Source organism: Macrotis lagotis, chromosome 7, assembly GCF_037893015.1.
Source record: "Macrotis lagotis isolate mMagLag1 chromosome 7, bilby.v1.9.chrom.fasta, whole genome shotgun sequence".
Classification (NCBI taxonomy): domain Eukaryota; kingdom Metazoa; phylum Chordata; class Mammalia; order Peramelemorphia; family Peramelidae; genus Macrotis; species Macrotis lagotis.
Genome location: NC_133664.1, coordinates 8,920,353 through 9,064,531, shown reverse-complemented (window position 1 = coordinate 9,064,531; position 144,179 = coordinate 8,920,353). Strand labels below are relative to the sequence as shown.

Below are 144,179 nucleotides of genomic sequence, written 5' to 3'. Positions count from 1 at the left end.
TCCTATTTGAAATGTTGGAGAGGCAATTGGAGATGCAAGATTGGATATCAGGAGAGAAGTTAGAATTGCATTAATATAGCTGAGAATCATCTGCAGAGAGATGATAATTGAATCCTTGGGAACAGATGAGATCACCATGTGATTTAGTAGAGAAGAAGGCCCAGGGCAGACTCCTCTATGTGGTGAGCTTTAGAACTTCAGGGAGTAGAAGAGGAGGGAGAGAGTCCTAGGGGACTACCAGAGTGGGCGGAAGCATGGCTTACTCAGTATGTTTGGAAAGACAGGTACAGCGAGGACTCCAATCTATGATAGGGATATGGCCATCAACAATTTACTTGATTACGTTCATTTTAATTTATGGACTAATGACATAGTACAATCAAAAGATGAATGTTCATCAAATTGTAAATCAACTACCTACAACGCACTATTCTGTTCAAATAAGCAACAAAATCACCATGGAAATTTCCTTCTCCCTCTTTTTTTCTTCCCTTTTCCTCCTCTGCTTTAGAGATGACCACCATAAGATACAAATAGGAATATATGTGTGTCCATATTTATATCTACAAAAATCTGTAAAATTAATTTATACATGATTCTATTTACCAATTCTTTCTCTGAATGCCAATTATATCTTTCTACATATGTCCTCTATCATTAATTTGGTTTATAGACAAAATTATTTACTCAAAATCATTCTTAAACCATTATTGCTCTAGGGCCATATTGTATCTATTTGATAACTAGAACATTCAAAACATCTGAACTAGAAAGGGACAATTAAAAGAGCCCTGGATCTGAAGGCAAATTTTTGGTTAGAATCCTGCCTCTAACACATAGGACCTAGGGGATCTTATATTCTGTATCCACCCTGGTTTTCTTTGGGAGGAGTAAGGCTGGAGAAAGGGAACTCTGAAAATTCTGACAAAGGTAACAGCATCTTTATGGGAATAGATATCAAATTGTATGCAATGTTGGGGGGGACCAACAAGTGGGAAGGAAACGGGAAAGGAGGTAGAACTCCAGTTGAACCTTTTGGGGGATTCAAGGAGACTGAGGTGAGGAGGAAATCAGTGTCAGACTCCAAAGTCACAGAAGTGAATGATGGAATGTCATAAGAAGAGCAACAAGTATCTCCAGGGCGGGAAGGCGACTGACAAGGAGACAGAGAAGTCTAGAAAGTGAACAGAGCCAGGAAGAAAGAGAGCGTGGACCTCTCTAAATAGGGTGGTCTGAGCCAGGAATCTACTGACCAGAGGGAGAGCCTTGGGGCAGAGGTATTGCTGGAGGAAAAATGGAGCTCAAAGCCCAAGAGTTGGCAGATCCTCTCACAAACAAGAAGTTAGTGCATGCCCAATGACCATTGCTGGAGGTTGTACTAGAACAGTGGTCCAAGGCAATGCCAGCTGGAGACCAGAGGATGCATCATTAATTAATAAACTGATTAAGAGACTGGTTGGTTGATGTCCTGATTCTCTGTAGGTTGTACAAAGCAAGAAGATGAACCTGATGGAGAGAGGGAAAACAATCCACAGCATCAGTAATTGCCCAGTGGGAACTACATCTAATCTTGATATATACCTGTTGAATTGAATTATCAAAGAAGAAGATCCTTTCTTCATTTTCCTGTGAGAACTGAGACAAAGGAGCCTCAGTTTACCAAGCTGAGGAATGTTCACCTTTCTAAAGGTTTTTTTCTCTCATACTTATTATCATGTAAATATAAATGCCCCAAGAAGCTAGATATTATTGGGGACTCCCTGTGGGAAAGAATGTTCTGGATCTAGGTAATTTTTTTTGGCAAGTCAATGGGGTTAAGTGGCTTGCCCAAGGCCACAGAACTAGGTAATTATTAAGTGTCTGAGGCTGGATTTGAACTCAGGTCCTCCTGACTCCAGGGCCAGCACTCTATCCACTGCGCCACCTAGCTGCCCAAACCCTAATCATTTTGAAACAATGAGGAAGCATGATAGAGTAGTAGTGTAGAGCTGTACTTGGAATTAGGAAGATCTGCCTCAGTTCAAATTCTGCTTCCGAAACCTACAAGTGGTGTGACCCTAAATAAGTCATAGCTTGTCTGAATCTTAATTTCATTATCTGTAAAATAAGGACAATAAAATCTTGAAGACCAACTTCACAGATACTCGACTCTAATAACTGCAAGACTCTCAGTACTCTAAAATGTCTGTTATTATTATTATTATTAACATAGTGCTAGTGGGGAAAGATTACTGAACTATAAACAGTAGGCTGAATGAACTTTACATGTTTGGTTTGTAAACTTTGTGGACCTCAGTTTCTCCTGGACGTAATTAGAGTATCTGCCTTATGGAGTCAATGAGAAGGTCAATAACACAATGAACTTGACTAGTCATAAAAATGGTATACGAATGCAAGTTATATTTCATTCATCATTTGGGGATATGCAAATGGTTTGAAAAACATTCTGAGTAATTTAATTTTTTATTAATAAAGCTGGTGAGTTTATTAATAAAAAAAGTTATTTGACCATCTCTCTTAGACCAAAGACCCTTCATGGTGGGGGTTGCCAGTTTATATGCTCTTGGAATTGTAAGTGTTCCTGAGGTTGGCAATCAAGTCTGATTGTTTAACAGTTAATGAGAAAGTGAATATTACAGTGAGAGGCTCAGCTGTAATGTTACACAGAAGGTATTATGGGGACCATCCAAAGTGTGGCCAAAGAGCTGTCCAGATCTATCTTCCGATCTGACAAATGGAGACTCAACACTTCCTAGAACTATCTGAGAAAGCACAATGAGTAGGAATACACCCACTGGCCCAAGCTTGGAACCTCTTTTATTGTCTGACTATATTTAATTTGGGTAAATCCTTGAGAAAGATTTCCTGCACTTCTTGATTTCTGGATGATGAAGTAGAAAAGGGGGAAATGGTTCTGATTCAATAATTTATTATTATTATAAAAGAGAAATAATCATTTCTCCTAATTTGAGGTGAGAAGCTAAGCTATTGGGGAGGAGGAGAGAAATAATCATTTCCCTGAATTTGAGGTGGGAAGTTACTTGTATTTATGCAAGCTGCTTTGTCATGGAATTGACATTGATAGTCACCTAAAGTCTCTCTTCACCACCTCATCATGAAACAGAGAGAAGTTTTCCTTGGGGGGTTAAACCATTTTATTAATACCTCTTATGATGGTCATGAGGATCATTTCCTACCCCATCTTTCCACACCAAACTTTTCCTTTATGCAAAAACATCAGAAGTATAGACCATCCTTGACAAGGATCTAATATGCAAGTCAGTCATACCCCACCTCTCTGTTACAAAGGAGGAGATATTTCTTCTCTCTCTCTATCTATCTATATATATATATATATAGATAGATAGATAGAGAGAGGGATGGGGTTGGAGTCAGGAAGACCTGAGTTCAAATGTGGCCTTAGGAAACTTCCTTATTAATTGGATGGTCTCAGAAAAGTATCTTTACCTTTATTTGCATAGATTTTCTCAATTATTAGATGAGAATCATAGCAATACCTACCCCCCCCATGATTGTGGGAAGGATCAAATGAAATACAACTTTTGAAATGCTTTATTTGAAGTGAAGTATGTTAGCATGCTGCCTGAGATTTCTTTCTTTCCTCTAGGACTTCTCTTATTCTTTGAAATTCAGCTACATTTACAGGATCGTGATCATTGAGGACATTGTTTATTTTACTTAGGGTAAGGACAAGCAGGCCTTCCCAAGCTTCTTTGTATTCATTATAACCATCATTTCTGGTTGCATAATAATTCATTGCATTTAGATAAGGTTGCTTGGAACATGTTTTAGTTCTCTTATTTCTCTCAAAAAAGAATTCTGCTATAAGTATCTGCAATATCTGTCTTTGACTTCTTTGGAGAATATGCCCAGTCACAGAATTGCAAGGTCAGAGGGGTCAGGAAACCTAATTACTTTTATAGCATAGTGCCAAACTGGATCCCAAATGGTAAGACTACCCACTATCCACCACCAAGTCTTTTAATCCACCTGTCATCCATAATCCCTTTGAGATTGAGGACTCCCCTCTTTGCCAATTTGCTGAGTATGACATGAAAACTCAGTTGTCTTCATTTGCATTCCTTACTGTGTCATTAATTATTTGTAGCATATTTGCTTGTGGACATTTATAGTCTTTTTTTTTCTTTTTACTTTTTAAAATTTAAATCAATGGGATTAAGTGACTTGCCCAAGGTCATCGAGCTAGGCAATTATTAAGTGTCTGAAGTTTGATTTGAACTCAGGTCCTCCTGACTCCAGGGCGGGTGCTCTAAAACAATGCGCCACCTAGCTGCCCCCATTTATAGTCTTAAATATATATATATATATATATATATATATATATATATATATTTTTTTTTTTTTTTTTTAATTTTTGGCAAGGCACTGGGGTTAAGTGGCTTGCCCAAGGCCACACAGCTAGGTCATTATTAAGTGACTGAGGCTGGATTTGAATTTAGGTACTCCTGACTCCAGGGCTGGTGCTCTGTCCACTGTGCCACCTAGCTGCCCCTTAAATATTTCTTTTGAAAAAAGATTTCTCATATTCTTTGACCACTTCTCTATTGCAAAGGGAATAGTTTTCAGTATTATATATCTCTGATAATTGGATTTCAGACTTTTGTGGGTATTTGTTGTATTTCCACTTTATCATTAAAGTTATTTGTCTTTGTTATTTATGCAGGAGATTTTTTTAATTTAGGTAAAATTTAGTAAATTTAGTAAAAATTGTTTATCTTATTTTTCACACCTCCTTTCTGGTCTTCAGCCAAAGGTTAAATGAGCATGAATGGAGAATGTCTTGGAGGAAATTTGGTTCTAATATAATCTGATCTAGCCTTGGGGAATCTGTGAACCTCATGAGGCTTCTGTTTCCTCAATTATAAAATGAGCATATTGTGGGACTTGGAGTCACAGAGTCTGAGCACAAATACAAGACCTACTTCTGTCTTCTTGTATGACTTTAGGCAATTCACTTTTCCTCTCTTGTCTGAGATTTGTTTATCGGTAAAATCAGAGGGTTAGAATTGTTGAAGGATGTGAGGCTCAAATGGGAAATCTTTTCTGTCTGGAAAATGTTTTCCAAACTTTAAAGTGCCTTTTGATGTAGGGTTGTTATTAAATCAATTCATTAATAAACAAGTATTATACATCTGCTGTGTACCAGACACACAAAAATAAAAGTCTGTTCTGGAGGAGGGAGGAAGAGTTGCAGTGTGATAATTAGGCCTCTAGCAAGGTAAAGTCTGGGCTCCTGACTGGATTTTCTGCCCCTTCTTTCATCTCCATCACAACCATCTGCCATGACACCAGTAGCCAAGTTCAAGGAGTCCTGCACCACCAGCCTGGAGAAGATCTTGTTAATACTGTTGCCTCCTAGAGCAGTAACAGCTTTAAGGAGCTCCTCATCTCCAAAGACAAATTGGTGAGATCGTCTTTTTGCAATCACACCTGGTTACCTTTGTCTAGGTCAGGGAGACCCAAGGTCTGGGGTTTCCATCTCCCCCAAGACATTCACTGATATAGTAAGAAATCCCCAAGAGACATCAGTAGGTTCCCACAGAAGGAGAACTTGCAACCTAGATTAGAAGAGACACAGCAGAATGAACCAGGTGCTGCTCTGAGTGGGAAAAACAAAATCGACTTTGTCTTCAACTGTCTTCAAAGCCCCGGGTGTGCTCTGACTCTGGGGCCTCCTTCCCATCTCCAAGGTCTTGTCTCTCCAGTAGGGAGGGTTTCCAAAAGCATTCCTATAAGACATCCCATAACCAGCAACACATGGCTCACCATCATCCAGTCTGGTGTAACTTTATCCTTGTTTGTGAGCTGTGTGCAAATGTAGGAGAAAGCTTTGATTAGGAAACAGCCCAGGAAATACACCCAATTAAGTGCCCATGGAAGGGAGGGCACATTTTTTCCCTCTGTCTCTGGTGTCAAGAGCGTGCTGAGTGTCTTGAGCTCTTGGAATATTATATAACCTGAGGGAGGCCAGTTCTGGTGTCATTTTTCATGAATTTGGGAGGGATATAAATGCCTTAATTGTTACCCATTGGTGCAAGACACATTCTAGAGCCATTGTGTTGCTGGTCCTTTGAACTCAGAATTACAAAGATGGCTATCAAGACCAGTTGGCTTCATCCCCAACAAGTGCAACTTAATATTGAGAAGTGGGAGCTAAATAGAGCCAAAGATTGAGCCCCAGATTTCTCTGTTGGGTTCATGAGATGCCTCAGTTTCCTTTCTTACATAGTACAATATGCTAATTGTGCTTGGAGGCTCTCTGGCCCACTTGGCTTTAACACTACAACATCTGGTTGGCAGGATTGCAATGTGATCTTTCTTCTCATCTTTTTTCTTTGTATTTTCTCCATAAAACTTGGCAAAGAAGAGACTTATTGAAGGGAGAGAGAAAGAAAAAAAAGGAAGAGAAAAACCCATTTCAAATGCAAACATCACTGCTAACAGGCCAGGGTGGTGATTATGGAAATGAAAGACATGTTCTAAGAAACAATAGGAACAAGGCTTAAGGAAGATTTTTTAAAAAGGATATCCGATATGACTCCCTGTCTTGGTTTATTAAAATTAAATAAAAATCATTTTTTGATAATGAAAAAGTGACATTCCACTTAGGAATCTATTTTTCCTTTCAAAATCTCAGAGTTAGTAGGAATTTCACCTGAACCCAGTGAATTCATAGTTGAAAAAGAATCTTTTCTATAAAATACCAAATAAGAGGCCACCTGGCTTGTGCTTGGAGACTCCCATAAACAGAACATCCACTGCCTGACCCTCGTTTGGACACCTTCTTTGTAGAAAATGTAAATTTGCCTTTCGGGAAACCCCCATCCATTGATCCAGGCTCATCCTACTGGGTCCAATCAAGACCAATTTAATCATTCTTTCACATCAAAAGTCATCTTCCTGATGTCATGGTCTTTTTCAAGAATGCAGGACAAAGAACAACAATCTTAACCACAATCTATAAAGACCTGAAGTTGCAGTAATGCAACTAGGATTCTTCTCTCCCCAGGGTGACTTATTTCATTCTTTGTTTTCCTATCCTCAGTTTCTAGCACATAGGGGCTTCATAAATGCTTAGTGATTGATTGATGTTTTCCTCACATGTTAAAGATTCAAGGCCCTTTGCTGGAGGTGCAAAGTCAGATGGCTTAGGAGCAACCATGGCCTTATCATCAACTCATTGTGTAATCTTGGACAATCACCCAACCTTTATCACCTGAAAAAATGGAGACAATCCTTGCACTTTCAACTTCACTATCTGGTGAGGAAAGTACCTTCTAGATGTGTTAGTCCTCCTTAATGTGTACCGTAAGTATTTGAAGTCAACAGAGGGCAATGAAACGATTCCTGAGGGTTTCACCTAAAAGCTTAGGATTCAAATGGGGCCTTTTCTTCTGGTCAAAAGATCCAGAATACATCCTCTACCTGGACTCCCTGAAAACAAAAGTTTGGAACTTCTTAAAGACACAACCCTTTCCCATGACCTCTTCTCAGTGGAAATTCTAAGAGAGGATATTTTTCCTTTCATTTCTGCTTAAATAAGTTAATATTTCAGTATTCTGTGTAACCCTCCTGGTAATGCAGATCATGACCCATCTCTTTCTTCCCAACCTGAGTAAGTGAATTTTACCCTGGAGAAGATTTGATGGGAGAGGAGTCATGAGGCAGAGTCCTCTCCCTCTTCTTCATTTCTGTCTCTGACTCCCTGACCTTCCTTCAAGTCCTTGTTAAAATCCCATCTTCTAGAAGAAACCTTTCCTCTAATTGCCTTGCCTCACCTTTTTTGATTATTTCTAATTTATCCTACCTATGACATTCATACATGGATTTTTCATATTGACTTCTCCATTTGGTAATGAGTTCTTTGAGAATAGGGATTGTCTTTGATGTTCCTTCATGTCTATAGCTTTTAGCAACATCTGGCATGTCATGGGTTTTTAATTAATGTTTATTAACTGAGTAACTGACATGTAGAATCTGAGATGTTGGGAGGAAATCCAGGTAGAGATGCTCAATGGAGATCTGGAAATGTGGGAGCTCAAGGGAGAGATGAGGACTGGCCAGAAACTTGGGGTAATCATCTACTTAATGGCAATCAGTGAAGTTACAAGAATCGATAAGCTTTCTGGAAATAAAAGAGTAGAGAAAAAAATAAAAGAAGACCCAAGACAGATGGATAGATGTCCTTTATGCTTAGAGAATGGTAGATGCATAATAACTAACAAAGGAGACTACTAGCAATCAGGCCAGGGAGAAGAATGAAAAAGGGCAATATAATTAAGCAGTTTTAGTAAAGAGGTGGAGTCTAAAATCAAATTGAAAGAGCTAATGAGAAAATGAATAATGAGGTGGGATAACCTGCAGGTGGGCATGCCACTTGTTCTGGATGTTTAATGGTGAAAGAGAAGAGAAAAAGAGGATGGGTTTTTAGGAACAAGGCAAAATTAAGATTCATTTGTGAGACTGACCCCTGATCCCAATTCCCCATTACAGAAGGATGGGAAAGACTTGAGCATCGTTATGGGAAATAAAGAGGAAGAGAGATGAGAGAAGAGAATGTGGAGGAAAAATCCCTTAGGAGACCCGATCAAATGGGGTCAAGAGCATAGACAGATGGCTTCACTTTGTCACGGAGGATGTCCTCTTCATCCTCTGCTTCTGGAGGAAAGAACTCTTTCAAGGGTCCTGGTTTATAAGAACTAGAAGGCCTTCTTAAAGCTTACAGAGTATAAATTTAGGATAAATAGAAGGAAGTATTCCTTTATAAAGGAAGCCAAGAAGATCTTCTTAGGAGATAATGGGGGATTAATTTGGTTAAGGCAAATGCTTCTCTCATGTTCTGAGGTCAAAGGAAAGGACTTTTAAAAGATTCAGGCCTGGTTTATTAGACCTAAAAGGCCTCCTTAAAACTTAAAAAGGTTGAGGGTAGGACAAATAGGAGCCAGTGTTCTTTATAAAATAAGCTAAGGAGACTCCTTGTCCCAAGAGCTGGTGTAGACTATTGCTCTTTGAAAGGTTCGGAGGACTTGACCGATGGTACATCCTACTGAATGATTAAGGGAAAGTAGGCTTCGGTGGCTTTGGAGGTGTGCCCTAACCTTTGGAGTTGACAACCTGGCTCCAATACACCATGCACATCACGCTCCTTGGTTTACTAGTCAAAGGAAACATTGAGCTGAATGGACCAGATTGCCTCGCTCAATCTGGGATTTCTTTAATTGACAAATGGGACAGTGGGGAAATTTGAGCGCCTCTTCCCTCTTTGCCCCTCAACATTCCCCTTTTCCATCCCTCCTTTAATGGGAGAATGCAAAACCCTCTCTGGAAATGGGGGGATCAAAGGAAGGAGTGGCTCCAGGCTCAAGCAACTGGGAGGAGTCTGTGCCTGAACACACACACATACACACACACACACACACACACACACACACACACACACATAGCACACAGCACACAGATATATACACAATATCCATGCAGACATACTCTTACACAAATATACCCACATACCCACATATACATATAATCTCAAACCTACATATATATCCCCTCCCCACACTCTCTCTCTCTCTCTCAACAGGAATTTTGTATTGATTTGGGGGGGTTTATTTTGATGAAGTTGTTTAAATAATTTGGACTGTCAAAGTCATTCATGGAGTACAATGACAGAGACAGCATTAATTCATGCGCCATCTAAGAAGATACCATGCCCTGCCTAAGCATAGTCCTTGATCCGTCTCTTAGATAACAAGACCTTGAAAGAAATTTTGGTTCCAGGACTAAAAACCCTGATAATGGAAAATGAGAGATGTTGATCCTCCATTTAAGTTAAGCATTTTTTTTAATCAGGAAAAAGAATCAATTTTAATATATCCAACTGGCAGGAAACATGAGAACCTCATTTGAGGCTCATTTTAATGACTCAAGTGTCAATGAATGAGAAACACATGGATTACATCCTTCTCTAAATATCCAAATTGAGGAATGAAGGAGAATACGTTCAAAATAAAATTGGGAAATTACTAAACCCCATATGATTAAAAAGTATTTCAAGTCACTAAAAAAATAAGTACAATAAAAAAACCACCCTAGATCTCCACAACAAACCAAGTGCAGGATTTGCCCATCCCAAATTGATTGTATGCTGCCACTATTTGTAGTCTCTGTATCTGCCAGTATAGAGGATAAAGAATGGTCTATTTTCAAATGTTATAAGCATAATTTAATGATATATAAGCCATCTCAAATGAATCCTTGCATTCCAACTTTTGGCAAAGCAAAAGGGAATGGGATTGGAGTGTTCATGTCAGGGACTTGCCATCCTCTCCATTAAATCTATTCTAATCCTCTCCTCATTTCATCTAACTGCTCTCCACTCTAATCCAATGCATTCCAATCAGAAATGTTAGTTAAGTAAATACAGGATGCTAAGGATTGTCTCAAGTATTTGGCACTGTGATGAGCAAGGAAGGAATACAGGTTTAACATCAAATGAGATCAATTTGCTTATATAAATGCTAGTGGCTAGGCAGCACAGTGGCCAAAATTTGGGTCCTGTGGTCAGGAAGACCCTCGGACACCTTGCTCTGGGCAAGTTTCCTTAACTGTATTAATAGCAACTACCTCCCAAGGTGATTGTGAGCATCGAAGGATCAAATGAGAAACCATCTGAAAAGTGCTTTGTAACTATCAACTTAGAGCTATAGTAAGGTTATTATTGTTACTATTACTTTGAATGATCTGTGACCACATGGTTGTGGGAATCCATGGCTCAGCGTTTTCCCACAGCTGCTCATCCTATGTGATTCTTGCCACACCTCTCCAGAATTCTTCTCAGAGGTTCCCCCAGTATGTGTATTACCTTCTTCCAGGTAACCCGACCTTACATGGACCTCAAGGCCCCTACAGGCTGTTGTCACTGATCTTTCAGTCTTGCTGTGATTTGGGATATTCTAACTTGGTCCCATGGGTGTGGGGTAGAAAATGATCCCAGGAGAAGGACATACTGACAATGGGATCCTGAAGGAGGCAGTTTCTCCACAGGGTTGTCCAGGCTGTCAGAGGACCCAGAGGGTGTGCTGGGGGTTCAGGGAAGTGGTTCTTGTGAGATGGAAACTATTCCCCCAATATCAGTATCTGGAGCAAAGTCCCATCGGCCCCTCCCACTTACGGCATTTTTCTGTCTCGGTTATCTCACCAAAAAGTTACATTTGATGCACACATGTTGTGCTTCTAGGAAGTTACAATCACTCGCTAATCCCCAAAGATACAGCGAGAATATTTTTTCATACTAAATGCTTCTGAAGAGAACTCTGTCTTTTGAACACATTTTAGTTCTCATACACAAGAGATTTCATCCATTTACTTGGGAAGCTTCAAATTCAGTTTTATTTTGAGCAAAGTTAAGATCATAAACAAACTAATTTTGGTCCACTTGGGACCTTGAGGATCAGAAAGGGGGAAGGGTGAGTTCACACGAGGGTGCCCTTCCCCATCTTGCTGAAGCTTCATGTGAACATGGGAAGTCCCAAGTTGTCTCCTTCAGCCAAACACCAAGTGTCCAGAGATTTCAATTTAGGGACAGTAGCTCTCTGGGGAGAGCAACAGGTGCATGTTGCCTAGGATAGATTCTGACAGAGGAAAGGAGGGAATCTTGGATTATGTCCATCATGCCCGTGATCTCCAAACTCTCCTGCTAATATAGCTCTACAACGATATCCTTGAGTGTGCACCCCAAACTTGTGTACACTTATTTACAAAATGTATTCATACTCTTTGTATGATAATTACAGACATTACAAAATTAGAAAAATACATTTTAAAATAATGAGAGAAAGATGAAATAATATTTAATTTAAGAGACCAGTGGAGTTTATGGAGTAAGGAGTGATATAGTCAGACCTATGCTTTAGAAAGATGTTTTTGACAGCTGAATGGAGATAGGGAATCCAGGCAGGAGGCAATGAGGGGTCTAATGTAAGAGAAAAGGAGACATGCCAAACAGATTGTGTAGGTAGAGAAGTCAAGATTTGGGAGCTGACAAAATATGTAGGCTGAGTCCCAGTGAGGAGTTGAGGATGAAGTCAGTACCTGGATGATGGGCAGTCTGATGGCAGCTCAATAGATTTAGAGAAGTACAGAAGAGGGAACCTTGGAGAGAAGGATGAGCTAATCAAGGCTCATTCACATCTATTCATCCTGTGCTATTAATTCTTTCCTGTAGAAAAGTATGATTTTTATAATGCTAAAATGAGTTATCACAGCCACCTCTCCAGAACACAGATCCTACTGCTGCTACAAGATGATGGAGAAATAGATTGTGGGAACCCTGGGGGACTGTAGGAGAGGGGATCTCAGGATGCCTCCAAAGGCAGGCACTCATGCCCTGGCCAACGTCAGAGAGCCATCACTGGGAAGAGAATTATCAAAGATTTGCCATGAATGTGTAGGAGATAAGGTTACAATTGATTTGGGAGGGGGAAGGGGAAGAAGGGAAATGTCACCTATTTGACCACTCTTCCATTGGTTCATCAAATGTCTCTTGGGGGGTAAAACCCCCACTTTAGATATCACCACACAGGTTCCTTATAGCAACTTGTTGGCTGGTTTTCTTGTTTTGACATTACTGAAGGGATTCCTTACATCCAATCAGAGGCTGGTCTGACATAAATGATACAGTCTAAGTGAGAGGTCCAGGTCTTCTCTCCATCACCTATTTTTTACCATCAATGGAGTTCATGTGTTTGGTTAGCTACAGGAATCCAGTTTCATTTCTGAGATTTAAAATCAATCACTCCACCAGCAAACAAATATTAAAAACTTCCAATATTCCAATTTCAAAGAGGAGCAATGACATCACATGTGCATGAATTGGATTTAAGGGAGGTAGAGTTACACAAAGTTGTCAGACTCACTTTCTCTTCCAGAGTCATCAGAGTCCAGTGGAAGGACAAAAGTCAAGATGCTTGGGTATCTCTGATGTCTGACCAAACTTTAAGAGTTCCTCAGCATCTGGCTCAGCTGCCTTCATGGTCATTGGAACGATTCTGCCTTTATGCTGGGGAAAGACTTGACATATTTGGGGTCGACACCCCTCTACTCACCAACAGGTTTAATGCTGGTGAGTTCCCATCAATCTAGTTTAGTCCATCTGCCAAGATGACTTTACCGGGATGTGGCTAGTACAGCTTTGTGGAGCCACAGGTGAGATTGGGTAACAACTGGACACCAAAAGTGGTGCAAAACTCAGCAAGCCCTCCCAGGAAAGTTGCTAATCCTCCTTGAAAGTGTCCCATTCTCAGGATTATAGATACAGGAATAGAAGATTCCCTAGAAATAAAAACAGAAAAGACCTGTACTCCTCAATAGAATTGGTCAGTAAAACAAAGTAGAAACTGGGTGTGAGCAAGTATTCAGCCACTCAGCAAGTATTCAACTACTCAGAAATGGTTTCCAGTCAAGATATACTCTTTCATTTGTGTTGTGTGTGTGCGTGTGCCTGTCTGTGTGTGTGATGTATTCATGTGTGATATTCAGATACACCCAAGTATTCTTGGAGAAAGCATGAGACTTTTGTGTGGTCTTCAAGCCTTTGGGTTTCTTTCATTTTTAATATTTAAAAATCTTTTTGAATCTATTTTCCATAGTTCCCTATGCCCATCTATGCATTAATAACACTAAGTATGAAAACGTACGTGACTCAAACCTGGAGGGTCTTATTAAGTTCTTTCAATTCAATTCAATTTCTTGAGCTTCCATAACTTGTGTTTTCTATGAGACATAGCACAGAGTTGTCCAAGTAGACCTACGTTCAGATCCTGCCTCAGAACATTCTAGCGAGGGAATCATTTCCTCTCTTAGAGCCTCAGCTTCCTCACCTGGGAAATGAGCCAATTGGGTGCGATTGAAGCCCAGTTCTATGACTCCATGATTTTTCAGTCTAGCTCTTGGTGCTAAAGACCAGGTCCACATGGAGAGCCTTCTTCAGAGTCAGGGCTAAATGGGGGGGGGGGCACGGCCACATCGTCTCTCTAGAATCTACAAGTTGAAAAACAAACACACACAAAATCCGCCCACTCTAAACTTCATTAACTGTGAATATTAAACACTGACTGGAGTCCAGAAGCCCTGTTCTCGATGTAAATGGAAGGAATTTTCAAGTTATTCAGGGGTCATCAATCCGCGATCCCAAGAGCAGCACAAACATGTTTCTACAAGCCGTAAACTTTGGTTAGGTCTGAGCAGACACAGTTCTTCCCCAGGGGGGAAACGACCTTCAATGTTCCAAAGTCTTGTATACAGAAAAGAGAATCCATAAATAAAAGACTTCTCACCCCCAAGGGGGTGATGCTGTGTTTGGAGAAATACCATCTCCAAAGCGTCTGTGACTTTTGGGTGGAGTTTGGAAGTGGGAGTGAGGACTTTGGTGTTGACTAAGGACAAAGCTTTGTCATCGTGATCATTCAGATTCATCTAAGAAGTCCAAAGTTGCACAATCTTATTCAGCCAAGGAAAAAATTGCCAAATTCCTTTCAAGTTTCCAAGCTCCTCCCAGGAACAGAGGCCTAACTGTTCAATGCCAGCATGAATGAATGACTAGGAGCCATGGAACTCCAACAGTCTTGGAGGAATTGAAAGTGAATGTTGCCTGGATTCAGAGGGGTGAGGGACTTAGCCAGGGTCCTACAACTAGCTTGTAATAAGAGGGGGAACTCAAATGTAGCTCCTTTGGCTTCCAGGCCAAGGCTCCTTCCATAAGGACATTAATAGGCTTCCTTACCCAATGGGAAATCTGGACTAGAGGGACAAACATGATGATAGGAAATTCCAATAGAGGTGTTGTAAAAATGAAAACAAAATGCATTTGTTAGAACTGAAAAAAAAAAACCAAAGGAGATCATCAAGTAGGTGTTTTTTGCCATTTTCTGATTTTTATAGATGTGAGAGTCTATGGCTAACCAACTGGCTTCCCCTTGTCTTCCTGGGGGTCCCTGGCAGGAGCCTCAGAAAGCTCTAATATCTTTGAGTGGTACAGAGCACCATGGGGATGGCAGTTAACAAAACTTAATCATTTCTTGCCAGGGAAGAACAAAGCAGATACCAAGGGTAGACCTATTGTCCCCCAATTGAACATGGCATATAGTAGACACTAGGGCACTGGAGGGCTTTCTCAGTATGAAACCCTCAAGGCTCCAATTCCTAGAAATTTTTAGACAAAAATCCAGATGGTATCAAGAAGAAACTACCTAAAGGACAAAGGACAGTTGGGAGCAGAAAAATCCTTTAAAAGGAGTGGAGATTGAGGGGAGAATGTCAGAAACTTAATCGAACTGGGCCAAGATGTCAGGAAGGTGGGAGGGGCAGCAATGCCTGGTCTCTTAGGAACCAGTTAAAGGTTTCATTAGCTCACTCCAGGATTTCTTTGGATCTGGAGGGTAGGGTGGCATCAGAAGAACAATGGACCCAGTCACTAGCAAAGACAATCATGACTGACATGGAAATGTAAAGTGTACTGCAAACATGCCTTCAACGGAGCTTCTCAACAGCTCCAGGAGGGTAGTATAGCAAGAGAGTATTCCCAGTTTGTAGATGAAGAACTGAGTCTCAGAAAGATTTTGTGACTTTTCCTGGATCACATCCTGGCTACTAAGCATCCTGAGCTCAATTTTTACTTTTTTTTATTGGTGTTCTATGTTCTGTTTGCTCTAGCCTTTCTCTAATTAGCTGTGATTTGGGAAGGTCCTGTCCTCTTCCAACATCTCATTTTCTTTCTCTGTAAAAGGAGAGAACTTAATTAGAGGGAGTAAGGTCAGTAGAGTGCTGGGCTGGGAGTCAGGGGAGTTCAATTCCTGCCTCAGACACTTGTTAATTATGTGACTTTGGCCAAATAACTATCTCTCTCAGTCTCAGTTTCCTCATCTGTAAAAAGAGATGGTTGGACTCAATATCCAAGGTCTCTTTCAACTTTAGGTGTATGATTTTATGAGAAAATGCCTCTGGTCTCAGAGTTCCAGTGTTCAATGATTCACATGCCCAGGCAGAACATTCTTTCGTGGGTAAAATCAATAGAATACGTTTCAGGAAGCATTGGTAAATGAAGCCCGACATGGATGGATGTAATAGAAGCAGCAACAACCGTGTGGCTGAAACAAGCCTAAGTGTAACCTCTTTCAAGTGGTCTGTGGGATTTCACACCATGTCACAGCATAGTAATGCTGTTTTCCATTTTTTCCAGGGCAAATTATCTAAATCTCTGAGGGGGTTATGGTCAGAAAAATGACTATTTTCAAATGTCCCCTTGGACTCAAACCTTGGAGCTTCCAGTCTTTGATTCATTCAGTGTTTGATGATCAGATTGGACAGTGCCAAGCAGTGGGGGCCAGCCTGAAAAGAGGATGATGGAATTCATTTTACCTAAGGACTGAGTTACAAAACACCCTGACAGATTTCATTTCTTACGTCTTTATTAGGAGAGAAGGTAGAAGATTTGAACATAACTTCTCCCCAGTCTAGGATTCATTCCCTCTTATACCGGACTAATGCAATAATCTCTGAATTGATCTCCTCCTCCCGAATTCATCCTCCACAAACTCGCCAAGTTGATATTTCTAAAAACTAGGCTTGATCATGTCTCCTCTCCTCTTAGAGATCTTTAGTGGCTCTCTATTGCCTCAGTGATAAAATACTAAACTCTCAGCCTTCCACCATCTTTCTCCCTTCCTCCTTGTTGGCCCTCTTTGTATATTTTTCTCTTTAACTCACTTTCCATTCCAGACAAACTGGATTGCCAGCTCTTCCCCATGTGTGGCATTTCATCTCTGGCCTCTATCTACATTTTGGTATGTCTGGAATGCAGTGTCTCCTCATTGCTGCCTCTTATAATCAATTGTTGATTTCCTACACAGTTGAGCTCACCTACTATGTCTTCCACAAGACTTTTCTCCTTTTCCTCCCTCCTCATCTGGAAGCTTGTGTCTTCTTTCAACACTGCTTTGATTAGATACTGTCTTCTCCCTCACCAGCTTCTAGAAGGGTAACCTTGAAGACAGGAGTATTTCATTTTTGCTTTTGTCTCCTCAGGGCCTGGAAGGGTATCTTTCCAAAAAAAACCCAATAGGTGTTCAATTGACGTGCATTTGGCTAGAACAGAAAGGTACTGAGGAAGGAACTGAAGGCTCAGATCTGTGATGATAAACCATTCTCATGTAGCATCTTGGTAAATTGAAAGGAAGACATTTTGAACCGAATCACTTTTCAGCTGTGATCATAGTCCAAATAATTGTATTCTACAGAACAAAGACTCTAATTTTTTGACTGTGATCTAATGGAACTTGATTCCTGAAAGAAGCCAAATCATTGCCTCTCCAGAATGGGTTCATTGATCCTCAATCTCCCCCTCCAGTAATTACACTCTAATTGGGATAATTCCAGCTCCATTGGCAGAGAATTCTAATGAAATGACTTCAAGGTACAGCTGTAGGAGAATTGACTCTCAGGTAGGGTTTCCATGAACCATCATAAGGCATAAGACCCTTGAAAAAAGACTCAACAGGCAGACTTCATGCTCCAATGGAAAGGCGCATGATTAACATCAAGAGAATCCAACAGAAACTTCTTTTTTTCCGAGCTTCCCAACAGTCCCTTAACTGCTAGGCTGGATGGTGCCATGGATAGATCATGGGTCCTGTCTTGGTCATCTCTACTGCAAAAGAGGTTTCATAACAGCCCTCATCTCCCAGGTTGTGGTGAAGAACAAATGACAACATTTGGCTCATAGTAAGCACCATATAAACGTTTATTCCTTATTTTCTTCCTACTAAGTCAAGATGATCATAGACCTAAGAGCTTATCCAGTCCAGCCAATTCATCTTACTTATAAGGACACTGAGACGTATACAAGTTAAGAGAGCCCAAGCTGGAAGCCCAAAAACTCTGATTCTCTGACTCCATACTCAATGACCTTTCCATAATATCAACTTTTCTCAGTCCTTGTCTTTCTTAATCTTTGGACACTGTGGGTCACTCCTTCTTCTCCTCCAGTTCCTTCTTGTCCCCCCCCCAATAGAATTCAAGGTCTTTGAAAGTAGAAACATTGGGGCGGCTACATGGCATAGTGGATAAAGCACCAGCCCTGGAGTCAGGAGTACCTGAGTTCAAATCCAACCTCAGACACTTAATAATTACCTAGCTGTGTGGCCTTGGGCAAGTCACTTAACCCCATTTGCCTTGCAAAAACCCTAAAAAAAACCAAACAAACAAACAAAAAGAAAGTAGACACATTATCAGGATTTAAGAAATGATTGTTAGTTGATAGACTCAAAAATTGATATAGATTAAAAATAAATTCACCACTCAGACTTCCAGTTGTTGCTGTGTTTCTGTGAATAGAATTAAACTTCTCAGACAATAGTTCCACACTACACAGACTTCTATTAATTACTCTTCATAATAATGATAATGAAAAATTGTGTTAATTAAATAGATGGTAATAACTTAAGAACATTGTTCTTCTAATTTCCCTATTGTCCCCATACACAATCCAGTTCAACTGGAGATAGAAGAAAGTTGAGTTTCAATTCCTCCTTTAATATTTAACCAGTTTTGGGACCATGAACAAGGTCCCAAACAATCACTTTTTTAAACCTCAATTTCCTTATCAGCAGAATGGGGACAGCAGTACCTTCAGTCACTAACTGATTGTGTTTTGGGAAAGAATCAAATGGGATGGTATTTGTGTTGACCACAAAGATTGGCATAAATGGCAGTTTTTATTTTCATCTTGGCTCTATTTAAGTATTCATACCTCTTTTAACGTCCTTTAAAATCAATGCTCCTATATATTTATATACAAATAGTGCACAAAACTGTTTGTCACAGACTGACCTTGGTGATAACCATATTTGGTTTGGTTTGGGTTGGGTTGGGGAGAACCACTCTCATGGGGCTAAGAAATAAGGAACCATTGTTGATGTGGAAGTAGATCTCTTTCACAGGCCATTACAGGTACTGCAGGGGTTGGTGCTCTCCCAGTTCTGGACTGCAAAGAAGAGAAGAACTCTGTTGGATGAACACTACCCTAGGTTGAACTCAATCCAAGTCCTTTGTTGCAAATGACCCCTTTCCTAGAGTCTGATCTGAGCCACCAACTCCACCAAGGGAAATGCCCTTCTAACAGAGGGACCAGTGTCTGTGGAGCAGATTCCTAGAACACAATAAATTCCCAAGACAAGGGGAACTGACAGTCCTGAGTAGCTGGTACTTTTATAGCCAAGTAGGTTCCTAATTTCTACTTTTATGTATCCTTTCATAAAACCTATGTAAGTAAACAAAGCAATATTCTTCTTGTATCAGGCCTTGCCAATCCTCTGAAGCCAGCTGCTCAGATGAAGTCTGTGGACATGTTCTCCTGCCTAAGGCTTAAAATCATGTGGAATTATTCTTTGGTCTGTCTAGGGTTCCCATTTAGGTAGAATGTAATGGGAGATAAAAAAAAAACAATCTCCCTTAGGAAAACCTCAAGCCACCTACCACAGAACAAAGAATGAAGGATCTGTGACTTTTTGGGCCAAGGAACTACTAATATGGAACCTGATTCTGCCAACATCAATGGCACCCTTCCTATGACTTCATAGGTAAATCCTAGGAAGTAACCTGTCAAAGGTTGAGTGTACCCCAGATCACATAGCCAGGACATGTTGAAGGCCCTCTCCAAAGCTGCTTCTCCTACCTACCCCAATGTCCTCCAAGTGAAATTTCTAGCACCATCTTTGATGGTAGAACCACAAAAATCTTAGAGCCAGAGGAGACCTAGGCATCATATACTTAAATCCTTTCAATAAGAAAATGAAAGAAATCCACCCTCATATACTTTCAGCATCCTTGAGAGACCTGGGATCATTCCACAAAACCCTGATTTTCCTTCATCCACAATTCCTCAGAGATCATGAGGTTGGATTCCACTGGATTTTCATTGCCATGGAGCTTCTTTTCTTCTGCAGCTGTGGGCTTGGAGCCCCATTTCTGGGGTAGTTTTTTCAGCCTATAGAATGACTGTGTTGAGAAACCACAGAGTTAATCAGACTCAAAATGCCCCAAATCCTTTCTAAAAAAATAGAAAAAAAAGGCTGTTTTTGCTGCTCTGGAGTTTTCCATCTTCAGATCAAAGCTTTCATGCCCGTCAGCAAGGCTTTAATGCTGTGGCTCCTCTCGTGCTCCATTTCCATTTTAAGACTCCCCTTGGCCTGCTGCTCTGAAAGAGGCCTGTCAACTTGCCAAGAGAGGCGACTCTGATGCAGACTGTACTCTCTGGATGCTTCAGGGAAAAGGGAGAAGAACTGGCCTTTGGCATCTGCAAATGACAGCAGATTTCCTGAGGCTCTGGAGACCCAAGGTAAGAAGAGTAGGGGATCTTTATACGTCACTCTTCTCTTCAAAAATATTCAGTGACTCCCTCTGGCCTACTGAGAAAAGTGAAAATCTGCTGGCATTATCTATTGGAAAATTGGCATTCAAGACCCTCCAGGCTTACTCTTATGTCACATACTCTACATGATTTTCATAGTTATTTGGCTGTCATCTATCTCCTCATTAGCTGTGAGCTCCTCGAGGGATTGTGTTTTTGCCTTTCTTCATATTCCCAGGGTGTAACACATTGCCTGGAAGATAATAATGTTTGTCCTTCATTTTTCAAAGAAGACCATGACATCAGGGAGGTGATGCCATGACAAGCACATGAATTGAATTTGAGTGCTATGCTAAGTCAACAGCCCCACTTTCCCCTCCAGAGTCATCTGAGTCCAGTGGTTAGATAAGGAATCAAGATGACTAGAGATGGCCCTGGATGTGAGGCAGTCAGGGTGAAGTGACTTGCCCAAGGTCTCAGAGCTAGTGTCTGAAGCCCAAGGTCATATAGTTAGTAAGGATTCAAACTCCTGTCCTCTTAATTCTAAGGCTAGTTCTCTAACCATTGTGCCACCTGGATGCCCCTGGAACACACTAGGTAGTTAATAAATGGATAATCTATAATCTGTGCAAAAGACTTTGTAGACCAGCTGACTCTCAAGGTCTTCTGCTCTTTCTCCAGACAATGAGGAGGGCCTTGAACTCGCTGGCTGTCCACTTGTCATCTGTACTTGCCACAATGTTGCTATGAAGAAAACTTTCCCTTCTGGCTTTGGGGTTTCCTTCCAGTGCTGCCTGAGTAGGAGGCAGGGGCATGAGATGAAGGCATGGCAAGTGAGGCTGAACTGAGCCTCACCTCTGATGGTGAAAGGGTTGAGCACATATACTTGGGTATCATCTTCAATTGTTCCATCACTGTTGTCTTCCATTTCTTACTACCCTAGAGTAACACTGGTAAAAAGATGTTATTAAAAAAAAGAGGTGTGGGGAGTTTGGGGGTTCTTAAAGGAGCTTCCTAGCTCCTCAAAGACAATTCAGTCTGCCTACTTACCTTGGGGCCCAACTGGCTATCCTCTGTATCACTTGTCACCGTATGCAGCCATCATAACAGACAAAGTATGAAAGAAGTCCAGCCAGGTATGGGATGAAATCAGACTTGGACAACAGACATTCTTCTTTTTTGATTTTTCCTCTAGTCAACCCCAATATTCCATTTTACAGATGTGGAAACTGAGGTCTAGGATGTCCAAGGCCATATGGTATCAAGTTCTGCTGAAGGTACCCTAGACGTGAAAGACCACCCATTCCCATAAGTTTACTTTTCGAACGTAGGGGAAGATGGACCTGAATAGCTTTTCTTGACTGGTCCACAATATTGAGGCCAAAAAAAAAAAGATGCAGGAAATTGCTCTTCCACTGATGCTTCAATGGCTATTGATGCTGTCTGAAGTCCCATGTCAGCCTTAATGAACTGAAGAGCTGCTATCACCAGTTTAAGACCTTGGAGCCTTAATGGAGTAATCTGAGCAACGGGTGAGAAAAAAGATCTGTTTGCAGCATATAGAAAAGCAGATTATAGAGACCACGGCTAATTACTGATTTGCCAAAAACACATGCATCTATTTTCAGTATTTAGAGGAGTTATTAATAGAAAACATATTTTTAATTAGCCATATGGTTCTTCTTACAGTAATTGGGTCTGCATTTCTCTCCTCCCTCCATCTTCTGTCTCTCTGTCTGTCTCTGTCTTTGGTTTCTAGCTCTTTCTGTCTTTCTTGGTCTCTTTCTTTCTCTTTGTCTCAGTTTTTACTATCTCTCTCTCTCTCTCTCTCTCCAAACCCAATCTTTTCAAGTTTTTGTCATTTATATTATTCAGTTTTTTTAATTATAGAAAAGAAAATTGAATTAAACTAAGCTTCATGCAACCAACCTGAAGTCCTAGTGCAGATTAGTCCACAGGAGTATACGTCCCCTGGGAAAGGAGGGTGATGGGAAGGAGCAGGAATAAGGAATGGTCTTCAGCTGATGCCCTGCTCACAGGGAAGGTGCTAGAAGTCACAGCAGGAACTCCTGTTTTCATACATCTAAATGTGACTTTTCTGGGATAATTTGACTAGGGGGAGTCTATTCTGGACCCAACTGAAGAGAACTTATTTATAGGGTCTAGGTCATTTGAAACAGAGCCAACACTACAATGCTTAATGTGGACAAGGTGACTGTGGACAAGTCTCTTAACCTCCTTAGCTCTCTGCTTCTTGGCTTCTAAATTCAGGGGCTTCCAGCCAGTGTGTGGTCTCTGCATTTTCTTCCAGCTCAGAATCTCTGGTACTATAAAGAATGAACAACTGTTACTTGGGTTCAAGGCATGCCTTTGGCCAAGTCCCTTCACTTCTCATGACTCTGGCCAGCACCATAACTAGCATGGTGGGTTCTAGACCACTTGGTTAGAGGAAATTTTCTCATCCTAAGTGGACTCCCATTCAACCAGGGTTCTAGGATGATGATGATGATGATGATGATGATGATGATATGATGATGATGATTTGCTCAAGGCAAAGAAGAGAAGAGTTGGTAGAGGTGGAGTGGGTTCTAGTCTCCCCTTGGACAGGAAAATAAATAGGGGGGGCTCTCAAAGTCTGCCCCCACCAGGAAGGAAGAGACCAAAGCACTTAGAGGGGTACAAATGTGTTGGGGCAGGGATGAGAGGGGTGGGAGGATGGAATGGATCACTTAGGAGGTCAGTTTCTGAAAGAAAGGGCTGTGCTTCACTCCAGAAGAAGACAGGAGGGTGTGACTCCCTATCCCCACCCTGCTACCTCTGACCACCAACCAGTCAAAGGGGCATCATGCTTTCAATATATTTAAATTTTAAAATTTTACTAGTGGTTTTTTGCTTTTTTTACACTATAGATATTGCCTAACCCCCCCCCCCATCTTTCTTATCCCAGAAAGAGGTAAGAAAAATGACCCAACAGTGACCTTGGTCAACAGTATATGGCGCCATTATGGCCCATCTCTCTAAAGGAGAGAAGGGAAACTTTTTTCATCATCAAGCCTTGCATTGCCCTTAATCACCCACCGTTTCCTGTTGATTTTTTCTCTCTATACTTACATGTGTCCTTATTTTGCCCCTCTGTTGGCATGTAAACTTTTTGAGAGTGGGGGGGGCGGTTTTATTCTTTGTCCAATTTTATCAGAGCTTAGTTCTTTGTGGATACTTGACTGACTGGCTGGCCAACGCATAACATGTGACTCCGAGATAAAAGAGAAGACAATTTCTATTTCAACATAATTCTAATGTCTGTTATGCTTTGGTTAAAAACTCACTGTTCCCTGTTGGACACTCCTTAGGCAAGAACGGGGAAGCCTTTTCCTTGCCCAGCAGTCATGAATTTTCCAACCTTCTTTACCCAACATTTGGCATTGGTCTCACCATTAATAACGTTAATACCCAGGGACTCAGCCATGATTACTTCTTTGTGCTGGCTCCCTAAGCCTGGGGCGGTCCACAGGGCACGCTCTTATTTCTGCTCATTCCTCAAAGCTTTCTCCTTCAAAAGACAACATGAGAGACAGGATCTACTTTCTAGGCTGATGATTTAATCTGACCTCAAAAGCCCGAGGATTAGAATGTTTAGAAATGGATTGAAAAACATACACAACTTCAAGGAAATGTTTCCTACTATTTTTGCCTTTAGAGAGAAGTGTGATTGGATCTGATGCTTGCCAATCATCAGAGCCAGGGTGGAGCCACAGCCCCTCATCAGTCTCATAAGCATGTGATATTACCCATGACTCTGAGTTTCCAAAATCTTGGCCAATTAGGTCAGGGAGTCAAGTCAAGCCAAAGAGACATTATCAAATATCTCCTATGGACCAGACTTTGCTCTAAGCCCTGGAGACACCAAGAAAAGCAAAAGGGGTCTCACCTTCAAGAAGCCTACAGTTCAATAATGGGAAAGGTCCCAGGTTCTTTTGCTGGAAAATTGAAGAAAATCATCAACTTTAAGAACGTGCCCAAATCTAAGAGATTGCTCCTGTCCAGTCAAGGGAATAGAACTCATCTCCCTGTGTTGTAAAGCTCTTGTTTTAGGCAGAGTAACCATCCACAGGGCCTGTTCCCTCTCTGGTCTCAAAAGTGACTGTGCCCCTAAACTACTTAGTAACCATCAATAGCTCCCTAGTACCTCTAGGATCAAAGGCTTACCTAGGATCACTGGGGTTCCACCTACCTTTCATTTCTCCCCTTCACACATTCTATGATCTGGCCAAATTGACCTTGCTGTTTCTCACATATATCCTCTTATCTCCTCTCTCAATGACGGCATAAATTTCCCCTGAAGCCCAGAACATCCCATGCAACCCTCCTGTAACTCTTAGGATCACAATTTTCCTTCAAATCTCTGTTTAGATGCCACATCTTACAGGAAGCCTTCACTGATTATCCCCCCAACTTCTATGATATCCACTTCCATCTTGTAGCTACTTTGAATCCATTTAAATATAAGTATATATGTTCTATACACCCCTCACCCATGAGAGAATGTAAGCTCTTGGAAGGCAGGAGTTCAGCAGTTAATTCATGCTGATTGACTCATTGATTGTAAACTAGCTTCATTTTTGCCTCTGTTGCAAGTGCCCCATGATTCTTAAACTGATTCTTAAGTTTTCCTGGAAAATTGTAATGAATTCTTGGGTTCTGCTGTTTCCCCCCCTCTCCCTTGTCTTTTTCTTCTGTATCTTTTCTCCCCCTCTTCCTTCTTTTCTTTCTTTTTCACCTCTTTCCCCTCCTTTCCTTCTCCTCTCCCCTACTATCCTTTACTTCCATTTTCTTTTTTCTTTCTCTTTTTTTCTGCTTCCTTCCATTCTTTCCCACTTTTTATCCATCTCTCTTTCCCTTTTCTCTTTCCTCCTTTTCTTTCTTTCTTCCATTATGGCAATCAAATATTCCTTTCACAAGGAATGTCCACATGTCTTCCGGCATAGTCCTACATAAACACTCCACTCCTATAGGGAATATCAGTATATATAAAGATGCCTCGGTTTATGAAATGTGTCACCAAAAAAAAATCTAGAAATTTTAAAATGCATGATTCATGAGAAAGGTTGGAAAATATGGTCCAAAAGGGGCTTTAAACTTGGGTTCAGTGAAATTTAGAAAAAAAGCTATTTTGATAACTCATTCTATGTAATTGGTTTCCTTTGTAATCCTATGTATTTTATTTTATGCATTTTTAAAACATGATTTAAGAAGGGATAACCAGGCTTTGTTAGATTGCTAATGTCCTAAGGGTCTGTGGAGCAAAAGGGTTAAGGACTGTTTTTCTAAATGATTAAGGCTTTGTTCCCATATGTTCACATGGACTTCTGGCCATAAAAGCAACATTTCAGAATCAAAGACTCTCCAAGCTGGAAGGAAGGTCAGAGACCATCTGGTGCTCTCCAGTCCCAAACAGGAATCATCTCCATCCCATCCCACATGCAGTCATTAGCTCCTTCTTGCCGATCTCCAGTGAGGGGAAGCCCCTGATCCCATGGAACCAGTTAGCCTGCTTTGGGACAGTGCTCATTGTGAAGAACTTTTAATGACATCAAAATGAAATCTCCACCTTCTATCCTTTGCTTGTCTTTCTCACTTGTTGGCCAAGTCAAACATGTCTTCCTTCAATACCTGATGACAGATCTCCTGCCCTTACCCCTTGAAAGCTAAAGTTTCTTAAATGGATGGATTTGTAGCATGATCTATTCACAATCTGGAATCAGCCCTTTCTAAAAGGTGGCAGAATTATTATATTGGATGATGATGAAGTTTGTCTTTTGCTCTGGAAGAAGACAATGACATCAAGGAGGTGATGCCACGACAAGCACATGATTTGGATTTGAGTAAGGAGTGAATCACCAGTGTCACTTTCTTTTCTAGAACCATCTGGGTCCAGTGGCCAGATAGGAATCAAGATGATTGGAGATGGCCCTGGATGTGAGGCAATCAAGGTTAAGGGACTTGCCCAAGATCACACAGCTTGTAAATGTCTGAGATCACATTTGAACTCGGATCCTCCTGACTCCAGCTCTGTTTCTTCAAATCTACCTCATCACCACCCTGCACCTCACTGGAAGGGCTATCACAGAGGACTGATTCACCCTGTTCTATAATGCCGTAGAGGGCAAAACAATGAAGAGGTGGGAGAGGGGAACACAGAGACAGATTTTGGCTTGTTGTAATGCTTTGAGTGGTCTGCCTCTCACTAGAGGGCTTCAAGTGGAGGTTGGATGCCTGCTTGCCAGTGGAAGTGTAAAAAGGAATCTTGTTTAGGGAAGGATTGGACACAACGGCCTCTGAGGGGTCTTTAAATTCTGTCATTTCTCATCCAGATCAGGTTGGAACAGAGCACCATGCTGCTGCAGATCCACTTTCTTCTTTGGAACATTCTCATGGAGACCTCAAAATTAGCATTGGGTTTTAGGCTCACATTGCAGAATCCTAAAATCTCTCTCACCCAAATCATAGCAAAGTCCTGCCTCCCCGCTCCTTGTTCTTGAACTCCATTCATCATGTAAGAATTTACCAAATTCATTCACATAAGTAAGAAGGATCAGATTTCTGGGTCAAAGGCTCTTTATCTTTTTTGGTGTCATGGATACTTTTGACAAACTACTGGAATATTTCTCACAATAATAGGATTTTTTTTAGGTTTTTTTTGGGGAGGGCAAGGCAAATGGGGTTAAGTGGCTTGCCCAAGGCCACACAGCTAGGTAATTAGGAAGTGTCTGAGGTCAGATTTGAACTCAGGTACTCCTGACCCCAGGGCCGGTGCTCTATCCACTGCGCCAACTAGATGCCCCCAATAATGGGATTTTAAAAGTTAATTTGTAATTGAAGGAAATTCTCAATAATTTCAGTCAAAGATTAATGAAAATAAAGATGATATGTTTTCTCCCCTAGAGTCACAGATGTCCTGAGATCCCTCCCTTAACCCACTCATGGTGCCAGAGAACCCAAATGAAGAACCTCTGGTCTGAGTGTTTTTCAAAGTGACATTTTCATTTCTGGATTTTAAAGTTTCAAGGGGAACCTGAAGGGAGTTCGAAAAAAGACCTGGGGTGGGGCCGGGGGGAGTTAAAATAAGCAGGACAATGAACCTCCCAGAGGCCTGGGTTGGTGGTGGCTTGCTGAGGTACTGGAGCAGGGAGAGGAGAAGGGAAGTTAAAAAACAAAAACCCCCAAACCACACCCACAGAAGACTTGATAGGCAGCCATGACCTCACTCTCATAAACCCACAGTCAAAGACAAAGAAATGTTTAATGAAAGAGAAAAACAATAGTCGAAACCTGACCCGAATTCAACTTAAATCCATTAATCATCATTCAAATGGCTGAAAGCCTGAGAGAGAGCAAGTCTTTGCAGAAACAACTGTCTCTTTCCAAGACTATCTGCCAACTTCTTTCTGTTCCATGAACTGAAGAAGGTGCTAAGTTCTCTGAAAATCTTAGAATCCGTAGTCTGTGTTGGACCCTGATTCCCCAAATGTTTCAAGGACTTTGGTGTTGTATAGCATGACTTTCCACAGTTAAGACTCGGTTGGGTGGTGGTGCAGAGAAGAAGAGATAGAGGAAGCCATGGGAGGAGAGAAAGAAAAGGAAGGGATGAGGCAACAAGAATTTATTATGTCACTACTCCATGCTGGACACTACGTTAGGCACTTTACAAAAATTAGCAAATTTGATCCTCATAACCATTCTGGGTGCTATTAGATTCATTTTACATTTGGGGAAACTGAGGTTCAGTGCTTTACTCAGCATCACATAACTAGTTTTTAAGTTGAAATCTTCTTGACTCCAGGTGATTAACGCATATGATTTCTCCAGTTGAATGTCATCTGCTCATGGTAGCAAAGCCTAAATATCTTTGCAAAGCAAATAACTCAAAATGCATCCTTGAAATTCAAGCTACCCAGAAGGCAAATGGGATGTCTGGAGAGATGGTAGATTCCCCTTTCCTGAAGACCTCCAGGCAGGTACTGGATGCTCACTCAGTGAGCAGATTGCCATGAGATTCCTTTTACCTATGGGCTGGGATTTGATGGCCACTGAGGTCAAAGATTGGGATATGGTGTTATCTGGTAAATATACATTTTTCATCCACTTAAGTTTTCCTGTGTTAATTGTCAGAGGAATCTCTTCTGAGTGATCACAAATCTCATTGGAGAGGCTCTGGTGTATCCTGGAATTTAACTCAATCATCATCATGTTCAACTTTCTCTGAGTTAATTTACCTTTTTTTTTTAAAGATGACACATGATTTTACTGGAATAATGAACTGATGAGGAAACCCCAAAATGAGGAAATAATACTGATCAGCAAGTGCTCTGTACGTTTTAGCAGTCAGCAAAGATATTTTTAAAGCCCCTCCTCTTATCTTTAGCATTTATTATCTGTCTCAGAGTATGTTGAACTTTAGCCTTCTGTACTTTAATTTTTAGGAAACTTGAACATGCTCAACTTCTATCCTTCTTTCCCTTTTTTTCAACATCTGAAGTCATTAATGAATTTCCCATGCAGCCACATTAGTCTTTTCAATCAATCAATCAATAAACAATTTACTAGGTGCTTACCATGTTTCAGACTATGTTAAGATAGTTATTCCTGCTTGGAAACCCTGGCTCCCTTCCCACTTCCTTCAAAGCTGCACAAGAGAGCTTTCTTTGACCCATTCTTATTTGAAATGGTGCATCTTATTTCCAGGCTTTGTCATTTGGCATGGAGAAAATGATTGGTATCTACAGGAGGTTGAGCCCTGCTCTTGGGAACCCACTTTCAATGAAGATGATGTTTTAATTTTGTTATTCCTAATTCCTAGTCATTCCTAATGGTGTCTTTGTTTTACCTTTAACACATTCTGGGGATTGTGTTTCCTTATGGACCTTCACAGTGGCCTTAGAGCCAAGAGGTCCTCCCTGGAACCACAACCAGTTTCCCTCATCTGCCACCTTGTTAGTAGGACAGCCACCAAGGCCACTAAAGGAATTCTTGATGTGTGGGAGGTCTGTGACCATCACCCTTAGCCATCCCTTCTCCAGGGCAACCAAATCAACCCTTTAGCCATCTTCACTTCTTCCTTTTATGGCCAAATCTCCCAGAACCCCAAATAGGAAAAAAAGTGCAGTGGGGTTGAAAAACAGCGACTACTCTGGTCTTATTTGGTTCCTGGGTCCTGTCTCCTTTCTTGTTAAAGGCTCATTCAGAAAACATATTTCAGGAGACCCAATAGTCCCCTGGTTGCCTGCCTTTATAGGTTCATTTCAAGTGCTTTTAAAATAAAAATTTTAAATTGCTGATTTCATTAAACCACGGTTTCAGATTGAGAGCCCTTCTCAAATGAAGAGCAACTTCTAATTCTTATACCTGGAAACTTTCACTGAGAACTTTGGAATCTTCTGCATGTAGGAATGGTTGTATACACCTGGGAGGTCCCTGCCCGTGGCAATTAGGGTGATTTTTATTGTTTTTGTCTGTCTGTTTACTCAATAAAACTAGTTTTAATTATCTTCTGACACACTCCCAATTCAATCAAAGTGGAATTTTAATGAGATCGTTTTTAAATCAGAATTTAGATTTTTGTCTTCCTTATTCACCAATTTAAAGATGGAACAGTTCATTTGCAATAGGAAACTGTCTCTAATAATAAAAGATGATATTTATTAAACACCTTTGGTATGACAGGCACTTAATACATTTATCTCATTTAATGCTCACAGCAACTTTGGAAGGTTGATATTGTTGTCCGCTTCATTTTACAGTTGAGGAAACTGAGGCCAACCACATGTCTCTGGACCTGTTGCCTTAACTGTAAAATAAAAAGGTTGAACTAACTGCAAAGGTCCCTTCCACCTCTAAATCAACAGCCTCAGTAAAGCCTGCCCTTGAAGACTGGGACAATTCCAGTAGGTTATTGTACTACAAACCCCTTGTCGTCAGAAGTCATCTAGGCTGGGTGAATTTTTAGTTGAAGCAAGAATTGTTAGGGGGTAACTTTTTGTGGCATGAGGTAGGCAGACCTCTCCTGGGCTGCCCAGAGTCTTGGGGATTTGCAAACATGGGGCAGGCTTCTGACCCCAGTGATGAAGAGCCTGGCACACATAGACACACATGTGTATATTTACATACATGCATCCACATACATGTATGGTGCACATTTACAGACACAACCCCACCTACAAATACAATATACACAACATACATACATACACAATCTACATCCACACATCCACATAAATAGCCTTGAATGCATATGCCTACATACATGCAGAGATTCTCAAAAATCTCCACATGGTGAGATACACGTGACAATTATTTTCTAGAATAGGCGATGGGCTGCGGATTATTCTCCATGGCCTCTCTCTTGGCAGGTTCTGGGAAAGTAGGTCTGACCTTTTGGACTGAGAACAAACAAAACATTGAAGGAAGAAATGAATTTGTTGTTAGATGCACCGCTGGTAGGGAGGGGCCTGGGCTAATTGGCTGCTCTTGTGAGGGGCTGCCCTGAGACCAGAGTTCTCTGCCATTCTAACAAAAGGACCAATTCACCAGGGAGAGGATCCAGCCGTTTCAGGTCAGCCTAGGGGCTAATGATTAACCCTGTGGGGAAAAAGTATCCTACCCATCCCTTGTGATTGGGATGAAGAAATTAAGTACAATATCAAAACTATCTGAAAGCCATAGTCCTTCAGACTTTGCCCCAATAAGCCCCACACCCACTTGCAGGGGGATTTTATCTCAGGGAAACCATAGTCTGAGCCTCCAATGAGCAATGGGCTATTGGGAGCTTTATCTCTAGAAGGGACGTAAATGTCATCTACAGGGCCTTAGATACAGACCTTTTTAGGAGGCTAACTAAAATCCCTGGCAGCTGGGTCTTCACCCTGGTCAATGATTTCTTGGCTTCCTTAGGCCCCTGTTCTTGTAGACTACACATGGGCATTCATTTCAAAAGTCAACAAGCTTTTAGAGAAGGTCTTCCATCCCATCAGAACTGGAAGAACCTTTGAAATCATCTGATCCAATCCCTTCATGGGATAGAGCTCTGAACTTAGAGACAGAAAGACCTATCTGTGGGTTCAGACAATCATTAACTCTCTCCATGCCTCAGTTTCCTGACAAAGCCTATAAAGGGGAAGGAACTTCAGAGAATCACAGAATGTGAGAGTTTGAAAGTCCCTAGAGGGCAGCCGACTTCTTAGTGTCAAAGTCAGAAATAGGCCCAGGTCTCTGGACTCTGACCCTAGGCTATCCCGCCTCTAACCCATTGCCATCTGCAAGGTTCATTCATGAACATGTTCAAAGCAAAACAAAGTGAACTGTAAGGAAAATATGCAAGCTCATCATTAGGTTAATGACACCATAAATTATAAGGCTATAAAACAATTTGCTTCCAGCCCTGGGATAAATAAATGGAGATAAATGGAATGATTCACAGGTCACGGAAGTTGGCTCCCTTTACCTAGATTGTTAAGGGTCTGGGAGAAGTGACTAAAGGCCTCAGTAACCTGAAATGTGCCCACCAAAAAAAAGTCAATCAGAAACAAAAAGCCACATCTTCATTCTGGAGGGGGGCTTCCAGATGAAAATAATGACCTCATCTAATAATTTCTAAGCCAGTGTTCTTCCCTTTGGATAATAATGAGACCTTGTAATTAGATTTCATTAAAACTCATTATACCAAAGCTACAGATTCCCATAAAAAAGAGGTTTCCTTGAGACACATTCTCTTGGTAGAAGCCTGGGATTTGGGAGCAGAATTCTGGAGGCCAAGATGCAAGAGCCAAGGCACGTGTGGGCCTGCAAGGGAGCAGATGTGTGTCCAAGCTCAGAACTGGACCCAAGAAGAAGCCCTTGCCTTTTTTCCTGGCCTGTGATGCAAGAATTAAGAAGTCCAGCCCTGGTCCTGTTTGGAAAGACTTTGCTCCTGTCTTTTGCTCTGGTGGCCTGAGGTTTATTCTCCTGCCTTACTGGTGGTGGTGGGGGGTAATCTAGCCTCTGCCAGAAACATTTTATGTCTCAGCCAAATAATTGTATAGAGGCAAGATTGGCTTTCTGGTCAACCACACCAGGCTGGTGCTCTTCCTGAAGCTCAGCACAGCACCCTGAGTTCCTCAAGGATTCTGCCTACTGTTTGTCTTTCTTTGTATCTATATTGCTCAGCACGAGGTGAGCAAGACCTGAACCTTGATTCTCAGTCTGGTGCAGCCCTTTCCAAAGCTGTCCCAGCTTCAGGAAAGAAGGACTAGAAAAGGCCAATGACCTGATCAGATTAAGATTAGTGGGTTGTGCTTCTGGGAGAGAAGAGACAGAAAGATGTAGTTCCAGAATAGACATCTTCTAGCCAGAGGGGACACATCTTCCAAGGCTACCTTTGACGGAGGTGGTCCAGCCACAGAGGAGACAAAGGTGAATAGAAGCCTCAGTTTCCTTACCTGTAAAAAGGAAGGGTTAGACTAGATGACCCCTCCCAACTCTATATCTGATCCTTTGACCTGAGAATGTTGGCCTGAGTGATTCCTTTCTAGCTCTGAAGCGTTGGTCCTTTGCGACGGAGAGGCCAGACACAAGGATTCCAGGGAGACCGGGAACAGGGGATGTCACAGCTGAAAAGCAATAGTGGGTTTTGGTCCAAGCAGCCTAGGGAAACACCATCAGTCTGGTTAGGGAAGCTATGGAAAATCTGCCGGGGCCTTGAATTTTGACATGCTCTCCAGAGGAATGGAAAGTTTAAATTACTAGGCAATGGAAAAAAAGGAGGGGGAAGAGGCAGGGAGCACCACCAATTAGTTACAGTAAAGTTTAATTGTGGAGGCCTCTTATAACTTAGAGAGATCAAAAGAAGGTCAAAGGATGAAGATGCCAGTAATGTTTCCCAGATGTGATAGCACTAGGAAAGGTGTGATGCTTATTACCAAACAGAGTTAATGCAAATGAAATATGAAAGGGGACAAATCCTTGGCTCACCTTGACTTGTGGGGATTAAAATACAAAGGCTCCTAAACCTAGGACCCTAGAAGCTGGGGATGCTGGAAGTGAGTTGCAAAAGGTCTCATAAGCAGTTAATGTAATGAGAGGATGACAGCTCAGGTCCTCTGATTTCAGGTCCAATGTGCTTTCCATTTTGTCATTCAGGTTCAAATCCTGACTGCACTTTCCTCCCTGGGTGACTCTGGACAAATCATGTTGATTCCATGGGCCTCAGTCTCCTCATCTGTGAAATGAAAGGAATGCATTTTATGATTTCTGAAATCTCACCACATGGTGCATGGCTGCTAAATGGTGAACAATTTTCTGGAAAAAAATCAATACAAAACTCACTTTTAAGTTTAATATACATTTTCTTCAATCTAGATGATCAGCAAAATAAAAACAAAGCCCTGCCAAAGTCTTTGTCAAGTCATAGGTGTAGATGCTCACCATGAAAATTTAAGGAACAAGAAAAGAAAAAAATTCAATCAAATCAAATAATACATTCATATACTCTGATCTCATATGTGATTCTCTATAGTTGTGGATCCCTCATTTGCTTGTTGGTTTATTTGTTCATTCATTCATTTATTAATTTTTAATTTTTGGTTTTTTGTTTTTGCAAGGCAAAGGGGAATTTGCCCAAGGTCACACAACTAAGTAATTATTAAGTGTCTGAGTTCAGATTTGAACTCAGGTCCTCTTGACTCCAGGACCAGTGCTCTAGAATCCCTCATTTTCAAGGAGTTGGGAAAGATATTTTCTCATGGCTCTTAGAATTCAGGCCCAGGCTTGTTCCTTGTAATGAAATCTCTTCCAACTCGAGGCCTGTGAACCCAGATTTTCTCCTTCCATTGCCTCTCCCCTTGATTCCCTAGTCCAATCTTCTCATTGTACAAAGGAGAACTCTAAGACCCAGAGAGAGATCAGTGCTTAGATTTAGAAATAGATCATCTAGCCTAATGCCCTCTTTCCAAATGAGGAATTGAAGCTCCCACAAACTTGGGTGAATTTGGATAGATAGAGTCTATACATGGTGACATCAGCTGCTTTGGGGAAAGAACACCACCACTCCTTATCAGTCATGCAGATTTGGGTTTAATAACTAGGGAAAAAATCCTTAATTACAAGAGCTATCAAAAATAGGAAGGGATTGCCAAAGGGAGGTGACAGTTCCTCCTTTACTAGAGTTCTTCAAACAAAAAGGGTAGAGGGGGGTGAACTTCCATCACCACATCATTACACCCTCTGGGCCAAAGTCAAATCCAACTTCTGCTCCCCATGACAGTTGCTGAAATAGTTGTAGGCCACCATCAGGTTGTCCCCCTCCCATTCCCTGACACCTCCCAAAGTCTTCTTTTCTCTCTGTTGAATTTTCTGAATTCCTTCAAGGTCCCTTAATTATATTTCCTTGTCCTCTGGTTATTCTCCAGAGAATGTTATTTTTGAAATAGAGTGCTCACAATGGAACACACTGTTCCAGCTCCAGACTGATGAGGGCAGGGTATAGTAGGAACTAGTACCCCAAGTGCTAGGTCCTGCTCCTAAGGTCACAGCAGTGGTTTTAGCAGAGCCACCGTGGTGCTGACTCCTACTGATCTTGGAGTTCTAAAACCTCTGGGTATTTTCCAGACCAACTGTTGTCTAATGATGCCTCCCTAGCATGTTTTTATATTTTATGAAATATTTATGGAAAGACATTGCCCAGAGTGCCAGAGAATGAGAAGCCTTGGGCTATGGTATAAACCACGAGAAGTGAGATCATGAATTCATTGGAGGGATCTGCAGATGACCAAATTATTGTTGGTCCCAGTGAGTGGAAAAATGGACAGTGAAGGTATAATGTGGGATTGGAGGATCCAGATAAGGGAAAAAGAGGCAGGGTCCTGCACTGGTGAAATGAAAAGGGTAGACCTTGTTATAAAATTGGTTTGTTCTCATGATTTTGGAAAAGATATCTCTGAAACTAATTAAAGACCCAGAAGAAGGTTCCCAGTGCCTTAGGCAGGACTTGGACAAAGAAAAGCACAAAGATTGAAGGACCAGGGTGGGTTACAATCTGCCTGCCGTTTTCCCTTTTCAAATAACCACCTTGACTATTTTTGCTTTTCTTGGTATCTCCAGACTTAGCACACTGTCTGGAATCTAGGAAGATCAATACATTCTTGCTGATTGATAGAGCCCATGACTCACACCATTGAAGGATACAATTTCTAAGGAATAACTTCAGGAACATTCATCATCCTTTTTTAAAACCGTTGTGAGAGTTCAAACTTAGGACCATTCCCTTCAACTTCAGCACTTCAAACATTTTAGTCTAATTTTTTCAAAGGTTGGGAAATACTGAATCTATAGGACTATGGAACCCAATCCCAGATCCAGAATGACTGGGGGTGGGCAGCTTCTTGGAAACCCCAAGACCTTTGTTTGACATGGAAATTGAAGAACAGGTAGGGTCTCTCATCTAGCTGAAGCTGGTGTGATTGCACTATACCCCCCCCAATAATTCCACTTTGGGAATTTTTAGCAAGAGTTGATTTAGCCTTCTGCCATGATAGTTTGGTGAACATCCAAGCCAGTTTTCTTGCACAGCCTTTTGAAGTCCTTGAAGAGGAAGCAGTGGTTAGCCATTTCCTGGAGGAGAATGGGGCACTAGGGAACTCTAGCAGGAGGCACAATGGCAAAGGAAATGTCATTCATTTGAGTTCATTATGTTCGTGTGAACATTGATTTTTCATGAGTCTGTGGGGCATTGAATAGATGCTCAGGAGCTTTCAGTTGCAGGTTCTAATCCCATGCCCATTGTGGTTTGACCAAAGGAGTTTCTGCAGACAATTTCAGTGTTCTGGGCTTTAGAATTTTCATTTGAAAAAACAGCTGACATCTGTTCTACTTCCCGTAGCAGGTTCATAAGGATGTTGACTTGCTTAGATTAGCAATCATGGGAAAGACCCAGTGAGAAGACAAACTACCAAAGAGGCAACAATGACAAGGATTTTTGTTGTTTCATTTTAGTAAATTGTCATCTCTAAGTTTTCCCCAGGGGTGCCGCCCAACCTGGTAGAGAACATTCTCAGCTTCTGACATTACACTGACATCAGTAGAACCTGGGAGCTGCAACCAACGGCTCCTGCTCTAACGCTAGGACTATCTTTTCTGTTTGTTTTCCTAGTTATTCATAGGATCCAAGATTATAAAACTGGATCTGGAGAAAAAACAAACAAAAACCTTGGAGGTCATTTCCTTTTTTATTCTACAAATATTTTGCTTTGCTATATTTGTCTCTCCCAGATTGTATGCTTCTGGAGGGCAGAGACTGTATTTATAGTCTCAATGCTTGGCAGGGTTCTTGGTGTATAAAAAACACTTAATGTTTTATCCAACTTAGTCTAGATAAATAGATACAGGAGTAATCCATTAGACTGTAAGCTTCTTGAAGGCAGGGATTGTCTTTTGTCTCTTTTTGTATCCCCAGAGCTTAGCAGAAGACTTGCCATATAGTAAACACAGTAAATCTTGATTTAGTCTAATTCCTCAATTTTACAAATGAGGAAATTGATGGAGATCAGAGGTAGGAAGGCTTGAAATGTTGAAGGTCGACTGACTTCAGAGACAATAATCTTTAACATTCTCCAAGAGTATAAATAAATGTGCACATCCTGGTGACCTCTCAATCATGTCGTTGGAAGGCAAATCAACTCCCTTGTAGACTATAATAAACTTCTAGGAGTAGAGGCAGTTCTCTATTTGTCCTTGCAACCATATTTCTTAGCACAGAGCTCATTGAATTAGGAAAGTAGATTGTTTTAGAGCTAAGAAATAGACCTCAGAGTCCTCAGTGAGTAACTGCTTTAAAATTATTTCAATTAAGAGCTAAATGAAGATAGCTTCATCTCCATATTACATACTGAGAGATAGGGTTATTTTGGCCAATGACTTATTCTAGAAATACCATTCTGGAAAAGCTCCCTCTGGGATAGTTGTGCCCCAATAAGCATTTATATTCACCTTGCCTGGCAAGGAACTCATCAAGCAATTAGTCAGTTGGCTAAGAGTGGATAGAAATGAGGCCCTATGGTCAGCAGGAAGGGGTGAAACAGTTAATATGGGAGATAGGAGCCATGCCCTTGAGGGACCGGACATAGGAGAGGGGCAGGTGATGAGACAAGGCAGTGCACCCAGGAACCCCAGCAATCTGGATGGAGGATACTCTTTTTTTGGCATTAACGAGCTCTGGGAGAGATGGCCTAATCTTGACATGGCAAGAAAAGACTTCACTGAAGACTGGAATAGAATGATAAGAAAATAATAACTGAGAAGCACAGGTCTTGGATGATTTGTGGTTTCCTTGTGACAGTCCTGAGGAAGGCCTTTACAGATGGGGAAATGGATCCTCTAGGACATTCATTGGCCTGTCCATAATCACGAAACAGTATTTGGAGCAGGAATCAACATGGAACTCTGAAGAGATCTCATTTTTTGGTGCCTACTATCCATGTGATTTGGACCACTCTCTCAGACTCAGTTCCCTCATCTGTAAAGTGAGGGGCCAATATTAGATTGAGATCCCTTCCAACTCTAACTCTAACTTGTGGGTCCCATTGTTTCTAATCCCCTGATTTTAGAATGTCAGGAAGCTGAGGCCCAGAGTGGGGGAGTGATTGGGGTAGTGGGGGAGGGAGGCTTCCCAGGTTGGCAGTCACAGCCCCAGGATCCCAGGCTGGGCAGGGCCTTTGTTCTTGAGTCCCCCCCCTGGGCAGGATTTTTATCAGTGCAGACTTGAGGATATTTCTGCAGTCTGGTGGGTGCTACGGCTCAGGAGCCAGGATGCTGATAGCAGGAAACTCAGGCTTCTCGGAATTATTTTCTTTTCCTGGCTTAGGCCCAATGCCCTAGGCCTGAAAACGAGCAAGGAGAGGGGTGGAACCTTTATTCTGACTTTAATTGACGAGCATGAAAATGTTCTGTGGGGCCAAAGGCAGAAATTTCCATACCTTCCAGCTGTGGGCAACCTCTTGATGAGATGAAGTATGCTGCCACTGGGAAAGCCCAAAGGGGCAGCAGCTCTTGAGTTCCCAAATCCCAGAGCAGCAAGAGACCTAATCAGATGCATACCTGAGGAAAGAGGCCCTTTACAACCTGCCCCATCCCCAAAAAAGGATCCTCCATCCCCCAATGGGGGACTCACTCTTGTAAATAAAGGAAAACCATTCCCTTACAAGTCAGCCCATCTTGACCAACTTTGGCCATGTTGGATCATTCCCTCCACTTTCTAGAAGTTTCCCCAACCTGCCTGGACTTGGTCCCAGCTGGGATGACCCTGTGATTCTCTCCTTCCTTTTCTCCCTCTATACTATCCTTGAATAAATTTGCTGCCTTGTTTTCCATGTCATGGAAAGCTTTTAGAAACAATACCCTTCCTTTGCATGGCCCCTTAGTGCTATGAGGGGAAGAGAAGGGGAAGGCCTACAAACCCCCACCTGAGGGTCCAGGAGGGCCCTTCCTGCATGGTAAGCAGTGGAGTTTGGGATTCTTTCTTTCTTTCTTTCTTTCTTTCTTTCTTTCTTTCTTTCTTTCTTTCTTTCTTTCTTTCTTTTTAATGGAAGAAGCAAGACAGATTTTTATACCCTGTGATAAACAAGTTTTCTTTTTTAAGATTTTTTTTTTGCAAGGAAAATGGGGTTAAGTACTTTGCCCAAGGCCACACAGCTAGGTAATTATTAAGTGTCTGAGACTGGATTTGAACCCAGGTACTCCTGACTCCAGGGTCGGTGCTTTATCCACTGCTCTACCTAGCTGCCCCTGGGATTATTTTTTGTAAGAATAGTCTCATACTATTACCTTGAAAGAGTTTTGGCAATAGCCAGTTAGGGCTACTTAATGGTGATGGCCCCCACTCACATCCTTGTTCCCTTGTTCCTGGGCCAGAAGGACAATCAGAGTAAACACTGTAGACCTGTAGCAGGTTGGCAACCAAACACTGGCTTAGAGGCCTAACCCCTATGAGATCCCCTTAAGCATCAGCCTCTCATTCTTCCTTGTTCCTTCTTCTCCCTTCTCCCTTTAACTACTCACAGATCAAAATTGTCCCAGAAATCCCCTCAAGAAAACTGTCAGAACTTTTGAAGTCCATTAGGCTTTGGGTCATAAAAATCTCTCCTTGGTGGATGTACTTAGAGAGCATCTAGGTCAATCCCTTCACTTTACAGCTGAGGAATTTGAGATCCTAGGAGGCTTAAATACCTTGACTAGCCAACACAGGACTTGAAGCCACACTCTCTGAGAATAAGGCCTACCCTATTAGACTTCTTCACCTTCCAATGATCAATAGCAGAACCCTTAGGAAACTGACCAAGCAAAGATCAGCAGACACTCCTTTCTATCATTTTTCAAAATTATCTTCGCCTGGTCTTCACCATTTTTTTCATAGATTGTATGAAGCCATTCTCTTTCACAGACTGAGGTCTAAGAGGTCATCAAGAGGTTCAGCATCAGGTAAATCTCTTTTCATTATATAGACTCAGTTGGATTCAGTGACCAACATCAAAACCTGGATCAAACTCATGGATTCTAGTGGAATCCAAAGGAATCCCTTGGCATCCAAGAGTTTTCATTGAGAGAGGGGGGTTGTCAAGGCCAGAACATCTAGAGAGTCGCCTGTCTTTAGAAAGGGATGGCTAACAAATTTCTGGCTAAATGTCTTTGTAGTTTTTACCCCAACTCATCTCAAAACCTTTAATGATGAACTGGAGGAAAAAAATGAATCTCCCTTCATGGCAAGCGCTCATTAGCCCATGTTCCAGGAGTCCCTATTTTTTTCAAAGACTATCTATCCATCATCCCAAGGGAATGCAACTTGCATCAGAAAGATTGAAATGACAGCAACACACTAAAAATAAAATCATTTAAGGTAATGGCAGAATAAATTACGGTATAAGAATAAATTGGAATATTATTTAAAATGATGCTTATGGAAAATGTAAGACAATTTTGAAAAGACTTGGATGAATGATGAAGAGTGAATCATAAAACATATCATAACTATTGATTTATTGAGTGTTTGCTTGCCTAATTAACAGAAGACTTAAGAACACCAACCAAAGACATGACCAAACCATCATGGTTTCAGAGGACCCATGGTGAAGCCCCCTCCCAACTTTGTTTGGAGTTTAATGGAATTGAGGTTTGAAATAAGACAGATGCTCTCTGATCCAGCCAACAAATGTTGGGCTTCTCAGAACTTGTTACAAGGTCCAACACCAAGAAAAGATGCATCGATAAAACAAAAAAAAATTCAAAAGGAACCAAAAGGAAAATCAGAAGCAAGCTTTTATAAACCTTTATAAACACTTAAACAAATTCCATGGAAATGGCTTTATGATTTCATGTAAAAAATGAGTTCCTTACAAATTAAAACAAAACAAAGCACACACATACTTATTGTAATCTTGGGAAGTAAAAATAAATGTGCTCTGGAGTTGAATTGCATGGTACTCTCCAGTCACTGAGCCCAATATTTCAATAGATCTCATCCAGGGAAGTCATCCAAGGGGTTGCTACTTCCAATACTCATCAACCACACACAGGAGAGAAAGAACCATCCCAATAAAATTACTAAGCTCATTGAATGGATCAATAAGACAGGAGCTGTGGAGAGGAACCTATGTTAAATTCTAAACTAGAAGAATTAAATGGAAAAGCAGAGATCCTGGACTTTTGAGGAAAGATGGTAGCCACAATGAGGCAATGACTTATTTATAGCAGAATAGGGCCTAGATCCCTCTCATCTTTGATCTGGGAATAATTCAGGATTTATATTGGGGGAACAAGTGGTCCTAGAGTAGTTCAACAAAGAACTTCCTGACACTTTCTTCCTTTTCTGTTGTTCTCAAATACTCAATCAACAGCAGCGGATGGGGCCACACTGGAACATGATTGACAATACATCAAGAGAGGGATCCCCTGCTTGGCCACTGTCTGAGAGAGAGAGAGAGAGAGAGAGAGAGAGAGAGAGAGAGAGAGAGAGAGAGACAGGATTCTTGTAAAATTTGTCTTTTACCCTTCAGTGCTTGTATTGGAGGGGTAGAGGTAAGGGGAGATGGGTGTCAAATAAGCAACTACATATCAAGCCCCCATACTGTGAAATTGATAATGTCTGACTGTAGGAAATCACAGAGAGTTGGTCTTGTGGGGTTATTTTATGGTTAAAACTCCAATCTGTCAGGGGGCATATTGAGAAGCACATTAGAATTGGAATCAATAGGAACATGGGTTTTAATCTGAACTCTGATACTTACTGTGTAATCCTGAGTAAATCATTTAATCTCTGTCTGTCTCCATTTTTTAAATTTGGAATTCAAAAGCATCTAATTCTTGGGGCTGTCATGAGAAGCAAATGAAATCATATAACAAGAAGAGCTAATATTTTTACAGTGTTTAAAGTTTGCAAAATGCTTTACAAATATTATCTCATTTAAGCCTCACAACAATCCTTGGAGGTGCTATTATCTCCATTTTACAGATGAAGAAACTAAGGCAAACAGAGGTTAAGTGACTTGCCCAGAGTCACAGAGCTAGTAGGCATTGAGCTTCTGAATTCTACTAAACCATTTAGTTGTTGTATAAAGTGTCTAACATTATGTGAATTAGTTTTAAAAATACACATATTATATAAACATAATTGCCTCTCCTAAAGGCAAGATGGAGCCAGTGGAGGTTTTTTAAGCAGAAGAGAAATATATTTTAAAATTTATTTTTTTTATTTATTTTAGGCAATGGGGTTAAGTGACTTGCCCAAGATCACAGAGTTAGGCAATTATTAAGTGTCTGAGGTCGGATATGAACTCAGGTCCTTCTGACTCCAGGGCCGGTGCTCTATCAATTGTGCCACCTAGCTGCCCCAAATAATTTTTTTTAAGCAAAAACTAATCTAACTGCTTATTTTGCATGTGATCAGACTAAAAGGCAATTGAATGTTTTTGAAGTTCAAAATTGGATCAACTCTAGAAATCAGCGATGATTTTTAGGGATGGGATTTTTTTCCTTTTGTTCCAGAACTCTCTATCACACATCATCTTTCATTTAAAAGAGGGGAAAAGTCTGATTTTTATCCTCTTTAAGTCATTATATATTGGAAGTGACTATGGAACTTCTGAATACTTTTTTTTTCTAGTTTGAAATCTGCTGTTCTTCCCAAACAGAAACTAAAGAAACCCCCACCCAGGTCTTCCTAATGGTTTGTTAGGTTCAATTTCCATAAAGCCATAACATTTTTGTGGTTTGATGTGCTGGATTCTGGTTTTTAACCTCCTTTTAAATCTTCAATTTGGGGAGGAAGGAGAAAGAAGAAAGAAATGTCAGGGTCCAAATGCCTTCTGGGGAAGTGGAGAAGAGCCCTGTGTTAGCTGTCTTTTTGAAATTTGTTTGGATTCAGATCAGAACTCCCCCCACCCCAATTGTTTCAATCTACTTTCATAAGTGTTAGCATTAACAGTTTTTAGGAAGAGGTGAACAGAACACTTTGGTTCATTTCATTAAAGAGAACATAAATATGAAATCTTTCCCCCATCACAAATATATCTTAGGAAAGGTTCCCTTTACTAGAACACAGTACTCTGTCAAAAGAGTGATTTAAACTTAGATCTATTCTCAGCTCTCCAAAAAATATTCTAAGGCTTCATCTACTCCTTAAGAAACTGGCAAAGAAAGGGGCAGCTAGGTGGTGCAGTGGATAAAGCACCGGCCCTGGAGTCAGGAGTACCTGGGTTCAAATCCAGTCTCAGACACTTAATAATTACCTAACTGTGTGGCCTCGGGTAAGCCACTTAACCCCATTGCCTTGCAAAAAAGAAACTAAAAAAAGTTGGCAAAGATGACAAAAAAATGGGGATGATGATGTTTGCCTTTGAAGACTGCGACATCAGGGAGGTGATGCCATGACAGGCACATATTGGATTTGAGTGTGTGTGTGTGTGTGGGGGGGGCTGTGCTATGTCATCAGCCTCACTTTCTCCTCCAGAACCATTTGGGTCCAGTGGCCAGATATGCCTGGATATGAGGCAATCCAGGATTAAGTGACTTGCCCAAGGTCACCCAGCTAGTAAGAGTCAAGTATCTGAGGTCAGATTCAAAAGATGGAAATAGTCTATGTTGGAAGGTCTGTGGAAAGACAGACATGCTAATGCACTTCAGATGGAATGAGGAAGTTTTCCAACTGCTCTAGATTAAAAAAAATCAATGAATTGATGAAAAATGTGACTAAAATATTTGGGACTGGAGATCCTGTCATGAAGCTTTTCTTCTATGGAGGCTGAATATAGAAATGGATCCTACAGACCCCAAAATATGTATCATAGCACTTTTGTGGTAGCAATGACCTAGAAACAAAGAACCTGCCCATTAATTAAAGAAGTCTAAATAAAGTATAGCACATAAACATAATGGGATATCACTGCACCATAACCAAAAATGAATGTGAAAAATTCAGGAAAGCATTAATTAATGCAAATAAATGCATGCAGAACCAGGAAAATAACATACATAATAACTAATAAAATATAAAGAATTAAAAGAAAATTGGATGATTAGCATGACCAAAGTTAACCTCATTCAAGAATTGAAAAATGTACCTCCCCTCTTCTTTTCAGAGGTATGGACACATAGGTTGGGAATATTATGCATACTATCAGATGTAATTGATGTCTTAGTTGATGGACTTTTATTTTTTTCCTTTCTCTAAAATTCTTTGTTACCTAACTTAATCAGTGGGGGATGGATAGGAATATATCAGAAAGAAAGTCTTATGACAGATATATCTAAAAGTTTTAAAAATAGCAATAGAAGTTAAAAAAACTATAAAATAATTTCAATTGACAGGTATATTGATAGGAAAGATTTATTCCTCTTATGATGATGCTCCTCCAATTATCATGTTATTAGGGATCTGGAGGGCTGTGTCAGAAGGGGACACTTTAGCAAGTCCCACCCCTCTGGAAATATTAAAAAACATCAGAGATTGTTCATCTAGCAAAGTTTCCCAGAAGATTTTTACCAGATTGGCAATCCATATTTTGGTCACAGAAATTCTCAAAAGCTATTTGCCTCCTCCACCATAAGTCCTTGTTCTAATATACAAAACATTGACCTTAAAGTTAGGAAGACCTAGATGCAATTTCTATATGACTAGGAGAAAAATCCCTTTGTTTCTCTGAAACTCAGTTTCTCTGTCATTAAAGTGGATGGAATTATAGCAGCTAGTTCCCATCCCAAGAGATGTTGCTTGGTCCACAGTTCACTGCCAAAGTCTGCTGCTATTGTCAAACTATCCAAACATCGTGGTTAGTGGTCAGAGAGACATGAGTATGCCCACCAAAAAAAAATCGACAACACTAGAGCTGACAAGTCCAAGATTCACTGGAAAAAGTCTAAACGAGCCATTTGAATCCAAAAATATATTAGCTGTCTGACTGAAATTCAACCCCCTTCTACATTTTAATGGAATTCTTTTGGTGAGTCAAAGTGTTCAAAACAATCTGAACCCAAAATGTATGAGTTGAAGTCCAGGGATTTAAAAATCAATCCCTAGCTGGCCTTCATTCCATTTTTCTTCCACTCATGTAGGAAGGCCCAATCCCAGATGACTGTCCGAGGCAGCTGTCCCTAATTATCTTCCCTGTCCCCCAGCCTTTCAGGTTCTGAACAACCCACTTCTAAGAGCTAACATTGATTTCACAGGCCCCGGTTTCTAACACCATCAAACAAGACCCCTTTTGTTGAAGACTTGATCTCATCTAAGAGAGGTATGTTTTAATGAGAGTTTCCCAAGGTGGTAGAGCTTACCTTTTGGGTGGTTATCCACTTCAAAGGGCACATGAATTTTTTTCCTGAAATTTTGTTTATAATTTCTCCTGTCAGTCCACCAAAAAGAAGAAAACTCCAACCACCACCACCAGGAGTGGCCTTCTTTATGCCAAAATTGCAAGATCCCCCAAATCCTTTCCAGGTCCTCCAGGCTATGTTCCTGCCCCTGGCTCAGACACACGTGCTTATAGTTAAACCTGCAGATGATCTCTCAGGGCCACTCTCTGCCTCTGCTAGAGCACTTTTCATTTTTACCATTATCACCATCTCCTCTTTCCTGCTACTTCTAAAAGTCTACAGACTTAGAAAACACCAGCATGGTTTTAACAGTCACGACTATATTTACTAGATCGATTTCGAGCCAGATAGTTTTATTTAGCCTTACACAGAAGATGATAGGAGATCATAAGTACCAAAGAAGGTCACAGATCATCTAGTCCAGTTCCTTTTTTTAAGGTAGGTGCAAATTGGAGCTTAGAGAGGGGAAGTAATTTATCTAAGATCACACAAGTAGGAGAGCCAAAATTTGAACCTGGAATTCTGATTCCTGACAGGAAATCTGAGTTAAAATCCAGCCTCAGACACTTCCTAACTGTGTGACCCTGGGTAAGTCACTTCACCTTGTTTGCCTCCATTTCCTCATCTGGAAAATGATATGGAGAAGGAAATGGTGAACCACTCCAGTTTTTCTGTCAAGAAAATGGGATTAGGAAGAGTAGGACAGGACTGAAACAACTCAGTAGCAACTACCCTCACCTCTGACTGCAGTACCATGTCCTTTCCACTAAGGTGACCCTGCTCCTTGTCCTCCACTAAATAGTGGAGGCTTAACCCTTTAGGCAATCATTTTGAGTTTATTTTTTATCACTTTCTCAATTACAGCCTTACTGCAGGTATATCAATAAATTGGATATATGAATAACTCTCATGCTTAAACAATTTGTAATTGGCCCAAGGCTTGAGGAATGGGTAACACTCTGGATGACAGAGAAAGTAATGTGAAAGTTCCCAGTAGACTAGTACATTGGACCAGCTCAGATCAGGAGAAAATGTATTAGGAATCAAAGTGAAGCATTAAAATACTGGGACCCAAAGCATGAATTTTTAAAGAATAAGATGGAGAAGGAGCCACTTTTAGACAGCAGATCATCTCCACAAATTCTCCAAGTTTTAGTACATTGCCCAAGATTGTGTGCTATGGAAGCCAAAGGTAATGGAACCTGGGACTGCTTCCACAAACAAGGAGGAGACAGAAGGTCTCACTATGCCCTGGGCCAACCACATCTGTGCTGTTGTGTTTACTCCTGAGCACCTCATTTTAGGACAGGAGAGAATTCCAACAAAGAAATTCCAGATTGTTAAAAGTGTCATTATAGAACAACTACTGAGATGCTTGTTTTTCTCACAGTTGCCCTTTGGGGGGCAGGGGATAAAACAACAACAAAAAAAAACTTCTTAATTTGACAATGGTCTTGGGCTTCCTGTGGGAAGAATGTGGCCAAAAAAGAGTGAGAAGTTGGTAAAGGGCTTCCTTGTGGCAGGGCATGCCATTGTGTTTAGCAAGACAGGTCAGAGGATGTGTTTCATTTGTCTTACATAGCTCTGGGAAGAAAATACAGGTGGGAGACTCCTGAAATGAGAACTCTGCTCTAATAAGAGGAGGCGTTGTTTCTTTTTTAGGAAACAGCTCTTTAAAAAAATTAACACTGAACATTTCTAAAATAACTATTTGGGTGGAGAGACTATTTAAACTTTGATCCATTTGTTTAATTGCACCATCTTTCTATGAACATCATCATTCCTGGAAGTGATGACCTCAACATCCTTCAGGATTGGTTGCTGGGACTCCAGAGGTCAAAGGAACCTCTGTTTCTCAGCTTCCTTTTTTTCCCAATTTCCAAACTTGGCTTCTTCAGGACTGCAGGTGGAGCGAGTGCAGATGGCCATCATGGTTGTCATCATTTCACTCCAGGTGGCAAGGAAAATAAAAGATCACTGGAAGAGTCAGGAAGTGGTTTCCTGCCTTTAGATCTTGAGGAGTCAATGAAATAGACACCAGTTCCCTGATAAGAAGATTGTTTGATTATCATGATTATATTATTTTATTAGGTAGTGGTGGTGGTGGTAGTAGTAATAATAATAATAACGGTAAAGGTAATGATAGTAGCAGCAGCAGTAGCAGTATTAATAATTGAATATCACTTCCTGGTGGTGGTAGTAGAAGGACTACTAGTAGTAACAGCAATAGTAACTTAAGTAGCAGCTGCTAGTTCTAGGGCTAGTAATGGTAGCACTGGTTGTAGCGGTTGTAGTGGTGGTGATGATGATGCTGGTGCTTGTGATCCTAGTAATATAAAAAAGCAGAATCAAGAACTCTGAAAGTCAATCGATGAATCAATCAAGAGATAGTTTTTAAGTGCCTATTATGGGTCCCATCCATCAAAGAGAATTTCTCCACCTGATTCTGGCAGATCTTGTGGCTAAGGTATACAACAATTCCCTAAAAGGAGGCAACGTAACTTAAGGAGACAACTGCCCCCATTCATGGTTTACCTTGAGGATAACACCTGTCACAGTCTAAGAAGAAAAAGGTGGTGATGAAATTCAGTGGTTTTGTTTTTAAACAATGAACAAAAGTCCATTCCAAGGAAATGGGCGTATTAGGAGCAAACCTGATTCATCTCCTGGCAATGTGAAGAAGATACAGAGCATAAAAAGAGTATAGCATAATTTTGGTTTTGTTTTCTTTTTGATCTTGTTACCAAGACAGTCCTTGGCACATGGTAGGAGCTTAATAAATGTGTGTTAAATAAATTGAAGGATTATTCATGTGGAACTCACAGGCAATTTGGTTCATCATAGTTACTGGAAAACTGTAATGAATGGAAAAGAGAAAATCATCATTGACCTTAACCTCTTAAAAACAAACAAAAATGGTCTGACTTGTTTTTCCTTCTTAGTTCTCACTTTCAAATTATGTTTTTCCCTCCGAAATTGCTGGAGAAATGAACTCAGGGTGTGACTACCCTGTGGCAAAGTGATCCATCAAACATGTGGAGACTCTTCCAGTTGAAGTCTCCTAGACCCTTTCAACTGTGATGTTCAGTACCACCAATGAGGAGGATCATAGGCATTTGGGATGTGGCTGAGACCTCAAAGGGGAGCGGCTTTGTCAGTGTCAGAGATAGAGAATCATCACTGATAGATCTGGTTCAAGGTTCTTGGCAAAATGATTGTTAAAGTCTCTCTCATAAAATGGCGTTTTGGACCATCATAGAAGTTAGCCATGTCATAAGATCTTATCATATTTTAAAGAAAAGACACAATCTGGGTCAGACTCTCTTTCACCTCCTCTGACATTCCAGTAAGATTTGTAATCTCATTAATGTGGTCATTTTTTCCAACAATGACACTTCCCACCAGCCATGCCTTCCCACTCTAAGCAAATTCCATTGTTGTCCTGCAACCATGAAACCATTTCCAAACCATGCAACTCCAGTTCTTCTCCTTATTACCCTCCCACAAGAACCTTGGAATCTGTCATGGAACCCTCTGGGCTCTGCAAGTGAGGTTTTCTTTGTCTTGGCTGGAAGGAGACCTCCATGTCATTTGCCAGACATTTCCAAATCTTGGTGCTGGGTGTGGTCCACTTCACTCTTTATAGCTTGCCATTATCTTCTCCAATTAGAATATAAGCTCCTTAGGGCAGGGCCAGCTATGCTAGCTTTTGTAGCTCTAGCAGTGGCACATAGCAAGCATATGAATAAATGTTTTAGCATTCATTCCTTCATCTGATGGCTCCTGTTCTCACTGTGTGTACTTGGACCTTACTTTTTTCCTAGTCATTCATTTCTTTGAAGAAATCCTTAAATATCTTCCCCTCTGAAATTCCTCATTTGTGCTGTTGCAACTTGACTGTGCCCGTGTGCCTCATGGATCTCATCATTGTCTGAACTTCAGTTCAGGCAGCACTGTCCTGTTGAGCAGCTCTATAGAGTATAATTTTTATCTTCAGCTGTTTGAAAGACTTTATCAGAAGAGAGACTGGGCATGAGCTGCTTGGCCATAGGAGTGCAGTGGGTGGATATTGCAAGGAGCCCAGTTGAGACTGGATTTAATAAAACTATCCTTCCTCATTAGAGTTATCCTTAAATGGAACAGACTGTCTTTTGTGGTGATGGGAGCCCCTTCATTATCTTTCTTCAAACAGTGACTGGAGGACCACCTATCCTGTCCAGTATGTAGTTGAGTGGTTTCCTAGTCAGGTACAGGTTGGACAAACCAACCCCTTAAGATCCTTCCTTCTTTGGCTTTCTATGATTCTAAAAACAAATTTCCACTTCCAGTCAGTGTCAGTTGATGTGATGTGGCATTGTCTTGGCTGTTGATGGTAGAGCTGTTTACATCCCCAGAGCTCATGGGCCTCTTGCAAAGCCATATTTCCACAGAAGATTTCAAAGGATGTTGGTGTGCAGGACCCTATGACGAGAATCAGTATAAATATTTTGAAACAATGCGAATCCAAAGATCCCTTTAAACTTCATCTTTTATGTTCTAGGAACACTGTGGGTTCAAGAGTGTTTTTCATTCTCCTGGTGCCATCTTTTCCGTGAAGTAGGACTTGTGCTCTTGGCAAAGCTGCTTCAAGGGGTCTCAGGGAAGCCAAAACCAAACCCTGGAATGGGACTTGTTCGGACAGGGCGACTGATCCAGGCACTCCAAGGGGCCTCTTTCCCCTCCCATTATCTTAGCCTGTTTCTCCTATTACCGCCCAATGTGCTATTAGCATAGCCAGAGTCCCAACATTCCTTAATTATTCCTCAAGAAAACCCCAGACTCAAGAGCCAAAAAGCAGGTTTGGGAAGCAGAAACAAACGTGGTTCTTATTTTTAAATTTCTTCATTAAATTGGCTCTGGCATTCTACAAACTTAGGCTGCATCAAATGGGAGATTTTTGGCTCTGTGTTCACTAGTAACCCAACTCCCATTCTCTATTTTTATACAGCACAAAAAAAATCAAAACAAAACAAAACAAAAAACCCCCAGATTTCTGGCATGGATCAAGTTGTGCTTATTCCATTGATCTTGATTTCCTAAGGAGTAAGAGCATCCAAGAAAAATTGTATGGAGTAATAGTGGCTAGATGGTTGGAGTCAGATAGCCTTGGTTCAAGTCTTTTTTCTGGAACCACTAGTGGTGTGACCTTGGACAAGTCATTTCACCTCTGAGTGCCCCAAGGAGCTCAGAGGTAAGATTATAATTAAAGAGGAGGTGATGGACTATTTGGGAGAGGAAGCTCCCACACAAAAAATTTTCCTACACGGATGGAATCACAAGTCCAGATTTACACACACACACACACACACACACACACACACACACACACACACATTCATATAATCAAACTCCACAATAAAATATCCTGGCATATGGTTATAGTAGATAAACCCATGTATATATACAAATATACATGGAAAAAATATATATATATATGCAAAACATACATAAATACATATACATATAGCTATGTCTGAAAAGTATGTTTATAACAATGTGTGTATTTACATGTATGTATGCATGCACATCTATTCATAGCTCAACTAGACCACAATAAAAAGTAACTGAATATTGAATCTGCAGGAAATAAGCCAAAGTCAGAAACTTTACCTGAGCAACATGGCACACTCATGAACTCATTTGGCAATATTGTGATGATTCTCTGATCTCATCAATGTAAGTGCTTCATTCACCAGGGAAGATTGCAACTCATCCACAATTCCTTGTCCTGTGCCATTATTATCTAACCATAACCATACTTCTTTTCACTACCACCTCCCCTGGAGGAGATCCAACCCACACATTGAAGGTCTTCCTAAGATTTATGCTAATCTATCTCTTTTTCTTAACTCACACAGCATGATCAGCCCATCTTTTCTTCTTGGTGAATTTTCATATTTCTACTTGCTCCCAAGTCATCATTTGAACTAGGGCTCAGCCATACATCTCTCTACCTGGTCCCTTGGGCCATTTGACATTTTGCTTTTTTGGAGACTGTGTCATTTCAAGATTCATATCCATGTGGCATCACCTCTAGCTAGAGTGGTGACTTTGTGATTGGAGATTTAGGAGAAGGATGGAAGAGATTTTGAAGATGTGGCATTTAAAAAGATATGAAGGGTGAAAGAAGCTGTTGAGCTGAAGATGGCAAAGCCTCGGAGGACTTCAAAGCACAGGGGCAGGAAAAAAAGATGATGAACAATCAAAGAGCCCAAAGAGGATTGATCCAAGAGGTTGGAAAAGACCCAGGAAGGAAGGGAGATGGAGAGAAAGATAGACAGAAAGACACATGGAAGGCACAAAAACTCAGAATGCAGAGAGTACATGAAATGAAGAGGGGATTCTCAAGGTCTCAAGGAGGCCTGAAAAAAGACCTTTAGATTTGGCAAAAAAGAAATCATTGATGACCCAGATGTCAGCAGCTTCTGATGAGTCATGGGGTTTGAAACTCGATTGGCAGAGGGTGAAAAGAGGATCAGAGGCGATGAGTTTAGATATTTTCTAAGAATTTGACTGTCAAAAGGAGAGATACAGGACAATAGCTTAAGGGAACCAGTAGATCCTTTGGGAAGAGTCTTCAGTTTTAGGCAATACTATTTAATCTTGTAGACCCCTAAGGCTAAAAAAATGGCTTGACTATTTATTAAATTTATTTTATCCAAACATTGAAAAAAAACTAGAAGTTTATTACTGTTGGATGCTTTTGTGCTTATATAATAACAAAAAACCTGATTGGAATATCTTGGCAGGCATACAGTACTTAATATTATTTAATAACCTTTGGTGTTTGGGAATAAAACTAAAAATGGCTTAGATATTGTGGTTTCCAAACTGGCAAGAGAGCCTACAGAGTGACTTTTGCCTGTGGACTTTTGTAGGCATCCTCACAATGGAAAACAGGCCTCCAAGGTTATAGAAATGATTTACAATATTTGCCCTGAAGTGACCCTGTCTTCTGGCTGAATGCTACAATGGAATTGTCTTGTGGGAGAGATGATGACAATAATGAATGATTACTCCCATGCTTCATTGGTCTCTACAGGTTGTCAAAAAGCTAGAAGAGTGCCCCAAACACTGAGGAGGGGCCTCCTAGGAAGGATTTATGGCCAGGCTCAAACAAGGTTTGCACATACAGGATGAGAGATGGTATTGGTTGGTTAAGAGCTAAATTGTTAAAAGGGTACCCCTTCAATGAGATCTTGGATCCATTGAGGTAGGGAAGTATTAGCTTCCATCTAACTAGCACTTTCTTCCCAAGGTTTCCAAGGTGACCATAGTGGATAGATTACTAGACTTGGCAGATTACTTATTCTCTTTCAGACTCAGTTTCCTCACCTGTAAAATCACAGGATTGGTGTGGGAACAAATGACACCACAAATGCAAAGCATACTGTAGACCTTAAAGCACCATATCTAGACTAGCCAATAGCAGGACAGTAAGGCCATCAGAGGAACTCTTGGCCAGGGTCCAAGAAGCAGGCTATTCATTTGCCGTTTGTTTCAATAAAGAACTCTATCACACGGAGACTACAGGATAATGAAAGCATCCCTCTTCAAGCAAGTTTCTTACCTTTGTTTTTAGCTTTCAAAAGAAATGAAACACAATAAAACAAAAACCTGACTCAACCAGTTAGGAATCAAATTGGCCCGACTGAAACACAAGTTTGTCAATTGTGTGAACATGTCCCATACAAGCCTAAGTGATGAGAAAGATCCACGTGGTGGAAAGAACACATACAAGTCAAAAGCTAAAAAACGGTGACTCGAAGTAGTGGAAAGTCCTTTGGAGTCAAAGATTCCTTGCATTGGAACCCAAGTTCTGTCCCTTGGTAGCCTGGTGACCTTAGGCAAGTCAAATGAATCCCTTTGGACCTCAATTTCCTCACCTGTAAATTGGGGCTACTATGTGAATGGCCACCATAGGGTTGATATTGGAAAGTGCTCTCCTATGGAGAGTGCTTCCTAATATTATAAAATATCCTCTATTCTTGAGCTGATACTACTAGTCCTGAAGGCAGTTTCCTGCATATCTCCCATGTCTGCCAAGTCTTCCCGGGGACCCACCTTTGCAAGTGTTTCTGTTATGGGTTAAAATGTCTTCTTTTCACAGCCAGAAGTGTCCAGTCTTAGGACAGTTAGCCCCTCCCCAACCAGACCAGGCTGATATCTGGGGCTTCTGCTGGCCAGTCACTCTCCAGTTGAATAGCCCTTCTCTTCATTCCTCACTTTCCCAGATACATCCCCACCTACCCCACCTTTTCGGACAAAAGATTAGTCAAAATTTGAGTGTTTTTAAAAATTCCAACATTTCAAAAAGCCCCAAATCACTATGGTAAGGAAGGTTTAGTTCTGTCTGCTTAAATTTATTCTGAAGAAATTTCTGGAGAGAGAGATGAAATGAAAATTCCCCTTCTCTCTCCTCTATCCCTCCTCCCACCCAGATATAGAAAGAAGAGACTTGAGTTCAAATTCTGCCTTCAATCTCACTTCTTGTGTGATCATTATCACCTGTCTCAGTTTCTTCATTTGTAAAATGAAGCAACTAGACTAGAAGTTTTCTGAGGACATCTCCAACACCTGAAGGACATCTGGATCTTTGTCTTTCCCCTATAGCTGAAGGACTATGAGGGGTAATAGCACCCTTAAAATTTCAGGACCCAGGCTTTGAAACCTGATTTCTCATGTCTCAAAGCCCAGGATTCTTTCTACTGAGCTTCACTGTTCTCTAAGATGCTTCATCTCAAGAATGCCTCTCTGGTGCCATGGCTGTCTCCAAAAGAACACGAACAGTTTCACACGGATAGAATATCCTTGGAAGCATGGCTCCAAATATTTGGCATGCTGAGGAAACGGCCGTGTGGTTTTACTTTCTAAAAGCTCACCCTCATCTAGCATGAATGTGGAAGCCGCCATGACGAAGCGATGATTGTTTCAGTCCTTGTTTGTCGTAGCACAAAAAAATGAAAAGAAAGGAAACTGTGAACAACAACAATACTAAAAACTCTAACCCGCTGAAGCCACAGTCTTTCTTTCTTTCCCTCCAACAAGCCTCTGACGACTTACTTAGACTCGACACCTCTCTGTAGGTACAAAGAAAGAAGGTGTGTGTGTATATGGGTGTACATGTGGGTGTGTGCCTGTGTGTGTGTTGGAAAAGGGGTTCCAGCTCTCATAGAATAGGTCAAAATTTCAATAAAAAAGAAGACAGTGGAATCCAGTTGCTCCCTAGTATTTATTTGTCACCTCAGGGCCCATCAAGTTTCTCAGACAAGAAGCAATGACCTCAGATTGCAGCCAAAAGTGAATTCCCTCTACCTTTGGGTTAGCTCAAATAATATCAGCTCTCCACTGGTCCATCGGTCCTTTCCTGAATTGGGCATTCCATCTCCTCCCTCAGGCCCACAATGGCCTCTGACTTCTCTTCTGTCTCTTAGAACTTTGGCCTTCCTCTGATACTTCTAAGAAAAACAGGATCTCTGTCTCCTTTCTCTGCAACCATTGGAAGCTTGAGAATGGGAATTTTTGGTTATGTATATTTTTTCCTAGTCTTAGTACTTTGACCTCGAGGCCTTCAGAATGGGGTACTGGACTCTTGGGGTCAGAAAGACCTGGGATTTTTGAGCATTTACTAGCAAGGGATGAACACCCCAGCCTCAATTTCCTCATCTGTAACAGGAGCACTCATATTGGTAGGACTTGCCCCATAGAGTTGCTTTGAGGTTTAAAGGAGACAAGGTTTAAACGAGCCTTGAAGCCCAATTAGGAATATCAGTTAATGTCATTATCATCACATGGCAGGTGTTTGCATGGAGAGAACAAATAGAAATGAGGCCATTAGGATCCCGTTCTAGACATTTACAACCACACATTAATGTTATCTAAGTTTATTAGATTTTTATTTATTTTGTTACATATCTACCAATTATACTTGAATCTGATTTGGAGAACACTCAAATGCTGTGGGCCCCATGACCATCTTGGGCTTGTGTTTGATGCCTCTGATGGGCAAACAACATCATGATATAATAGAAAGGGCCCAATTTGGAATCAGAGAATTAGACTCAAATCTGAGCTGGGCCCTATATAACATCATGATATAATAGAAAGGGCCCAATTTGGAATCAGAGAATTAGACTCAAATCTGAGCTGGGCCCTACTATCTGAATGAGAAAATCCCAACAAGCCTAAGCCTCTATTTTCTCATCTGTATGATGGGAGGTGGGCAGGGTGACTGCCGAGACCCCTTCCATCTGCATATCAGGGTCCCACAATGCCTGTCCTGAAGGAGCTGACAATCTGGGTCTCTTTTTGACCGTGTCCATACCTCCCTCCCAGTACCCGACATAATTATGTAGCCCCTGGTAGAATGTAACTAAGCCGACTGATCAAACCGATCCAAACTCTGCAAAGTTTGAGCCTCTTAACACGATTCATAGGCCAAAACAGAATCAGTCAGGCTCATTCCATTGGGTTTGACCAACAATGATAATTGAAAAATCCCTAAATTCCTACACTCTCAAAAATCTGAACCACATCAATGTGAAAATCTCAAACCAGAATGCCTGGAACCCATGCTCCAAAGACTTCCTGATGCCCAACCCAAACATGGACTTTTAAAAAGCTGCGAATAGAACCAAAGCTTAAAATAATCAACAAAATAAATGGAAAAGTGAACTGACTTAGCTAAAATGATAAAATTGGGCCAAACGTTGATTCCAATATGCCTGAGATAACTCCCTGGAAGTATCTACCAAAGACTGATTGCTGATCTACTCTGCATTGGTGATGGGGAGTGGAGGAGAGGAGCAATTCCCACACCTCTAGCTCCCTCATGATGAGATCATGGATCCTTCACAAATCTGGTTATATTCTAGAGTCTGTACAATGCCTTAAGGATTCAAAAAAGAAACAACAATTTCTTGCTTCCGAGGAACTTCAAACATTCTACTAGGGAGATCACTCTCTCAATAAACAACAAATATGAAGCTCCTACTATGGGCCAGGTGCTGGCACATTGTGTTAAGTACTGTATTTAGTATTAGGCACCTATTATGGCTCAGTGGAGAGAGGGTCTCTTGTCCAGAGATATGAATTTGAAATCCAGTTTCTGTCACTACCTATGTGAGGATGGATAGGTGATAGGGGTCTGATCTCTGTTTCTTCATCTGTAAAAAGGGCCATTAGACTAGAGGACTTCTGGGATCATTTTTTACGCCAAATCAATAATCCTATGAGACAAACAAAAACAAAAATCAAAAAAGAAAATCATGGCAGATTAAATGGGGAAGTTGCTTAAGATCAGTCACTATAAGAGGCAACCTCATTAAGAGTTCATCTCAAGTCTTCTTCCCTCAGCATAGTCATAACAGCAAGATACAAACAGTGCAGGACCAACCCAATTTCTCCATTTACCAGACAGCCAGTCAGTCAATAACTATTATTAATCTCCTACTATGTGTCAGTCACTATGCTCACCAAGCATGTAAAGTCGAATGAGGGAGGTGACCTTGGGGGAGAAGTCATGACCATACAAGCTAGGGACAAAACTGGAGATTATTAATGAGAGAATTCACTAGAATTAAGAGGCATCGGGATCAGTGCATAGGATCTTGCTGTCTGGGAGGCAATGGAGGGTATTGAGGTTCCCCTTTCCAAAGGAGACTCACAACAGGCTAGAGGGAGTTATTTGACTATGTGAACCAACTTTTGATATTGGGTGGTCTGGGCTAGGGCAATGACAGGTTTTGGTTGCCCATTTATTAAAGGAAAGCCTACAGGGTGAAATTAATACATGGTGGTCCCAAAGAGATCAAAGCCGCCTTATTTTGACCCCAAAGGCAGAATTGTCAAAATTCATCCTTCTTCCTCAGGTGCTCAAATGGGAAAAGCAATTTACAAACTGTTACTGATAGTGAGTGTAGCCTAGTCCTGAGCCATTCTCATGGCATTTGTTGGCCATGGTGATGTTCTGAGGGTACCCACTGTCCAGACCCACATCTACTTCCCATTGAACCAAGAGGGAGCCACCAGTGACTCAGCCTATTTCTGTCCAGTGAAACAGCCATTGTGATCTTCTGTCTCTTTTCTGATAATAGAAGAAAAAAAGTGCACTTGAAATCTGTTGCTGTCCTTTCACTGATCTCTGTTGGCTTTCATTTAATCAGTGCCACCTGAACTCCTATCATTGGCTCTTTGCGATGATGATGGAGAAATTGTATTGGAATGACATGGCTAACATGAAGTCCAATGAGGGTATAATGAGGGCCAAAAGCTAAAAGCCAAGGATAAGGTCCAGGGGAAATTCAACTTTTCAGTTACAGATAATGGAAAAATTAATCTCACAGATTTGCCTTGACAGTGGACGGGAAGCTGCCATAGTTCTTCCACACCAGTTTCAACACTTTTGTTCCATATAAATATTTATAAAGTGTGATTCATATCCAATTTGAGGACAGAGTTTTGACTGTGTCAGTTAAGAAGTAAGTTCAATGCCAGTGACCTCTGAAACATCCTCTGGCTGTTTCTGGGTAAATAGGGATCTGGGAAAGGAGGCCCACTTTTTCTACTCTAGAACAAGATGCTTTGTTAGATCTGTGGTTCTTTCAAGTACACATTTTCCTCTTAAACTTCCATCCTATGTTTTTTCCTCTGGGAAATCCATATCTGGGTGATCCCATCATGCTCTCATAGAGGCCTGACGCACACCCTGGAAGCCTTCTTGATCTTTCTATAGATTAGGGAATCCCAGGGGGCAGTCAAGCTTACCTAACCTCAGGTCCACCTCTCTTTCCATCTGTGTCCACCCTCTGAAGCCACTTCTTGTACTTAGAACATCAGAAGTAAAAATTACTGTTAGATTCAGGAACTGAATTGTAAGCCTTCCTCAATCCTCAGCCTTCCTTCCTTTCCCTCTGTTCATGACCTCCCATGCACTCTGTATAGCTCTTGTCTGCAGTTATTTATTGCAAGTTTGTTTTCCCGTTAGATGATAAGCTCCATGAGGGCAGAGGCTGGTTTTAGCCTCTTTTGCATCCTTACTACTTAGCTCAACACTGAACATTGTAGGATTTAATCAAAATGTATTGAATGGAACCAATTGACCCCCAGATCTATAATGAGCCTTGATCACCTCCAATGAGATCATAATTAGCCTTATATTCCTTCATCCCAGGATGTATCCCTCTGCTCACCTGTCTTTAAAATATATCTTCCTGGGTAGCTTTGTAGTACCCCACCCATTTCTCCCAGTTGCCCCTTTGCTCAACCCTCCCCAAGAGATGTCCTTTATCCCAAAGAATGAAAAGAGAGAAAAAAGGCTAGGACAGCAAAATTAATCAGCTGAAAAATCAGACATTACAAGCAGCATTTCTTATTCAAGGTCCACCATCTTTGTAAAGAATATTTCCACTTATTAATCCTGGTTGGTTCATACAAAAATCGGGATCAGGATTTCCCAACTGTGATGCCTCCATTTTTCGAAAAAGAAGGGCATCGACCTCTTCAATGGAATTCACTTCCAAGTCTCATAGACCCTCACGCTGACCACAGGTGTAGAGATTCTTTGTGTGTGTGAAAGATGGTGGAGACTAAGGTAGATAGTAGAAAGGGAGAATTATATTGGAAATGATCTCATCTTCACTTCTCCAGGAGGTCAGTTTTTGCCTAGATTTAGTTCCCTGAACCCTACCAGTCTATATATCTCCATCTCCAGAGATCATAAGATACGTTACCAGGTGGTTTGATGAAATGGTGTCTTCTGAGGAGCTGGTCCTTCAACAAAGTAGGCCTTCATTTTTGGGGTGGGGGACTGAGTGGAGCTTGGAAAATGGCACAAATATGAAGTTCATCTTGTGGAAGGGCACTGCCTAGAGAATATCCCAGCTTTGAAGTTTGGTTGGGGAAGAAGAGCCCTGAGATGGGGCCAGCAGTGTATACAGGACTCCTCATCTGTTAGATGGTGGGCCTGGGCAGAAGTGAGATACAGAAAGTCTGAGAAGCATCCATGATGAGCCTTTAACTCTCTAAAATGCATCCACAGGGAGCCTGCTCACATCTGGTATAGAATCTATGAAAAGTCAAAAGAGAGGCAGGTCTTGCCTTAAGGGAGCTTGTATTCCATAGGGCCTATAAAGCTCTAGAAAAAAATACATATAGGATAAATACCAGACAAATATGAGACAGGCAGTGAGGAGGGGGGGCTCCTAGAGAAGATGATGTTCAGCTGAGCTCAGAAGAAAACAGAGTCTAAGAGACTGAAAGGATGGAGTGGGGCTGAGACAAGACTAGGTCAGAGAGATGGAGGCCCATAGAGGCGGCCAGTTTGGAAGGATCAGAGGGTGTGAAGGAGAGAGATCCAGAAAAGGCAAAAAGGTCACGGGGAGCCCTTCTTTCCAATAAAGTGGGAAGATACATATTAGGGACCTCAGAGAAGTCCCAGGACTTGAAAGACCACAGAAAAGGCTCCAAGGCTTGGACTCAAACCACAGGTCTTTGGACATGGTGGAGTCCAGAGTGTTTCTCCGTTAGATTACATTGGCTTCACTTGGCTTTCTTCAACTGACTTCTAAAGGACAACATTCCATGTAATATGTCTTTTCCAGGTCTCTCTATTCTGAATGCATTCCTCTCTGGAATTATTTACTCTATGTATGTATCTATATATCTGAAAACACAAAATATATATATGCACATGTGTGCATCTATATACTATATTAAAATGTATAGATATATAGATATATATTACAATACACTTTGTGCATCGCTGCTTGGTCATTCCCTGCCCAATTAGACTAGGAGCTCCTCGAGGGCAGGGACCATCTTTTGCCCATCTCTGAGATCCAGAGCTCTGCACAGTGTCACTTTATAAGTGTCACCAGCACTTCATAAATGCTTCTTCCATTGACTCGATTTGACCCTCCTGCCCTTCTGGAAAACATTCTGAATTAATCGGTGTGTCTACTTCGTTAGAACCGAGAGAGGAGACTTGGCCAATGATATTGGCCTTGTACCATTCAATACTCCCTGCTGTTAATTTTTAATGTCAGATTTGTTCTGCCAGTGTTTCATATCCAACAATGCTCTTTATTATTGGCATTTATAGAATCCTAAAAGAAAATAGAATTTGGAAGTGTGACCTAATTAGAAATAAGGCCAAACCACAACAAACCCTTGTTTCCTACCAAGCAAACCCAGATGACTCGAACACGAGTGTGGCCAAGCAGCAGCCAGTGCTCCTACTGTCCCTGAACAAGCTCCCCAGAGATCAAGAGGCTCCTCCTCAAAGGATGGTCTGGACGGCTCCAGCATTTTGGTCACGGTGAGTCCAGCTACAGTCACCTAAGTGTGGGGCGAACTACACATGAAGGAGATTCCCCTGTTTCGGCATCCTGGTTCATCCCTCACCAGGAAACTTCGATCCTTAGCCCAACAGGAGAGAAATGTAGGTAAGATCACAAGTCATCCCAGCTAAGTGTTCTAGGTCAGGAGCATAAATGTCATACCATAGAACCAAGAAAATTCAGCCCATTCATCCCAAATATCCTTTATTGACATCACAGAATGCTTCAGCCCACTGTGCTATTGGGGTTTGCCAATGACCCCGAATTTAGACAGTAGAAATATAAATATACTTTAAGCATCTACTCACCTCCAGAGATAAGTGATGCTCTCTGAGTGCTAGGGGAAGTCTAATTTTCTCATTTTCTTTGGTGACATGACAAATACGGAAATTTGTCAGTTGACAATTTTTTTGGTGATGGAAATATGGAAATATGTTTTGCACAATTTTGCATGTAGAGTTGACATATTGCTCACCTTCTCAATGGGTGGGGAAGGGGCTGGAGGGAAGGAGAGAAATCGGAATTCAAAACTAAAAAAAAGAATGTCAAAACTAAATAAAATTTATAAATAAATCTTTGAATCTGTAAGCTTCAAGATTTACAAAATACTTGACATGTACATGTCTCTATATTCATAAATATACATTATATTTTTATATATGTATTTATGAATTCTAGACATGTGTTATCTCATCTGATCCTCACAAACCACCCCTTGAAGTGGGTGCCATTATTATACCCACTTGAGGAAGAGAAAATGGAGGCTGGGATGAGCATAACTGAATGAGCCAAGATCCTATGGCTAGGATGTGTCTGAGAAAGGATTGAATCTCATGTCTTCTTGCCTCTGAGTCCCCCATACTCTCTCTCTCTCTTTCTCTCTCTCTCTCTCTCTCTCTCTCTCTCTCTCTCTCTCTCTCTCTCTGTCCACTGAGCCATCCAGCTTGAATAGAGGCTTGGAGAAGAAGGGCGACCTTGTGGTTCCATCACTAACCAAACTTCAGTTTTGGACACTAAATGGCTGAGCCTCAGTTTCTTCATCTGTACCTGTGGCAGCCACCTCCTAAGGCTATAATGTGATCATATATAGTCAGCACTTTGCAAACCAAAAAGGACTCTGTGCATGTCGCTAATTATTGTCAGTGTTGCTATGGTCATCAGACTTGTCCAAAGCCATATGTCCAGTAATGAGGTGAAGTCAGACAGATCCTGCCTCTCTAATCTTCCTTCCTCATTCATTAAGGGGCTTCATCATTCAGGACCTACAAACTCCCTTAAGCAGTAATGCCCAAAGTGTTTATAATATATAATATATCTATATATCTATACTTTTTTTTAGGTTTTTGCAAGGCAAATGGGGTTAAGTGGCTTGCCCAAGGTCACACAGCTAGGTAATTATTAAGTGTCTGAGACCGGATTTGAACCCAGGTCCTCCTGACTCCAGGGCCAGTGCTCTATCCACTGCATCAACTAGCTGCCCCTATATCTATACATTTTAATATAGAATGTTATATAGATGCACATGTGTGCATCTATATATATATATATGTTTACATGTATGTAGATACATACATGGAGTAAATAAGTTCGTTAAGAAACAATACATAAGGGATGGCTAGGTGGCACAGTGGATAGAGCACCAACCCTGGAGTCATGAGGACCTGGGTTCAAATCCGACCTCAGACACTTAATAATTAACTAGCTGTGTGGCCTTGGGAAAGCCACTTAACCCCACTGCCTTGAAAAAAAAAAGAAACAATGCATATATTTTTTGGGGGGGTTCCCCTAGAGAGGAAAAAATAATGAATGAAAATAGGAATCTACTACATGCCAGCCCTTCTTCCCTTCCTTCCCCCACCCCAGAGGCTGCACAGTCAGGAGGATGGTTCTTGACCAAGCCCCTCTGTTCCTTTCAGCTTCATGTACCCCAAGGTCTCCTCCCTGCCTCAATTGAATATTTTCCCTAAAATGCAGGAGTGTTTTAGGATGCCTGCCCCATGGGTCAGAACTGATAATTTCTCTGTGCCATCTACTAAGTCCAGAGGGGCTGCAATCTGAGTCAGTGGAGAGCCCTTCTGACACTGGTGGATGTCCAGTCCCTGGAAGCTCTCTATTCACCTTGAAGAGACAATCCATAGGAGCTGGGATCTATTCTTTGGTGAATGATCCCTGAAGGGATTGAGATTGTCATCTCAAATGGCCAGAGAACCACAGTCAAGGGGGAGAATCCACTTATAAATGCTTGCATTTTAATAGTTATTCTGACATAGTAGTACATGAAGAACAAAAAAGCTACCAGTATTTTAATGTGACAGTTCCAGAAGGCTTAACTGGAGGTCCTGGGGCTGTGCCAGATTTGGGGTCTGTGGGAAGGGATAAGATTGTTCCTCTATGGTTTTGAAGGACAGAGGAGGGGGTTGGAGGCACTAGGGGAGGGGGGAGGGGGGATGGAGTCTCTCTCTGGGTTTCCAGACTCCTCCAGCAAGATGCACATCTCCCCCGGATGCATATTGCTTCCTGTGATCCTGGTGATAGCCACCCTTCCCCCATCAGGACCTCCTGACAGATTTCTGGGGTCTCCTTTGAGGACCATTTGAGAAAGAGCCCCTTATACCTGGGACAAATAAGCCAGCTGAGGAGCACTGAGGAAGTCACACATTTGTTTTTGGATTCTCTTGAAGATAACTGAGTTTATAGTCAGGAAGAGCTGAGTTCAAATGCAGCTTCATACATTTACTCCCTGGGTGACCCTGGGTAACTCACTTTGCCTCTGTCTGCCTCAGTTTCTTTAACTGTAAAGTGATAATACTAGCAAGTACCACCTCTCCCAGGTTATTGTGAGGCTCTAATGAGGTCATATTTGTAAAGGGCTTAGCACTTCATTAAGGCTGCTTCCCTCCCTGCTCTGCTTCATGCATGACCATAACAACAAAAATGGAGGTGCTGTTATTGGCTGATGGGCAGTACAGGGATGCCTTCTTCCCTACATCGCATAGATGGATGTTAGAAGTTCTGCTCATGAATTGAATCATATCTGAAATGCTTCCCCTCATATGCTACAGACTTTTTGATTGCCTAAGGTCCACATTAATTTAATTCAATTCAACAAATATTTATTGAGAGCCTACTATGTGCCTGATCATATTCTGGGCTCTGGAGAAACAAAGGCAGAAAGGAAACACTCTTAATGGACATAATAGTCTCTGGAGGGCTACCTACCCAGAGAAGAAAACACCAAGTCTATACAAGTAAGCTTGAAGCAGGGGAGGAAACCAGTCACTGAGGAGGCCAGGAAAGGCTCTGTGAGCTTGGAAGGGAGCTGGAGAGTGCATCAAAGTGGAGATGCCCTGGCTGCCCCCTCCCCTGCCAGAGTAGGACCAAGAAGGAAAGTGCTTCCTGCTGTCAATAGATAATGAAAGCATGGAAACCTAGACCTTTGGGGGTGGCCCCTGCCTGAACTTCTCTACCGTATTTGACCTCATTTCCCCAAATTTGCCAGAACACTCTGAATTCTCCTTTGTCTGGATTCCTATTATCACCATCACTGACAATTATTATATGATACCTTAAATACTTGAAAACCATCCTCTCATTTAATCTTATCTTATGAAGTAGGAATCCTTAATGTTGCTATTTTGCAAATGAGGAAACTGAGGCATAGAGGGGAAAGTGAATCCCATAAGGGTAGCATGTAGATGCAAATTTGGGGTTTTGCTGACAGTTCAGTGCTGGAATACTGCAGTGTTTCTCTCTCTTTCTCTCTCTCTCTCTCTCTCTCTCTCTCTCTCTCTCTCTCTCACACACACACACACACACACACACACACACACAGAGAAACACACGCATTGATTATCCTGGGTATCCCCCAAAGTCTTACTGTTGTTTTAAGAAATCAATGAGTCATAATAGAAAGTGCACTAAGACTTTTGGGACATGCCATCTAACATGTGCCAAGAAGCTGACCTCAAAATCAGGAGGATCACATTCCCCCAAGTCTTCTATTTTCCTGATGTCTTCATCTGGTCCTCATGGACTCATGGTATTTCCCCCATCTTGGCTGCCCTCCTTTGACCATTCTCCAGCGTCAGGGTCCTTCCTAAAAGATGGCCTCCAGAAATAAGCATAATAACCCAGATAGATTCTGTCCAAGGCAAGGTAGACTGGTGATCCACCCTAAGGCTCTGTTTTCCTTCAGGCTGTCTCAGATCATTGCCACACCATCTGGTGGACTGAGATCCACCAGAACCAAAGAACCACTGTCCAGTCATGGCTCCTTATCTTGCATTTAGGAAGTGGATGTTTTGGTTAATCCTAGCATGAAAATTTGCATTTATCACTGGGAACCAGCACAGTCATTGACAACCGTCTCTCCAAGACACTGCCTTGTCCTGCCCACCCTTGCTGGGTTCTAACCTCCCAACAGAGCAGTTGCCTAGTTACCTTGTTATGTTGTCCCCTGTGGCGTCAGAAAAGAGAAGTATTTAGGCTGCCTCTCTCCTAGGAACGATCTAACAAAGATAAAAAATGACCAGTAGATGCTGCTACATCTCAGATGCCGCAAGATCACAGCCACAAGACCGGCCACAGATGACGTAAGGCAATGAGGCTTCATGAAGCTCGGAAGGAGCCAAATTTTCTTTTGAAAAGCCCACAGAAAATGGAAAAACAAAACAAGTCCCATTGCTGATGGGAGGGAGGGGGAGAGTCAGTGAAGAGAAGTTACAATTCAATACAATTTCTTTTGAATTTTAGACTTAGAAGCAGAATTATTGAACTTCCAGGTAATAGCACTTTTCATTGAGTCTTTGACTAAACCAAATTTCAGTCCTAATTTCTGTTCCTGAGGTTTGGAAGGACAGAGATGAATGGGCAGGTCATTGATCAGCCCAGAGCCAGCACCACAGTTGGACAGGTAGCTGAATTCTGAAGGGAAGGCAATAGGCTAGAGCAGAGATTGTTGGGCTGGGGTCTGGGGGTTTGTGTTTTTAAAATATTTTAATAACTGTATGTCCATAGGATTGGTTTCCCTGCTAATCCCATGTTTTCCATTTGGTGTGATCACAAACATGATCCTGAGAAGGAATCCATTCAGATTCCCCAGGGGGCCAGTCCAATCTCTCTTTCAGATTGCTTTTGTACTATCCATGACTCAAACCCCAAAGACCATGATTCTCTCAGAGATACTAGATAATGTTGGGAGTCCTAGAAAGGACCCGAGTCAAGTTCTCATAATATGGACCAGTAAACTGAGGGAAAGTTACTCATGATTTCAAATGTTGTGCCACATCAAGGATGTGAACTCAACTATTAAGAGCATAGGGACCTCAGAAGGCATCTTACCTAGCTTTCTTATTTTGCAGATGAGGAAACTGAGGCTTCAGAAAGGGGACTTGCTCAAAATCTTGTACATAATGAATTCTGGGCTGATAGAGTCATCGACTGAGAGGTGGATGGGACTCCAACTGCCATCTTATCCAACACTCTCATTTTACAGAAAAAGAAACTGAGGCTTAGAATAACACCAGGTCCCATGGATTAACAAGCATATAAAATGGGATTTAAAACCAGATCCTTTGACCCCATTCCCAGCACTCACTTCATGGGACGCATTGCCTCTCTACCCTCATCTCAAAGGTTAGCATATCTAAGCTTGCTTCTAATCATCAGAATGGAGCCTGGAACCTTAGATTTACCTCTGGATCAGGGCTATCTCCAGGACTCTTGATATTCTAAAGAATTAGAACCATTCTTACAGGCTGAAGCATGCTTTTTTTTAGCTTCAATTTTCTTGAGGTTTCTTTTGGGGGGGGCATGTTCACTCTCACAAGATGACTTTTATGGTAATGTTTGGAATGACTACACATTTTTAACCTATATCAAATTGCTTTCTCAATAAAAGGGGGGGAGGGAGAGAATTCAGAACTCAAAGTTTAAAAAAAAAGAATACTAAAACTTGTTTTTACATGTAACTGAGGAAAGTAAAATTAAAGTAAAAGAATTAGAACCATCCAAAACTCAAATGGACCACCCTGGAGAGAAGAGGATTTCCCCAAACTGGAAGTGTTTGAAATGGAGGCTTCATGGCCACTTATCATGAATAATGTAGAAAGTGACATGATCCTGGTAGGGATTGGAATTGAGGCTTCTGAGGATCCCTTCCAGCTTTCAAATTCTTTGTATGAATGAATGAATGAATGAATGAATGAATATATTGAGAATATGTTTACTTCATATGCTTTTTTTGGATACACAACATGTGCTTGGTATTATTTTTCAAGAGTTAAGTGACTTGCGCAAAGTCACCCATGAGGTCTGATTTGAACTCAGTTCCTCCAGGGCCAGTCCTCTATCACTGCACACCTAGCTGTCCTTGGCATTTTTTAAATACCATGGATAGACAAATGATAGGGCATCCAGATCTGTCTCTCTGTCTCTGTCTCTCTCTCCTCTCTCTCTCTCTCCTTTCTCTCTCCATTTATGGATAAATTAATAGCTCTCATTCCTACAAGTCCCTCAATGGTAAAGTCCAGTCTCCACAACATTCTTATGAATTATTAGTGCAGGGATTTTTTTCACCACTTATAGGAAAATCAACATGGCCAGGTGACACTTGAACTCAGGTATTTCTGGCTACAAGGCTGGCTCTTTCTACTCCCCTATGATACCTCTCATATGCTATATATCATTGCTATTTCTGTGGCTTTTACCATATTCTGGAAGAAGTCATTACAGCAATTCTTAGCCAGTGGAGGCAGTTCTGGGCCCCCTGAGAGGCTTCCCAAGAATAGCCTCCTTCCCGAGGTTCTTATATGACCTTTCCACTCAGTGCTCTATCCCCTTTGAAATAATTGTATAGATAGGTATTTACTCTGTGTACCTGTTAGCGCCTTCCTCTCCTCTCCCCAGCCCCTTCCCTCCCCCCCCCCCATGTAAAATGCAAACTCCCAAAGGTCAGAGAGTTTTTTCCTTTTGAATCCCAAATTCCTGGCAAACACTAGGAGCTTAACAAATGTCTGTTAGAGAGTCTTGGTTAGAATACTCATAAAGGTCCTGAAAAAGCACTAATCTGCTTATTTAAACCACCAAAATAAAGATCTTGGGAGATTTAGAACAATTCTCACAATTAGCGTCCTGCCTCCGCTTTCTTCTGGGACGTGGGCCAGCTTCACGGGGTTCTTTAGACAGGCCAGACACACTTATCAGTGAACTCAACAAACACATGTGAGGCTGCAAGTGGAACATTTCCTGGCTTCTACCATGAATCTGACATCTGGGGAGAGATGGTGCTGACTATGTTGGATGTCTTCTTCATTTTAGTGGGGCCCAGATGAGGGCCCTCCAGCTCAGCTTATCTTGGAGGAAGCTATCCAGGGGAAGGAGAAAGAGGAGGAGGGGGATGTGTGGCCATCAGACCCCTTCTTCCTCTGTCTCGGCCAAGGGGTGACCTTAGGGCTGGCTGTTGGAATGGCAATTTTCTAGAAATAGTCTCTCTGCTTTTGTTGTTGCCCTCTTTGATATCCCAGAGAGACTAGAAATCAGGTAGAAGGCAAATCAGTCTCAGACCAACTGCATGACCTTGGTTGAATTGACTTTTCTGTGCCTCAGTTTCCTGATCTGTAAAATGGAAAAGACACATTCACTTTCTAGATAAAATATTCCATCCACATACCCTAAGCCAGATGTACATATTCTTTACAAAATGTTTTCCTCATTCAAACATGATTTTCTTTACCAACAAACATTTTGGATCTTTTCCTACTTCTTTAATCTTTTAAAATTTTATTTTTAAATCACTTGTCACTCTCCTAAATAAGGCATTTCTCAGCCCAAACCTTCACATACTCAACATTCCCCCTAAGACCCTTCGGAGGGCTTTCAACTAACTCTGAGATCTATGGAGGTGCAGCTATGTCACTGGCCAGATGTGCAACTTTGAGAAAGTCAGTTGACTTTTCTCATTGAATTTCTCCATTTATAAAATGAGGATGTTGATGAAAGACTTTAATTTTGGGGCCCAAGAACTGACAGAGAGACCAAGTTTGCCATCTGCCATTGGGGTCTCCATTTGCAAAAGGAGAATATTGGTTCTTAAGTTCTTATGGTGGTAGGATTGTGGGCTTTGTTCAATCTTTGTTTTTGATTCTTCTCTGGGCCCAAGTCAAACTTGCTCCACTTTCTCCCCCCACCTACTTTTTCCAAGCCCTCTTTCCCAACATCCACATTGCCTCAGTGAAGCAATGTTGATGTGGCCCTTTCACCTCCTTGCCAACTCTACAAGGAAGGTCTTAGGATTACCTCTACTTACCAGATGAAAACATGGACAGAATTCATATAGGCTAGGAAGACCCCAGAGGCAGAGCAGATTGAGCCTTGGACTCAGGAATACTCCAGTTTCAGATAAGAGTTGTGTGACCCTGGACCTCAGTGTCTTTGTCTGTAAAATGATCTGGAGAAGGAAATGATAAACCACTCTCCAAAGGGTTCACAAAGAGTTGGACACAACTGAAATGACTGAACAAAAGCTGAGGTCTCCTCTAGTTCTAACTCTGTGATGCTATGGAGATGGCAAAGTGACAGAGGAAATAAGCAGCAGGCCACTCTTGAACCAAGGCCTCTGGTGCCAAATCCACTGGTCTCTCCTCTTTCAGTCTCACTCTTCCTATCTATTCAATGGGACTGATGATAGCACTTCTTTTAGAGCATTGTTTTGAAGATCAGATAAAAATAGGTTCCTATTTCGAGTTCTGAAATCTCTAAATTTCTATGTACATAGCAGAGAGAAGCAGGGCCAGAGAGCCAAATACTAGTAGAAAACAGAACCCTGTAGAAAGGGAGAAATGTCAAGTTCATCGTTTTGTGTCTGCATTTAGTCATCCCTCTCTCCTGCCATCCCCCCCACCAGCGACTGCCCCAGTTAAGGAGATGTGCAGATAAGCTGTGGGAGGGAATGAGGCTCCACGTAGAAGGAAATGTGGAAACTCCCCTCCTGAACACCTAGAGCCTTGACCCCAACCAACGTGTACGTCACGAGGTTGTGCAAACCTCCATACATTAAAAACTGGTCTCAATTCAGGGCTAGGAAACAGGAAGTGACTATCACTGAGAGGGGAACAGATTCTATTTTCTTGGTTTGTTAGGACTGTTGGGCCAAAGGCCAAACTGGCTGTGGGTGGCTGGGCATCGTCTCTGTGGATACCCTAGGGAGTGATTTGGGAGAATGTCACAAGATAAGGAAGACCTAAGATGAAAACAGACTGAACTCAGACCCATGTCCAGCAATCTGAATGACAGAGGATGTTCAAAGTCTGCAGGTTCTCCAGGCTAGGCCCTCTATTTCACAGATTACATACCCCTCTCATCAACATCCTCATTTTACAAATGAGGAAACTGAGGCTCAAAGGAGTGACTTAAATTTTTCAAGGTCACACAACTAGTGAATGGCAGAGTTTGGCCTTTGGACCCCAAAGAGTTGGAGACAGCTCCTTTCTAGAGGTGAGAGAAGAAGAGGGCCTGAGAACGCCCCCCCACCCAGGACCAGCCCCAGGGACTTGCTGGGATAACCAAGGGTGAGAAGGTGTGTTTTGGGAAATGATTGAGGGTGAGATGTTGGAAAATGTTGAAGAAAAAGAAGGAAAACATTAATGGGCAAAGGGTGTTGTGTCTGAACAAGCCCTTTGGGGTTGTGGGTGGTGCATTTTGTCTGAAAAGTGTTTTGTTCTTTATTGTCTGGCAGTGCAAGTCAAGTATTGTGGATAGCTGTTTCATGGGGTAATGTTGTTTGCAAAATTAAATGTCTCCATTGCTTTCTCTAGTGATCTTCTCTCAGATCTGGTCTCAGACATTGAGTAGGTAGCTGTGTGACAGAAGAGACTAAGTCGTTTCATTGCTGTTTGCCTCAGTTTCCTCATCTGTAAAATGGGAGAGAATAAGAGCAGGACCCCCAGGCTGACTGTAAGGATCAAAAGAGATTACTAATATTTGTAAGGAGTTCATCAGAGGGCCTGGGACAGAGAAGGTGCTTCATCAATAGCTGCCCTGGATTGTCTCTGGTCCATGCAGGTTGAGTGCGGCAACTACCTCTGGATGTCACCCCAGACATCCCAAGCTTCTGGCAGTTTTTGTGAGGACCCAGTTTGGCAAAACTCCCTGAATGGAGTTTCTCTTTGGATTTCCTGATCCCTTCTTGATCTGGTGCTTTTATATTTGTAATCCTTGTAAGTAGGTTAATGTTGGTCCTTTGCGAAGACCAGGACATCAGGGAGGGGATGCCATGACAAGCACCTGAACAGGATTTGAGTTGGGGGGGGGGGCGTTGTGCTATGTCACCAGTCTCACTTTCTCCTCCAGAGTCATCTGGGTCCACTGGCCAATTATGGATCAGGACGACTGGAGACGGGCAGCAGTGACTTGCCCAAGGGCACTCAGCTGTAAGAGTCAAGTATCTGAACCGAATTCAAACTCAGAGCTGAACATGCCATCCTTGGTCTTTGCCATTTTGAGGAGGAAACCCATGCTGCCAAACTTATATTATCAAAGGCACAGGGCTGATCGTTGCACTCCCTCCAGGTTTGCTGCCGATTGTCTCTCAGATAAAATAAAAGTTCTTCTTTTGTTTTTAAAGACTTCATTGTTTTTCCAGACTGACTTCCAATCCCCTCCCTCCTCCCCCATCCCCTCTTCTTGCTGTTTCTTCTAGATGCCATCGTAGGACTGTTCTCTCTCAAGGCCCCTCTTGGAAATGGGAGCTTGTTCAGGTGACACTGCTGCTCATTTATTCATTGGTCCCCTGATTGTTTTTTTTTCAATTTATCTGTCCATGTTGTTTACGTCAGGAAAAAAGTAAACCCCATGGGAGTGAGGAACATTTCATTTCTGTTTGTGTCCCCAAAGCCCATCGTGGTTCTTGGCCCACTGGAGGCCCCTTCATGGAGCTTTCTGGAGCTAGACTCTAAACAAGTTGAAAGACATGTGGAGGATAAACTGCTGAAGTCTGCATCGACTCCACACTTGCTGAGATCTGCTTCCTCACCAACGGGGGCTCAGCCAGAGGTTGTCCATTTGGGGATGCTCGGCTCAGCTGATCCTTGGCAGGAGACCTGTGGCCCCACATCAGCCTGTGAAATCTGAGCTAGCTCAGGATCCCCTGGGTGAGTTCCTACTGTTCTACAAGTGCCACTGAGAGGTCAAGGGGAGAACCCTGGCATGATGAGTCTCAATTAGAATGAGTATTGACAATAACCAACTATTGTGGGAGAGAATGACTCCAGCTCCTAGACGCCATCATGTTCACTCTCATTAGGTAGAAGGAAGGTACCCAAGGTTACACTCTGAAGGCCACACTGTGCCACATGGCACGCTCCATTGAAGTGAAATATTGCATTGTAGTCTAAGCGACTTGACTTACCCATGACTCCATGCTCCTCCTTCAAGGCAGAGGCTGGTGGTCATCTCCTTCTTGAAGTCTTCCCTGAATGAAATTCCTCTCACTCCCTGATGTATTCATGCTCTGTCTGCAAATATTTTTTTGGGAGGGGATTTCTCTTTGCCTCTTCACATCTTACCGTATCATCCACATGAATAAGCATTAATTAATGGGGAACCCAGTTCTCCACATTTAAAAGATCTATGTCTACTCTCCAGACTTCTCCACCCTTTAAATCTCCTTTACGGCCACTATTCACATGATGCTGTATGATGCAAAAGAAAGCACATTGGCTCCAGTCACAGGGCCTGGGTTCAAAATTCATTCTTCTATTTACTTATGGATGTATTTTGTATCAACTCTATTTTTGACTTCAAGGTTCCAGAAATGTACTTTGGGGGAGCCTAATAATTGCTGAAATGAATAGATGGATTAGATTTTTGCAATGCCATCACAGTCTGAATGACAGAGGACATCACAGAAACATGAATACACTTTCAAACCACCCAAGGAACTGTGTTAGGAATCATTTTCCCAACATTAGTGAAATCGAAACGTTCTCTTTCAGAAACAGTCAGTTTATGTCTTACTGGTTTAGGGAGGCAGATCAAATTTTCTACACATCCATTTATAAGTAAAAGTCGGAATAGGGTATGGCATACGGCCTTGTCTTGTAAAGTGTTCACGCCAAAGAATAAGCTGCTGAAACCCAGAAGGGACTTGGCAATTATTTTATTACCATATATTACCATTTACAAGTTTTATTTGAAAGGAAATAACACAACAAACCATATATTAAATATGAAATTACTCTATGGTATGTCTAAGCCATAGCAAATTGAAGGAAATACAGGTCATGGAGATATTATCAAAAGTACAGTCATACTGAACAAGGCTAGGTTTGACACTCTAACAACTGGAAGCTTAGTAACTGGTGCACTCGCTGCCTTAGGAAGGCTTGGGTGGGTTGGAAAGGTAGCTCTGTGTAGTAAATGAGAAAATTAAATATACTGCTATAATTATGCACTCTATACCATAGGCTCCACTAAGGCAACCATGCTAAATAAAGCGATCTCCTAGGCATTACTGCTTCCTTTGGCACTTAACAATACACACAGGTGGATTTGGTTTGACAGAATTTATTATTCTCCACAAGATAAATTTCATAATTTTACTGATAAAAATACACAATATCCCTCTTGTACTTCAGTTTTACATGATCATTATGATAGCTGATTGTCACAATCACAATTGGGTTGAAAATCTATAGATTCTTCCCTTAAATACAGATTTTCAAAAAGTGGAAGATTCCACAGAAAGTGGTTAAGACACTGAATGAAACTTTCTGATGAAAAAATTAAAAAGAAATTCAGATCATTGGTCTGAATTTTAATCTTATGTTGAAAAATAATGAAATGTTTTAGACGATCCAATTTTTCATTGAATACTTAAATAACATTCTACAGATTTTTCTTTTTCTGGAAATGAATAGACTGACAAATGAAATTTATTTTTGACTTTTTTATATGGATTAATTTTCAGTAAAAACAATTGTAAAGAATGTCTTCTGCTATGTGTCCGTTTGAGGCTCCAGCTGGTGTTATCCAACAGGGACGAGGGCGGTTCTTGCTTTCAAAGGTCATGGTTCAAACAATAAATAATGACGGACCAGACACGAAGCAGCACTTGGCTTTGAAGCTGTTCGAGTGGATCTGGAGCTGTAGAACAAATAAGCCTTTTTCTTTGTTGATTATAAAAGTTCCTTCCTAACAAGTGATTATTAAAAATAAGTGGTTGTCTCTTATTAATAAAGGACACCAACCTAAGTGTATTTGGGTTTATTATTTTATTTTTTTGAAGACACGGTTAACTAACACATACAGAGCCCGAACATACGATAGCTGTGTTTATTTAGATATGACTCATAATATTTCAAAAGGGAATATAAGAGCGATTGGACAAAGGACAGTTTTCTTCATTCCATCGACGTGAGGTCGTGCGACCTGTGAGACACACTTCTGAATTTCCCTTGGAACAATACCCAGCACCAAACATTGGTGGCTTCAACTCTAACAATCCTCAAATATGAGAAAAAAAAATTCCCATTGCTGAAATTTATCCACACAAGCCAGTTTATCTGAACATACCAAGGACTCTGAGATTTCTCTTGCCCAGGACTGGTGGAAGGCTGGGACCTTCAGGCAGCTCTCCCCAGGGCAGAACAAACCCTTGCTCGGGGAGCAAGCCATCTCCGGAAAGTCAAAAATGCAGTCTGGCAAAAGTCATCCAATCCTAGCAAACTGCAGAGTTATCCTCATGACTAGGTTTTTTTCCTGGAGACATCGGCCCCAATTTAAATGCTACTATTTTAATAAAAATTTCATGCCTTTGAAAGGAACAGATTAATTTTGCTTCCTGAAGAAGATTGTATTTCAATAAAATATAAGGCACATTGAAAAAACAGGTAAAGTCTCAAAGTAAACAGAAATATAATCAATTATTTTCTTTTAAATAAATATCTCCTTTTAACCTACTATTATCTGAAAAAGAGCTGGGATGATGTCTACAGGTTAAATAGAACTGGGCTGATAGTATATTTTGTAAAAACCCAAGATTCATGCATTGTTCAAAAGGAAATCAAGTCTTTCGTATCAGATTCCTGTGCTACCAGAGAGGCACTTGAGTGGGCACGGAGGAGACACTCATGGGGCAGGACTCACCAGGCCACATGCCCCTTGCCCAAACTGCCCCTTCAGGACTGGCTTACAACCCTACTGAGAGTGGGAGCTGCAGCTGGGGCTGAAGAGAGGACAGCCACAGCCCCCGGGAAGGTCTGTGAGTCCAGGCTGGGGGTGGGGGTGGGGGGAATCCCTTCCCAGCAATCTTCCTCAATCGGTGCATGGTGCATGATGGTCCAGAAGGGGCAGAAGCTTGTGTTTCTTCCAGGATGGTCATTTCTGGCAGCGAGAGCCCCTTCTTGAGGCTCCTCCAGATCCTTCCAAGCAACATCCACCAGGCTAGGTGTACAAGGACCAGGCAGCATCATAAGAAGCCACTGGATGTTAAGTCTGGGAAGACTCTGGCTTCAGCCTGGTGGAGACAGGCAGTGGCCTGGGGGTTGTGTAGGCCATTTAATGGAGCTGGATAGGGTTCATGTAAAATGCCTCCATTTAAACCATTCTGAAACTAAAAACAAAGAGTTATGAGCTTAATAATGATAGATAAGAATAATGATACCAACATTTCTAAATAACACTTTAAAGTTTGCAAAATGATTTACAAATAGGATCTTATTTGATCCTCACAATGACCCTAAGAGAGAGCGCTAGTTATATTCCCATTTTAGGAAACTGAGGCAGACAGTTTAAGAGACTTGCCCAGGGTCACTCTGCTGATAAATGTCTGATGCTGAATTTGAACTCAGATCATCGTGACTCCAGAGCTTGACACTCTCTCCACTGTACCACCCAGTTGTCTATGATCATTACCATTTAAATTGCAAAAGATACCAATATAGACTTCCTTGATGAAAAATTAGCCTTAAAATAATATTGTAACAATATACACTTCTAATTTAGTTTGTTTTCAACATTCAAAGGGCTGGAATTTTTACTGCTATTGAAGAATATAAGAGGCATCTCATAAAGTGGGAGTTGTCAAAAATGGGGGGAATAAATGAGTAGGAGGGAGAGGTGGAAGACGGAGAGGCCTTGATGATGGAGGCTGTGATCTGCAGGCAAGGCTACCTCTGCAGGGCTGGCTTTGACGAACGGAGAGGTCAAGGAAGAGAGGTCAAGGGTGTGGGGATGAAGGAGAAGGGGGAAGGGCTTCAGCCAAATGGCCCCCATTCTCTCAGTCAAGTTGGGGGCGAGGACCTTGGCTGAGGGAGGCAGTGGAGTGGGAGGGGGTGGGATGGTGGAGTGAGTGAGCCTTACTCTCATTGGAAGGGGCTCAGGTAGGAAATAACATTCACACAACCAACTGGGTATAGAAATTCAACTTATTCTAGAGGAAAGTGGCAGGGAACTAATAGAATGCCTTCTGTGGAGGGGTGAGGGGAGGGAAGCAAGAATAGGAGAAAAACTGTAAAACAAAATAAAATCTTTCTAAAAAAAGAAAGGAGCATGGCAAGGGATGGGAGAAAGTGGGGGGGAAGGTGATAAAAGGGAGGGAAGGCTGTGGCAGGGGGCAGTCAGTTGCAAACTACTTTTGAGGAAGGATGGGGTGAAAGGAAAGAGAGAACAGAATAAATGGAAAATAGGATGGAAGGAAATACAATGAGCAATAGTAACTGTGGGGGAAAAAACATTGAAACAGGTTTCTCCGATGAAGACCTCATTTCTCAAACATAAAGTACAATTCCCCATCTGACGTATGATCGAAAGATAGGAATTTTCAGATGAGATTATGCGATGAGATGGGTCTTATTAAAAAAACTGTCTTAACATGATTGTTTGGGGAAATGCAAATTAGAACAATTTTGAAGTACAACCTTACACCACTGGATTGGTGAATAGGACAGAAAGAGAAAACGACAAACGCTGGAGGGGATGTAGGAAAAATGAGACATTAATTCAGCGTTAGAGGAATTGTGAAAGGATCCCATAATTCTGTAGAGCAATGTGGAGTTCTACCCAAAGGAGTATAAAAGTGTGACCTGGCATACTGACCTGGAAAGGCCACTTCAAGGACTATGCTTAGAAGAGATAAAAAACAGGAAGGAAAAGGACCTCTCTACATAAGGATATTTATAGCAGTTCTTCTGGTGGTGAGGAACTGAAAACCGGGGAATGGCTGAACAAACTGTGGTACCTGATGTTTGAAGGCTACTATCCTGCTAGGAGAAATGATGAACAGGATGCTCTCAGGAAAGCCTCGAGCAGATACAATGCAAAACACTCTGGACAGAACGTAGGAGCAATGCTGCAGGCTGACCACTGGGAAGGACCTAGACAACCCTGAAGGATGTATGAAAAAGACCATCCAAACCAAAACAGGGCTGATGGTGCCTGAATACAGATGGAAACATACTCTTTTTTTTTATTGTTTTTCTTGAGGTTTCTTTTTTGAGGGCATGGGGGGGTGTGTGTTAGGTTTACTTTGTTTTTTTTAGGTTTTTTTACAAGGCAATGGGGGTTAAGTGACTTGCCCAAGGCCACACAGCTAGGTAATTATTAAATGTCTGAGGCCACATTTGAATTTAGGTCTTGACTCCAGGGCTGGTGCTCTATCCACTGCACCACCTAGTCGCCCCCTAGGTTTACTTTTAAAATGTGACCATTATGGAAATGTTTTCCATGATTATATGTTTTTAACCTATATCAAATAAACTTTTTTTTCTCAATGAGGGGGAATAAGATGAGAAAAAGGGAAAGAAAAAGGAACTCAAAGTTTTAAAGATGAATGTTAAAAGTTATTTTTACATGTAATTGGGAGGAATAAAATAGAATTATTTAAGAGTTTTCAGTCAAAAACAAATCAAGGCAGAGATTAAGTCTATATTTGCAAAATATCCATCTTCTAGTGTTGAGGCTACAAGAGAATTCACAACAGACTTAGTCTGAGCTTCAGAACAAGCTTCTGTTGCTCCATTAAGTTAAACAGATTCTTTTCTCCAGTTTTTCCCCTCCTGGAATTCCCAAACTAGTATATGACATAAGAAAAAAATCACATTCCTAACTTGGGAATGAAAACCTTTTGACCACGAAGGGTGCCCTTCCCCTGCCTACCATTCCATCTTTGTTAGGTCATGCTTCGCTTTTATAGTCCTTTAGGTAGAACTCCAAATTGCTCCAATTGTGGGATCCTTTCACAACTCCTCTAACACTGATTTAAGCTGAACATTTTTAATTGAGGAAAGGATCCATAATCAGAAGAATGGACTCTTTAGCCTCATTTCTTACAAAACCCAAGTGATGACTCCCTAAAAACCTATACTGAGCTAGGAACCAACTTACCTTGTTTAACAGTGTGGGCTGACTGGAGGCCATGGGGTCATACTGCGTCGGATCCACCCTGGGGGCCTGGCCTTGGGGCTGGCACTGAAACATGGACACAGCCCCGGCGTAACAGGCCGGGGGCTGGGGATGGTCTCCGTAGCCCGTGCTCTCCAGGGTTGGTTGCAGACAGCCCAAGTCTCCTAAGGGCGTTGTTGGGTATGGTGACTGTTCGAATCTTTCTATTGGAAAGTCCAAATGGTCCAAGGCAGATGACTGGGGGAACAATGCTGGAGAGCAGGACAGCAAACTCTGGGTGAAGGGGAGAGCATTCAGTTCAGACTTGTATGGGAACTCGGGGTCGGGAAAGGCGCGATATGGCTGTGGCTCCGGCTGTGGACAAGGGAAGGGCTCAAGGTCACCCGGCCTCCATCGGGCCAACGGCCCGTCCACCTGCAAGTGCTTCATCTTCTGACAAAGATGCTGCTGCCGTCGTCGCTGCTGTTCTAACTGTTCTTGTACCATGCAGCTGGAGGGGGCGACTTGAGGAGCCCCCTGTGGCGGTGGCAGCTGCAGAGGAGGCTGAAGCTGCAGAGGGGGCTGAGGCTGCAGAGGGGCTTGGGGCTGCAGAGGGGGCTGGGGCTGCAGAGGAGGCTGGGGCTGCAGAGGGCCTTGGGGCTGCAGAGGGGCTTGGGGCTGCAGAGAAGGCTGGGGCTGCAGGGGGGGCTGGCACTGTTGCTGTAGAGGATGCTGGGGCTGGACAACTGAATGGGAGAAGGTGGACTTATTTAAGGAAGTCTGGACATAGGTCAAGATTTCATCCGTCAGATCAATATCTCCAATGTCATCCTCACCAGAAGGGTCAGTTCTGAAAAACTGCTCCTGCTGCATACGTCTTATATCTTCAAAATCAATGCCCAGGCTTTTCATAATGCTGTGCAGTTCATTATTTCTATTATCCATAAAGGGACCGGGGTGGTCCAAGTTAGCTTCGTAAGACAGCTGCATCTGCTCCTGCTTCAGAACATCCTCGTGCCCCATGGGCAGGAGGCTCTCCTGCCAGTCTCTGGTCACGAGGCCATTCAGGTCCTCCACTATCTCACTCCTGGACAGGGGCATGGCATGAGGGGCTGGGGGGCAGAGGTACACAGACTCATCCTGCTGCAGCATGGCTCCCAGCAGGGAGTTGGGGTGGAAGGACTCTTGGCTCCGGGGATGTCTGGTGGTCCCGTCTTTCCCAGCACCTGGTCCTTTGGTTCTCCCCAGGGTGGGATCCATGATCGGAGGAAAGGAGAAGGTGACCTCGTAGAGCACGGCCTCTCCCGTGGCAAATGTGAAAGGCAGCTTCATGTTGCGCTTCCGTAAGTGTTCTGTCCCTTCTTCATCTCTGGAATTAAAGAGGAGAATTGCTCAGAAGCAGAAGGAGGCTTTGACTCTACAAAGACAATCTAGAGACATCATCAGCTAAACAGAGCCCTCAGATGAATGTGCAGCGAGATACGGGACCAGGGGGAGATTTTCAATGGAAATCCTACTGCAGATCCAGATACCCAGAACTGGCATCTGCAGGATTTATGAAATTTAATAGAGGACATAAAATCTGTTTGAAAATTAAGATACTGGGGCAGCTAGGTGGCACAGTGGATAGAACACTGACCCTGGAGTCAGGAGAACCTGAGTTCAAATCTGGTCCCAGACACTTAATAATTGCTGTGTGGCCTTGGGCAAGTCACTTACCCCACTGCCTTGCAAAAAAAAGAAAAGAAAATTATGATACCTTCAGACAATATATTTCAAAACTAAAAAAAGTACAGTGATTTAGACTTTTTCAGAGAACACAAAGCCCTATAATTGAATGGGTTTTTTTCAAAGCAAACATGTTATTTACTCAAATTCTCACTGGATGATGAGCCCATGCAGTTTGCCCACATGTTCATGATAAGGCACTGTAGACATAAGTTCAAGCCTTTCCAATGAATCCTCCTTGACTAAGATTGGTCTTTGAGGGTCTCCCTGGGCATCCAAAGACTCTCTCCACCGGGCCTTTGTTGGGTGGGGTCTGCCTCATCAGGAAGACAGTAAAACTCCAACTTCTCCCACCCTCCCCCACATGGCAGATGTCTGTTCTGCTCCAAGAGGACTAATACATCCTCATGATGTTGGGGTTTGTATCTATGGTGTGTCTGATCAGACCACCACAAGCTCAGCTCGGGCACTGATGATCCGTGGAATACTGAGAGTGGAGATGGCTCTAAATTTGAGCATCTCCTTTTTTGTTTGAGCTATGACAACTCTGGTCCACTTGGGGTGTCAGCTGCTTCTTTGTCATGGGACCGTCATGCTGAGCATGTTCCCCATGATATGCTATCTATGCCAAAGCTTTTCCTACCTCATTTCTCATTAGAATGAGAAAAATCATGATGGTCCCAACACCAGCCTTGGACTTTCAGGTACATTAAAAAGACTCAAGAGAGTGGTGGAACAGAAGAGAAACCACTCAATCAGAATAGGTTTCTCTTGTCTCTACTGAACCTGAACACTTCTTCCAGTATGGAGAGTCTAATGGACTCCACACACCTTCCCAAGACCCTTCAAGTTCCCCAATCATCAGACTCAAAATCATGGATTCATCCCCTATTCTTTTTCCCTCTCCCATTCTTTTAGCATTTCTTTGGTCAGTTGGATGAATTAACCAAGAACCATTTGTTAAGTACCTGTCTTCCTATGGAAAAGGCTCTTTTCATCTCTCCAGGCTTCTTAGACCTAACTACCCTGAACATTCTGGGAGTCTACTACACTGGCCTCTATTCTTACACAAGACCTGCCATCTCCTACCTCTGGGCCTTTGTCTGGCTCCCACCATGCTGAAGATATTCTTCCATCTCACCTCTCCCTTACAGTTTCCATGGTTTTTTCCAAGATTCAGCTTAAATATCATCTTCTACAGGGTTTTCCTACTCTCCCTCAGAAACGACCCAACTACATGTACTCATGCTCTCTCTTTCCCCACACACAATATAATTACATACGTGTGTGTGTATGTTTAATTATTTACAACAACTTGCTCAATAAATGCTTGCTGATTGATATTTGGATTGCTGCCACCTTTAATGATGGCGAACACCAAGATGAGGTCACATGAAGAAGCTTCCAAATAGCCAAATATCCATGTTTGCATTTCGAGCACAATCTTGGTTGAAAAGGATAATTTATTTCCCCAAAACTGGTTTATATATCCCCCCCATGATATTGCATAATTCTCACGTGAGTGGCCTTTGTGTGGCAATGATATAATCTGGTCTTCCATTCTTATAGACCAAACGTGCATTGGATTGAACCCAGGTCCAACGATTCTCTTTGGTGAGAAGCCGAAACACTACCATGCCGCTTTCTCCAGTTTTAATCACTAGAATGAAAGAAAAATCAATAGTCTTAATTACTAAGTGGCAAAATTCAAGATGTTAAAAATAAATCTTCCCCATCCTCAAATCTCACTTTAGATTTTAAACATTTTATCCATTAAAGTTATGGGCACTTGCTTTAGGTGAGTCGACTATTCCACAGACTACTACGAATTTGCCATCAAAATGTGGTGAGTAAAGGAAACAAGGAAGGGGGAGGGAAAGGACTGGCACCATGACTTGTGGGGGCCAGGGACAGAGAAATGAAAACAAGAGAAGGAATATGTGAGCTGGACAGAACAACAGAACTGTGGGGGCTGCTATGTGGGTGAGTAGGCAGAGAGGGGCAAAGGTCTCTCTTATCAGGCACCAAGATCTTAAGCCAAACCCTGATCCAGGGAGGTCTCTCAAGTTGGCCTATTCTATTTTCACTTGGAAGTTTGTTTTCCCTTTTTAGGACTTTTTCTTTTCTTTAGTTCTTTTTTAATCGTTATTTGGGGGGCAGGTGGGAGGGCACAGAGTGAAGGGGTAGGAAGAGAGAGAGAGAGACAGAGAGAGAGAGAACAGAACATTATTGTTCAGTAAAGTTAACGTGGAGTGGTTTGGAATGCAAATTTCTTTCAGAATTCTTTGCATAAAGTTGAATTTATGTCATGTATATTTATGCAAAGTGAGAAATCTCTATAATTAATTAATATTTGATGTCATGAACATGTTACTATCTTAATATTATAGGTAAATATATTTGAAATGTATGTTAAGTGTCTTCGGTATTAAACTAAATTTTTATGCTTCTATTGACTTTTTAAAGTAATATTAAAAAGGATTCTAACATTGAGTGTGAACATTTCAAGAGAACCACAGCATGAAAAATATTAAAAGAGAACAAAAACTACAATGAAAATTTAATTTAAAAATGAACTGCTATTTTGAGTGCATCATTAGATACAAAATCCTCATGAATGAGATAATGGAGACATGGACAAACTAGAAATTAAAATTAGCTTGTCCCTATAAGTTATGGGATTTTATTACAAATATTTAAAATGTCCAGCTTTGGAAGGGTTTCATTGACCTACCTGGACAAGCTACATTTGAGGAGTCATTCCTTTTCCTCCTGGAATAACATGCACATTCACCTCCGCTTAAGGACAGCCACCAATGGGAAACCTTTTTGTTTTTCTGTCCTCTATCCAGATAGAATCTGCCTCGATTTCCCTTTCCCACAATGCTCTGGGTCTACTCCCCATGGTGAAGTGCATGCCATCCTTTGCCTACTTGGAGTCTGCATGCAAATGATGGTGATGAGAAGAATGTTGGGTCAAAGACAAGGGGTCTCCACTACAGGAGAGTCCCAGCCTGCTTCTGAGTCTGCAATGGACACCTCATCTAACCCCATCTCTGTCACCCCCAAAAGAGCATCCTATATGACTCCTGAGAGACTACCATGTCACAGGGGCACAGGTTGGAGCTGGAATGGATCTGAGGCATCATCTAATCCAATGCCCTTGTTTACAGAGAAGGAAACTGAGGCCCCAGTGGAGGAAGGGACTGACCACAAGTCACTGCAACAGGTCCCCCAGGTCTAGATGCAGTTCCCTTTTCTGCTAGATCTTAGTACCTGGTCCCTGGCATTTCCTCATTGCCTCAGTTGGGTCTGTTTTCAATGAAGCCCCTAAGGCTCTGATCCCTCTCTAAATGTTCACCAAACCCAACCTGACCAATGTGTCTAAGCACTTTGCAAGTCTTGAAAACCAAGCTCAGGGGATCTGGGCCAAAGAACCCACACAGTGCCCCTTTGAGAGTCTGGACGGTGGCTGCCAGGTCCCAGGCCTCTTCCTTGTCCCCCAGCTCCAGGTTTTTTCCAAACATCTGGTTTATGATGTTTTTAGGAGTCAAAAAGGATTGTTTCATGTGAGTATGTCTATTAGAACATCACTCATGGGGGAGCATTTCCAATGTATGTAGCTGTGGCAGAAACTGGCTCACCTATAAAAACTCCAAGCAGGGTGGGCTGGGTCGGATTCTAAGGTCCTTCCACTTCAGACTTGGCCCCCAAGCCTGGCTGAGCACACCCAAAACCCCTTGGGGCTGACTCCCATTTGAATCACAACTGAACCACGAGGCTGATGTTCCCTGGGAGTGGAGGAGACGTCCTTCCTCTCAGTACTTTGGATAAAACAGAGAGCATTTTGCAAAGGGAAAGGGCCGTCCTGGTGGGAATCCACTTACTCCGGATATGACTCTCGGCACAGTACAGCATGTCGGCAGCATGGATAAACTGATACCCGGATCCCCTCATGCATAGCTCTGCCTCTGTGTAGCCCAAAACGAGTTTTCCTCTGTAAGAGAAGTGGGGGGAGAATTCAACAGGGCTATACTCAAAACAGAAGCAACACAAATGGCCTGGATCCTATCTCCAAAGCCAGTGTATAATTCGGAATGATCTCTTTATTCTGCCAACTTCACATGGGCAAGCAGAACTGTAACTGGGATGTTGGTTCTTTCTCTTAGCAGACTTTGAAGTTTCAAGTTTTGTCCTGGTTCTTCCTTGAATGTAAGTTCAAATTATAAAACAGTCAGGTGGATTGGGAGCTGCCCCCAGTGAACCTGTGGGCAGCTGCCCTAGAGGAAAACCACTGTCCAGCTAGGGTCGACCCTACTTCTGCTGTATCTAAGGTCCTGATTCTCAAACTGGGGTCCCCAGAACCACTGTTTCCACAGGAACCCTTTGGGTTGGGACCAGGAGGAAAAACTATAGCCTTGGATGGCATGAGAGGATGGCTGTGAGGGCCAAACCAAGATAACAGGCTTCCCAATTCACCACTTGGGACATCCCAGCCCAGAGCCCTCAATCTTTCTCAGATCCAGTTTATCATTTTTGGAACAATGATAAGGGCAGAAAGGACCGGAAGCCTTTCACAAGAGAGTAAGACACTCTGTACGCCTGAAGGAGTTGGGGAATCTCGGGGGCCATTGGGCTAAATGAACAACTGTAGGACTAATCCACACTCAATCCTACATCCTCAAAGTTCTAAAAGACTAGAGTGAGGAAGCTTCTTTTGAGTCCACAGGCCTTGCTAAACACAAGTAGAGGTGCCAGGCCCTTGGTTGAATTTGAAACCCCAAACGGGCTGCCTTCCCTCCCAGAGCTCCCAGGCTAAATAAAGGAGCCCCCCCCACCATGCAACCAAGCTACTTCTCTGCCATTCCACTTACTTGGCATCACAGCCTGTAGGCGTGAAGTCTAGTTTGTGTTTAGTTCTGAAGATAAAGTTCTTGGTCCGAATTTCTAGGATGGATGGAGGCTGCAATGGCGTAGCCACTGCAAACAGAGCCAGCTGAGGGGCCAGGGGAGCTCCATCTTTCCCCTTCTTGTTCTGGCCATGAAGGAATTTGAGGCGCCCTTGAAAGTTCATGGCCTTTCAAAAAGAACACAATTCACAATTTTTACCATCATGTCAACGCAAATTATTGTGAAGCTTGCTATTATCATTATCTTTATATGTCGAATGATCAATGCAATTCAATTCCAAAAGCATTTATCCATTAAGCCCGGGTACAGTTTCGATTAGGCCCTGGACATATAAGACCAAATTAATGGGGGAAAAGTCCCTGCCCCTTCAAAGGCTGACATTTTTGAGCAAAAGAAAGAGTATTATACAAGGAAATAAATAAAAGCTTACACTTCTTCCATAGAATCAAATAATAATTCACATTTGGCTCATTCTAATTTTAAAAACGTTTTCAATACACTACCGCTATGAAATAGGGAGTCTAACAATGATAATCCTCAACCAAAATGAGGAAACTGAAGCTCATGATTTGTGTGTGGGGAGAGGAGAATTCAAGCCCACGCTCCAGTTTCCAATCTAAGTCTCTAATCTACTCTGCCTCTTGGCCTCTCCAAACACATCTTCTTTGCATGGGTGATTGGCAGGAGGATGAGGCAGCAGAAATGTTCCTTTTGGGTAAGCAGAGGCCTCTTCAGCATGCCGGCCATTGCAGAGTCATGAGCAAGAGATGGGGAAGTCTGCTTGTGACCCTGATGGCAGGGACAAACCTAAGGGAGGTTGGAGAATCAAAAGGGAACTACAAAAGGAAGGTTTTGGGGGGATTTTCTGAAATAATCAAATTTCCAAAGCCAACAGGATTTTTTTTTCCCAAACCCCTTTTTTTCTGAAACCCCCCTGCTCCCATTTCCCTAAGGTAAAACCACACCCACACACACACACACACACACACACACACACACACACAGTCAGCCCTCTATGACTTTTGCAAAGACCTTCCATTTTCATTCTTGACTGCAGAAACAATTCTATAATCTCAAGAATCTCATCTCACCAAAAAGCCGGATGAGTTATCCAAGAGGCACCGGAGGCGGCAGATGAAGCATCTCTCCATGAAAGGGGAATTTTCAGGAGGAAGCTGTTCAGGCTTACAGAAGCCTGAGGGCTGGGAGAGGCCATGGCCTTCTGGAGAAATCAAAAGACAGAAAGACAAATGAAGGTTCAGGGTTTGGAGAACTGGTGTCCAGGAAATCTTGCCCTCCAGGAGGTAAAGCTGGCACTTTAGCTGCCACCAAGCAAGAGGTGGAAACAGTAAATTATCAACTCACAATAAAATTCCCTAATTTTAAATTAGGAAAATGATTGTTCTAGATTTCCTTCACAAATGTAAAATTGCCCCAAGTTAAAAGAATGATGATTAACAATAATGCCAGCTAACTGATGGCCCTTTAACATCAGTTCTCTGCTAAGGGAAGAACCACAAGCCCTGTTATGCCCACCTGGGAGGGCAGCTCTGACCTGTCCTGCTCCAGAAGCCTTCCAGGAGGCTGGAGCAGAACTGGCTCATCCACCACCACCATATTCCCACCTTCCATCTTTTGGGGCCTTTTCATCTGAAGAGACAAATGAGCAAAGCTTCTCTGGCTACCCTGAGGTCGGGGCTCCCAGAACAGCTGGGCAGGTGCCCCGAGCCAGTCTGGGTCGTGGGGCTCAGAGGTTGACCTGTCAGAGTCGATGGACAATGCTGTAGTTCCCAAATGAGGGGTCTGAGGGGGCACCCCCTGGGGCTCAAGGTCTAGTCCCAGCCAGCCCACAGCTGTAACAAGAAGTCACCTTGTCCTTGGGGCGCCGGGTCTGCAGCCTGGCCTGGGTCCATTGTCCAGTGCAGCTGACGTTGGAATTCAGCTCGGTCTTCGGTGTGGATGAGCTCAAAGACACTCTGATGGATGACATCTGACTGCAGAGAAACACCCTAGTCAAAACTAGCAGCCCCCACCAGAAAGTCCTTCATGGAAGACTCAAAAACGGCTCCGCTGTCTCTTGTGAGTGGGAACCGTGAGACTGGCAACTAATGGGGAAATGAAGGAGGCAGAGGCTACGCAGAAGGAGAGGAGATGCAGGTCCAGGCCATAGGTCCCTGAGGGCAACTGAGAAGAATGACGCCTAGACCAGGGCCTGTGGTAGTCCTGCTCCTCTGGGGGAGGGCAGCTCATTCCAAAGGGGAGAGCTCTTCTTGAGAGAAGCATCTCCTTCAGTGGAGTCTCTTCCAGCCTCCCTGGACCTTGGGAGCAGAGGAGAGCCAAAGTCTTCCCCCTTCTCCCTGAGCAGGACTCCCCTCCATGTGCGCAAAGGTTGACCAGCTGCCTCTGGAAATCTCTGGGGGGGAAGTGGGGGGCAGTTCCCCCTGTTGTGCTTTTCTCCTCTCCTCCTGGTGCTGACCCTGGGGCCCAGTAGAACCAGTTCACCTCCTCCTGCCCATGACAGGCCTTCCCTGTCCCCTCTTGGGCTTCTGTCCTCGAGGGGAACCCAGACACCCATGCCTGCCCTGATGACTCCAATTTACTTTCTCAAGTCAACCAAGATGACAAGGTCTCTTCTCCAGGGGAATCTTTCCCACAATATAGACCTAGTCTGTCCTCTTGGAATCAGTCTCTTCTGGGGATTCTGACTTTCTAAGTCCTTAAAGGTTGACCCCCAGAACCAAATATCAGATTTTGGCTGAAGCCTGACCCACCTGAGCAGAGGAATGTGGGCCCATTATTCTATCACCCCAGAATCAGGGCGCTGGGCCTTGGGGGAGTCGGCCTGAGGCCACCTAAGACTTCGGAGCTGTTTTGACCAGGAACGGCCTGTCACTCTGCCTGGAAGGCCTGGGAGTGTGGTCAGATCCCAGAGAGATTGTGTCTCACCAGGTTCCCCCGCCTCCTGAAGACTGGGCTGACGCTGCTCTGCTGTTGCCCGTGACTCTAAGGAACCTGCTTTTCAGCAGATGGGTACAGGAGCCACTTACCTGCTGGAATCCCAGGTAATCCTGGATCGTAGAAGAGGCATAAAAGACCAGTGCATCTGTGGTGACCACCAGCACAAAGCCGTTGAGTGCCTGGGAGGAAAGAGCACACCAAGGCCGGTCAAACCACTTGAACTGTGATAATCTATTCACTTTTGAAATTATGAAATTAGAAATAATAAGAAAAAACCAAACTAGCCAGGGAGAGAGACACATGGTCTGATGATTGTCTGGCTTGGTGGGAAAAGAATGGCTATCCTGCCCTGGCAGACACCCAGGCTCTGCAGGACTGACCGCCTCCCAGGAGTGGACGGCAGTTAAGAGCTCCCTTCCTCCGTGGATGTTCAGAGATCTCGGAGCAAAGTCCTGAGAAGCCCTGAATGCAGTCCCTCAACGGCCAGGCCCCGAGAGGTCACGAGCTTAGGGCCACCAAGGCCCAGGTAGCGCCCCCTCCCCAGTGTTTGGCCACATGCACGCCTCCAGGATGCCTTTCAAGTCATTTTTATGAGCTGTTCAGGGCAGTGGAAAGAGCCCCCTGCACTTGAGACCATTGCCCACGGTTCACACCCCATGTCTCCTCCTGACTAGTGAGGGGAATATGATGAAGTCTCAGAACCTCTTAAATCTGATTAAAATGTAAAAGATGATTAGACAGGTTCTGCTAGCATATCACTGGTTTATAAACTACAGTTTAACTTAAATTTTTCCCTGGGTCGCCTGTCGCCTCAAGTTATCTTGAAGTAAATGGGGAGGTCAAATCTTAAACAAATGTGAATTTGGTGTCAGTGACTTCAAATAAAGAAGAAGTAGTGCACTACCAGATAAAGGTCTAGGAAACTACCCCAAAACCGTGATCAAACTTTTAAAAGTATTTATAACTATTTAGTCCTAAATTCTAACAACATTGCTATACATTGGTAAAATATTTTCACTAAACACCCAAAGAGCCTATAATTTGTGCCTAGAAATAAAAATGAAGTTGTATACAGGCAATTCCTTTAGACAAGCATTTTGTGAAACTAATTTTCAAAACTGCATCTCTAATCCTTTACTACCTAAGTTATGTTTTTTGTTTTGTTTTGTTTTTAGTTTTTGCAAGGCAATGGGGTTAAGTGACTTGCCCAAGGCCACACAGTTAGGTAATTATTAAGTGTCTGAGGCCGGATTTGAACTCAGGGACTCCTGACTCCAGGGCTGGTGCTCTATCCACTGCACCACCTAGCCACCCATAAGTATGTTTTGAGCCTTGATTTCCAATTGTTTATATTTCCTATTATGGGCCTTACACACTCACGGTGGATAATCTGGCCACAACCACAGCTAAGCTACCCTAGTGTAGATCCAAAGAGGGAACATCATGCAGAGAACACATCCACCTTCAGTTGCAGTCACTTCATTTCTCCCTTCATAAAATCAGGTGCTAAGGACGCAAGGCTTTGTCCAGGCCCACTGAGGGCTGAGCCCACCTGCAGCCCCCAGACCTGTGGGGCTGATCTAACAAAGACTCCAAAAAGGTCAGGACACAAAGACCCAAGAGAATAGGTAGTCTGCTTATAAATAATTGGGAGCAACCATGTCCATTGCTGCCATAAGAGTCACTGAATGGAAAATGTCTTGGGTTGGTTTTCTTTGGGTTCACTTCAACCCCAGGTGGGGTTGATGGGGAATCCGCTTAGACTGTGTCACTGCTTGCAAATCCTCCCACCCTCAGTGGGCGTTCAAAGGGGTTTGCAGAGACACCCCAGGTCAGACTCTGGTGGGAAAATATTTCTGGTCACCAGCTCTCTAGGCTAGCTTAGGACTGAGGCTCATGCCCAGAAAGTTGACTGCACAGGGATGGACTCTCTGGCCATGGGCTCACTCACTGGTGAGTGAGGGGCAGCACATGCTCTGAATCATATGGCTTTCCTTTTCTAATAATAACTATTTTTTGATATTGTCCTTTATGTTGGATCTTTTACAAATTTATTTGCTGGTAAAATACTGCCACTGGCTCAGACCCATAAAAGGCCTCCCTTTTGCTCAGTGACCTATAATTTATTTTTTAAAAGCTTATTTTATTTTTTTAATGAGCAAACATTGCCCTTTATTCTCTCCTCACCAAACTACAATTTAGGGTGAGAGAAAAACAAAAGTCCCATGCCAAATATATAGAGTTAAGAAAACATTTCTGCTGTCCATGTCCAGAAACAAAACAAAGTCTTATTCTGCCCTGAGTCCTTTGCTTCTCCTTCAGGAAATGGGGAACACACGTCATCATCAGTCCTCTGAAATCACTGTTGATCATTCCAAGGATCAAAATACCTAAATCTTTCAGTCATTATTCTTTATCCGCCTGTTGTATAAATCATTCTCCTGGTTCTATTCACTGCACTTTGCATCAGTTCATACAAATCTCAAGTTTACTATTCTTTTCATCCTTGTCTAGCATTTTAGTATTCACCCATCTGAGGATATATACTATCATCTGTTTGACTTTCTCCACTTTGTGGGCACTCTTCTGATTCCTCCCATGCTTTTGCTACTTCAAAAGAAGCTGTAACTGTTTTTATAAAGCCTTGGAATTGTTTTGTTTAGAACTAATCCTTTCCTTAACCTACTTTCCCTTTAAATCTTCTTTATCTCTTTTTCTCCTTGCCTTCCTGGTTGAATGAAATGCTTCTCTCTCTCTCTCTCTCTCTCTCTCTCTCTCTCTCTCTCTCTCTCTCTCCAGTCTTCCCTCCTTTGATCATTTCAGCTGAGAATGAAGTTCAAGGGTAAGCTGCTCCCTCTGATCCTCCCGCCTTGTTTGCATAGAAGTCTACCTGTGAAGCTGATGACTTGAGCTCACTTTCCCTAACCTTATTTTCCTTCTCCACCTGGTGTATTCCTCTTCCCTTCTCTCTCTATTCTCTTAAAGTAACTCCTCCATATTTGTAGTCTTTGACTACAGCGGCCAAGACTCAAAGAGGACACGTGCATCATCCCCTCAGATCTGATGAGGAGTTCAACCTTTTTAAATTTCTGTTTCAGCTTCAAAGTTTGGTCTTTCAGGAAAGTTTAGATAGAAGTCCTCTATGTCATCAAAGATTCAACATTTCCCCTTGTAGGATGATACTTGATTGCTCTCAGTAAATTTTTCTTGAGTGTAAGCCTGATTTCTGCCCTGGAATGCTGTATTGCAAGCCCCAGATTCCTTCAGAGTGGGGACTGCTAATCAGCCCTACAGTTCTTGAATTCTTTCTTTCCAGAATTTTTCAGTATTTTGACATGGAGGCTCTGAATACTAGTCATCATGTTCCTGGGAGTTTTCACTTTGGGGTTTCTTTCAGAAAGTGACCAGGGCATTCACTCTAGTCTACTTTGCTCTCTAGTCTTAAGATCTGGGTCATTTTCTTGAAATATGGTATCAAGGCTCTTCTAGGGGTATGGCATTCAATTAGTTCAGAGATTTTTCAATCGGTATTTTATTTATTTTTTCTAGCAACATGAAACAGCAGTAACCAATCTTTTTTAAAGGTTTTGAGTTTTACATTTTTCTCCCTCCTTCCCTCCCTTCCCTCCTCACAGAAAGCAATCTAATATAGGCTCTACATGTGCAATTATATTAAACATAGATCTATATTAATGATGTTGGAAAGAAGAATCAAATCCAAATGGAAGAAAAAAAACATGAGAGAACAAAATGACATGATACTAGAAACAACTTATAAAAATTGAAGACAGTAAGTTTTGGTCTTCATTTAAACTCCATAATTCCCTCTCATGAACGGCATTCTCCATCACAAGTCCTTTAGAATTGTCTTTGATTGGGGTGGCTAGGTGGCACAGTGGATAAAGCACTGGCCCTGGAGTCAGGAGTACCTGGGTTCAAATCCAGTCTCAGACACTTAATAATTACCTAGCTGTGTGGCCTTGGGCAAGCCACTTAACCCCATTTGCCTTGCAAAAAAAAACCCTAAAAAAAAAAGAATTGTCTTTGATTATTGTACTGCTGAAATGAGCAGGTCCATCATGGTTGTTCATCACCCCATGTTGTTGTTAGTATGTACATTGTTGAGCTGGTTCTGCTTACTTCTCTCAGCTTCAGTTCATGCAAGCCTTTCTAGGCTATTCTGAAATCCCATCCCTAAGGATTTCTTATAGAACAATAGTGTTCTATCACATACATAGACCACAACTTGTCCAGCCATTCTGCAGTTGATGGACATCCCCTCAATTTCCAATTCTTTGCCACCATAATACACGTACATGTGAGATTTTTACCCTTTTTTGTGACCTCTACAGGATACAGACTTAGTAGATTAGAGTTATTGCTGGATCAAAGGGTATGCACATTTTTATTGCCCTTTGGGCATAATTCCAAACTGCTCTTCAGAAAGGTTGGATCCATTCACAGCTCCACCAACAATGCATCAGTGTCCCAATTTCCCCACATCTCCTCCAACATTGATCATTTTCCTTTTTAGTCATATTAACCAATCTGAGAAGTGTGCCATGATACCTCAGAGATAGTTTAATTTGCATTTTCTTAATCAGAAATGATTTGGAGTAATTTTTCATATGACTATAGATAGCTTTAATTTCTTCATCAGAGGATTGCTTTTCAAATCCTTTGACCATTTATCAATTGGGGAATGATTTGTTTTCTTATAAATTTGACTCAGTTCTCTACGTATTTTAGGAATGAGGTCTTTGTCAGATACACTAGTTGTAATAATTGTTTCCTAATTTAATGAATTCCTTTTAATCTTGGCTGCATTGGTTTTGCTTTTGCAAAAAACTTTTCAATTTAATGTAATTCAGGAATTCTTAAATTTTTCTCCTAATCCATTTTCAATACCAGTTGTTTTTTGCTATGAAATACCTGACATTTCCTTTTCATTTTTTCAGCCTTCTCACTTGTCTTATTGGCTACTATTTCACAAATTCTAACTTTCAAGGAGTTTATTGCCTAAGCAGGACTTTGTACCCCTTGGACCAAGCTGTTAATCCCTTTTCTAATTATTTCTTCCATACTTTTTCCTTCATCATTTTTTCTTCTAATGTCTACACTTCATTGATTTAAAACATTTTCAACTTTGTTTCCCCTTCATTTCTTTCAAGAATTCTAGTTGAATTTGTGCCTAAGCTATGTTTTTTTTTTTTTGGGGGGGGGGTTGCTTGTAGATGGTTTAAGAGTCTTTTTCTTCTGTCTTTAGCATCACTATCACCATAATAGCTGTTTATACAGACTTCTTTTTTTGTCTCTGAACGCACCACCCTGTTTTAAGTCACAGAGGGGACTAGGGAGGAAACAGAGGTACAGGCTGGCATGAGAGATAAGGAAGGAGTGCCCACAGGTCCTAGCAGGGAGGAAATCCAGAAGCCAACAGAAGCTACAGAGATCTCTGTTCCAGCTTTTATAGAGAAATAACTACTGCAGAAATCCCAGCCCAGAAAGTGTTTTCTAGGTTTGTTTAGAGGAAGTTTTTTTTTTTTTTGTGGGGAAGAGGGAAGATCATTATCAGGGCTCTGTAATATTCCAGGGCCTTGTATAATTTGCACAATATGAATTCACAAAAAGGAATATTTGAAAAATCCCATCTCTTAAGGGGAATCTCTCTCTTCTGCCTGGACTCTGGCCTGGACTTCCCTGATTTAAGCCATGCCAAGCCTCTGGAATTTATTGAATGTGACAATGTAAACACTAGAGATATACATCTGCATAAGTATTTTATATATATGTGTGTGTGTGTGTGTGTGTGTGTGTGTGTGTGTGTAAATATGTGTATGTATAGTCCTTGCGCTTAAGAGATGGAACATAAACTTTATTAAACATTATTAAAATTTAAATGTGGTCTAAATTTCATAATTGAAATGACGTAAGAAATAAGTAGCTTAAACAGAGAAAGGCTGAAATAACACCACATTTTTTAAAGAGCAGTGTTCAAACAAACCTGCAATCAATGAGAGAAAGAGGAATAAGGAATTCAGACTCAAAATGGGAACCAAATCATATAGAATGAGTGGGCCAAACAACAAATACTAATGTCTACAGGAAATGGTTTGAGGAAATAAGGCATAGTGGATTGGCCTTGCAGTCAGGAAGAACTCAACTCACCTGAGACACACACATTTTCCTCAGCAGGCCCCCCAAAAGCCTCCCTGGGCCACAGGCTCCCTAAGGAGATCTTAGAATGCAGTTGTCTGCATTTGAAGAGAAAGCTTCATGGTTGGCTAATACCAAAAAAATCACAGAATCAGACAGAAAAATAAAGGGAAATGATAATGAGACAGCATATAAACATTTGTGTGCACCATGTCAAATGGTCCGTGGGGACTGGGTCTCAGAGTGAAAAAAAAAAAAAAGGAAGAAGGAAAGGTGTAGGAAATTTCACAAACACAATTCTGGTTGAATTAGGGGGAATTTTCCCCCCCTTTTTGTAAGGCAATGGGGTTAAGTGACTTGCCCAAGGCCACACAGCTAAATAAATATTAAGTGTCTGAGGCTGGATTTGAACTCAGGTTCTCCTGACTCCAGGGCCCCCAAGGGGAATTTTTTTATCTCAAAAAGATCACCAAAAAAGATCAGACTTAAGTATCTGATTTTAAAAACAACACCAACACTGGGAAATCAATAAATGAACAGTCTCCAAACTAGCACAAAAGTAAATAATCCTGAAAAATAAAATGAAAATACTATTTAAACTGACAAAAATAACAAAAAAAAAATTAGTGACAAGTGGAGAAGAAATATACTGTTTGATCCATTTACCAAATTACATGCCCAGACTCAGAAGCTTTCTCAGCCTAACTCCAATCCTGGAAGATTCCTTTCTTCCTTCCTCCAACTCCAGATGGCTTTCTTCACCCCCCCAGCCCTTTCTCAGTCCTCTCCCCAATTTCTTCTGTGAGTGGCTGCCCTCTGAGGCTCTCTCCTAGTCATCTGTCCACAGCTTGCCTGGACTTCATTTTTGTCTGTTTTATTCTAAAGGTGCCTCCACCAGGAGAACAGAAGCCCCTTGAGGGCAGGGTCACGTTTTCCTTTCTTTGTGTCCCACAAGGCCTAGAAAACAGTAGATGCCAACTAAATGCTGAATGATGAGGAGGAGGTGAAAGAGCAGGTAAGGCTTTGCAGCTTTAACCCTGGAGAATGGAAGGATGGGGTGTTCTCCACCAGAGTAGGGCTGATTGGGGTGGAAGGTAAAGCGTGCTGCTTGGGAAATCACTCCCTGCAGGCATGGCCCGGAGGGCCTGGAGGAGTCCCTCTTTTAGAGATAAGATAAAGGCCCAGCTTTTCACTGCCCCATTCAATGTGCATGTCTAACCAGACCAAGTTCACAGGGGCCCTCACAGTCACAAAGAACTCCAGGGGTGTATGTGTGTGTGTGTGTGTGTGTGTGTGTTGTGTGTATTGTTTGCATGTGTTAATGTGTGTTGTATGTACAAGCATGTAATGTATTGGACATATATACATGTGCGTTGTGTGAGGCCATGTGTGCATTGGTCTGTAGGTGTCACTCAGCCTGGGCATGAGGAGCTCTCTGAGGGATCCAAGACCAGTTCCGGGGTTGCATTCTGAAACTTCCCTCTCTCACTCTGGGATGTGACCTTTGGCCAAGTCAATAGAGCCTTATCCCTCCCCTACACACTATGAGCCTGCCAGTGACTTCCCTGTCTAGTGGTTGACATCCCTCTGAGCTGGTCTGAATGCCAGGCCCTTCCTCATCCACCCCCTTCACCTGGACTCTTCCAGGCCTCTCAGTCCACAGACTGGCTTGGCAGGAGGGTGACTGCAAGGGGACCCTTTGCTGGCACTGGGATCGGGACACTGCTGCCTTGTCCATACAAAGTTATAGGTCACAGTCCCAGATACAGGAGGAAGCTGGTAGCTGTAAAGGAACCAGGTCATAAATGTGCATAAGGCAGGAGAACAGTGACTTAAATCCATCCTTAGCACCAAACACTTCTAGACTCATAGAGCTAGCTCTTAAATAGCAACAAGAAAGGCCTGAAGCCTGGGACAGTACTACCCCCCCCCACCCCAGGAGAAGAGTCTAATCATAACATAAAGGCAGGAAATAGATGAAAAAATTAGAAACAATACAAAAAGAACCTGACTGCTACAAATTACTATGATGATAGGGAAGATCAAGAAACAAACCCAGAAAAAAGACACTGATGTCAAAGAAACAAAAAGAAAAATATGAAAGAAAAATATGAATAGCCCTACAAGAATTCCTGGAAGAACTCAAAAAAAAAGGAGGCAAAAATGGGCAAAGAAATGCTAATGATGCATGAAAATCATAAAAAGAGTCAAAAGCTTGCTAAAAGGGAAAAAAAATCACTGAAGAAAACTTAAAAAACCAAATAGAAAAAGGAGCCCAAAATCTCACTGAAGAAAATAATTGCTTACAAATTAGAACTGGGTAAGTGGAGGCTAAAAAGCCATAAAATACCAAGATACAATAAACAAAATCAAAAGAATGGAAAAAAAGGGGAGAAAATGTGAAAAATCTCATTAGAAAAACAACCTGAAACAAAGGTTGAAGATAAACAATTATAGAATTATTGGACTGCTTAAAAAGTCATGATCAAAAAAAAAAAAAAAAAGAAGCCTCAAACATCATATCTCCAGAAACCATCAAGGAAAGGTGCCCTGATATCCTAAAACCAAATAGTAAAATAGTAATAGTAATAATGATGATGATGATGATGATGATGATGATGACGATGACGATGACGATAATCTCCCCTTAAATGAAAATTCTTAGGGATATTAAAGTCAAATTCCAGAGCTCTCTAGTCAAAAGAGAAAATACTGCAAAGAGCCAGAAAGATGCAATTCAAATTTCATAAAAACCACAGTCAGAAGAACAAAACACTTAACAGCTTCTACATTAAAAGATTAGAGAATTTGGAATATGAGATTCTGGGAAGCTGGGATTACAACCAGGAATAATCTATCCAGCAAAACTAAGGATAATCTTTCAGGAGGAAAATGAATATTTGATGAAAGAAGACTTTCAAGCAATTCTGATAAAAAAGATCACAGTGGAACAGAAAATGTGACTTTCAAATATAAAACTCAAGAGATATAAAAAGACAAATAAGGAAAGAGACATCATAAGGGATTCAATAAGGTTAAAATGTTTACAATCCCATATGGAATGATGATAATTGCAACTTCTAAGAATTTTATCATTATTAGGGCAGTTAAAAGGAGTATAAATGGACAGAGGGCAGAGGACTATGATGGGAATGATTTCACAGAAATGACATTAAGGAATGAGAAGGAGGGATGACCTGGGAAAAGGGAATAGAGGAAGAATCCATAAAAAGTATGTAAGGAAGAGCTTTTATAATGGAGGAGAAGCTGGTATTGGGGGATGGCAGGTCACTCTTGATCCTCTCATCACAACTGGTTCACTGAATAGCATACACTTAGGTCTAAAAGTGACCCACAAGGAAGAAGAGGAGGGGAGGAGAGGAATAAGGTTGAAAGAAAAAGGGATGGGAGGAGACAGGGAGAGAAGCAAACACTAGTGAGGGGAGAGGGAGAGAAAAAGAAATGGAAAAATGGGGGGAAAAGATGGAAAGAAATGCACAATTAATAAACATAACTGTGAATAGGAACGTGATGAAGTCATCCATAAAATGGAAGCAGACAGCAAAATGGATTAAAAACCAAAATGCAAGAAACATACTTGAAACTGAAAGATACAAATAAAGTAAAAATGAGGGGCTGGAGCAGACTCTATTACGCTTTAGCTGAGGTTAAAAAGAAAAGCCAGGTGACCACTATAGTCTAAGCCAAGCAAAAGTAAAAAAAGATTCAATTAAAAGAGATTAGCTGGGAAATTACATTTTACTAAGAGGTATTATGGACAATGAAATAATATCAATACTGAACATCGATGCACCAAATGCCATATCATCCAAATTATTAAATGAAAAATTAAGTGTTACAGGAGGAAATAGGTGGTAAAACCATACTTATGGGGAATTCAACCTTCCCTCTCATAGAACTAGATAAATCTAACCACAAAATAAGCAAGAAAAGACACTAAGAAGTGAAGAGAATTCTTAAAAACTTAGATATGACAGATCTAGGGAAAACTGAAATTCTTTTTTTCTCAGCTGTTCATAGTACTTTCAAAAAAAGTGATCATGTATTTGGTCATAAAAACCTCAAAACCAAATGCAGAAAAAGATATATTAAATGTATCCTTTTCAGTTCATGATACAATAAAAGTCCATTTCCTAAAAGGTTGTAGAAACATAAGATAAAAACTAAATACTCTAATATCAAAGAATGAGTGGATAAAAGAAGAAATTATAGAAACAATCAACAATTTCATTTAAGAAAATGACAATGATGAGGTAATATTAAAAAAACTGATGGAATGTAGTCAAAGCAACACTTATGTGGAAATTTATATATTTAAATGCTTATGTTAATAAAATAGAAAAAGAACAGATCATTGAGTCAGGCATGCAAGCAAAAAGAAACAACTGGAAAAAGAACAAATAAACACTAAATTGGAAATTCTGAAAATCAAAGGAGAGATTAATAAAAACTGAAAGTAAGAAAACCACTGAATTCATGAGTAAAACAAGGAGCTGGGGGGAAAATGTACAAAACAATGAAATAGAAAAACCATTAGTTAATTTTTAAGAAAAAGAAAACCAAATTACCAGTATCAAAAATGAAGAAGAGGAAATCCACCACCAATGAGAAGAAAATTAAAGCAATTATCAGGAAGTACTTTGTTCAATTATATGCCAATAAATTTCATAATCTAAGTAAAATAGGTGAATATTTACAAAAAAATATAAATTGCCCAGATTAACTGAAGAGAAAATAGAATACCTATATAACCCTACCTTAAAAAAAGAAACTGAACAAAGAATCAATGATCAGATGTATTCACAAGGGCATTTTACCAATTAAAGAAAAATTTATTTCAATTTCATATAAAATACTTGAAAAAATAGAAAAGGAAGGCATCATATCAAATTCCTTTTACAGCACAAGTATAGTGTTGATACCTAAATCAACAAGAGTTAAAACATAGAAGGAAAACTATAGGTCACTTACCCTAATCTTGATGCAAAAAATTTACTTTAATACATCCCAAAGACATACATTATGACCAGGTGGGATTTGAAAATATAAGCATAAATGACCATATTCATAACTAAACAAATCATATGACTATCTCAATGGGTATATAAAAATCTTCTACTAAAATACAACACTCATGTCTATTAAAAACACTAGAAAGCATAGAAAAATAGAAGTTTCCTTAAAATATTAAGTAATATCTTTCTAAAACCATCAGCAATCATTATCTGTAATGAGAATAATAACCTAGGAACCTTTTCTCAAGATCAGAAGTGAAGCAAGGATGCCCATTATCACCACTCTTATTCTATATTGTACTAGCTATAGCAATCAGAAAAGAAAAAAGAAATTAAAGGAATTAAAATAGGGGAGGGGAAAAAAACCTACCATTCTTTGAAGACAATATGATAGTATACTTAAAGAATCCTAGAGAATCAACTAAAAAAGTATTTGATATAAAGAACAACTTTAGTAAGTTTCCACAGAAATCATCAACAATTCTACGTATCATCAAAAACGTCCATTTAAAATAATTTCAGACAATATGAAACACTTAGGAGTCTACTTCCCAAGACAAACCCAGGAACTATATCAGGGCTGTCTAACATGCAGCCCCCTGTGGGTTTCCTGAATGCTTTAGTAAATGAAGTTGAGCTACAGCAGAGCTCTCATTAAAATGGCATATCAAAATACATTGTCTCTCTTTTCAATATAAACTCAATTACAAAACACTTTCATACAAATAAATTCAGATCTAAACAATTAGAGAAATATTAATTGCTCATTGGTGGGCCAAGATAATATAAATAAAATGACTATTCTACCTAAATTCATTTATTCAGTGCCATGCCAATCAAATTCCAAAAACATTATTTTATAGAGATAGAAAAAAATTGCAATAAAATTCACTTAGACAAACAAAAATTCAGGAAATTAGGGGAACTGATGAAAAACAAAATATGAAGGAAGGTCACCTAGCAGTGTCAGATCTCAAATTGTATCACAGAGTGATCATCATTCAAACACCCTTGGTTCAGAATCAAGGGGTGGACAAGCGGACTGAATGAGATCCATTAACAAAGGAGTCAATGATCATAGGAACCTTGTGTTTTCACAAACCCAAAGATCCAAGATCTGGAGACGAGAACTTACTATACGGCAAACTGAAAAGTAGCTTGGCAGAGCCAAGGTACAGATCAGCATTTTACAGTGAGATGAAGTCAAAATGAGCACATGATTTAAATAAAACGGGTGATATGAACAAAATACTCTGTGGGGAGCACAGAGTGTTTCACCTGTCAGATTTATGGATAAGGGGAGAATTTATGACCAAAGAAGAGGTAGAGAACATTATGGGATATAAAATGGATAATTTTGATTAAATCAAATTTAAAAAGATTTTGCACAAACAAAACCAATATCCATGATTAATAGTGAAACTGGGAAAAAAAATTTATAGCAAGTTTTTCTGTTAACTGCTTTATTTCTCAAATATGTAAAGAACTAGGTCAAATTTGTAAGAATATGAGTCATTCCCTAATTTAGAAATGGTCATAGTACACAAAGAGGCAGTTTTCAGAAGAAGAAATCAAAGCTGTATGTGAAATATATTCTGAATATATTCTGAAATAATTCTCTAAATCACTGCTGATTAGAGAAATGCAAATTAGGACAATTATGAGGTATCACTTCCAACTCACACCTATAAGATTGGCAAATATGACAAAAAAGGAAAATGACAAATGCTGAAGGGATTTGGAAAAAAGTTACTGCTGGTGGAGTAGTGAACTGAACTACCATTCTGAGGGAAAATTTAGAACTTTGATAAGGTCTGTACCACAAAGAGATCAAAGAAAAGGACCCACATGTTTAAAAATGCTTAAATCAATTCTTTTTGTGGAGGTAAAGAATTGGAAATTGAGGGGATACCAATCAATCAAGGAATGGCTGAACAAGTTCTTGTATATAGCTGTGATGGAACATTATTGAGCTGTCAGAAATGAACAGCAGAACGCTCTCAGAAAAATCTGGTATCCAAGTACACATGACTGTGAGAAGATACAGCACTAAGCCATAACTGAAGTGAGATCCTAGAAGATTTTAAAATGGGAAAAGCTGAGAGGCAGCACATAGTGCCAGTCTGCTTAAGGAGGGACCAGAAACCCCTTCATCCCTGCCCCCATCCCCCACCTCCCTCACCTGTAGCAGGAGTTCTCCTTCCTGCATGTGGAGGTTGTCCTGCAGTCTGGCTCCACTGCTCTCCTGACTTTCATTCCGATCAGTCTGGGAAGATTTTAACGCAACTGTGAAAAGGGGGGAAATAAAAAGCATTTAGGATGAAGCAAAGTTTTCATTCTTGTATGTGTGTGTGTGTGTGTGTGTGTGTGTGTGTGTGTGTGTGTATACATATATATATATATGTATACACACATACATATGATGGTATACTTAAGAGAATCTGAGAGAATCATCTAAAAATCTCCTTGAAACAATTAACAAATTCAGCAAAGTAGTAGGATATAAAATAAACCCACATAAATGATCAGCATTTCTATATATGAACAACAAAGTTCAAGAGCAAGAGATAGAAAAAGAAATTCCATTTAAAGTAGCTGTAGACAACATTAAATACTTGGGAATTTATCTCCCAAGGCAAATCCAGAAACTGTATGAACACAATTACAAAGCACTTCTCACCCAAATAAAGTCAGCTCTAAACAATTGGAAAAATGTCAATTGCTCATGGTTAGGTCAAGCTAATATAATAAAAATGACAATTCCACCCAAATTAAATTACTTTTTTAAATTCAGTGCCATACCAATAAACTACTAAACAATTATTTTATCAAGCTACAAAAATAGTAACAAAATTCATCTGGAGCAACAAAAGGATAAAAATATCAAAGGAACTGATGAAAAAAATGTAAAGGAAGGTGGTTTAGCTGTAACAGATCTAAAACTATAATATAAAGTGACAGTCAGTAAAACTGCCTGAAATAGAGGAACGGATCATGGATTGAGACAGGTTCAAAAGAAACCACAGTTAATGGCTACGGCAATCTACTGTTTGGCAAATCTAAAGACATTAACTTCTAGGATAAGAACTCACCATTTGACAAAATTTTTTGGGAAAACTGGAAACTAGTATGGCAAAAACTAGGCACAGATCCACAGATCCCTATACCAAAATAAAGTCAAAATGGCTACAGGATTTAGATATGAAGTTCAACACTATAGAGTAATTAACAGACCAAGAAATATACCTTTCAGAAAGGGGAGAAATTTAGAATCAAGCAATAGAGAACATTATAAATTGCAAAATGGATGATTTCAACTATACTAAATTAAAAGGTTTTTACACTAATAAAGCCAATGCTGCCAAAATTAGAAAGAAAACAAAAAACTGGGAAATAATTTACACAGCTAGGGGTTATAAGAAAGGTCTCATTTCTAAAATACAAAGAGGATTGCAAGACATTTATAAGGTTACAAGTCACGTGGGCTACAGTGACCAGACCTGACGACTGAGGCAGGAGGCCATTCCACACCCAAGTTGGTTCTCCCCCTGGTCCTTCTCCTTCCATTTGCAGAGGCTCCACTGCATAGCAATCTTGGACTCCCTAGCACCATGGAATCTGGTCTGGGGAGATGAACCGGGGCCTCATATCTAAGGCCTGGAGTATTTTCCTGGGACTTTGCAACCTTCCTCTCCCAACAACTACAGTGGTCTGAAAGGCTGCTTGGAAGGCTCTTTTTTTAAGTGCTCTGGACCCAGTTCTGGTGGGCACCTTACCCTGCCCTAGAATGGCCTAGAACAGCTAGCTCTGTGACCCAGCATTTGCCTTATTCACTCTAACCTTCAGTAACTGATGAAATACAACAATAAAATTTTTACTGCCACAGATCCCAAAGCCCACCAGGCTTCATTCAGACACTAAGGGACCTTTCTGGTCCTATTCTTTTTCCATCTTGTTCTAAGTCCTTAGAGAGCAGAGACCTATGAAAGTCCTGTATGGCTCTGAGGCATCTCAGGCCTTTGGAAAAATAGAACAGAAATCATCAGAAAAATGATATCTAGTGAATTAAAAACAGCAAGGTTTGGCAAATACTTACAGAAGTGAGATTTTAGCCTCACCAATCTAGCCAATTATTGAAAAATAACACAAAATGTTCCTACCTAAATAATCAGGAGTGGGGGAAAAGTAAAACTTCAGGAAGAGAAAATGCAGTGGACATGTCAGCCTGTTGATCTTTAATCTTTTCCCCCTTGGTTTTTGCAAGGCAATTGGAGGGGGGGCTTAAATGACTATCCTTAAGTCTTCATTAAACATTGGGACCAATTAATTGAGTTCAAACTTGTTTTTAGTGGATGGAAGTCTGCTGCTGAGCCTTCCAAAATCAACTCACTCCTAGAATGGCCATGAATGCTCTATGAGAGAGAAGCGCCAGATTCATCGAATTGTAAACTAGGCTGCAAAAGACCAGAGTTTGGCAATACACTGTCAGATTTTGCTTCCCTGGATTGAAAAGCAATCCGCTGAGTCTCCACCAGCGGAGGAGTTTTTAAAAGGTAGAAGTCTAGAATAAACTCCAAGCGTCATTGCTTGAGCTGAGGATAATGGCAATGAATTGATAACATCTGGATTTTCCATGGATGCTAGCTACTGGAATTTTTAACAAATAGTGAGACAAATTAATGAGGGAAACTAAAGGGAGTAAATATAGTCCAAGTTTAACTTTTTCTTCAAATGTCAAAGACTTGAATCAAACAAGGATTCCTTGAGGGTCCTTTCTAGTCCCAGATCCAGGTCCCTTAATGGAAAGAAGCTGGGTCAGTGACTCCCCAAAGGACTGAGTTGCAGCCTGCAGTCTCTGGGCTCCCCTCAGGCATGACAGGACTTCATCACAACTCCAGGACCGCTTCCTGGCCTACCTCTAAGCCCTGGTACCAGAGTCAGTTTCTTCCCCTCCTTTTAGGTTCAATAAGGAGCCCTGATTACCTGTGTAGACCTCTGGGGACACTGGATCCTTCATTTAGAGCCGGAGAGGCTTTAGGGAACTTCTAGGTCAAATTCAGAGTTCAGTGGCTGGCCCAAGGACCCACAGGCATTAAGTGATATTTGAACTCAGACCCCTGGACTCCAAAGCCAGATGAGGAGGCTGTTACCTTGGAGCCCCCCATTCAATAAATAATAGAACAAGAGAAGTTTAAACCCCTCCCATTTACATCGCTGCCACATGTTTCATCACAGGCTCTCACACTGCCACGGAGGCTGGCTGGAAGAGGGAAAATCCATTCTGTAGAAGGAGTGTCTGCTTATATGTATGTTGGTCCTGCTGTCTAAGCTTCTCAAGGACAGGGACTGTCCTTCACTTTCCTCGGCGTCCCCAGAGGTTTTAAGGACATTTATTGGATGGCTATGTTCTGTCAGGCACCAGGATGCCCCACAATACAATTTCCACCTCTGAGTTCTCAGAATAAGCAACAGAGAAGATGAGGGCGCCTGATGGGCTGGATGCGCCAGAGCTTCCTCTGGGAGCATAGCATCCCTTCCTATTAAAGTTCTTGTTAGTGCTTTTCTGAAGGATTATGGGACAGGGTGTGCTATCAGCACAGGGCTCTTTCCCTTAGATGCTTAACTTAGTGAAGGTTTCTATTTGTGTGACCAGATCATCACTGGCCACCACTGCCGTGCCGGTCCTCGCAGCATTATTCAAGGAAGACACTTCCCGCCACGAACAGAAAGGCCTGGGCACTGCCCATCCACGAGGGGCTGCCAGAACGCAGACCCCGCTACTTCCGAGAAGCACTTTGACCTCTTGAGGTCTTCACTTGCTTAGAGTGATGTAAAGTGAGAGTTTACAACAGCAACAAAACTGCCAAGACTGAGGGCTGGTCACCTCCTGCCCCATGAGAAGTGCTTTGTCACACTGGGAAGAGAAATAACAAAAGAATCCAATATAGGATTCCCCTCGAACAGATTTTGTACAGCACTGCCACTCACCAACTCCTTCTGAGTATTTCAGGAGCTTCAGAAGAGTTTAAGGCTAGTTTTCCCATTCTATAGAAGAAGTTAAGGTAAATGAATTCAGAAAACCACTAATTGGAATCTTAGCACTTAGACTGACGAGCAGAACCAGGTAAACAAAATGTCCAAGGAGGACAGTGATGGAAATTTCCAAAGGAAATGGAAATCTCTTAAGCCCACAAGCATACAAAGAAAGGCAATTTTGGGAGAGCTCGGAGGTGGACAAAGAGACCAGAGAATAAGAGAGTTGAATCCATGGAAGCAAAAGGGTGTAGGGGAGGAAGAGAAGAAGGTTGAGCATTAGACCTGTGAAGACATTCTCAATCAACAGGTGAGACCTGGTGGAAGATGGAACAAAGTGGTCCAAGGAGGAGGGAGAAGCAGGTGGGGGTGGGGGTTGTCCTGAAGACCTAGAGAGAGCAAGAGATCCATTGTGGCAAAGTCCACAGAGAATTTGGGGAAATGAGGATGGAAATTCTGGAACAGCTTTGAACCTTGGCCTTGGGATGCAGATGCTGGATGGTTTCAGTTTGCCTTCCACCCTTGGCTGGCTGGTCAACAAGACTGGCTGTAGTCTCAAAATGGCAAGACCCGGGGCTCCTGTGGAGACAAGCTTCCCTCAATTTTACTAAGGGGTGAGACCCTATGGTACACGCAGCCTTTGGGGAATCAGTCCACCCCACATTGTGAGGCAGAAGAACCTAAATAAGGAAGCCTTTCCCATTGGGATGGGAGCTGCCAGGAAGGAGACTGCCTCTGGTGAGGAGGATCGAATTCAGAGCATTAGAAAGCTTCCTGCACCTACTGAGGTGGGCATCTGCCAGGGGCAGGCTGCCTCTGAGGCCATACCTGAACCCAGGTCTTTCTAACATTAACTCTGGCTCTCTATCCAACGCACTACACTATCTCTCATGAAATCTTATACCATGGAAATAAAATAAACCATGTAAGTCCAAATAAAAAAATCATAATGCAGATCTTTTAAAACATGCTCCCAGTTCACAATGGGGCATTTCCTCTTCTATGAGACCATGGCTTATTCCATATGGAGGAAATTAAAATGAAAATAAGTAAAATAAAACAAAAAATTGCACCCAAATGTATTTAATATCATGTTAATTAAGCACTGGAACAAGTCACCCAAATCCTAAGTGTTCTCAAAATGTAAATGGAGCTATGTGGGTAACTTAATAGGCCTGGCTCCTGAGGCTCAGTTATCACACTAGAACAATAATGGAGTCAGTGGTAACTAGCCTGGGGAGGCAGACAGGTGGGAGCTTTCCCTTTTCCTCTAAAGAAAGAACTTTTTGAAGTCAATGAGCAGAAACTTATGAGGTTCCAGGAGCCACTGAAAGCACCAAAGTGACATGGGCACTAGAAGCCAGCTCAGAGCAGACAGGATTCAGGAATTCTTCCTCCCTACAAAGGCCATCTCTGGACTGGACTCTGTCCTTCTCGCCCAGCACCCAGGATTTTCATTCTGAAAGGTTAAAAGCCTTTGCTGGGTCCCCAATTTTGAGGAGTAATTGGTCCTTGGTTGGACCAAGGCAGTTGTTTTACATACTTCCCTTTATACTTCTCCACTGGGGGTCTCATCAGTGTTCATGAATTCAATGTCCAGATGGTTCTCATATTTATTTATCTAGCCCTAATCTCTTTCCTGACCATTAACTTCACGTTTCCAATGACCTACTGATCATCTCAAACTGTACATCCCACAGACATCTTTTTCTATCTTTTTTTTTTTTTGGTGGCAAGGCTATAGGGTTAAGTGGCTTCCCCAAGGCCACACAGCTAGGTAATTATTAAGTGTCTGAGGTCACATTTGAACTCAGGTCCTTTTGACTCCAGGACTGGTGCTCTATCTACTGCAACACTGAGCTGCCCCACCCCCCAAGATATCTTAAACTGAACATGTCAAAATGGAAATCATGATTTCCAGGCCTTTTCCCACTAATACTCCATGTTTCCTATCTTCTCTATGATTGTGGAAGGTACCCCAGATGCCCATGCTTAAGACCCAGGAGACCTCCTGAATGTCTCAATCTCTCCGCATTGCACCCCATACCCCATCCAACCTGTTGAGTTCATCTCTGCAGCATCTTTCAAATATACCCCCCCATCAGGACCACATCACCTCATGTTTGTACTATAGCCAATAGCTGCTCCTGAGTGTCCCAGCCTGAAGTCTCTTCCACAGATCCAACTACCATAACTACCATACATCAATCAACCCCAAATCTTCAGCCATCACTTCTCTCACGTTCCATCCCCAAACTCCAATTCTCCTCTAGGCCTAAACACGGAAATGGGATGAGGATTTCCACTAAATTAAAATGTCTATGACTCTTCCCAACATCAACAGTTTCTAGTACTTTGTTTTTCTACATCCAGTGGCACCAGGAGTTCTTATGTCTTTGAAGTCTTATTTGAACCAAAAAGAAAACAGAGATGTCAGATTTTAAAAGCCTAATTAAGTTCGACTATAAAGCTAACCACTTAGTTACAATATGACCAAATATTGAAATATAAGTAACAAAACAAGTCATGTGAAGTTTCATTTCTGTCATGACATAAGCAAATAACATAAACTTAGGAGCATTAAATAATACATTTAAGTGAGAGAAATGCATCCCTAAATTAGTTTAGTCTAGCAAAGATGATGATAAATGATATTTTGAAAACTTCCAAGTTTACATCTTCAACATACCTCAATTCCACTGTCATTTATAGGAACCAGAACCGACTAGAACAGACCTCCCCCTCACAGACCACATTTGAACCTGGAGCAGTATATTGATGCTCTCCCTTCTCTGAGGTGAATGGCCCACTGTCCTGGGTGGCAGGAGCTCCATCATCACCACCCCAGGACAATCTTAGAAAGCAGAGAGGCCCAGAGACTCTCCATCATTGTCTCTTCCACTCCTCAACTTTTTAAAAATTTATTTACTTATTTGTTTTTTGCAAGGCAATGGGGCTAAATGCTGTTCCCAAGGTCACACAGCTGGGTAATTACTAAGTGCCTGAAGCTCGATTTGAACTCAGGTCCTGACTCCAGGGCTGGTGCTCTGTTCATTGCACCACCTAGCCACCCTACCTCTCAACTTTTAATGTCAGCTCTCCCAAATTTTTCATTGGATCTTTTCTTGCTCTATCAAACTTTCTTTGGTGCTCTCATCTGTTCCTGATGCTCTAGATACCTTGTCAGGAATCCCCACACCCAATTTTCCTCCAGAGCTAATCTCTATTGATGGAACTCCCCCAGACTCAGCCCCTGCTCAAGAGTACCCTGGACTTCCACACTGGGCCAAGCCCCTCCCCTCCAGACCTGCCGAGCATCATCCAGTTCAGGTGCTATCTACCCATCACAATCACCTCCCCATGCTCTGCATCACTCTTTCACACCACTGCTAGATTAAATTCCCTTATACATGTCCCTAATGTGATGGCTTTGGGCCCAGGACTAGGACAGGTGCTAGGGATAGGGTTAAAAATGAAATAAATCTCTTATGTGAAACATGAAAAAAGCAAATACGATGTAATTCAAGGAGACAGAGAGAGGTGGGGGAGGGAGGTCCTGAAAGGCATCCTCCAGAAGACATCATCTGAACTGAGTTCTGTGGGCAGCTGCGGATGCTAAGAGTGGTCCGAAGGTGCTCCTGAGGAGGGGTTGGCAGGATCAGATAACACCCTGGCAAGAGGGTGGAGAGGTACTAAGGCTAAAAGAATCATCTCTGTAAGGGGCATGACAGCCTCATAACTAAATCCCCTGGGGACATTCCTTCTCCTCATATCTCTGCGGGTGACAGCCTGTGTCACCAATGTCAGGGACGCATCCTGCCCCCTTGCCCATCCCAATGTGGAAATCTACCTGTCATGACAAACTCAGGAACTATATGCAAAAAATTACAAAACACGCTTCACACTGTTTAGAACTTCAGAGATCTAAATAACTGGAAAAAACATCAATTGCTCCATGGGTAGACTGAAATAATATAATAAAAATGATAATTCTGACTAAACATTTACTTATTCAGTGTCACGCCCATCAAACTACCCAAAAATTATTGGAATGAGATTGAAAAAATAATAAAATTCATCTGGAAGAACAAAAGGAAGAGACTCTCAAGGGAATTAATTTAAAAAATGACGAAGAGGAAAGCAGCCTGGCGAGGCCAAATCTAAAACTATATTAAAGCACAGCAGTTGTCAAAACTGTCTGGTTCAGGCTAAGAAATAGAGAGGTGAATCAGTAGAAATAGATCAGGCACACAAGACATGATAAGACATCAATGACCATGGCATTCCAGTGTTGGCAAACTCAAAGACCCCAGTCTCTGGAATATAAACTCACTAACAAAAACTGCTGGGGAAACTGGAAAACAATAGGACAGAAACTAAGCACAGACCAACATCTCACACTCTATATACCAAGATATGATACATGATAAAGGTGACACCATCAGCAAATTAGAATAAGGAATAATCTACCTGTCAGATCTTTGGAGAAGGGAAAAATTCATAACCAAGAAAGAGAGAGAGCATTATGAAATGTAAAACAGATAATTTTGAACATATTAAAGTTTTTGCACAAACAAAACCAATGCAACCAAGATTTCCAAAAAGGAAAGAAGAAACAATTTTTATAGCAAATAATAAAGGCATCATCATTACTCAAATATACAGAGAACTAAGGCAAATTTATAAGAATACAAGTCATTCCCAATTGACAAATGGTCAAAGGATGAGAAGAGGCAGTCTGCAGATCAAGAAATCAAAGTTTAATATAGGTATATGAAAAACTATTTTAAAATACTTATGATTAGAGAAATATCAAATTAAAATAATTCTGAAGTACTACCTCATATCTAATAGATGGTAAAAATGACAAAAAAAAAGGAAAAATGATCAATTCTGAAGGGGTTAGGGGAAAATTGGGAATGCATGCACTATTGTTGTGAATTAATCTAACCATTCTGGAGAGTACCTTGGAATTACATACAAAGAACAATCAAACTGGGCATACCCTTAGATCCAGCAATACCATTATGGGTCTGTATCTCAGAGATCATAAAAAGGGGAAAAGACCCATATTCACAAAAAATATTTATAGCAGTCTTTTCCATGGTGTCAAAATATTGGAAATTTAGGGGATGCTCATCGATTGGGGAATGGCTGAACATGCTGTGGTGTATGACTGTGCGCAATAAGAAATGATGCACAGGCCGACTTCAGAAAATCCTGGGAAGACTTGTCCAAACTGATACAAGCAGGAAACATTGTCACAGGCTCAGCAACACTGTATCCACAGACACACTAGATCCAAGACCAGTGCAAGGGGCCCAAGGCAAGAAAGCTGTCCACATCCTGATAAAGCGCAAATGGGCTCTGAATGCTGATCAAAGCCTATTTTTTTCCCCTTCCTTAACTTTTGTGTGATTTTCCCCCCTTTTGATCTATTTCTTCTTTTACAACCGTGATTAACATGGAAATATGTTTTGTATAATTGCATATATATATATATATATATATATATATATATATATATATATATATATATATATATATATATATGTATGTATGTATAACTTATATCAAAATGCTTACCATGTTAGGAAGAGGGAAGGGAAAGGCAGAAGAAAACTCTGGAGGTCAGAATCTTGTAAAAATGAATGTTAAAAATTATCTTGACATGTAAGTGGGAAAAAATAAAATACTATTGAAATAACATTATAAAGCCTTGCCCAGAATCACCCAGTTAGTAAGTGTCTGAGGCTGGATTTGAACTCTGGTCTTCTTTTTATTTTTTTGAGTTTTGCAAGGCAATGGGGTTAAGAGACTTGCCCAGGGTCACATGGCTAAGCAAGTATTAAGTGTCTCAGGTCAAATTTGAACTCAGGTCCTCCTGACTCCAGGGCTGGTGCTTTATCCACTGTGCCACCTAGTGATCTGACATTGAACTTTTGGTCTTCTTGTCTCCAGACCAAGAGCTCTGTGCACTGATCAACTCAGCCACTTGAAATGCTTTGAATTTGTCACTAATTAGCTACCTGTCCTCAGAGGAGACATTTCTTGTCTTGGATTAGTTTCCTAATCTGAATAACAAAGGCCTTGGGCTCTATGACATCTACAATCTCCTCCAGCTTTTAAAAGATTGTCCCTAGGCCAGCAGTCCTAGGATGTCTATTGATGTAGCTCTGCTGGTTTAACACCATGTACAATCATAGTGTCTGTTTATAATTCTATTCATGACTAATTTGTTAATTCAACAAACATTTATGAACTAGGCTAACACTCCCAAAATACCCCAGGAGAGCTGTGGTGCTGGCTGAGGTCGCAGGAGATGACGGGGTTGGTCTGAGATCCTTCAAACAGCTGGTGAAAGGAAAGGGACACCATAACTCCCATCCCTAACTTTTCACCTAGTCTTATTTCCTATATAACAACCTTACTAAGGGCCTTGGGAATGGGTGGCCATAGGATAGACAGTAGGAGAAAATTTATTTTCCATATATATTTATATTATACAGATATATAAAAAAGAAGAACAATGTTTCATATTCATTAGAGCAAAAAGTTAATCTGAGCAGAAGCCAAACAGAAGTAAGCACTTTTTGAAAAATAAGATGTAACTAATGAGTGACATTTCTCTAGTTCCCACTGATCAATCTTCCATCGTGGGCATGGTGTGCTTCGTTTTTTGTTTTGTAAACCATGCCCCGGGAGTATGGAGGTCACATCTGCCTCTGGGTGATGCCCAAGTCCACACCAGGATCACTTAGTCCAAGGTTTAAAGCTGGAAGGGCCCCTTGGAGCTTCTGACCCAAGACTGTTGTCTGCATCCTGCTCACCCTATTTGTCTGTCCTTCAATCTCTCCTCTTGCCCTGCTTGACTATCTTCTCCAGCAGTCTCACTCACTGGAAACATAGGTCCCAAGGAGCTTAGGCCTGACTCAGTCACCCCAGGGTGACAAAAGCAGCCCTGCATTAAGAGGCAGGAGACCTTGGTTCCTTCCCCCTCCCACAGCAGAGACAGGATAAAAAGAACCCTAGAAAGCAGATCTTCACAGACTTGAAGGATCTTGGATGATCCCTATCTACAAATATCTGCAGGGCTCTTGTGTGAGGAGGCCAGATGTGACTGGTAGGAAAATGAAGTAGAAGAAGGATGGGTACAATGAAAAGACAGCCAGTCTGGACTCCTCCATAAGCCTCTCAGAGGAGCCCTGAGACCTGCTGGGCTTCCATACACCAAAGGGCTCCCGCCAGAGGCTCACGGGAGGGGGCGGGGAGGCAAGCAAGTCTGAGAGAGGTGCCATGCGGAAGAAGAATCGGATTTAAAGGGCAGAAGATGCAGGAGACATCCATAGAAATGGAAAGGATAGAAGGGACACATGAATCTTGTGAGCCAATGGAAGTTCACCATCACACAGAAGACTCCAGGGAGGAGCCGGGAAGGGGGGGAGGGCAATCTGTCCCTTCCAATTTGGAGCTTCTGGGGGTCAATCCAACAATATATAAACTGTAACTAGGGACTGTTGGGCAATGACCTAACCTTTTGTTAGGACTGTAGCCACTCTGTTGGCAGGACTTCCTGCTACCTCTCTTCTATTATAAATAAATTACTTTTGCTCTATTTTGAGTATTTAAACATATAGGAATGGTTTTCATACAGAATAATGATGGTCATTTAGTCAACATTTAGTAATCTCCAGACACTAGGCTAAATTCTGGGGAAACAAAGAAAGCTGAAGACAAGTCCCCTGCTCTCAAGGAGCCCCCAGTCTAATAGGAGAGACAATATGCAAACAAACCATATATAAATAAGAGAGAGATACAGGGTCATTTTGAAATGATCACCATGGAGAAGGTGCCTGAATTAAGGGCACTGGGAAAGGCCGAGCCATGAAGGAAAGTCTGAGGCTGAGTCTTGTGTGGTGGGCCTGGGAGGTCATCTAGGAAACAGACCCAGAGTGCATCTCTCTAGGTACAGAGGGGAAGATGCAGAGATGGGCAGGAGCTGGTGGAAAAGGCAGGGGTTTTCTGTTTGATTCTGGAGTTCATGTGGGGGAGGAGGACAGGTGACATGATAGAATTTCAAGGAAGGGCCATGCCTGCCAATCGATGCCAATGGTGTCACCACATAATCTACCTGCTCCTCTCACCGACCATCCTTCACTCTTAGAATCACTCCCCTTCCAAGACTCATTTCCCACTTGGCCTTCACCATGTCCCTTCTCTAGATGTAGATATCTCCCATACATCCATGGATTTCCACTGGCTCCTCCATTGGTTCCCCCAGTGGAACCTGAATGTCTTGAGAGTGAGGGTTAGTACTCCCTTTCTCCATGTCCCCAGACCTTGGAACAGATCTCCAACACACAGATCCTCACTTCACCGAAGTGATCGACTCGAAAAGCATCATCCTAAAAGAGGCCCACATTCTCAATCCCTTGAACTTGTTTGCTGGAGCTTGGCCTTGGCTCGGCCATATATCATTAAGAAATACGCCCTGGTTAGAGTAATACCAAAGCAGGACTGCAATCCAGAGGAATGCACAAGCTAAGCATTAGTGTAAACACAAGAGTTCTCTTCTGTAAAACCTGATGAACTGGGAATGAACTGTGAAAGCTGCCCAAGAGAGTTCCAGAAAGAAAAGAGAAAGAGCTGCCACTTTTTATTTCCGATGAAGAGTCAGGAAAGAACAGGACAATAGAAAGGTCCAATAATGGAACAGTTTCAGAGTCCCTTCCCCCATAAACTACTTCAAGATTTTCAAAACTTTTCATTTCTCCAATATATAGGTGCCCTGGGGCACTTTCCTAGAACAATAATTCTATTAAATCCATAAGGTGGGAAATGTACCCCAATTCCTCCTTCATTTCCCCAAAGTCAGAACTATTATTCTTAAAGTCAAATGCTCCCCAGAGATTGTAAGACTTTAAAAATAGATAATTCTGGAAAACAAGTGAGGAGGAAGCTATAAAAAGTCCATCAAGGTAATAGGCATGCAACGAGTCACAAGACCAGATCACTCCAGAAAGGCCCATTTGGAAGACACCTAATATTTCTAGCTCAAAAGAACAGTTGCGAAGCATTCTGATTTTTAAATTCATTGCCAGTCTTTAAAGGATTTCCTACAAGCTCCATTCCCCACCCCTGTTTAAGCAGTCTCAATTAGAGGATCAAGAAAATCAATCCAGCTGTGACTAATTAGCAAAGACAGATTAGCCCTTTTGGATTCTTGGAGGCTGTTCTGTTTACTGGCAAAGTCCAATTAAAGTTGATGCTATAACATATAACATGATGTGTTTAAAATTAAACAACAGTTTAGGAAAAGATGAAGAATTTCATTTCAAGTTGATGATACATCATTCTGGTTTTCTTTAGAAAGTGTGGTTTGAAAGCTCTTGGATTTCGCAGGGGTGTGTGGGGTAGCACTAATGACATATTCCACTGCCCCTTTACATCTGAGCAGAGGGGCTCATCCAGACTTAACGGAGGCAGGAGAGTTCCAGGACTTCTATTACCTTAGATTAGAGTCAAGAATGATGGTGGAGCTAATTTCTGAAATGAAGGCAGTTGGTCTTTGCCCACCAGACTCCTCATCAGGTCTCTCTACCTTAAGCCTTTTAAACTTGTTAGAACCTACAAAGATCATTGACCTCAGCCCTGAGGACCCCCAAATCCTTCCTTAGGCCATTCCAAGGCAGGGGAGAAGAAATTCAGTGGAGAATATCATCAGCATTATTTCTTGATTACTCTGATGTGGAAATATAATGATGGTTCAAGTCCATGGTGAATCTAAACCATGGCCTGTTCCTAAAAGTGAAATGAGGTAGAAATGTCTGAAATATCCTAAGATACCTTAATAGCAATCACAGTTACTAGCCACTGTCTACCTCCTGTGTAAAAATCTGTTTCTATTCTTGGCCTGAATCACTTTAAAGAAGCAAAATATTCATTCCTGCATGAAGACAAATCCTTTTATGGCTCCGAATAGATCAGGGACAGAGCAAGTCAAGATTTGGTGAACATTACTTCACTTTTTCTAAACATATTCTGCACACACCCATAGCCTTGGATCGTGAAACTTCTCCTCCATCTGTGGCCTATTTGGGGGTCAGTCCTCTCTGGAGGGCCTGGGGGGATGGTTCTGCCTTTTCCCTCCACCAATGGATCTTCCTTTACTGATTATTCTCAACTCCCTTGCCATCTTCCTTGTTGAACTACTGCCCTGGTGGAGATCTGGCTCTATATAATTTCTGCGGATTCTACCAAGAAGGAAGGATCTCCCTGGATGAAGACGAGTCTGTCATCCAATTTCCAGACCCTCCTGGCTCTTCTGAGAGGCTCATTAACCAAGGTCAGGCACCTGGTGACCAAGTGTTCATCCATGGGGACTCATGGCCACTGTCTATCTCAAGTTTGAAGGAAGGATGTTCTCTGTATCTCTGGAAATTATCCAAACTGACCAAATCACAGATTTCTGAGAACCTTCGAGATAAAGGACAAAAGAAATGATTTTCAAACTAATAAAATATAACCAAATGGAGACTACAAAGTCAGGGAACGAGAGGGAGAAACAGAAAAAAAAAAAGTGAAGAGAAAACCAAATGCCTTAGAAGGAGAAGCCCAAGACAAAGTTGCAGGGATGGGGTGGGGGTGGGAAGTCACAGGATGATGGCTTTCGGTAATTGGGAAGCAGGACTGTTGGGAGCATCCTGTGTCATCCCAGGTATGATGGGGGCAGAAGGGGAGAAGAGCCTGCCCTGAGACAGTGACAGCTCAAGAATGAATTACCAAAGGCAGTAACAGCCTTTGAGAGTCAGGGATCAGGGCAAGGACCCTCCCAGTTAGCCCAGGTCACCCCTCAGAGCAGATCCCTGGATGCCTGTCATACAACCCTCAAGCTTTTAGGTCTGGTACCAGACTTCTGGGTCTCCCTGCTTCTGATCTCCCCAGTCCGGTCGCCACCCACCCACTGGGTGGGTATTTCTAAAGCCCAGACTCGGCTGTGTCATTCATTCCCTGCCCTAGCAAGAAGGTCCCTAGTGCCTCAGAGATAAAGACCAATTACCGACTCACAACAGTCCTGGCAGGAAGGTACTATCACCATCCTTGTTTTACAGTTGAGGAAATGAAGGCAGACCAGGGTGAAGGAATGGGTCCCGGATCACACAGGTAGTAAGTTTTTGAGGGTGGATTTGAACTCAGGTCTCCCTGATGACAGGCCTGGAGCTCTTATCTATTGAGCCATCAAAGCTGCCTCCAGTTTAGGCCCTTCAAGTTCTAGATTGTGCTGCCCCAAATCCCTTTCAAGCTCTCCTGGTCTGCTGAAGGGTCCCCAGACTCAGTGTATCCCGCCCAGAGATAGTGCCTCTGGGAACCCTTTCAAGGGGCCTTTACTGATTTTCCCCCAGTGGTCGGGGCCTCCCCAAAAGAACTGTGTGCTTCTGCGGCATCTGTTTGCAGCCCCTGCCCCAGCTTTTCAGGGCAGAGACTGTGCTGGTTTTGTATCTGCACGGCCCTCCCACCCTCCCCCAACTCCCCCTGCCCTAGCCCAGGGCCTGGCACGTAAACATTAAGTGATCTCTATGTTTAGAATCCACACATTTGTTGTGATGTGCTTTGTGGAAAAAAAAATAAAACGTTTGGCTGAGGACTCAGTTGTAAACATATACTGAGAAGAGAGAGGAGGAGGGGAGGGGAGAGCGAAGAGAGAGGAGGGAGACAGAGGGGAAAATGGGGGGGAGAGACTGAGTGCAGAGACAGAGGGGAAAATGGGGAGGAAGACAGAGGGGAGAGAAGAGAGAATGGGAACAGAGACAGAGGGGGAGAGGAGAGACAAGAGGGGAGAATGGAGGGGGGGGAATGGGGACAGAGACAGAGCAGAGACAGAGGGGAGAATTCAGAGAGAGAAACGAGAATGGGAAGAGACTGAGGAGAGAGAAACAAAAGGGAGAAAGGAGAGAGAGAGGGCAGCCACATTCTGGAATGTAACACCCAGACTTTTACCCAGTAGCCTAAGGTTCCATTAAAGGCAGAGGCCTATGGTTTTGGTCTCTTGCCATACCTCTAGCCCAGGCACGAGCAGGTAGGACAGATCTAGGGGCAGAAGCTGCAGTTGCACTGGTACAAGGTGAGTTACTTAGAGCCCTGAGAGTGGCCGTTCACCACAGTCAGAAAGGGTCAGAGACGGCACCCGAACCCAGTTCTTCCTGGCTCTGGGGACCACTCTGTAGTCACTAGATTATGCTACTGTTCAAGAAATAAATATACTTGTCTGAATTGACATATAGGTTCAATTTAAGGTTTAAATAACAAATCAAAGACCAGTGCTTACAAGCAAAACTGAATCAAAATGATTAGGGAAATCATAGATTTTTCTTCCTTTTTCGTAAAATGTCACAGAAATGCCAATCTGCACATAAATGTGTGTGTGTGTGTGTGTGTCTTATACAAACACCCAGACACCCAGACACTACATATATTATAATATGAATTTCTGTTACAAAAGTCTAAGCCTAAGTCAAGTGCAAGTGAATCAAAGATATTCTGAATTTCTCTGGCTGCCAGTGTCCTGGCTCAAGGCTGCTCCCAAATGTTCTGAAGTTCTAGTCTAGAGTGTCTTCTGGGGAAGTTTTAGGAAAGGATGAATGAATCTGATTAATTTAGAACCCCGTGTTCCTTTTTAGAAGCCCATAGCAGAGCAGATCAGTGCCACGAAACTTGGCGCCCCATTCACTTTGGATTATTTCAACTAAGAATATATGAATTTATTTTCTTGGAAAAATATCTATTGTTATAGCAAAAACTTGGGTTTCCTTTTTAACAAGATCATATGATTACTCGTTTATATTTTCTTTCCGCAGGAATTCCCACACCCCCTGTTTGCATCCTGTTATTCACTTGGTGCTTCCCTTCCCTCCCGACTACAATTTCCCTGCTCAGGCTGGGCTATTTGCAGTCATCGCCATCGCCGCAGCCATCGCCATCGCTGCAGCCATCGCCATCGCCGCAGCCATCGCCATCCACACTCCCCAGGTAAAGGGCACATCAGTAACATCTACATCTCCTCTTTGGGCCAGCATCCTCCAAACTTTAAAATCCCAGAGGAAGGCAGACTTTGTTTCCCTTCTTTTTCATTTAGTTTTGTCTCCTTGAGAAAAGTCTGCAAGAATTTGTATGTGTGATAGACACATAATCACAACCCTTCAGGTAGGAAGACCACAGATGTGGGACCCAGTCATACTGAGAGTTTGCCTGGATAAATGATGTTCTCCCAGAGCTGCTGGTACAGTGTCACCGGCCAGACTGTGCTGAGGGCTCCCCAAGGCCTGCTCTTGTCTCATCAGCCTGCCACAATATCCCAATCCCCATAAGACTAACACCAAGCCACCAAAAACAGAATTAGGAGCATTTTGCAAGTGCTCCCAGACATCTTTGAGACAAGAGAAAATTCTTCTATGTTTAGGTGACAAGTCAAACTGATGCTCAAAGTAAAGTCTGTTGGGTGCATTGAGTTAGAAATGTGCATTGCTGCGAGTTAGAATTTACGGCTTCCATGTTAGAATGGAATCAGTTTGAAAGATAACTCAGTCTTAACCATTGCAAAATAGACGCCATCGCTGCAAGACACTTTCTATGAAAACAAGATGGGAGACAAGTAGCCCAGATGGTGCTGTGACCCCTGCCAAACATCTCGACCCTCTACAGTTGCTGAGCCCGGGCCATCCTGTGGGCAATCCCTGAGGTCCTGGGGGGTCAATGGAGCAAAACACAACTCCTGGGTTTGAAGTGAGGTCACACTCAGATATATAGCTCCACACATATGCTTATGTATGTTTGCATGGTTTTTTTTTTTTTTAACTATTTTACTTGAGTAAAGATAACGCACATTGATAGAATCAGGTTAAAGGAATGCAGTGTTTTCCCTCCTATTCATGAGCTCAGCCTCTAAACTGTTAATACTATACCCATTTTATAGATAAAGAAACTGAGGCTGATTGAGCACTTGCCCAGGATCACACAGTAGGTGTGAGGATGGATTCAAACCCAAATCTCCCTGACTCCTACACTCTATCCACCATGCCTCACAGCCTCCCCAAAACACGGAAATGAACGTCACAGTCAATTCTAGTGAGTTGACGTAGTGTCAAGTGAAAACTAAGGGAATGAAAATCCACCCGAATAGACTAAATGAAATACGATGGGGTTATCAAGACAATCTATACAACTGTTATGTGTGGAGATGAGGGATGGAGAGAATTTTGTAGGGGGAAAAAAAGACTTAAGAGAGCTGAAGAAGAGAGAAAAGCAAAGGAGAATCTGGAATATTCCTGTAGGAGAGCATTACTTTGAAATCTATTATTTTCAAAGGCTCATTGACAGATTTCATTTAAGTGGCGACATCTGGTTTGATGAATGAAACTGGAAAATTGATTTTAAAAGCCAATACACACTTGGCTTCACCACCGCACTTTAAATGCAGAATCATAACTTGAGATTTCACTCACATATGGTTAATTTTTTTAAAAATGTGAAATACCCAAACAGATGTGATACACACATCTGTTATATTTTCATTTATTTTACAAGCAAGCTCAGAGAAATGAAATCCTGCTGTCTCACCATCAAAGAAGCTCTTGGCTCGCAGGTAGCTGACACTGAGTCTGAGGACGGAGAGTTTGTCGAGCTTGGAGATGACGTCTTGGGGGAAGGGCAGCAGGCTGGCCAGTCGGTCCAGCTCTGTGTTCAGCCGGTCTCGATGTCTCTTGGACGGATTGGATTTCACACCTTCTGATGGAACCGGCTTTACTCTGGAGGGAAAAGACACCCACACAAACACACACGTTAAAATTCCCAAATCACATCCCCATCCAAGAAGGTGTCTGCCAAAGCTTCCCATTGAAAGTCCTCAGGTACAAGCACTGAAACTAGTAGCTGACTCTTCTAACCTCACACATACCTTTTACTTTGTTAGTGAAGAAAGTCAGTGAAAAACAAAATTCATTGGAACTATGTGTGAAAATGCTGAATGGATGAGATGAATTTCTTTTTAACAGCCATTTTTAGAACAGCGACCCATCAATTAATGAGTTTGCTGAGGACAAAACTAGCCAATTAAACAATCTCCTGGGAGAGGTGAAAAACAGCCCCCCAGGCCTGTGCATTTGGACAGTTGGTGGCCTCGCAAGCTTCTTTTGGTTACCCTGAAGATCAAGGCAACTATACAACACACGTCTTGTCTTTCCCCTTAATGAAGTGCCTTATAAGGTACTAGTGCCCCACTTTTGGACTTCTCTGGACTCTCCACCATGCCTTCCTTTCTCAGGAAATTGGGAATCTCATTAAACTGCAAGACTGAATCTGCCTGGTGCCACTTCTCAATCTCTTCTGACAGGGTCTCAGCACAACCATGTCCCCATCTCCCATCAGCCATCTCTCTAAGAAGCCCTCTCTAAGAGCAGGCTGCCAAGGATGAGCGAAGCAACTTTTTCATTTGTTTAGCTGACCTGTGTAATGGCTTATAGAAAGCACTCAATCAATGCACTGTTCATCCATTCATTCATTTGTCCATCCATCTATCCATCCAAAGTCCATTTGACCATCCAAACATTCCTCCATCCCTCCTTTGTCCATCTCTCCATCTGTCATCCATCTATCCATTCTTCCAAAAATCCATTCAACCATCCATCCATTCCTCTCTCCATCCAGTCAATCAATAATCTATTCATCTCTCCCTCCTTCCCTTCATCCAAAAGTCTATTCGACTATCCATCCAACCTCCATACCTTTAGCTCTTCAACCATCATCCAAACGTCCATTTAACCATTCATCCAAAAATCCATCCAACCATCCATCTTTCCATATCTCCCTCCCTTTGTCCCTCCTTTCATCCACCACAAGTCCATTTGACTAGCCATTCCTCTTTCCTTCAATCTATCCATACACTCCAACCATTTTTTGTGAAGGAACAAGCCAGACTCTACTTGGCCTCTTAGGGCTCTTTCCCATTCTCTCACATGTGCCACTGGGTATGGCTTAGGCCCTTTCCTTTCCCTAGCTTTCAACTCTCCCTTCAAGATTCACACATTCTGTTTTCCAAGAGCAGATTGTTTTAAGAGGATTTGATGGGTGCTAGGATTGTACCTATCTCTCCTGATTTCCTAGAGAATCGTGACTCATTACTTTTACTTGGGCAAGAAGTTTCTGCCAACCATGCACTCAGGCAAAAAAGCAGTGGGGGACTGGAGAGGACCCCCCCCCCACAGCTGTTATACAGACCCTTCCCTTTAAAGTTTTCCAAGACCTGGATGGACATTCTCTCATCTGAGTCTCCTCAGTTTTTGTAGGGAAGCACTGCAGGGGTCATCCCTATTTTACAGAGAAGAAAACTGAGGCTCAGGAAAGCTGACAGAATAATAGTCAAGATGCTAGAGGTGACCTTAAAAGTCATCCATTTTCAAGCTTTAAAATTTTACAGAGTAGGAAACTCAGACCCAGCCAGTTACACTATGACCTCTGGTCACATAGGACTGAAACTCAAGATGACAGCACTTCCTGCTTAGCACCCCCTGGTCTCCCTAAGATACTAAGGCACTAAGGCAGGTTTGTATAACTCCAGAAGCAGGCCTCTTCCAATGACACTGTCTGTGCTTGTGTCTCTCTTTCCAGAAGGATTACTGGTTTTAAAATAATTCTGAAGATTAAATGATTTTATTCGAGGGTAGATGAAATGCAACAATCAGTTGTGCATTATCATCTAATCTTGCTTCCAGCATTGTCAGCTCCCTCTGACCCTCTTCTGTTCCACTGCCGGGAAACGTTGGGCTCCAGGCTCCCTTCTCCTTGGCCAGCCTCCCACAGCGGCCCCAGGGTCCAGTCAAAGCCCACGTTTCACGTCACTGGCCTGTGTCTATTCTGATGTGCAAATCCCTGGTGCTGACGTCTTATGCCCTTCCCAAGCCCTTCGGGGTTATGGGAGGGCATTTCCATTCCAGCAGTGGATGTCCCAAGACCATCAGGCTGGGGGTCTGCAAGCATGGATGATGGCTCCCCTACAGCTCTACCTCCAGTGCCTCTGGGAGGTTTCCTGATCATCTCAGTCCCGAGTGCCTCCCCCCTTCTCCTCCAACCATCACAGGTATGGTCTATTTATCTGTTCTATCTTATTGGGACAATATAAGCTCCCTTCTGCTGGGCATCTCCAGAGATTGGTGGAGAGAGGGCAGCTGGTGGGATGGGGTCACCAGATAACACCACTATTAATGACTTTAGCTCCCTTGGACAGCCTGGGCAAGGCCTTGGAAAGCTAAATATTTAAGGAGTTGGCTTGAATACAAGAGTCTTGCTTTGCATCGGTTTCAGTTAAAAGATGCTTACTCCTGATTTACAATGAATTGGAAGGAAAGTAAGAACAGGGAGATTGGGAGAAAGAAGGGATCTTCATCTTTTTTTGACCTCTCTGCAGCCTTCAGCACTTCTGATTCCTCTCTCCGCCTTGATCCTTTCTTTCCTCAAAGTTTTGGGACTGAGTCACAACAATTCTCCGAGGAGGAATATGAGGATTATTCTCATTTTACAGAAGGTAAGTGACTTGTCCAGGATCACACAGTTAGTAAGTGTCTGAGACCACATTTGAACTCAGGTCCTGCTAATTCCAAGCCCAGCTTCTGCCCAGCAACTGTCTGCTGACAGAAATCTCTTTCAAACTGGCCCATCCTGCATTCAGTCAATATGGTCTTTCTAAAGCCCACATCTGACTATATTATCTCCCCCCACCCAATAACCTCTGGTTCTAGCTGTCTCCTCCAGGATCAAAGATCAAACCCCTGTTTGGCACTGGGAAAGCGAACACCCCACCCCTGCCCACTTCTCCCATCCACCATGCTCTCGGAGAATCAGGGGCCCTAGCTTCCTGCCTTAGTCCCTCAAACCAAACATTCCCTGTCCTGGGTCCCCCGGGATGATCTCTTCTGAACCCTTCCCCTTTCATTCAATGCCTCCCCCTCTCGGGATCATCTCTGTCTGTCCTGGTTGAACTGGCTCGTCCATCATCCACCTGTGGTCAGTGGGGGAAGGCTGAAAGCTCCATGTGGCCAGGCTGTCCCCTCCCAACCCTTAGCACAGCACCTAACCCCTCCCCTCATCCACCTGACCACCTCTGACCATCACTGGAAGCAGAGGATGCAGGGGGCATACGGGGTGTTTTCTCTTTTTTTTTCAAAGTAAGTGAGATGACCTTGAGTCACCTCCAGATGACAGAGTCCTACAGACAAGGTGAGAAGAAGAGGCTCGTTCTACTCTCAGAGGCCAAGGTCAGCCTGCCCATGGGGCTGGAACCTGTGTCAGAGAGCATCACTGTGGCACCTCAGCTCAGCCTCAGCTTGAAGTCAACAGAGGCAATGAAAGTAGGTGAATGAAGATGTTGTCAGAGTCTGTCTCGGGACCCCTTCATGTGTGTGCATGAGGAGTGTATATGTTTGTGAGCCCCCACATGGGTCCTCTGATTTAGTTTGGCCCTGTTACAGTAGAGAGAATGTCTCTAACATGCCAGCATATACACCCCTCCTTTTAAGCCCTTCAGAAGACCCCTCCACCATGGTGGCACATTAGGAAGAAAAAAGGGACAAGTCATTTAGGGTGAGAAAGCATAGCCTGGCTGTAATCTACACGTGTGGATGGATGGATGCATGGATGGATGGATGGATGGACAGACAGATGGACAGACAGATGGAGAAAGAGGTAGATGAATGGAGGGAGGGAGAGAGAGAGAGAGAGAGAGAGAGAGAGAGAGAGAGAGAGAGAGAGAGAGGAGAAAGAGAGCATCAATCTCTGAACCAAGAGGGTTTCACATCAGATGATTTTAGAAAAGTTAAAGTTTTCAAAACTTTTCACAAAAGATACAGTGAAAATGGTGGGAAAACTGTCCTTTGAACACAAAGAATCTTCCTGACAATGAGAAGGTCAGGGTTCTGATCTCAACTCTGGCCCAATAAAACACCACCGTCCCTGTGGATCTGAGAAAGAATATCCTTCCAACCCCTGCTTCCTCTTCTGAACAAGAAAGCAACTGGGCCAAGCAAGGAGATGCGTTCTCCCCTTCCAGCTCTACCCTCCCTGAATCGCAAAAACAGGCCCTTCCGAGATCTGGCTGCTGGGTCCTGTTTGTGCAACTTTCCTTTTCCTAGGAAAATGAAATCAGAACGTGGCCTGAATGGGAACCGGAGATGAAATCCTGATTCTCCTCCAGGATCCATCACTGATTTATAGGGCCTGAATTTATAGCCACTTGGCTTCCGTGTTTAGCATTTTCTAAAGACATAAAGTGAGGGCAAGTAATGGTTCCTGCCAATGTCACTGAACTGAGGGGTGGGGACACGCCGGGCAGACCCTGCCAAACTCATTCATGAACTGCTTCAAGCTTTGCTGAACTTTTTTTTAAACAATTCTTTGCTACGCAAAGCTTATTGGGGAAGGAATAAAATCAGATCTATGCAGAAAGAAATGGTCATGTTAGAGACAATGTACCAGCATTCTAAAACCAATTCCAATTATCCAAGCCTCTTTTGTTTGTACAGGACTTGACCTATCAGAAAGTGCTTTTACATGCATCATCTCCCTGGACTCTAAAAGAGGATCCGATCCTCTGCCCCAAATCTTAACATTCGAAGGAGAAGATTAAATAGAAAGGGAAATAAACCCCCATACATATATTCAACAACATGGATCCCCTTTAGTTTTTTTGGGGGGGGGGCGTTGCAAGGCAAATGGGGTTAAGTGGCTTGTCCAAGGCCACACAGCTGGGTCATTATGAAGTGTCTGAGGCCAGATTTTACCTCAAGAACTCCTGACTCCAGGGCCATGCTCTATCTACTGTGCCACCCCGCTGCCCTCCCCTTAAGATTTGAACCAGTTTGTGCAAAACAAATGCTGAGGTCTCGTCTTGTGAACAAACACTAAGATGATCTGAATACACTATATGTATTAAGTCAGAGAGTAAGTTTAAAAACTGCTGGGAGACTACTCAGGCTGCACATCAGTGGTAAGAGCCAGCAGGCCTATTATGAACAGCATATCATGTAAGCGGAGGCCCAGAGCAAAAGCAAGGCTTGTGGGCAATTGGACCCTCAGTTTCTCCACCCTGCAGCTTTTCAGAGAAGGCTCTTTTCTTGAAAACTTTGACTTTATCTTAAAACTATCTTATGATCTCTCTTCCAGAAACTGTCTGAAAACTGAACCTACTAAGGCCCAAACTCGGAATAAAAGACAAAAGATTGGCCAAATGACAAGAGCATTTTTTCCTTGACAACACTGAGTTCTACCATATTGGTTTATTAAAGATAAGCCAAGTACAAATCTAAATAACAAAATGCTAAATCCAAATATAACTTATCACTGCTTTTGACACCGTTTTCTCCTCTCAGCAGGTAGGAATAATTTCAGGGACTTGGCCCAAATCTTTCTTCCTGTGAAGATGCTAAAGATGACCCCTCTAAAAACAGAAATCATCTCTAAAATATCAGTAAAAGCCATATATAATAGAAGTAAAATTATCTGACATCTTCAAATACTTCCTATTTCCAAACTGCAAAAGATAAGCCCGACATTCTGGAAGGAGAGTCTCTGACTTGTTTATCTTGGGATGTGAATATTGAATTATGGGTAGATATTCTTAAGTTCTATAGTAATAAGTTAAAGAGGCTGTGGCACCCTATAAGCCCATTTCCTCAGCGGGCTGGGCGGCAGCCGAATACCACTTCTACCTCAGGGCTGCGCCAACCCCTCCAGATGCCTCTGGGGACCCCAGCTCAAACAGCTGTCTCCAAGTACATGTCTAGCCTGCTGTTTCCTGCCTCCTAGAAACCACCCCCTTGCCAGAAGAGACTGAATTCAAAATAGAGATGACCAAAGGGAGATACGAGGACAAGGCTGCATCCTAAAGACCAGGCTCCCCTACAGCATTTCTTAGAAATAGGCTGGGACTGGCATGACATTGTTGCTGGAGGCAAGTGCCCAATAAACCTCCTGCCTCTGCTTGGGCCTACTTACTACACTGTCCAACTTCTTTATAGGCATCTAAGTGTGACTTCCCTATCCATGGTCCTCCCCAAGACCCTATCTTCAAGGTCCCGCCATGATATCATGACATCACATGACTCCTCTTGGATTTGAAAGTAAATGTGACCCCAGGGGCAATCACATTCAAGCCTCTCATTTTGAGTCCTCCAAAGGTAAAAAAAACCTTGACCCAGTCCCTCAATGGGTAAGGCCAAGGTCAAGCACCCAGCTCACTGCTTCTGAATCCAAGCCTGGGTGGCATGACACCAAGCTAAGACTCTTTTCCAAGTATCTGCCAGGAAAAAGGAGGCTTCTTTCTCCTAAATCTTAGAAAACTGGAGTCCAGGTAGTAAAACATACTTGAGCTAAAAAATTTTCATTAATAGGTATTTATTGAGCACTTTCAACAAACAGGGTATGGAATGAGAGGATGGGTGGTGACAAAGATTCCAGGTAGCCCCCTTTACTAGTCCTGCAGCTCAGTCTGAGTCCTGAACAGTTTTGACTCTGTTTCCAGAAACCTGCCCAGGAGGAGTTAGGATAACAGAGCACAGTGCTAAGGCCTGGGAAGAAGCAGTGAGACATGATTGCTGGCCCTAAGGAGTTTCTAGTCCAAAAACCAATGTCCCCTAAAATACCCATGTCCCTTGTTGAATGTCTATAGAAAATGCAGCCCTCCATAGGAGCCTCCCCTGAGAAGCACCTGGGGCTCTGGGATGCAGTTATCATAACAATAATTTCTGCTGCAGTGATCTGGAAGAACCACTGACAAATTTGGAAATACTTTGATACTTTCCAAGAACTCTGGCATCAGCAGTCCACACCCAGGCAGCACAGGTCCTTCATCAGTCACCATGACAACAAGAGGAGAGGCTGGTCCTCGGTTGTCACACTGTCCCCTGGCCCGTTCCCAGAGCCTTTCCAACTTGGCAGGAGAGACTGCAGGCCAGAGCACACCTTGAAAACCTAAGAGGATCTCCAATGAGACCAGGAGTGAGATACAAGAAATGACTGGACCATTGCACTAGGGCAAAACCAACATAAATCACATACTACGATTCTGACTTTTAGGGATTTGTCATTTCAGTGGGGCAGGGAAGGCTCAGTCTGCCCAAGAAGGAAGTCAGCTCCATCTACCTGGCTCAGCTCCTTCGACTTAGAAAATGAGAGACACTAACTATGTGACTTGCCCAGGGTCACACCGCTTGATAGAGTAAAGAGCTAGACCAGAATCCTGGTCTTCTTAACTGCACCCCCCCCCCCCCGCTCTCCCATAAGGATTCTAGCCTATTTGTAGGCTGAATTTTACAAGCCTTTTAAATGCCTCGAATTCAGATAGCCCCATTCTGGGCCTTCAAAAACATGGCAGTCAAGCTAAGACCTATGCTGGGGGGAGGCAGGATCAAATCTCGGCTCAGGTACTCCTCCCAGGGAGCAAAGGCTTAACTCCCAGCATGGCTTGGGCACTGGCTCCAAGCTGACCACCCAGGAGACCTCTCCGGGCAAAGCTTGAGAAGGCAGCATGAACCACCACAACATCCCAGAACTGCCAAGGGGGCGGTGAGGCCAACCTCTCCCCAAACGCAGGTGACTGCCTCAGCTACAAGCTGCCTCCTCACAAGAGCCTCAGGGGGCAGGCAAGGGGCACCAGGAGTTTACTTTAGGTGGGCATCTTCTCGAATTTTCTCCAAAATAACCCTGACATTTCAGAACAATTTGGTTTTGTGTCACTGATGAATATCCACGCAAATTTACTGATGGAATGTACAGACACAAATACCGGCAAGGCGAGCTTTTGATTTTTATCCCGTATTTAGTTACTGTTGTTGTGGTTCTGTTATTTTTCATTCATGTCTGACTCTTTGAGACCCCATTTGGGGTTTTCTTGCCATTTTACAAATCAAGAAACTGAGGCAAAAGGGTGAAATGACTTGCCCAGGGTCACACAGATAGGAAGTTTGAGGTCAGATCTGAACGCAAGAAGTCTTCCAGTGCTTCATCCACCCCCCCCCCCCCTTTCCTATTTGCCTGTATCTTAAAAGCCTTGGAATTGAAGGCAAGAGGATCTGGATTCCAATCTCAGCTCTGCCCCTTTGCTTACTTCCTGTGTGGCCTTGGATAAACACTTCACCAATCTGGGCTTCAAGTTTCCTTGTCTACAAAATAAAGAGATTACCTTTGCTGTCTACCCGTGTCTACCATCTAGCTCCAAGTCTGGAAGGGGAACTATCTGGGCAGGGCTGATCACCTGGCTGACCTACCAGGCAATTACTGTCTTCAAGGAAGACACTCCGACTAAGAAAGGGTCAGGATGATCATGAATTTTCATTTGTTTATTGGTCCTTTTTTTTTAATGGGTCAAAAGCACTTTTTCTCTAAAATCTAATTTTCCAAGGAAATTGTCCATTGCCCTTTGTATGCTTGGTACATAAAATCATTGGGAGGAAAATGGCAGAAGCAAAAGCTTCAGATAACGTGTCTGGGATTTATGAAGCTTCTGATGCCCCTTCTACATGGAGGTCTGAGTCAAAAGAGCCTCTGCTAAGGACACACAATTCCAAAAGCATATTCAAAACACCACAGCTATGATCAGACTTTAGTAAAAGACAGGTGGTGACATATTTACTTTAATCCAATCTGGGTACTTTAAAACTTGATAAAAGGTAAATCCTCCCTAGAGAGTCATTCACTCTGAACCCACAGAAGACCTTCAAAGGGAGACGCCTAATCTTTTCTGAAAAATACATACATGGAAGCAGATGATAGTAATTCCCCATTTTAGTTCTCTTCTTTGACACTGAAAATAGCAACAAGGTAAGAATCTCAACTTTAAACCTTGTCTCTCTCACACTAGGCTCAAATAACTTCTTCAAAGCCCTCTGTAATCATAAAACCTCGAATATACAGAGATTATTATAAGAGTATTATTGAAACAAGAAGACTGGAGAATCTAAATTCAGTAATGGGATGATGGTCAGTATAATTGTTTCAACTAAAGAAAGAGAACAGAGGCCTTTTCTTCCTCTAATAAATACAGAACAAGAGAAAGTGGAGAGAGGACTGGCTTGGAATTCGGGCTGTGACATCTCTGGAACCCATGACAAGCGACTCCACCTCTCTCTGAACCTCAGTTTCCTCAGGGGGACAAGGGAAGCAGAGGATATTATCACTGCCCAGGTCCTTGAGGTCAGAGTTGGAAATGAAAGACACCTCAGGTAGCTTTTGATAACCTGGCTGAGGCTCAGGGGAAGGTACTTTGCCAAATTCTGTGGCCCAGGGCAAGGTCGACCTTCCACCTAGGTCCTCTGACAAGAAACCCTGTGCTTTGAGCTCTAGGATGAGAGGAATGGGCCATCGTAAAGCCGATGATAATGATGCTGATGATGCTGATGATGATGATAATAACAAAGGCTCTAGCATTAAGAAAGAAAATAGATTTGCACACCAACTGGCTACATAAAATGATGCATTTTCTATTAGGGAGAAGAAATGTTGTTATTTAACACTGGAGTGAGTTGTCAAGGGAGGTTGGAGCAGAAACTCTTCTGGCCGATTCCAAAAATAGATTCTGATGTGGCCCAGATGGCTCAGGCAGGGGAGGCACCCAACTCTTCCAGGTCTCTCTGCACTAAAGGAGACACTAGAATGCCACAATTCTGATCACCAAGAAAGCAACCAATAAGCCACTTTGGCAGGACTTTGCCCAAGCCATCTAAAGCACCCAAGAGGCTCAGAAGGAGATGAGGCTTCCATTGCCTCAAGCACTTTGCTGGCCACTGGGGGGAGCTGACTGCAGCAGCTGGCTCATGCCAGGGGTCCTTGGGGCATCCCCTCCACTTTGCACTGAGCAGGGGCAGGGCCACCATTCTCCAACATTTCCACAGATTCCAAACCCAGGATTCTTTCTATTATGCCAAGCCTACTGGGAAAGGTCCTGATGTAAGTCACACTTCTACAGTTTAATGAAAATTTCTATTTGCTTTTTTTTTCTATTAAAAAAGCATCCCAGGTCACAGTTACAAACACAACACTTTCCCCAGGAGAATGTTAAAATGAGAACTGCTGCAGATACAAAGTTCCTGAGCTTCTACCAAAAAGTAAGTCCCCAAACTTTCTCAGATCCTCAGGTGAATTGGATCTGAGGTCCTCCGGCATGGTACTGAGAAAGGAGGCAGAGAGTGACTTCTTAAGGGATCAATCCATCCATCAACAACAAAACTCTGAACCCTGGGAAAGAACAACTCGGGGGCAAGATTTTTCTGTTAAGATGGACTAGAGAATTCGTTTTAGGGATTTCCCTCCAAGTCTCCTCTAGTTTTTAATGGAATGGTGATTTATAGTCATCCTTCAAATTAGAATAAAGTCAATAAAATAATACTTCTCCTCCCACCCCCTCAAAAGGTGACCTGGCCATCTTTGAATACTCTGACAACTGGGGGTTCTTCCTAGAGCAGACACAGCTCAGACCCCATTCCTGCACCCAAAGGGTCCCCTGCACGCTAGAGCCGGGTTCTTCCCACCCTCCAAGCTGATCCTATACGAATGGCAGGTTGGAAGGTATTTGTGTTTTATTAGAGACTGTAGAAAACCATCGAGGAGTAAGAACAAAGAAGTTAAAAGAAAAGAAGTGAAATGGCCAAAGAGAAATAATTCCTTCCTTTCTTTAAATTCTCTCACTGGTCCTATTTGGGATTCAACATAAAGGACAGAGTCCAAGCGGGACAAATAGAATGGTTTAATTCTTTCAGGATTCAACTGAATTTTGGTAGAACTTCAGAATTAGCTTTGCTTCTCAGGCGGGATAACAAATAAAATATTAAATATCATTTTGTCTTGGATGAGCAGGCAATCTCTCTAGACATCTTACAGAATTCAGTGAAAAACAAAGAATAGTTTAAAACCTGCCTAAAATATGATTTCTCTCTCTTCACACTCAATTTGGATCAATGTACAACATGGAAACAAAATAAAGACTGACAGATTGCTTTCCATGGGGGGGAAGTAATTGGGGGAAAAATTGTAAAACTCAAAATCTTTAATAAAAGGAAAAAACCTGCCTAAAAAATGAATATCTTATTAAAGTTTATTTTAGGAGCATCATCATCTCCAAGATCTGACACATAGAAAAATAACGAAAGGGCTTATGGAAAATCTAGACTTCTACCACTTTTCATTTATCCTATTAATAAACATATGAACAGGGACTTCCACATATAATATTTTAAGGTCATAAGCAAAATCTAAAATCCCCAAATCCATTTTGTAATAGAAAGCATCTTATAAAATGCAAAATATTGGTTTGATTTCTCAGTGCAGCTACTCGACAAATTGCCCTCTCCTAATCCTCCGGATCCAAGCAGGAAATCACAGCCTCGGTTCAAACCCTCATGTAATGCACACTGTCTGAAGATGCCGCTGTCAAAATTGGGGCCTGCTAAGTTTAATTAGTGTCTCTTTAGGGCACCAGCATGGAGTTCATATGTTCACGTCCATTCAGATTTTTTCAGAGTTAACTCTGAGGAATCACTGAGACTAAAGAGGAAAATTTCTAAATGTAAATTTATTTATTTATTTATAGAAATTTTCTTCAAGTTAGTTAACTAGCTCCTTCAAAATAAACCCGGTGCATCTGCAAGCCAAGGAACACTTCCAATTTTACCCAGTGTCCTTGTGTCATCCTGCTTATCAATAGTTAAAAATGGGGGTGAATTCAATATATCAACATGACACATGAAAATGTAGGAATGTGCCCTAACAATGAGTTTGAGGTGTCAGAGGGATTTTTTTAAAAAAAACTTGCATCCGTCTGGATCCTTGAGTCACCCAAGGTGACACCATGAGAGAGGGCCCTGCTGGAACTCAGGAACACCCAATTTCAAGTCGCCTCTCTGGTACCTTCGGGCTGAGATCTCACGGGTAAATCACCATTAGTCGGGTGAACTCGCCAAGTCTCTATATTGTAATGAGGTAGAAGTGGGCCTGGGAGGGAGCTTCCATGCCGAGAATTCCTGGCCACCTTAACATCGCGCTTTTCAAGAAGACAGAAAGGAATCCTGCACTCGGAATGGGGCGCCCTTGGGAAATTCACAGGTTCAGGAAACGGAAGACCAAACTCAACTGTCTTGAAAGTGGGGGACTTTGGGAATGAGGGAGCATTCCAACGAAAGGGGGTGCAGGACGAGCCGCGATCGACTTTTCTACAAATAAAACCCCACATAAGTGGCTACCGAGTAAGGTCTTTTCTGGCCTTTATTCCGGGGCCAATGACCGACAGTACGGGGCGCTGGAGGAAGGGGGCCCCGGAGCCCCCGGAGCCGTCTCCCACCCACCCGGGTTAAACCTGTCACGAGAAAAGCAGAGCCCGGAGCCCAGGGCGGAACGCGGACCCCAGGGGAGCGCCCCGGGCGCCCGCCGGACAGCGCGGAGCTCCCGTCCCCGGGCTGGGGATCGGAAACATTGTATCCACCGGGTCGCCACTTTGTAGCACTCCGTATCCGCCCCAGACCCCGCCGCGAGCCTGGGCGCTCGGGGCCCCGGGAGTCCCAGGCTGGCCCGGGCCGGGGGAACCCGGCCAGCCGCCCCCCAGAGCCCCGGGGCCCCCGCCCCGCTCCCGGGGTGACGTGGGGGAGGGGAGGCGCGGGATCCCGGGCGCAGGACCCTCCCCGCGCCCCCTTCACCGCGCGGCAGCCCCGGGCCCGCGGGCACCAGCCCCCCACCCCGGGCGGCCCCCCGCGGGGCCAGGTGTCCCGGCCGCGCCAGGCTCTTACGTTTTCTGCACCGGCTTCCTCCGCTTGCGGCTGGCGTAGGTGATGTGGACGCCGCTCATGGCGGCTGCGGGCTGCGGGCTGCGTGCGGGCTCCGGGCGGCTCCGGCGGCCGCAGGTGAGGCGGCGGCTGCGGGGGAAGGGCGGGCGCGGGGCCGCAGGTGAGGCGGCGGCTGCGGGGGAAGGGCGGGCGCGGGGCCGCAGGTGAGGCGGCGGCTGCGGGGGGCGGGCGGGCGCGGGGCCGCAGGTGAGGCAGCGGGCGCGGGGGGCGGGCGCGGGGCCGCAGGTGAGGCGGCGGCTGCGGGGGGCCGCAGGTGAGGCGGCGGGCGCGGGGGGCGGGCGGGCGCGGGGCCGCGGGCAGAGGTGCGGGAGGCGGGGGGCGGCCGGGCCGCGTGCGTCCGCTGCTCCCGGGGCCCCACCAGCTCCGCCGCCGCCGCCGCCGCCGCCGAGTCAGCCCCGCGCCGCCCCGCCCGCCGCCGGCCCCGCCCGCCAGCCGCGCCCTCGGGCCCGCCCCGCCCCGCCCCGCCCCGCTACGTCACCGCGCCGGCGTGCCCGCCCCGCTGCCGGCGCCATCTTAGGGGGGTCGGCCGAAGTGTGGCGGCCCGGCCCTCCCCTCGGCGTCCCCCTCCCCATCAGCCGGGCCCCGGGGCGCCGGAAGGCGGGGGCCCGCGGCCGGGGAGGCCGCCCCGCCGTGCCCGCACCCCACCTAGTCCCCGGGTGCGGTGCCCGCGCCCCCTCCGTGTCAGGAGCCCCAGATGCCCCCATCTCCGGCCCCGCTGGGCGGCGGTGCCCACATCCCTCTCGTCCCGGGTTGTCCGCATGCCCTCTGGTCCCGCGGGCCAGCCAGGCTCAGGTCCCCGCCAGCCCCGGGACGCCCGCACCCCTCTGCCCCCGCGACGCCTCCCCACTAGGAAAGAGTCCGTTTTCTAGAGTTTTCATCGCTTACAGCTGGGAGGGAGTCAGCGGGGCACCGGGCCTCCCAGGAGGAGGGCAGCGTGGGGCTTGGAGCTGGGCTCCGGGGTGGCATCTGCCATTTTCTCCCATTTGGGCTGTATCTTCTCCCTCGCCGCCTCATTTCCCTCAGCCCTTCGGTGCTGCCCACCGGTGCTGCTTTATGAATCAGATCATCCGGGGCCAAAAATGGAAAGAGAAAACAAAAACTACCTGCAAAGGTGGTGACCCCGTGGGCACCCTAAAGGATCAATGTCTTGCGGGGGCTTGGCAGATGTGTGTGTGGGGGGGTGATTTTTAATGAAAGAATTTCTTCTATTAGTTAGAAATCTCCCAGCTTGCAATGCCCTTCCCAAAATGTCCCACTGAGGACTGAAATGGCCCTTTGTGATCAGCTATGGCAATCACCTCCTAATTTGAGGTGCCATCAGGTTCTATTCTTTTCGTAAGCCACCAAACAGACAAAAACCCCCAAACAGATCCCATTCTTAATTCATATTCAGCGGATAAGGTTTTCCTTTTTTTTTCTGGAGAACTGCTGTCTGGTCAGATCCACCCCCCCCCCCCATCTCATTTCTATGAAGGTGAAGTGGACCAGAGATACAGAGACATCCAGGTTCAGACAATCGCTTCCCTGGACATGGACCTCAGGCTTCAGAGGTGTCGGTGAAAGCTGCGGCTGGGGTGTAAAATGTAGAGAAAAGAAAAATAGAGAGAAAAGAAAAAAGACCTGGAGGGTTGGCACAGGGGAGGATGGCCCACCAGTGTCATCAGCTTCCCAAAGATTAGGACCGACCCAGCAGCTATGAGGTGGAGACATCCAACCAGAGTGGTGGAAGAAACAGATTGTCTAGTCTAATGATCTCATTTTGCAGTGGACCCCAGTGGACTGACTTACCTAAGGCCATATAGCTAGGAAGTGGCAGAGCTTGTTGCTTCAGGTTCCTGAGGTCCAAATTCACCTATTGTTTTGCTAATCATACCCTCTCAAGTTCATACCCTCTGAAAAGAACCCTTAAGCCCATTGAAGAGATGGGCATTTGTTACCATTTTGCAATATTTCACAGAGGAAGAATTTGTCCTGTCTATAGCCTGGTTGTAAAAATTGGCATTTTGTTTCCCTATTAGACTGTAGCGAGTTCAAGGACTGTCTTTTTCCTTTCTTTGTAGCTCTAGTATTTTGCACAATGTCTGATAGCGAGACCCAACACTAGAGTTGTCCTGTGTGGTCTCCAATAAGAACAAAAGGTGAAAGGCACATTTAGACTTAATATGAAGACATGTTTCTTGAGGGAGCTGTCCAAAATCAAAGGGCTTCTTTCTCTCTGGACACAGTGGGCTTCCCCTCCGTGGCCATTTTCATCTATAGGCTGGTGAACTATTTGTGGAGTAGGTGGCAAGGGAAATCTGTTTCAGTAAATGGCCTCTTATGAGTCAGCATGTGGCAGTACAGGAATCAGCTCATTTTGTGATCCTCAAGAGAAGTTTCAGAACAGCAGTTTGGGAAGCTGGATTTAGAAGAAGCTAAAAGCACATGAGTGGGTGATGCAAAAGTGAAATTATGAGATTCCTCCTATGGAATCTTTGGTGGTGACAGAAACAGAAAGGAACCACTTCAAAGGCCTATGTTTGGGGCTTTTGTTTTCTGATTGGTTGGCTGTTTTTATAAGAAAAGAATGCAAGGGGCGGCTAGGTGGCACAATGGATAGAGCACTGGCCTTGGAGTCAGGAGTACCTGAGTACAAATCTGGCCTCAGACACTTAATAATTTCCTAGCTGTGTGGCCTTGGGCAAAAACTTAAAAAAACAAAAGTAAAGTTCTCAAAAATACTAAATATAACACTTTTTTTAGTGATTAACCATGCCAATAGCCATTGATTGGGAGATGACTAAACAAATTGTGGTGCATGAATGTAATGGAAGATGACTGTGCTGAGAGACAGGACAAGTGGTATGAATATAGAGAAGCATGAGCGGATCAACATAACTGATGCAGAATCTATTAAGCAAAGACAAGAAAATAATAGAAATGCTGACTATTACAAGGGAAATGGGAAAAACAACCACACAAAAAGTCAGAAGTCAAATTTTCACCATTATACAAAATATGACTTGAGGGAAGAAATAATGAGAAGATAACCTGGCCCCTTTGAAGAGATGGGAGGTTCATTGTTGTACAATGTCCTTATTTTCAGACTCAGTTTATTGATCAGTTAGGCTGATTTTTTTCTGCTTTTTCTTTTTTTTTAGCATTTATAAGTTGCCATTTGCAAAAAAAGAACCAAAAACAAAAACAAAAAAAGAATGTCTCTACTATTTGGGAATAGTTCTCTGAGGGAGGAAGGATATTGGGAGAAATTGTGACAAAGTAAAGAAAAAACAAAGCCATCAGTAAAAGTTTATTAAAAAAAAAAGATGTCTTCAGTGGAAAGGCCCAAGGGAAAAGGAAAAATCAAAGATACAGGAGAGCAAAACATTCTGGGCAGAGACAGTACATAGGAGGGAGTGGTGACCGGGGAGCTATGTCTTAGGGTAACTAGGTGATGAAATGATCGAGCACAGTCCTAGGGCTAGGAGGACCTGAGTTCAAATCGAGCCTCAGACACTTGATATTTCCTAGCTGTGTGATCTTGGGCAAGTCACTTAATCCAATTGTCTCACATCCAGGGCTATTGCCAGTCATTCTGATTCATATTTGGTCACTGGGCCCTGATGGCTCTGGAGGAGAAAGTGCTTGTCACTTGCTTGTCATGGCACCGTCTCCCCTGATGTCAAACAAAGCACAAGCAAGAAGAAAGCGGTGCAGTAGATAAAGTGCCAGGTCTGGAGTCAGGAAGACTGGAATTCAGATCCAGCTTCAGACACTTACCAGCTGTGTGATTCTGGGCAAATCACTCCCTCTGCCTCAGTTTCCTCTCCAGTAAAGTGGTAATAATAGCTCCTACCTCCAGGATTGTTGTGAGGATCTAATGAACGAATTTTAAGTTCTTAGCAAAGGAGCTGGCATACAAGTAAGTACTATAGATTTTTATTATTTTAGAAAGTTATAGGAATAGTGAGTTGCTAGAAGTGATGATGATGTTTATCCTTCACTTTCGAAGAAGACCATGACATCAGGATTTGGATTCGAATGAGGGGGCCTGTGCTAAGTCACCAGCCTCACTTTCTCCTCTAGTGCCATCTGGGTCCAGTGTCCAGATAGGAATCAAAGTGGTGGCTCTGGTTGCAAGGCAATCAGGGTTAAGTGACTTGCCTAAGGTCTCACAGTTTGTGTCTGAGACTGGATTTGAACCCAGATCCTCCTTACTCCAAGGTCAGTACTCTATCCACTGTTTCATCTGGCTGCCAAAATTATAGAATTAGAAATTAGAAAAAGGAAAAGGGCATCTCGAGGCTCCATGCACATGGCCAAGATGGCAGCTGACAGAGTGACACCATGGTCTGCTATGAGACCTTTGCCAATGGGGACATCAGGGAATCAGGCCAGGAACTGCAGAACAGACAAGGCCAATGGTGTGCAAGCCCTTTGGGAGAATTTACTATGCTAGATGAGTTCAGAGGAAACCAATCTCTTTCCTCTTTAGGGAAAGACAGTTGAAAAAAAGTGTGTCACTCCCTCCCTTCTTCCCCCACCCTAACACCCTGCAAGTTGCAACTTGGGAAGCAAAGGAGAAAGGGATCAGTGGGGTCTGAGGTGAGAGGAATCAATCAGGAAACAGTAAGCACTGTATTAAAGGCTGGGGAGAAACAAAAATGCAAAAGAGAACTCCCTAATAAAGGAAGGCAAGAAAAGACCAATGAAGTTAGAAATGAGACTGAGATGCTAAGGACAGTGATGACAGCCACTTTGTGGTGGAGAGAAAGAGCCAAGAGTCTAAACGCCAACAAACCACCATTTTCTCAATTACATAGCAGACAAGTCTCCTTTGGGCCTGTGTAGTACTAGTCCAGGTGCTGGGGAATAAATCCAGAGGCAAAAACAAAAGTCAAAGGACTTCTAGTCTGCTGCCATCTGCTGAAATACTGGGTGGCAAGAGGGGCCTGAGGCGGGAAGGAAGGGAGTTGTACAGCTGCTGAAGGAAGTCTCTAGTGAGAGTAAGAAATGGTCAGCAGTGGCTGCCAGCATTTGGAGGATGCTTTGTGTCTTCACGGTCAATGGATCCTGGAGGCCTGATCGGGTGGCAGTGGTTGGAGAGCTGTCTTCAGAGTCAGAAGGGGCTGTGGTGGAGTGGAGTTCTTGACTTTCCCAAACTCACTGGAGGAAGAACTTGACCTCTCAGTGCCTAGGCTCCTAAGTAGTTCTCATGCCACTTTACAGAGGGCTGTTCAGCAGTGGCATTTCCACACTGGGATTCCTACACTAAGGAAATCACAGGTTTGAACCCAAAGATGAAGGAAACCTCTTCTCAGGGGGGACTCCCATTCCAATAGGAATAGTTGATGCACAGCAGAGGACCTAGTTGCAGGGCAGAGAGAACCTCCCATGAGCCCTTTGGTGCTGCAGCTAAACTAGCTCCTCAAGGGCAGAGGCTGTCCAAGCTTGGCATAATGCCTGGCCCATAGTACATGTTTAATCATTGTCTATTGACTGACAGGAGGGCACAGCCTCAGCAGATCCAGCCCTGGTGGGAAGAAATGATCCTGGGAGAGTGGAGGCAGGAGGCAGATTGGCAGGGAGGAATGCTGAAGTACAAAGAAGAAAAGTGGAGAGCTGCTTATGGGTGCTCATGGATTCTTGCCATCTCTAACAGATGATTAATCAACAAGCCTTTGTTTAGCATCTGCACTGTGCCTTGGCCCTGCCACGCTGGGAAGACTTTGACTAGACTCCCATCTCCCGGTGGGGACAATGCATCTGTCTGGCCAAGGACCAGCCTAGGTTCCTGGGGAGATGTTCATTATCAAGAGGGCTGTTTGCAATGTGCAAAGACTCGTCACGATGATGTTGAGAAGTGGAGACCCACACTGGTGAATGGATTGTCTACTGAAGTCATACTGAAGGAGAAAAGCCAGATCAGACAGTGCAGACCCCCTCCCCGCAATTGTCCTGTTTTATATCAGTTGATCACATTATGGACTGAAGCTGCCCCCAAATTGCTCCACTGCTCCACTTGGGAAATCACACGGTTGTATGAAGAGGAAACAGTGAAGCCTTTATGAGGCACCCGCTACACTCCCCTCTATCATGATCACTGGAGAACAAAGGCCAAAGCCTATGGCCAACTGGAAACACTCTCCAAGAGAAGTTTTAGAATTAGGGCAGGTCGAGCCATGCTTAAGTCCTTAAGGTCCATTTATAGAACCAACCACACAGGGTAAGAGAGGGAACATCAACTTCTGAATAGGAAAGAATTTTCAAAGGCCCCTGATTCTGTGGGTGGACCCTCCACTCAATGAACAATCAGTGGACTTGAGACCACTTTCTGTATCTCCAGACCCTTCCAAGTGCCTAGGAATCACTTTCATTAATAAGAGTTTATTGACTGACTGACTACACAAAGTCCACGAAAATCTAATCTATTTTCAATCAGGACAGTATTAGGAGAATCCCCAACAAGGTTCAGAAATCTGGAAAAGTATCCATGAGTAGCAAGAGCATTTTATATTTTTTGACATAGCAAACAATATATTGATTTATAGAATATAAAAGAATTTTTTTTTCTTATTGGAGAGGAACTGTCAAATGCTCATTAAAGTCATTAATCTTTATTTCTCAGCAAATGCGGTTTTGAGGAAGTTCAGACTCAGATGGAGGGGCCTGCTTGTCTCCTCCGCCAACGAAGTGCATTGATTATTCTACTTGACTTTTTTTCTGTATTGTCCGAGGAGTTCACCAAGGGAGGTACATCCACTGTGCTGAAGCTCTTTCCCATCTTCATAGATATAGGGAGGAGAGGAGTGGAGAGCTCTGGCTGCCCATGATGATCCTTCACCCTCCCTCCATAACCAATCTGTTCTCTGTTTAGCAGACATCTTACACTCTAGCAAGATTCAAACCAAACAAAACACTTTGGTTTTCATATTTTGCATCCAAACTTTGTGTAGTCCTGCATTTCAAGTCCCTGTCTTAAAGAAATATTTAACAACAAAGCTTGGTCCTTTTCTTTGTTTATGTGTTTGAGAGAGGCAGAAAACAGAGAGCCCTGGAACTGAAGGAAGAGGACAGACAGTTCTGTCTTTGCTCCTTGTGCATCCTTCAAAAAGTCACAAAACTTCTTGATCCTGATTTCTTCATCATCTATAAAATGATGATGATGATGATAGCATTAATTTAAAGCTTTGAAGTTTGCGAAAGCCTTTACATACATTGTCTCATTTGAGCCTCTCAACAACCATGAGAGATATGTGTTATTATTGCCCCCATTTTACAGATGAGCAGCCTAAAGAAGAGTTTAAATGACTCTCCCAGAGTCACACAGCCAGTAAATACTTGGAGCCAGATTTGAACTCAGGTCTTCTGGATGAGTGCTAGTTCTGGAGTCAGGACAACTTGAATTCAAATCCAGCTTCAAATATTGACTAGTTGCATGACCTTGAGCAAGTCATTTAACCCTATTTGTCTCAGTTTCCTCATTTATAAAATGAGCTGGAGAAGGAAATGGCAAACCACTCCAGTATCTTTTTTCTTTTGGTTTTTGCAAAGCAATGGGGTTAAGTGACTTGACCAAGGTCACACAGTCAAGTTATTTTGTGTCTGAGGCTGAATTTGGTCTCAGGTTCTCCTGACTTTTGGTGTGGACTTTTAGGTGGCCCTTTTGCCACCTAAATGCCCCTCCAGTTTTTTTTTCCAAGAAAACTCCAGATAGGGTCATGGAAAGTCTACACAACTGAAACAATTGAATAAGAATGACTTCCTGACTGCAAGTTTAGTATTCTACCCACTGTGTCACCTAGCTGCCCCTAAAATGAGGGGACTAGACCAGATGAGTCCATATCCACCATAAAAACCATTACCCTGTGGTGAATGAATTTCATCATTACTGGGTTTCTTTGAATTGAACTGAGTAATGTAAATGTCTTATTTTTTTACAAGGCAATGAGGTTAAGTGACTTGTCCAAGGTCACACAGCTAGGTAATTATTATGTGTTTGAGGTTGGATTTGAACTCAGCTTCTCCTGACTCCAGGGCTGGTGTTCTATCCACTGTGCCACCTAGCTGCCCCTAAATATATTTTTAAAAAGATGGGTTAGCAAGATAGTTACATATTTCCCCTCTGTATTTCTAATAGATCCTAATCTTAGAGACTGTCATCCCGAGATAAAATTAAATCCTATTCCTACTTCTAATCTTAGTTTTTTGGTTAAGGGACATATGTCAGCTGTTGTACTGAGAAATGCAGTGTTATCTGATGAGGAAAATTCTAAACTCTTATGCTTTGTATATAATGGGTTCTAGCTCTTATCCATTAAAGAGTTTCTCAAAAATCAAATGCATCTTTGGTATTTAAAATTGTTTAGGTTAAAAGATATAAATACAAGAGCATAATATAGCCTATATTATAAATTACTGTGGGTAGAAATGAATGTAGATGACCAAATAAACTTAGACTGTTTATTGGTTTCAGTAAAAATGTAGAAAGTAGAAAAAGACAAAAATAATACTCTGAGTGAAGTTTAGGAAAATATAAATAATTATGAAATCCTGTCCTAAAAGCTAATCTTCTATTCTGCCAAACTTTAAAGGGTAGCAAATTCTAGGGAGACATGAAGGGTTGGGGTGGAGGACTCTTTTTTACTAAGGTTAAAAAGAAAGTTCAGTCCAAGGATGAGAAAAGGGAATATGAATCTCCTTTAAATGTTTTTCACTGGAAAGAAAAACCAGAGGTGGTGGATTCATGAAGCATTCTTTAGTTAGCCATGGCTGCCACTGTGCTAATGAAGGACAATTGACTGAATGAATGACCCAGATCCATGTTCAGACAAACCTTTGGAACCGTAGGAAGCAGACACAGGAGATCAGAACATGTTTGTGTTTGTGTGTGTGTGTTTGTGTGTGTGTGTGTGTGTGTGTGTGTGCCTGTGTCTACCTTTGTATCTGTGTCTATAAATGTGTCTTTATGTCTCTTTCTGTGTCTGTGTGTCTGTATGTCTATCACTATGTGTGTTTGTGTCTCTGTGTGTCTATGTTTAACTGGATCCTCCTGTGTTTATTTTGTTTGTAATGCTACAGAGTAAAATGTGCACATGGTGTTTGAGAACAAAGCTAGAACCCCCAGTTTTCCAGCAGCTGTGAAGCTCAGGAAGGTCATTATAATTGCAAATACAATAACTTTAGCTTGCTAGCTAAAATTATTGACTATAATTTCTGCTTCTGAAGTCATTTACACACTACAATCCAGGAAATCTACTGGCATTTCTCTTGAAGATAGATGCGTGCCAATCTTTTTTGACAGAGCTATGTATCTGGGAATTTTTTTCTTAGTTTCTTCCTCTGTTTAAGAATCCTTGGCTTTTATAGGATATATCATGTTCCTGTGAGGCTGAAGAGCCTCACATCATAGTATAGAAATTCTTAGGAAAAAATATCAAGTCTTGTCCTTTCCACAGGCCCCTTCTGGTTCAAGTATGATAACCTACCCAAGCATCAGAATAATCTGCCATTACCTGATTGGCAAGCTGATAATGGTAAAAGAGTTCTGGTTACATAATTAATCAAGGGGATGTAGCTGTGGGTGGAGTGTCCTGTAACTCAGCAAGTTCCCCACCCTTCCCTCCAGAGACAGAGAGCCAGGATTGCCCTGGTAAAGCTGGAAACGGGGAGAGTTGTTGAGCTGCTTACAAAACTTCAATGAAGTTCCAATATGTTTTAAAGAGAAAATGGATACTTCTGCTATGGCTGTTAGAAGGTATTCATTTTGCCTCTAGTCCTTGGAAAAGTAAGTCCTGTAAGCTCCAGCCACATTTCTACACATGCCTGGGGAAACTGTGTGGCAGGAAGCTGCTATCAGAAAACTGAGGGATAAACCTCATCTATCTCTGTAAAGTGTTCTCTGTCCACACAGCATCTATGAATAACATTTTTGTAAAGCTCATAATATTTTAAATGTACTAGGTACTAGGGCAGCTTCTAGTAAAAGGAATCTGATGTCCCTTGCAGCCCTAAATCCTAGGGTTTGGGGATGAATACCACTTTTTTTTTTTTTTTAAGATACTCAGGATTGTTCCTCTAATCTGCTTTCCTGGCAGTTATACTCTGTGCTTCTCAGAAGGAGGAGGGTCTTACTTGACTTGTGGTTTTGACTTGGGTTTTGTGCTCAACAATCTCCAGATTGACTATGATTGTTTTTCTGAAGTTCACCACCAGTCAAAAAAAAACAAAAACAAATAGAAAACTTAATGAAAATCTGCTAGTGATGAGGGAGCAGATGACCTCAAACTAATCAGAAAAGACAATGGAAAGGGTCTGATATGGAAACCTGGACTTTTCCAGGTTGGGTATGAGGAACATGTTGTCCCAACAGGAGAGTTATCAGGGTACTCCAAACTAAACCCAATCTGGTCTGGAGTCCATCGCCATATTTTGGATGAAGAGCTTTGGGAATTTTGGTCAAGACAATTTCATATTTTCCTCATGTTAACATCTCCTTTGTGAAAGTCAATAAGGTAACTAGACTCAGGATGAGTTACTACAGAATAAAATTTTAAAAAGAACTTATTTGTTGTGATTGCAGCCTTAGCCAGTCACAGTCTGTGACTGTGATTTGGGGGTAGCTGAGGCTTCTTGACCCTAGTGTTCACAGATCCCTCTGACTGTCTTCCTAGGCTGACCTCAGCTGAAAAAATGACTCCTCATTGTGACTTTTTCTTGTATTTCCCCTATCAAGATTCAGTCTGGGGCAAGTCCTAGATATATTTGGAGGAGTTTGGGGGAAGTATGCTATACTGCTTCTATTTGCTTTGCCATTTTGACTCCACCTCCATTTCATCCAACTTTGTGTACACTAATATGCAATTTCTTTAAAGGTAGAGATAAAATCTACCTCTCTTTTTATCCTCAGTCCTTAGCATAGTGCCTTGCACTTTGTTGTTTGTCCTTCTTTTTCTACAATATTGAGGTCCATCTTCAGTGTGTCCAACTGTGACTAATTAGATCAAGATGAGCTCAAAAAACTCTTCAAAACAACACAAATATAGTCTGCATGAGATAGAAATTGGAGATAGAAATGTCTCTAAATTTGGCCACTCGCTTTTCTTGGGAGTTCCTTTTACTCGACGTTGCTCATAGACCACAACAACGTCTTTGATGTAGATGTTTTATGCTGGATGGTCCTGTGCCAATATCTCCCATGTCTCACAATTATACAATCTTTTTTTTTTCACAGAGACCTTTAAAGGGTCCTTGTGGCACTTCTTTTGACCTCCACGTGAGTACCTGCTTGTGTAATTCTCTGTAAAATAGTCATTTAAGTAAATTTACATTGGCATTCAAACCACATGGCCAGTCCAATGGAATTGCATTCTCTGCATTAGAGATTGAATGCTTGGCAGTTCAGCTCAAGGAAGAACCTTAGAATCCCATT

The 144,179-nt window shown here is 42.5% G+C and overlaps 1 protein-coding gene across 2 annotated transcripts; it reads right to left on the bottom strand.

The window, feature by feature from the left end:
- Nucleotides 1-72,843: 72,843 nt before the first annotated feature.
- AHR (aryl hydrocarbon receptor) lies at nt 72,844-132,827 on the bottom strand. Of its 2 annotated transcripts, XM_074195424.1 has the most exons (11): nt 132,713-132,827; nt 119,514-119,701; nt 101,050-101,153; nt 87,765-87,854; nt 86,588-86,711; nt 85,809-85,939; nt 84,681-84,883; nt 83,694-83,803; nt 81,325-81,466; nt 78,082-79,447; nt 72,844-75,310 (listed from the first exon to the last, which is right to left on the bottom strand). In XM_074195424.1, exons 1-11 carry the CDS (start codon nt 132,769-132,771, stop codon nt 75,167-75,169), a joined length of 2,661 nt encoding a protein of 886 aa, XP_074051525.1. In that variant the 5' UTR covers nt 132,772-132,827; the 3' UTR covers nt 72,844-75,166. The 2 variants fall into 2 exon arrangements, with proteins under 2 accessions (XP_074051525.1, XP_074051524.1); XM_074195423.1 differs by lacking the exon at nt 132,713-132,827 and having other exon boundaries at nt 119,514-132,310.
- Between the last annotated feature and the right edge of the window lie 11,352 nt (nt 132,828-144,179).

What these genes read in the sequence shown, in the direction of transcription:
- AHR (XM_074195423.1), bottom strand. Translation starts at nt 119,790, where the DNA reads ATGGGAAGCTTTGGCAGACACCTTCTTGGATGGGGATGTGATTTGGGA. An exon ending in CCCGGCGCCCCAAGGACAAG is followed by an intron (nt 85,940 to 86,587) that starts GTGACTTCTTGT and finishes TGATTTCTCCAG; the next exon opens with AAGGCCATGGCCTCTCCCAG. An exon ending in ATAACTCATCCGGCTTTTTG is followed by an intron (nt 84,884 to 85,808) that starts GTGAGATGAGAT and finishes TCTTTTTGAAAG; the next exon opens with GCCATGAACTTTCAAGGGCG.